This window comes from Hemiscyllium ocellatum, chromosome 47 (genome assembly GCF_020745735.1).
Source record: "Hemiscyllium ocellatum isolate sHemOce1 chromosome 47, sHemOce1.pat.X.cur, whole genome shotgun sequence".
NCBI classification, from domain to species: domain Eukaryota; kingdom Metazoa; phylum Chordata; class Chondrichthyes; order Orectolobiformes; family Hemiscylliidae; genus Hemiscyllium; species Hemiscyllium ocellatum.
The window spans coordinates 3,269,437-3,383,435 of NC_083447.1; the positions used below are offsets into that span (position 1 = coordinate 3,269,437).

General features: G+C 48.7%; 1 protein-coding gene across 1 annotated transcript; it reads left to right on the plus strand.

The window, feature by feature from the left end:
* The first annotated feature begins 7,211 nt into the window (after positions 1-7,211).
* Positions 7,212-84,468, plus strand: xgb (x globin). The gene is made up of 5 exons (XM_060856008.1): positions 7,212-7,429; positions 41,335-41,442; positions 44,729-44,849; positions 76,597-76,677; positions 84,295-84,468. The coding sequence occupies exons 1-5, from the start codon at positions 7,212-7,214 to the stop codon at positions 84,427-84,429; spliced, it is 663 nt and encodes a 220-aa protein (XP_060711991.1). The 3' UTR covers positions 84,430-84,468.
* The last annotated feature ends 29,531 nt before the right edge of the window (positions 84,469-113,999 follow it).

Below are 113,999 nucleotides of genomic sequence, written 5' to 3' on the forward strand. Positions count from 1 at the left end.
AATATCGTAGGCCTAGTGCAGTAACAATACCACTAGTAATATCACGGTCCTAGTGCAGTAACATTTCCACTAGTAATATTGTGGGCCTAGTCCAGTAACATTACTACTTGTAATATCGCGAGACTAGTGCAATAACATTACCACTAGTAATATCACGGGTCTAGTGCAGTAACATTACCACTAGTAATATCGTGGGCCTAGTGCAGTAACATTATTACTAGTAATGTCATAGACCTAGTGCGGTAACGCTGGCACTATTAATATCCTGGGCCTAGTGCAGCAACATTACCACTAGCAATATCACAGACCTAGAGCAGTAACATTACCACTAGTAATATCATGGGCCTAGTGCAGCAACATTACCACTAGTAATATTGCGAGCTTAGTGCATTAACATTACCACTAGTAATATCATGGTCCTAATACAGTAACATTACCACTAGTAATATCGCGGGTCTAATGCAGTAACATTACCACTAGTAATATCACGGTCCTAGTGCAGTAACATTTCCACTAGTAATATTGTGGGCCTAGTACAGTAACATTACTGCTTGTAATATCGCGAGCCTAGTGCAGCAACATTACCACTAGTAATATCGCGAGCCTAGTGCAGCAACATTACCACTAGTAATATTGTGGGCCTAGTACAGTAACATTACCGCTAATAATATCATGGTCCTAGTGCTAGTGCAGTAACATTTCCACTAGTAATATTGTGGGCCTGGTTGAGTAACATTACTGCTTGTAATATCGCGAGACTAGTGCAGTAACATTACCACTAGTAATATCACGGGCCTAGTGCAGTAATATTACCACTAGTCATATCGTGGGCCTAGTGCAGTAACATTACTGCTTGTAATATCACGGTCCTAGTGCAGTAACATTTCCACTAGTAATATTGCGGGCCTAGTCCAGTAACATTACTGCTTGTAATATCGCGAGCCTAGTGCAGCAACATTACCACTAGTAATATTGTGGGCCTAGTGCAGTAACATTGCCACTAATAATATCATGGTCCTATTGCAGTAACATTACCACTAGTAATATCGCGAGCCTAATGCAGAAACGTTATCACTAGTTCTATCATGGTCCTAGTGCAGTAACACTTCCACTAGTAATATTGTGGGCCTAGTCGAGTAACATTACTGCTTGTAATATCGCGAGACTAGTGCAGTAACATTACCACTAGTAATATTACGGGCCTAGTGCAGTAATATTACCACTAGTCATATCGTGGGCCTAGTGCAGTAACATTATCGCTAGTAATGTCGTGGGCAGTAACATTACCACCAGTAATATCATAGGTCTAGTGCAGTAACATTACCACTAATAATATCACAGATCTAGTGCAGTAACATTACCACTAGTAATATCACAGGTCTAGTACAGTAACATTACCACTAGTAATATCACAGACCTAGTGCAGCAACATTACCACTAGTAATATCATGGGCCTTGTGCAGTAACATTACCGCTATAATATCACAGATCTAGTGCAGTAACATTACCACTAGTAATATCACAGATCTAGTGCAGTAACATTACCACTAGTAATATCACGGTGTAGTACAGTAACATTACCACTAGTAATATCATAGACTTAGTGCAGCAACATTACCACTAGTAATATCACAGATCTAGTGCAGTAACATTACCACAAGTAATATCATGGGCCTAGTGCAGTAACATTAACACTAGTAATATCACAGACCTAGTGCAGTAACGTTAACACTGCACCAGCATCACCTCTGCACAGCCTCAGGGGTTGGGGGAGGAGCTGAAAGGCCCCCGACTATGATCACCAGATGGTGTTGTCAGGTGCTCCGTTGTAGGGGGATACGTTGGGACTTGGAAGAATGATTCATTGCTGGTCGAAAGTCAGGTAGGGGGTATTCCTGAAAGTCTGGAGAACAGGAGTGGGCCTCGCTCTCAAAGGGGCTTCAGTATTTCAGCCCCCATTACCTGAGATACCCACAGCCCATAGCCCTGCACACTCCCCTGAGCTAGACTCTAAAGAGCTGCAATTAGTTGCAGAATCTTTCTTCATCACGGCCAATAGCCAGACCTTCCAAGGCGGCATGCTGCAGAGATCTCCCCTGCTGACATCTGACCTTTGTAACAATATCACTGTGCATTAATGGGCAGCTCCTCTATTATTGGGATTTGCTGAGAGCCAGGAAACAGCTCAGATCAAAGCATCGAATAAACGAACTTGCCTGGCCATTGGAGCTCGGTCCAGGCAGTGATACAAACTCTCCGCATGGTCAGTGTCCCAGTATCAGACAGAGCTCCTCAAATACACAGCACCCGCACTTCCTCCATTGGTGTCACACAGTAGAACAGAAACCTCAGCCAACTCCCACCTATTCACCTCACACTCCCACTAACTGACTCCCCAAAACTCCCCACTGACCCCCCCGCGCATTCCCACTGACTCCATCCACACTCCCACTGGCTCCCCCCACACTCACACTGACTCACCCCACACTCCCACTGACTCACCCCACATTCCCACTGGCTCCCCCCACACTCACACTGACCCCCGACACTCCCACTGACTGACTCCCCCAAACTCCCCACTGACCCCCCCCCCACACTCCCACTGGCTCCATCCACACTCCCACTGACTCCATCCACACTCCCACTGGCTCCCCCCACACTCATACTGACCCCCGACACTCCCACTGACTCACCCCACACTCCCACTGACTCACCCCACACACCCACAGATTCCCCCCATACTCTCACTGACTCCCTCCACACTCCCACTGACTCCCCCCACACTCACACTGACCCCCGACACTCCCACTGACTGACTCCCCCAAACTCCCCACTGACCCCCCCCCACACTCCCACTGACTCCATCCACACTCCCACTGGCTCCCCCCACACTCACACTGACCCCCAACACTCCCACTGGCTCCCCCCACACTCACACTGACCCCCGACACTCCCACTGGCTCCCCCCACACTCCCACCAACGCCCCACACTCCCACCGACTCACCCCACACTCCCACAGATTCCCCCCACACTCCCACTGTGTCCCCCCCACACTCTCACTGAGTGCCCCATCTCATTCCTCTCCTCAATCCACCAACCCCCAAACCCCTCGCCAAACACTCCCCCCTCCCCTCACCGAGCTCTGCATTCTCCAGAGAGCAGACCCTTCTGCCCATCGCTGCACTGATTGCTGAGGGAGTCGGGGCGGGGCGGGGGGGAGGCGGGGGAGGTGATGTGGATCCAGTGGGTGGTCCATTCCTCAGTTGCCAATCCTGGCCCTGCACCCACTGGGATTCTGACCTCCCCCAGGCACAGGACCTTTCAGTGAACATTGACCCAGTCAGTCCCACTCCACCCTCACTCTCTCGCTCATCTCTCCATTTCTCACTCCTCCACTCAGACCCACACCTTCACTCAGTCAGCCTCTTATTCCCTTTACTCTCAAGTATTCCCCCACTCACTCACTCACTCTCTCCCTTACTCTCTCTGTCTCTCGCTCTTTCTCAGTCTTTCACCCTCCCACTCTGTCACTCTGTCATAAATTCCTTTCTCGTCCTGTCTTTCTCTCTCCCATCACCTTTTCTTATCGTCCCTTTAATCTCTGTCTCTCCCCAACAGGCACCTTTCTTCATCTCTTCATTCTCTCTACCCCACCCCTCACTAATTCTCAAATGCTGTCCCCACCTCCCAGTCTCACTCTCTCTCTCTCTCTCTCTCTCTGAGCCCCACTCTCTCACTCTGCCTCTCCTTGCCCTTCTCTCTATCTCCCCCCTCTCTTTCCCCTCACTCGCCCTCTCCCTGACTTTCACTTTTTTTTGCTTATTTCACTCTCTCTCCATCTGCAGTCCCCTCTCTCTCCCCCCTCCTTCTCCCTGACATTGTATTCCTTGATTTCTTCTCTCCCTCACTCCCTCTGTCCTCCCACATTCTCCTCCTTTTCGTCTTCCCTCTCTTGCCTCCACTTCCCTCTCTCTTTCCCTTGCCCATCACACCTTTCTCTATCCCTTTATCTTCTCTCTCCCTCTCTCTCTGGATTCCCCCCCCCCCCCGCTTTTCTCTGTCTCCCCTCCGTTCCCTCTGACATCTCTCTCCCTCTCTCTTTCTCCATCCCTCACTCACTCCCCAATCTCACTCCAATCCTGATTCTCTCCAATCCCTCACTCTCCCACTCAACCCCCCCACTCTCTCCCCCCCTCACTCTCCATTCTCCCTTTCTCTCCCTCTCTCCATCCCGCATTCTCTACCCGATTATCTCCTCCTTCCCTCTCCCCCCAACCTCTCCCCACTTCACTCTCTTCCCTCCTTCTCTATCCCTCACCATCCCTCCCTCTCCACCCCTCCCTCTCTTCCCACCCTCTCCATCCCACCCTCTCCCTCCCTCACTCTCTTCCTTCCCTCTCCATCCCTCCCTCTCCATCCCTCCCTCACCCTCCCTCACTCTCTTCCCTCCCTCTCCATCCCTCACTCTCTTCCCTCCCTCTCCATCCCTCAATCTCTTCCCTCCCTCTCCACCCCTCACTCTCTTCCCTCCCTCTCCATCCCTCACTCTCCCTCCCTCACTCTCTTCCCTTACTCTCCATCCCTCCCTCTCCATCCCTCCCTCTCCATCCCTCAATCTCTTCCCTCACTCTCCACCCCTCACTCTCTTCCCTCCCTCTCCATCCCTCAATCTCTTCCCTCACTCTCCACCCCTCACTCTCTTCCCTCCCTCTCCATCCCTCACTCTCCACCCCTCCCTCTCCCTCCCTCACTCTCTTCCCTCCCTCTCCATCCCTCACTCTCCCTCCCTCACTCTCTTCCCTTACTCTCCATCCCTCACTCTCTTCCCTCCCTCTCCATCCCTCACTCTCCCTCCCTCACTCTCTTCCCTTACTCTCCATCCCTCACTCTCTTCCCTCCCTCTCCATCCCTCACTCTCCACCCCTCCCTCTCCCTCCCTCCCTCTCTTCCCTCCCTCTCCATCCCTCACTCTCTTCCCTCCCTCTCCATCCCTCACTCTCTTCCCTCCCTCTCCACCCCTCACTCTCCACCCCTCACTCTCCCTCCCTCACTCTCTTCCCTCACTCTCTTCCCTCACTCTCCACCCCTCCCTCTCTTCCCTTACTCTCCATCCCTCCCTCTCTTCCCTTACTCTCCACCCCTCCCTCTCCACCCCTCCCTCTCCATCCCTCACTCTCCATCCCTCCCTCTCCATCCCTCACTCTCTTCCGTCACTCTCCCTCCCTCACTCTCTTCCCTCCCTCTCCACCCCTCACTCTCCACCCCTCCCTCTCCTCCCTCCCTCTCCACCACTCCCTCTCCACCCCTCACTCTCCTCCCTCCCTCTCCACCCCTCCCTCTCCACCCCTCACTCTCCACCCCTCCCTCTCCATCCCTCACTCTCCATCCCTCCCTCTCCATCCCTCACTCTCTTCCGTCACTCTCCCTCCCTCACTCTCTTCCCTCCCTCTCCACCCCTCCCTCTCCACCCCTCCCTCTCCACCCCTCCCTCTCCACCCCTCCCTCTCCATCCCTCACTCTCTTCCCTCCCTCTCCACCCCTCCCTCTCCATCCCTCACTCTCTTCCGTCACTCTCCCTCCCTCACTCTCTTCCCTCACTCTCTTCCCTCCCTCTCCACCCCTCCCTCTCTTCCCTCCCTCTCCATCCCTCCCTCTCCCTCCCTCACTCTCTTCCCTCCCTCTCCACCCCTCACTCTCCACCCCTCCCTCTCCACCCTCCCTCTCCACCCCTCCCTCTCCACCCCTCACTCTCCACCCCTCACTCTCCTCCCTCCCTCTCCACCCCTCCCTCTCCACCCCTCACTCTCCACCCCTCACTCTCCACCCCTCCCTCTCTTCCCTTACTCTCCACCCCTCCCTCTCCACCCCTCACTCTCTTCCGTCACTCTCCCTCCCTCACTCTCTTCCCTCACTCTCTTCCCTCCCTCTCCACCCCTCCCTCTCCACCCCTCCCTCTCTTCCCTCCCTCTCCATCCCTCCCTCTCCCTCCCTCACTCTCTTCCCTCCCTCTCCACCCCTCACTCTCCACCCCTCACTCTCCACCCCTCACTCTCTTCCCTCCCTCTCCACCCCTCCCTCTCCACCCCTCCCTCTCCATCCCTCACTCTCTTCCGTCACTCTCCCTCCCTCACTCTCTTCCCTCACTCTCTTCCCTCCCTCTCCACCCCTCCCTCTCTTCCCTCCCTCTCCATCCCTCCCTCTCCCTCCCTCACTCTCTTCCCTCCCTCTCCACCCCTCCCTCTCCACCCCTCACTCTCTTCCCTCCCTCTCCACCCCTCCCTCTCCATCCCTCACTCTCTTCCCTCCCTCTCCACCCCTCACTCTCCACCCCTCACTCTCTTCCCTCCCTCTCCACCCCTCCCTCTCCATCCCTCACTCTCCACCCCTCACTCTCTTCCCTCCCTCTCCACCCCTCCCTCTCCATCCCTCACTCTCCACCCCTCCCTCTCTTCCCTCCCTCTCCACCCCTCCCTCTCCACCCCTCACTCTCTTCCCTCCCTCTCCACCCCTCACTCTCCATCCCTCACTCTCTTCCCTCCCTCTCCACCCCTCCCTCTCCATCCCTCACTCTCCACCCCTCACTCTCTTCCCTCCCTCTCCACCCCTCACTCTCTTCCCTCCCTCTCCACCCCTCACTCTCCACCCCTCACTCTCTTCCCTCACTCTCCACCCCTCCCTCTCTTCCCTTACTCTCCACCCCTCCCTCTCCACCCCTCCCTCTCCATCCCTCCCTCTCCCTCCCTCCCTCTCCCTCCCTCCCTCTCCCTCCCTCCCTCTCTCCTCCCTCACTCTGTCCCCCACCCCCTCCCCCTCTCCCCTGCCCTGCCCTGGTCTCCTCCCCCTTTGCTGTCGCTGCTGATGCTGAGCTCTGTTCCCTCAGTCTCTGAAGGGACTGGGTGAGCCTCGGTCTCCCCGAGAGCAGCGTGTTCGATCCCGGGCAGTTTCCGGCTCCGAGTGCGGCTTTCTCCGGGACTGGGGGATTTCAGGGGGAGGGGGATTGAGGGAAGTGGGGGCTGGGGGATCATTAACTCGCCCGGAATTGAGGATGGAAGCGCTTTGAGTGGGTTGCAGTTCAGGAGAGATGCTGGGGGCTTAATAACAAGTGGATCTTTTTTATTCCTCGGTCGGTTGGGAATTTAATCTCGGGGGGGTTTGTGTGGGGGTTATTTTTGGGGTGGGGGTGGTTGGGGGGGAAGTGCTGGGGTCGATCATGGGCTGTGCTCTGTCCGGGACTGGGCTCGATCCCGGGAAAGCGGCTGGGGATGTGCACGGTCCGGTTCCCCGCCCGGAGGCGGCAGGGTCAGAGCTGATAGCCTCGGACTCTGACCCCCCTCCGCCTCTCTCCGAGCAGCAGAAAGAGCTCATTCGGCAATCGTGGGTGATCCTGCATCAGGACATCGCCAGAGTCGGCATCATCATGTTCATCAGGTGAGCTTTTCCAAACCAGCGGCAGAATCAGGCCATTCGGCCCACCGCGTCTCTTCTACCATTCGGTCGTGGCTGATATGGGTCTCAACCCCATTCTCCTGCCTTACTCTTACTAACCCAAAACCCATCTATCCCTATCCTCAGTGCACTAGGTCCCCACAGCTGTTGAGTCATACAGCACCCTTCAATCCAACCCATCCATGCTGACCAGATATCCCAACCCAATCTAGTCCCATTTCCCAGCACCCGGCCCATATCCCTCCAAACCCTTCTTATTCATATACCCATCCAGATGCCTCTGAAATGCTGTAATTGTTCCAGCCTCCACCACATCCTGAGGAGGGTCAGTGGTTCGCACTGTTCCCTCACGGTGCCAGGGACCCGGGTTCAATTCCAGCCTCGGGTGACTGTCTGTGTGGAGTTTGCACATTCTCCCTGTGTCTGCGTGGGTTTCCTCCCACAGTCCGTATATGTGCAGGTTAGGGTGGATTGGCTGTGGGAGATTGTCCTTCAGTGTCCAGTGATGTGCAGGCTAGGTGGGAGCCATAGGTATGGTAGGGGCTGGGATGCTCGTTGGAGGGTCAGTGTGGACTTGATGGGCTGAATGGCCTAGGTCCACACTGTCTGGATTCTAAGAGCTCGTTTCATATATGCACCATGCTGTGTGTGAAAAGGCTACCCCTCAGATCTCTTTTAAATTCTTTCCCCTCTCACCCTAAACCTATGCCCTCTAGTTCTGGACTCCCCCATCCCAGGGAAAATACCTTGCCTATTTATCCTATCTATGTCCCCCCATGATTTTATAAACCTCTAAAAGGTCACCCCTCAGCCTCTGATGCTCCAGGGAAAGATATGACAGATGATCCAGCCTGTCCTTATAATTTAAACCCTCTAGCTCTAGTAGCATTCTAGTAAATGTTGTGGGTGGCACAGTGGTTAGCACTGCTGCCTCACAGCACCAGAGACCTGGGTTCAATTCCCACCTCAGGTGACTGACTGTGTGGAGTTTGCACATTCTCCCCGTGTCTGCGTGGGTTTCCTCCCAAAGATGTGCGGGTCAGGTGAATTGGCCATGCCTGTAGGGGTATGTGTGGGTTGCGCTTCGGCGGGTTGGTGTGGACTTGTTGGGCTGAAGGGCCTGTTTCCACACTGTAAGTAATCTAATCTAAATCTTTTCTGCATACTCTCCAATTTAATAACAATCTTCCTGTAGCAGGGTGACCAGAATTGTGCACAGTACTCTACAGATCTCTGTGGCAGTGAGTTCCACACAGTCCCCACCCTCTGGCTGAAGAGATTCCTCCTCATCTCAGTCCTAAAGGGAGGTCCCTTCACCCTGACACTGTGCCCTCGGGTTCCGGTCTCTCCTACTAGTGGAAACATCTCCTCCTCTCGGTGTTCTATAGGTTTCAGTTAGATCACGCCTTATCCTTCTAAACTCCATCGCGTACAGACTCAGAGTCATCAACCGCTCCCTCATATAAGCCCTCCATCTCCGGAATCATTCTTATAAACAGCCCCCTGCCCTTTATTTCCTGTCCTTTTGCCCCCACCCTCACCTTACCAACATCCCCCAAAATTCCATCCAAACCTTCTTTGTATTGTGACAAAACTCAGCCAACTGCTCAGTCCAGGAGGAGGCCATTCAGCCCTCTCTGCTAGCACTTTGACAGACCCTTCCTGATCCCCCTGCAGGGTGTACTCGCGCTCGGGGACTGCAGATGTTGAAAATCCGAGAACTTTCTAAAATTAAAAAAAAACAGAAAATACTGGAAATTCAGTGCAAAGGAAGGGGTTAAGTTTTAATGCAGATGACCTTGCATTGGCACTGCCTTCTGTGAGGATTTGGTAAACAGTTCGCCCAGTTCACAGCAGCCTGGTCCAGAATCCACAATCCCATTCTGCTCTTGTCCATTCTGTTTGAAGGTAAACCTCTCCAGGTGGTTTACAGCACAGCTCAGGAGAAATGGATAATGAACCCATGTGTCCCGACTCAGGGTAAGGACACTACCTCTGTCCACAAAAGCCCCTTGTCGTCAGATTTCACGAGAATATTTCTGATTCCAGTTTAATATTGCTCATAACCGAGAGTAGGAACCATCGTCATAGAGACACACAGCACAGAAACAGACCCTTTGGTCCAACCCGTCCATGCCGACCAGATATCCCAAGGGTAAAAAATGAGGTCTGCAGATGCTGGAGATCACAGCTGAAAATGTGTTGCTGGTTAAAGCACAGCAGGTTAGGCAGCATCCAAGGAATAGGAAATTCGACGTTTCGGACATAAGCCCTTCATCAGGAATCCCAATCTAGTCCCACCTGCCAGCACTTGGCCCATATCCCTCCAAACCCTTCCTATTCATATACCCATCCAGATGCCTTTTAAATGCTGTAATTGTACCAACCACCACCACTTCCTCTGGCATCTCATTCCACACATGCACCACCCTCTGTGTGAAAAAGTTGCCCCTTAGGTCTCTTTTATATCTTTTCCCCTCTCACCCTAAACCTATGCCCTCTAGTTCTGGACTCCCTCACCCACAGGAAAAAGTCCTTGTCTATTTACCCTATCCATGACCCTCATAATTTTATAAACCTGTATAAGGTCACCCCTCAGCCTCTGACGCTCCAGGGGAAACAGCCCCAGCCTGTTCACCCTCTCCCTGTAGCTCAAACCCTCCAACATCTTGTAAAGCTTTTCTGCATCCTATCAAGTTTCAAAACATCCTTCTGATAGCATTATTTAACTCTGAGTGTGGAACAGGATGGTTGGGGGTTGGAGAGAAATCAGGAGATACTCAGAGCAGATCTGGTGTATCTGGTGTGATAGCTAATTGCGAGTGACTGGGACGAGACAACAGACAACAAAGGCTGAGGGAACGAATCAATCTCAAGCTTTAACATTATCTGAAGTCGCACAGGCGTCGAGAGATGTTTTCTGGGAGTGTGAAGCAGAATGAAAGGGTCCAGGAATTTAAAACAATCACAAGTAAATCCATTTTAGAGTTCAGGAGAAATCTCCCTTCCCCCCCCCCGCCCCCACCGGCCACCCTGCAGAGATTGGGGTGAATGTGGGACTGACTCCCACAGGGAGGGGTCAAGGGGAACGGTGTTGATGGGGCAGCTGGAGGGGAAACGAAGGTGGATAAACCCAGGGGAGAGAGAGGGATAGAAGGAAGTGGAGATGGGGTGAGATGACGTGAGGGTGGGCAAGGAGTGGAAGCCCCAGAACATGGGCTGAATGGCCAGTTTCTGTAGATCCACACATTTGTTTCTCAGACTTGCTTCATTTGACTGAGTGAGGAAATCGATCAGTTTTGTTTCTCCTGGTCTTATTTCTGGACCCGTTGTTTAACAGAGGCACTGTGCTTAAAAGACCAGGACCCAACACAATACAGCATGAACACAGACCCTTCGACCCAACCAGTCCATGCTGACCATAATCCCAAACTAAACTAGTCCCAGCTGCCTGTTCCCGGCCCATATCCCACTGAACCTTTCCTATTAACGTATCCATTCAAAAGTCCTTTAAACATTGTAATTGCAAATACATCCATTTCCACTGGAAGTTCATTCCACACACGGACCACTCTCTCTGTACAAATTTTGCCTCATGACCCCCCCTCACCTTAAATCTGTACCTCCACATTTTGAAATACCCTCATCTGAGGGAAAAGACAACTTCAGCCAAGCCAATTCAAAACAAATGTTCACTCACTGACGACCAACAGCAACCTCCGCCTGAATCCGGATTCACTGCTCTCCTTCCGTGATGATAACAATTAGGAGCTTGTTTATCACCTTCCTTTTTCCTGTCCTGTTGATCAATATAACGCCATGATCCCCTCGCTCTATATAACGCAATGAGCCCCTCACTCTATATAACACCATAATCCCCTCATTCTATATAATGCCATGAGCCCCTCACTCTATATTACACCATGATCCCCTCACTCTATATAACGCCATGAGCCCCTCACTCTATATAACACCATGACACTCTCACTCTATATAACGCCATGATCCCCTCACTCTATATAACACTATGACACTCTCACTCTATATAAAACCATGACCCTCTCACTCTATATAACACTATGATCCCCTCACTCTATATAACGCCATCATCCCCTCACTCTATATAACACCATGAGACTCTCACTCTATATAACGCCATGAGACTCTCACTCTATATTACACCATGATCCCCTCACTCTATATAACGTCATGATCACCTCACTCTATATAACACCATCATCCCCTCACTCTACATAACGCCATGACCCTCTCACTCGATATTACACCATGTTCCCCTCACTCTATATAACGCCATGATCCCTTCACTCTATATAACACTATGACACTCTCATTCTATATAACTCCATGATCCCCTCACTCTATATAACACCATGATCCCCTCACTCTATATAATGCCCTGATCCCCTCACTTTATATAACACCATGAATCTCTCACTCTCTATAATGCCCTGATCCCCTCACACTATATAATGCGCTGAACCCCTCACTCTATATAACACCAATATCCCCTCACTCTATATAACGCCATGACCCTCTCACTCCATATGACGCCATGACCCTTTCACTCTATATAACACCATGATCACCTCACTCCATATAACGCCATAATCCCCTCACTCTATATAACGCCAAGATCCCCTCACTCTGTATAACACGATGATCCCCTCACTCTATATAACACCATGATCACCTCACTCTATATAACACCATGATCCCCTCACTCTATATAACGCCATAATCCCCTCACTCTATATAACGCCATGATCCCCTCACTCTATATAACGCCATAATCCCCTCAATCTATATAACGCCATGATCCCCTCACTCTATATAACACCATAATCCCCTCACTCTATATAACGCCATAATCCCCTCACTCTATATAACGCCATGATCCCCTCACTCTAAATAATGTCATGATCCCCTCACACTATATAATGCCATGATTCCTCTCACTCTATATAACACCATGGTTCCCTCACTCTATATAATGCCATGATTCCCTCACTCTATATAACACCATGACCCTCTCACTCTGTATAACGCCATAATCGCCTCACTCTATATAACGCCATGATCCCCTCACTCTATATAACGCCATAATCCCCTCAATCTATATAACGCCATGATCCCCTCACTCTATATAACACCATAATCCCCTCACTCTATATAACGCCATAATCCCCTCACTCTATATAACGCCATGATCCCCTCACTCTAAATAACGTCATGATCCCCTCACACTATATAATGCCATGATCGTTCTAGCACTATATAATGCCATAATCCCCTCACTCTATATAACACCATGATCCCCTCACTCTATATAACGCCATGATTCCTCTCACTCTATATAACACCATGGTTCCCTCACTCTATATAATGCCATGATTCCCTCACTCTATATAACACCATGACCCTCTCACTCTGTATAACGCCATAATCGCCTCACTCTATATAACGCCATGATCCCCTCACTCTATATAACGCCATAATCCCCTCAATCTATATAACGCCATGATCCCCTCACTCTATATAACACCATAATCCCCTCACTCTATATAACGCCATAATCCCCTCACTCTATATAACGCCATGATCCCCTCACTCTATATAACACCATGACCCTCTCATTCTATATGTAACACCATGATCCCCTCACTCTATATAACACCATGATCCCCTCACCCTATATAACGCCATGATCCCCTCACTCTATATAATGCCATGATCCCCTCACTCTATATAACACCATGACCCTCTCACTCTATATGTAACACCATGATCCCCTCACTCTATATAACACCATGATCCCCTCACTCTATATAACACCATGATCCCCTCACTCTATATAATGCCATGATCCCCTCACTCTATATAACGCCATGACCCTCTCACTCTATATAACACCATGACTCTCTCAGTCTATATAACACCACGATCCCTTCGCTCTATATAACGCCATGATCCCCTCACTCTATATAACGCAATGATCTCCTTATTCTATATAAAACAGCGTGACCCTCTCACTCTATATGACACCATGATCCCCTCACTCAATATAAAGCACCGTAATCCCCTCACTCTATATGACGCAATGATCCCTTCACTCTATATATCGCCATGATCTCTTCACTCTATATAACACCATGACCCTCTCACTCTATATAACGCCATGATCCCCTCACTCTATATAACGGCATGATCCCCTCACTCTATATAACGCCATGAACCTCTCACTCTATATAACACCATGACCCTCTCACTCTATATAACACCATGACCCTCTCACTCCATATAACACCATGATCCCCTCACTCTATATAACACCATGATCACCTCACTCTATATAACGCCATGATCCCCTCACTCTATATAACGCCATGATCCCCTCACTGTATATAATGTCATGATTTCCCAACTCTATAAAGCACCATGATCCCCTCGCTCTATATAACACCATGATCCCCTCACTTTATAAAGCACCGTAATCCCCTCACTCTATATTACGCCATGATCCACTCACTCTATATAACATGATGATCCCCTCACTCTATATAATGCTATGGGTGGTAGGGCTGGTTGATGGGATTGGGTGGTGGTGCTGTGTGATGGTGCTACGTGGTGGAATTGGGTGGTTTGGTTGGGTGATGGGGTTGGGTGATGGGGTTGGGTGATAGAGTTGGACGATGGGGCTGGGCGATGGGGCTGGGCGATGGGGCTGGGCGATGGGGCTGCGTGATGGGGGAGGATAATGGGGGTGGGTGATGGGGCTGGGTGATGGGGGTGGATGATGGAGGTGGGTGATGGGGGTGGGTGATGGGGGTGGGTGATGGGGGTGGGTGATGGGGCTGGGTGATGGGGCTGGGTGATGGGCTGGGCGATGGGGCTGGGCGATGGGGCTGCGTGATGGGGAGGATAATGGGGGTGGGTGATGGGGCTGGGTGATGGGGGTGGATAATGGGGGTGGGTGATGGGGGTGGGTGATGGGGCTGGGTGATGGGGCTGGGTGATGGGGCTGAGTGATGGGCTGGGCGCTGGGGCTGGGCGATGGGACTGGGTGATGGGACTGGGTGATGGGGCTAGTTGATGGGCTGGGTGATGGGGCTGGGTGATGGGGCTGGGCGATGGGGCTGGGCGATGGGACTGGGCGATGGGACTGGGCGATGGGACTGGGTGATGGGACTGGGTGATGGGACTGGGTGATGGGGCTGGGTGATGGGGCTGGGTGAGGGGCTGGGTGATGGGGCTAGTTGATGGGTTGGGTGATGGGGCTGGGTGATGGGGCTGGGTGATGGGGCTGGGTGATGGGGTTGGGTGATGAGGCTGGGTGATGGGGCTAATTGATGGGTTGGGTGATGGGGTTGGGTGATGGGGTTGGGTGATGGGGTTGGGTGAGGGGGTTGGGTGATGGGTTGGGTGATGGAGCTGGATGATAGGGCAGGGTGATGGGGCTGGGCGATGGGGTTGGGCGATGGGGTTGGGTGATGGGGCTAATTGATGGGTTGGGTGATGGGGTTGGGTGATGGGGTTGGGTGATGGGGTTGGGTGATGGGGTTGGGTGAGGGGGTTGGGTGATGGGTTGGGTGATGGAGCTGGGCGATGGGGCTGGGCGATGGGGCTGGGCGATGGGGCTGGGCGATGGGGTTGGGCGATGGGGCTGGGCGATGGGGCTGGGCGATGGGGCTGGGCGATGGGGCTGGGCGATGGGGCTGGGCGATGGGGCTGGGCGATGGGGCTGGGTGATGGGGTTGGGTGATGGGGTTGGGTGATGGGGCTGGGTGAGGGGCTGGGTGATGGGGCTAGTTGATGGGTTGGGTGATGGGGTTGGGTGATGGGGTTGGGTGATGAGGCTGGGTGATGGGGCTGGATGATAGAGCAGGGTGATGGGGCTGGGTGATGGGGTTGGGTGATGGGGCTGGGTGATGGGGGAGGATAATGGGGGTGGGTGATGGGGTTTGGTGATGGGGTTTGGTAATGGGGCTGGGTGATGGTGCTGGGTGATGGGGCTGGGTGATGGGGTTGGTGATGGGGTTTGGTGATGGGGTTTGGTGATGGGGCTGGGTGATGGGGCTGGGTGATGGGGCTGGGTGATGGGGTTGGGTGATGGGGTTGGGTGATGGGGCTTGGTGATGGGGCTGGGTGATGGGGTTGGGTGATGGGGTTGGGTGATGGGGTTGGGTGATGGGGCTGGGTGATGGGGCTGGGTGATGGGGCTGGGTGATGGGGCTGGGTGATGGGGCTGGGTGATGGGGCTGGGTGATGGGACTGGGTGATGGGGTTGGGTGATGGGGTTGGGTGATGGGGTTGGGTGATGGGGCTGGGTGATGGGGCTGGGTGATGGGGTTTGGTGATGGTGCTGGGTGATGGGGTTTGGTGATGGGGTTTGGTAATGGGGCTGGGTGATGGTGCTGGGTGATGGGGCTGGGTGATGGGGTTTGGTGATGGGGTTTGGTGATGGGGCTGGGTGATGGGGCTGGGTGATGGGGCTGGGTGATGGTGCTGGGTGATGGTGCTGGGTGATGGGGCTGGGTGATGGGGCTGGGTGATGGGGCTGGGTGATGGGGTTTGGTGATGGTGCTGGGTGATGGTGCTGGGTGATGGGGTTTGGTGATGGGGTTTGGTGATGGGGTTTGGTGATGGTGCTGGCTGATGGGGCTGGGTGATGGTGCTGGGTGATGGGGTTGGGTGATGAGGCTGGGTGATGGGGTTTGGTGATGGTGCTGGGTGATGGGGCTGGGTGATGGGGCTGGGTGATGGGGTTTGGTGATGGGGCTGGGTGATGGGGCTGGGTGATGGGGCTGGGTGATGGTGCTGGGTGATGGGGCTGGGTGATGGGGCTGGGTGATGGGGTTGGGTGATGGGGTTTGGTGATGGGGCTGGGTGATGGGGTTTGGTGATGGGGCTGGGTGATGGGGCTGGGTGATGGGGCTGGGTGATGGGGCTGGGTGATGGGGTTGGGTGATGGGGCTGGGTGATGGGGTTGGGTGATGGGGTTGGGTGATGGGGTTGGGTGATGGGGCTGGGTGATGAGGCTGGGTGATGAGGCTGGGTGATGAGGCTGGGTGATGAGGCTGGGCGATGGGGCTGGGCGATGTGGCTGGGCGATGGGGCTGGGCGATGGGGTTTGGTGATGGGGCTGGGCGATGGGGCTGGGCGATGGGGCTGGGCGATGGGGCTGGGTGATGGTGCTGGGTGATGGGGCTGGGTGATGGTGCTGGGTGATGGTGCTGGGCGATGGTGCTGGGCGATGGTGCTGGGCGATGGTGCTGGGCGATGGTGCTGGGCGATGGTGCTGGGCGATGGGGCTGGGCGATGGGGCTGGGCGATGGGGCTGGGCGATGGGGCTGGGCGATGGGGTTTGGTGATGGGGCTGGGCGATGGGGCTGGGCGATGGGGCTGAGCGATGGGGCTGGGTGATGGGGCTGGGTGATGGGGTTTGGTGATGGGGCTGGGCGATGGGGCTGGGCGATGGTGCTGGGCGATGGGGCTGGGCGATGGGGCTGGGCGATGGGGCTGGGCGATGGGGCTGGGCGATGGGGCTGGGCGATGGGGCTGGGTGATGGGGCTGGGTGATGGGGTTTGGTGATGGGGCTGGGCGATGGGGCTGGGCGATGGGGCTGGGCGATGGGGCTGAGTGATGGGGCTGGGTGATGGGGCTGGGCGATGGGGCTGGGCGATGGGGCTGGGCGATGGGGCTGGGCGATGGGGCTGGGCGATGGGGCTGGGTGATGGTGCTGGGTGATGGTGCTGGGCGATGGTGCTGGGCGATGGTGCTGGGCGATGGTGCTGGGCGATGGTGCTGGGCGATGGGGCTGGGCGATGGGGCTGGGCGATGGGGCTGGGCGATGGGGCTGGGCGATGGGGCTGGGCGATGGGGTTTGGTGATGGGGCTGGGCGATGGGGCTGGGCGATGGGGCTGAGCGATGGGGCTGGGTGATGGGGCTGGGTGATGGGGTTTGGTGATGGGGCTGGGCGATGGTGCTGGGTGATGGGGTTTGGTGATGGGGTTTGGTGATGGGGTTTGGTGATGGGGTTTGGTGATGGTGCTGGCTGATGGGGCTGGGTGATGGTGCTGGGTGATGGGGTTGGGTGATGAGGCTGGGTGATGGGGTTTGGTGATGGTGCTGGGTGATGGGGCTGGGTGATGGGGCTGGGTGATGGTGCTGGGTGATGGTGCTGGGTGATGGTGCTGGGCGATGGTGCTGGGCGATGGTGCTGGGCGATGGTGCTGGGCGATGGTGCTGGGCGATGGGGCTGGGCGATGGGGCTGGGCGATGGGGCTGGGTGATGGGGCTGGGTGATGGGGTTTGGTGATGGGGCTGGGCGATGGTGCTGGGTGATGGGGTTTGGTGATGGGGTTTGGTGATGGGGTTTGGTGATGGGGCTGGGTGATGGGGCTGGGTGATGGTGCTGGGTGATGGGGTTGGGTGATGAGGCTGGGTGATGGGGTTTGGTGATGGGGCTGGGTGATGGTGCTGGGTGATGGGGCTGGGTGATGGTGCTGGGTGATGGTGCTGGGCGATGGTGCTGGGCGATGGTGCTGGGCGATGGTGCTGGGCGATGGTGCTGGGCGATGGTGCTGGGCGATGGGGCTGGGCGATGGGGCTGGGCGATGGGGCTGGGCGATGGGGCTGGGCGATGGGGTTTGGTGATGGGGCTGGGCGATGGGGCTGGGCGATGGGGCTGAGCGATGGGGCTGGGTGATGGGGCTGGGTGATGGGGTTTGGTGATGGTGCTGGGTGATGGTGCTGGGTGATGGGGTTTGGTGATGGGGTTTGGTGATGGGGTTTGGTGATGGTGCTGGCTGATGGGGCTGGGTGATGGTGCTGGGTGATGGGGTTGGGTGATGAGGCTGGGTGATGGGGTTTGGTGATGGTGCTGGGTGATGGGGCTGGGTGATGGGGCTGGGTGATGGGGTTTGGTGATGGGGCTGGGTGATGGGGCTGGGTGATGGGGCTGGGTGATGGTGCTGGGTGATGGGGCTGGGTGATGGGGCTGGGTGATGGGGTTGGGTGATGGGGTTTGGTGATGGGGCTGGGTGATGGGGTTTGGTGATGGGGCTGGGTGATGGGGCTGGGTGATGGGGCTGGGTGATGGGGCTGGGTGATGGGGTTGGGTGATGGGGCTGGGTGATGGGGCTGGGTGATGGGGTTGGGTGATGGGGTTGGGTGATGGGGTTGGGTGATGGGGCTGGGTGATGAGGCTGGGTGATGAGGCTGGGTGATGAGGCTGGGCGATGGGGCTGGGCGATGGGGCTGGGCGATGGGGCTGGGCGATGGGGTTTGGTGATGGGGCTGGGCGATGGGGCTGGGCGATGGGGCTGGGCGATGGGGCTGGGCGATGGGGCTGGGTGATGGTGCTGGGTGATGGGGCTGGGTGATGGTGCTGGGTGATGGTGCTGGGCGATGGTGCTGGGCGATGGTGCTGGGCGATGGTGCTGGGCGATGGTGCTGGGCGATGGGGCTGGGCGATGGGGCTGGGCGATGGGGCTGGGCGATGGGGCTGGGCGATGGGGTTTGGTGATGGGGCTGGGCGATGGGGCTGGGCGATGGGGCTGAGCGATGGGGCTGGGCGATGGGGCTGGGTGATGGGGTTTGGTGATGGGGCTGGGCGATGGGGCTGGGCGATGGGGCTGGGCGATGGTGCTGGGCGATGGGGCTGGGCGATGGGGCTGGGCGATGGGGCTGGGCGATGGGGCTGGGCGATGGGGCTGGGTGATGGGGCTGGGTGATGGGGTTTGGTGATGGGGCTGGGCGATGGGGCTGGGCGATGGGGCTGGGCGATGGGGCTGAGTGATGGGGCTGGGTGATGGGGCTGGGTGATGGGGTTGGGTGGTGGGGCTGGGTGGGGTCTGGGTGATGGGGCTGGGCGATGGGGTTTGGTGATGGGGCTGGGTGATGGGGCTGGGCGATGGTGCTGGGCGATGGGGCTGGGCGATGGTGCTGGGCGATGGGACTGGGCGATGAGGCTGGGCGATGAGGCTGGGCGATGGGGCTGGGCGATGGGGCTGGGCGATGGGGTTTGGTGATGGGGCTGGGTGATGGGGCTTGGTGATGGGGCTGGGTGATGGGGCCTGGGTGATGGGGCCTGGGTGATGGGGCCTGGGTGATGGGGCCTGCTCGATGGGGCTGGGTGATGGGGCTGGGTGATGGGGCTGGGTGATGGGGCTGGGTGATGGGGCTGGGTGATGGGGCTGGGTGATGGGGCTGGGTGATGGGGTTTGGTGATGGGCTGGGTGATGGGGCTGGGTGATGGGGTTTGGTGATGGGGCTGGGTGATGGGGCTGGGTGATGGGGTTTGGTGATGGGGCTGGGTGATGCTGCCAGAGGTTTGTTTGTGAAGCACTGCTTGTGTTGGTGTTCGCTCTGTGGCTTCTTCGAGAAAAGCCTTGCATTCACGTAAGCACCTCTCAGAACCTCAGAGACCAATTTGCAACTATCCAACGCCCGCTGGGTTGGTAGGCATTATTGTCATTTTGGAAAGAAAGTGGAGGTGGGTGTCAGATCACATCATCAGCAGCCTGACCCCACACCCGAGCCCAGTTGTGTGACTCAGTACCAATCTGCTGCCTTTCCCCAGTATCCCCCCCCCTCCCCATTCCCACACAAGCAACCACCCAGTATTCCCTCGGATTTCTCCGTTGAACCTGCCTCCCCCATATCTCTAGACAGTGCATTCCTGATCCTCACTGCTCGCCCGGTCAAGTCTTCTCATTCCATTTCAATTCACCTTCAATTTGAAGACTTAAGATTATTGTTAGATGTTGGGATGGGTTTTCAAAACCGACAAATCTATATAATCAGAGAAACTGCCCAATTTGTCCCCTTCCTCAAAACAAGACAGAAAACTATTCCTTGCACAGATACTACAGACAGAGTGGCAAAGATACAACATTCCGAAATATTGCTGGAAAATCTCTGCAGGTCAGGCAGTGTCTGTTGGGAGAAATCAGAGTTCACGTTTCGGATTGGGAGAGCCTCCCTCAGAGTGCAGGCTGGGGAATGAGCAATCAAAGCATGTCGGTCCATTCTGATCATATTGATTGGCAGAGACTTGAGGGGCTGAATGGCCACCTCTTGTTCCTGTTTCTTAGGGACCCCAACAGTGTGGGTTCAATTCCCAGACCACCTGAGATTACCAGGAAGGGTTCTCCTTCCCAACCTTATCCCTCACCTGAGGCACAGTGACCCCCAGATTAAACCATCAACCAGTCATCTCACTCTGAGAGAGCAGTCCCATGGTCTGGTCAACCCCCTGGTGAGTTTATCATTTCAGAATCCTTATTCACCTTTTCACAAATCCCACAAACACAGGGAGGTTTGACCGCTCCCTCCTCTCTCCATATTCGCACCGTTCACTGGAAATAGAACTGTTTTATCCAATGTCACTGTTCATGAACAAGTGTGTCTGATCCATGTGTAAATCACGCACACACACATATATACAGACACAGACACATACACATACACTCACCGCACCCTGCCACTCGCACACACACACAGACATATGCATACACACAGACACACATAGACATATGCATACACAGACACAGACATATATGCACATTCGCACACACATACACACACACATACACGTAGACATATACATACAAACAGACATGCACACAAAGACATACACATGTGCACTCACACAGACATATACATACATACACATACACAAATACACACACACAGAGGCAGACCCACAGACAGTCAAACACATACACACTCTCTCTCTCTCACACGCACACACACACTCAGACACACACACACACACACACACTTTCTCTCTCTCACACACACAGACACACACACACACACACACACACAGACACTCACACATGCATACATAGAAGTAGCTCCATTTCTGTTTTTCCTTGTAACATAAACACAGCTCCTATTTATTTATGAGGCTGCAGGCTGCAAGATACAATGCATTTCTCAGGAGCTGACGACGTTAAAGGACTGCTGACTCACTGCCTCAATCAGGGAAAACATATCGCTAATTCTCTCATTGTTAGGTGGATTTGTAACCCAGTAAAAGCTCACTAACGGGCTCCCCTGGTGAAAATGGAGAGGAAGTGAATGTTCTGTCTGAATGCCATGTTCTTTATATTCCATTAACTGTGGGGTTCACTGCAAATGTTCACAATTTATTCGCTCTCCTTTTTTGTGAACCTCAGAGGATGGGCATTGGTTGGAGATGCCTGTGTGTTCTTGCCCAGTGTAACCCCCCCAGTAACGTTCAACAGTGTCACCCCCCAGTAACATTCAACAGTGTAACCCCCCCAGTAACATTCCACAGTGGAACCCCCCAGTAACATTCAACAGTGTCATCCCCCAGTAACAATCAAGTGTCACTACCCAGTAACATTCAACAGGGTAACCGCCCAGTAACATTCAACAGGGTAACCTCCCAGTAACATTCAACAGTGTAACCCCCCCAGTAACGTTCAACAGTGTCACCCCCCCAGTAACATTCAACAGTGTAACCCCCCCCAGTAACATCCAACAGTGTAACCCCCCCCAGTAACGTTCAATAGTGTAACCCCCCCAGTAACGTTCAACAGTGTAACTCCCCCAGTAACATTTAACAGTGTCACCCCCAGTAACAATCAACAGTGTAACCCCCCAGTAACATCCAACAGTGTCACCCCCAGTAACAATCAACAGTGTAACCCCCAGTAACAATCAACAGTGTAACCCCCCAGTAACATTCAACAGTATCACCCCCCAGTAACAATCAACAGTGTAACCCCCCCAGTAACATTCAACAGTGTCACCCCCAGTAACAATCAACAGTGTAACCCCCCAGTAACATTCAACAGTGTAACCCCCCCCAGTAACATCCAACAGTGTAACCCCCCCCAGTAACGTTCAATAGTGTAACCCCCCCAGTAACGTTCAACAGTGTAACCCCCCCAGTAACATTCAACAGTGTCACCCCCAGTAACATTCAACAGTGTCACCCCCCAGTAACATTCAACAGTGTAACCCCCAGTAACATTCAACAGTGTCACCCCCCAGTAACATTCAACAGTGTAACCCCCAGTAACATTCAACAGTGTCACCCCCCCAGTAACATTGAATAGTATAACCCCTCCCCGTAATGTTCACAGTGTAGCCACTCAGTAGTGTTCTCCAAATCAAAGGAGTGTGAAGTGAGTCATGTGACATCAGTTGCTGACCTACCACCTTAGTACATGAGCACTTCCAGCCATTCACTGCCAAGACAGGAGGAAAAGCAACCCTTGCATTTGGATAGCACCCTGCAATACCTCAGAGCATTGTATCAGTCAAGGGAGTAATGAAGAATGAAAGACTGTAGGAGAGAGAGCAGGTACCATGGACCCAGGAGGACAATCAGCCATGATCATATCTATTGGAGGAAGCACATTCCCTCCTCCTGTTCCTATATTTGATTTTTCAGGATGAATATTGGGCCAGGAGTCATAGACAGCTGCCTTGCTCTTCATCAGAACAGTGTGCCTGCAATCATCAACTCCCACCTGCAAGAATGGGCAGGATTTCAGATTAATGTCTGATCTGAAAAGCAGAATATGTATCACAGGATCCCTGCAGTGCAAAACAGGCCATTTGGACCATCAAATCTGCACTGACCCTCCAAAGAGCATCCCACCCAGACCCACCCCACGATCCTACTGCCTTTCCCATGGCTAACCCACCTAAGCCTGCACGTCCCTGGACATTATGGGCAATTTCCCATGGCCATTCCACCTTGACCTCACATTTCTGGACTGTGAGAGGAAACCAGAGCACTCAGAGGAAACCCACGCAGACACGGGGAGAATGTGCAAACTCCACACAGTCACCTGAGTATAGTATTGAACCCGGGTCCCTAGCACTGTGAGGTAGCAGTGCTAACCACTGAGCCACCCATTTATAAAAATGAAGCATGGGGCATATCAGTTTAGAGTTTGCGCACAATTCGCTGATGTAGGATTTGAACCAACAAAGCCGCTGAGTCCGAACCCAGAGTGTGACCCAGTGAAAGAGAGTTGATTATAAAAGCACCTAAATGATTCTCAGTGAAGGGAACCTAACCTGATGGAGTCGGGTTACAATGGACGCTCTGAACAACTTGACTATTTCGTTTGAACTATGGGGAGAGGCTGAACAGGCTGGGGCTATTTTCCCTGGTGCATTGGAGGCTGGGGGGTGACCTTATAGAGGTTTATAAAATCATGAGGGGCATGGATAGGATAAATAGACAGGGTTTTTTTCCCTGGGGTGGGGACTAGAGGACATAGGTTTAGGGTGAGAGGGGCAAGATTTAAAAAGAACCTAAGGGTTTTTCATTCAGAGGGTGGTATGTGTATGGAATGAGCTGCCAGAGGAAGTGCTGGAGGCTGGTACAATTACAACATTTAAAAGGCATCTGGATGGGTATATGAATAGGAAGGGTTTAGAGGAATATGGGCCGGGTGCTGGCAGGTGGGACTAGATTAGCTTAGAATATCTGATCAGCATAGCCGGGTTGGGCCGAAGGGTGTGTTTCTGTGCTGTATGATTCTGTGATTCTATCATCTGCCTGTGCTTTCAGCATCTATATGGTTAAACTTAATCTCCAAATGGTTAATATCCAGTGAACTTGTGCCTGGTAGGAAAGTTCACTACTTAAAAGCAGTGAATATCTGAACAGACGAGCGGAATTCGGATTTGAATTTGCTGAATTTAATCACGGCAGCAGGAAGGGTCTTTATCGTCTACCTCAGTGTTATTCTCCATGACTCACGTCCATCTGAGTAAACTATTTCCTGTCAGTGGGGGTTACAGGGGGCAGACAGTGGGTGAGTGCAGGGTCTGCCTCAGCTCCCCTGCTCCTGGTTAAATAGGATGTAGGCAGTCACGGTCTGAATCAAAATCAAAGTCTACATTGACTGAAACAACTACCTTCGGCTAAACCTTTATCCAGGGAATCACACAGTACACAAGAGGCCCTTTGGTCCATTAAGTCTGTACTATGCCTGCAGTAGTCCCACTTTCCCACACGTAGCCCCATAGACTTTCATGTTATGACCCTCCGAGCGCTTGTCCAAGTTGGTTTTAAATGTTGTGAGGTTCCCCTCCTCAACCACCCCCTCCCGGGCAGAGCATTCCAGAACCCCTCCCCCCACCGTCTGGGTGAAAAAGGTGTTCCTCACATTCCCCCTCCCCCAACCTCTCGCCTTTCACTTTAAAGTGATGCCCCCTTGTTATTGACCTTTCGACTAAGGGGACCAACTGCTTCCCACCCCCTGCCCCTGCCCCTCAGAACCTTATACCCCTCTATCAGGATGCCCCTCAGCCTTCCCTGCTCTAAAGAAAAGAACCAGAGCTTATCCAGCCTCTCCCTGTCGCTAAACTGCTCCATCCCAGGGAGCATCCTGGTGAATCTCCCCCTCACCCCCACCAGTACAATCACATCCTTCCTATAGAGTGGCACAGGGGCTCAGTGGTTAGCGCTGTGGCCTTCCAGCGTCAGGGGCCCAGGTCCGATCCCAGCCTCAGGTGACTCTCTGTGTGGAGTTTGTACATTCTCCCTGTGTCTGTGTGGGTTTCCTCCCACAGTCCAAAGATGTGCCGGTCAGGGTGGATCGGCCGTGGGAAATTGCCCATAGTGTTCAAGGGTATGTGGGCTAGGTGGTTTAGTCATGGGGAATACAGGGATAACGTAGGGACCTGGATCTGGCTGGGATGCTCTTCACAGGGTCAGGTTGGACCAAATGACCTGCTTTCACATGGTAGGGATTTTCTGATTCTATGACTAGATTCCAGCTGAGGCCTCCCCAAAGTCCTGTACAGCTCCATAATGACCTCCCTGCTCTTACAACCTATGACATGACTGATTAAGGCAAGTGTCCTGTCTGCTGTCTTCATTCGGGCTACGAGCCTGTCCTGGCACCTTCAGTGATCCGTGGACACACATCCCAAGGTCCCTGTGTCTCTCTGAGCTTCCCAGTGTCTTTGTTATCCCTCATGCTGGACCATTCTATCATCCCGGGAGTCAAACATCCGGTCTCCTGTTGTACACCCTCTCTCCACGCTCAGCCCACCACCTTCCCACTCCAAGTTAAGATTCCCATCTTCCTTTTCCGATCCCTCCATGACTTCACCCTGGAACCTCATCCTGTCTGACGATGCTCTGGGATCTCTGTGCCTTTTCAGTTCCTCCCCTTGATCACCACCTGTTTCAATCCCAGGGCTGTTGGCTGTGTCTTCGATAACCCTGCGACCAGAACAATGGGGTTCCCTTCGTAACTCTCTCTGTCTCTTTTCCCTCACTTAAGACTATCTCTGGAACCAAACGGTTCCAACAGTTTCTTCCAGCTTTGGTGTCTAGGTTTATTGGATTACCACTCCTGAGGCACGTTACAGTGTAAAAGCACCACTTTCACCACGGTTTCACCAAGGGGAGGTCATACCTGACAAATCTGCGAGAATTCTTTGGAGGAAGTAACAAGCAGGTTAGACCAAGGAGAGTCAATGGGTGTTGTCTACCTGGATATCAAGGCGGCCTTGGACAAGGTGCTGCACAGGAGGCTGTTGAGTAAGATAAGGGCCCATGGTGTCAGAGGCAAGGTGCTAGCATGGATAGAAGCTGGGCCGTCTGGCAGAGTGTGGGGATAAAAAGATCCTTCTCAGGATGGCAGCCGATGACAAGTGGTGTTCAGCAAGGCTCAGTGTTGGGACCACAACTTTTTACTTTATACATTAACGATCTCGATGAAGGAACTGAGAGCATTCTGGCTACGTTTGCAGATGATATAAAGATGGGTGGAGGGACAGGTAGCACTGGGGAGGCGGGGAGGTTGCAGAAGGATTTGGACACGTGAAGACAGTGGGTAAAGAAGTGGCAGATGGAGTATAACATGGGAAAGTGTGAGGTCATGCACTTCATTCGGAAGAATAGAGACATGGACTATTTTCTAACTGGGGAGAAAATTCAGAAATCTGAAGCACAAAGAGACTTGGGAGTTCTAGTCCAGGATTCTCTCAAAGTAAACTTGTCGGTTGAGTTAGTAATTAGGAAGGCAAGTGCAATGATGGCATTTAGTTTGAGAGGATTTTGATATAAAAACAGGGGTGTCCTCCTGAGGGTCTGTAAGGCTCTGGTCAGACCACATTTGGAGTATTGTCTGCAGTTTTGGACCCCATATCTCAGGAAGGATGGACTGGCCCTGGAGCATGTTCAGGGGAGGTTCACGAGAATGGTCCCAGGAATGAAAAGCTTAATGTATAAGGAATGTTTGAGGACTCTGGGCTTATACTCGATGGAGTTTAGAAGGAACGGAGGAGGGGGGGTGAAATCTAACTGAAACATACAGAATACTGAATGGTCTGGACAGAGTGGATGTTGAGAAGATGCTTCCATTGGTAGGAGAAACGAGAACCCAAGGACATTGCCTTAGATGAAAATGTGTTGCTGGTTAAAGCACAGCAGGTTAGGCAGCATCTCAGGAATAGGGAATTCGACGTTTCGAGCATAAGCCCTTCATCAGGAATTATGCTCGAAACGTCGAATTCCCTATTCCTGAGATGCTGCCTAACCTGCTGTGCTTTAACCAGCAACACATTTTCAGCTGTGATCTCCAGCATCTGCAGACCTCACTTTTTACTCGAAGACATTGCCTCAGAGTAAAGATTATTAAACTGGAGAGGCTTCAGGAGAGATTTACCAGGATGTTGCCAGGTCTGGAGGGTTTGTGTTATAAGGAGAGGCTGGATAGGCAGGGACAGTTTCATTGGAGCATCGGAGGCTGAGGGGTGACCTTATAGAGGTTTATAAAATCTGGAGGGCCATGGATAGGGTAGGTAGACAAAGTCTTTTCCCTGGGGTGGGGGAGTCCAGAACCAGAGGACATAGGTTTAGGGTGAGAGGGGAAAGATATAAAACAGATCTAAGGGGCAACTTTTTCACACAGAGGATGGTGCGTGTATGAAATGAGTTGCCAGAGGAAGTGGTGGAGGCTGGTACAATTACAACATTTAAAAGGCATCTGGATGGGTATATGCATAGGAAGGGTTTAGAGGGATATGGGCCAAGTGCTGGCAAATGGGACTAGATTAGTTTAGGTTATCTGGTCAGCATGGCCAGGTTGGGCTGAAGGGACCGTTTCCGTGCTGTACATCTCTGTGACTCTCCATTTGAGAATGGAGATAAGGAGAAACATCTTCAGCAGAGGGTGGGGAATCTCTGGAACTCTCTGCCACAGAAGGATGTGGAGGCCGGGTCACTGAGTATATTTAAGACGGGGATAGATAGGTCCTTGAGTATCAAAGGGATCAAGGGTTATGGGGAGAAAGCAGGAGAATGGTGATGACAAACTTATCAGTCATGGCGGATAGGACCTGATGGGCTGAATGGTCTAGTTCCTGCTCCTATGTCTTACTGTCTTAATTAAATGCAAGTGTTGTTCACTGAGGTCAATGTGGGCTTTGCTGTATAGTGTCACTGTGAATGTTCTTCATTAATTTCTAACAGGTCCCGGGGAGAGCGATGAACTATCAAGGCAAGAGCAGAGAACTGGACTATTGTTAATTTGAAAAATCACATTAGAGCAAAACACAATTCTCTCTTCACAACAATTGCTAACGTTGCTTTCCTCTCTCTTTGTGAATCCACCAAGTGCAAAGGTACAGCAGGGTATCCAGATCCTGACTGTGTGTGAGTGAGGCTCTGTTAATGGGCTGTGTTACAGACTGGAGGCTCTTTGGAGATAGTAAGGACCGCAGATACAGGGTGTAGGAGTCAATGGATGTGAGGCTGGAAAACCACAGCAGGTCAGACAGCATCCGAGGAGCAGGAAAGTCAGGACTGATGAAGGGTTTCCAGACAAAACATTTAGTCTCCTGCTCCTCGGACACTGTTCGGAGGCTGGATGAATTTTGTTTTTTTAGACTGAATGAATGAACACGTTTGGAGTTGTTGCTGAGAGAGTTAGAAATTGTGGGCAGCTCTCTCTCCCTCCCCTCCCCTTCCACCCCTGAGCCCTGCTCTCAGTCAGCAAGGCCACCCACATTATTAACTGAAGGAAGTCTCCTCACCTCTCAACCTCTGCCCTCAGGAACCTTCCAGAGTGAATGTTGGGTCTTGCGGAATTTGCCGAAGTTTCATTAAATTTTTAATATTCTCGACAAAGAGTGTTGTGGCCCGAAACGTGTCCCAGGCATTAGCTTCAAGGAAATGTGCAATACACAAGATTTTCAAATCAGTTCAGAGTGTTTTTACATTTGGAACGAGAGGGAGATTTACACGACTTATGTTGAGCCCTCAGGTTTAACCTTAAGGGCGGCTGATTTAACATGGAGAGTCATAGAGATGTACAGCACAGAAACAGTCTCTTCAGCCCAACCTGTCCATGCCGACCAGATATCCTAATCTACTCCCATTTGCCAGCATCTGGCTCATATCCCTTAAAACTTTTCCTATTCATATACCCATCCAGATGCCTTTTAAATGTTGCATTTGTACCAGCCTCCACCACATCCTCTGGCAGCTCATTCCTTACACGTACCACCCTCTGTGTGAAAAAGTTGCCCCTTAGGTCTCTTTTATATCTTTCCCCTCTCACCCTAAACCTATGCCCTCTAGTTCTGGACTCCCCCACCCCAGGGAAAAGACTTTGTCTACCTACTCTATCCATGGCCCTCCAAATTTTATGAACCTCTATAAGGTCACCCCTCAGCCTCCGATGCTCCAATGAAACTGTCCCTGCCTATCCAGCCTCTCCTTATAACACAAACCCTCCAGACCTGGCAACATCCTGGTAAATCTCTCCTGAACCCTCTCCAGTTTAATAATCTCCTTCCTGTAACAGGGCGACTAGAACTGAACACAATACTCCAGAAGTCACCTCACCCAAAGGTCTGAGCAATGAAAGCAAACGTGCAAAATGCTTCCTTAACCACCCTGCCTAGATGTGAAGCAAACTTCAAACAATTATATACCTGAACCCAAGGTCTCTCAGTTCGACAACATGACCCACGACCCTAGTTACTGGGTCTAAAGCCTGGAATTCTGGCTTTTCTTCATTTCAGGGCATGTGGGGGGGTCACTGGCTGGGGCCAACATTTATTACCCATCCCTAACTGACCCTTGGGAAGGTGGGGGTGAGCTGGTTTTACAGTTTTCTGCAGTCTTTCTCCATTTAAATAATATTCTGTTCTTAATGTTGCCCCTTCCAAAAAGAACAATTTCACAATTTCCCATATTATATTCCTTTTGCCCACTTATTGAACCTCATAAATCTCGCTGTAAACTGCCGTTCCTTCTATTTTGGTTTAATTTGCAAATCTGGCTACAGTACATTCAGCTCCTTCCTCCAATTCATTAATAAACATTGGAAAGAGCGGGGGTCCCAATACTGATCACCGTGGCATTCCTTGGGTCAAAGCTCACTAACCTGAAAGAAACACTTATCCCCACTCGCTGTTTCCAGGTCAGTGCTGAGGGAGTGTCGCACTGTCAGAGGGTCAGTGCTGAGGGAGCGGGCACTGTGAGAGGGTTAGTGCTGAGGGAGTGGGCACTGTCAGGGGGTCAGTGCTGAGGGAGTGGGCACTGTGAGAGGGTTAGTGCTGAGGGAGTGGGCACTGTCAGGGGGTCAGTGCTGAGGAAGTGGGCACTGTGAGGGGGCCAGTGTTGAGGGAGTGCTGCACTGTTGGAGGGTCAGTGATGAGGGAGTGCCGCACTGTTGGAGGGTCAATGCTGAGAGAGTGGGCACTGTCGGAGGGTCAGTGCTGATGGAGTACCGCACTGTCGGATGGTCAGTGCTGAGGGAGTGCTGCACTGTTGGAGGGTCAGTGCTGAGGAGTGCTGCACTGTCGGAGGTTCAGTGCTGAGGAAGTGGGCACTGTCAGAGGGTCAGTGCTGAGGGAGTGCGGCACTGTCGGAGGGTCATTGCTGAGGGAGTGGTGCACTGTTGGAGGGTCAGTGCTGAGGGAGTGGACATTGTCGGTGGGTCAGTGCTGAGGGAGTATAGACTTTGTCGGAGGGTCAGTGCTGAGGAAGTGGGCACTGTCAGAGGGTCAGTACTGAGGGAGTGGACACTGTCAGAGGGTCAGTGCTGAGGGGCCGCACTGTTGGAGGGCCAGTGCTGAGGGAGCGTCGCACTGTCAGAGGGTTACTGTTTTGAATGAGCCTTGAAAGTGGCTGTCTTTCAGTATTGATATAAACTCTCCTATTGAAAGGAGAGTGGGTGAGCTCTGTGTGTCACATTACTGCGGTGAGGTGAACGAGTGCAGCAATGGCCTACAGACATTTTTGGGTTCTCTGTAATCGTGTGAGACATGAACCTGTGAGCAATGAGCGTCCTGCTGTGAATACATGTTAATGCCAGTGCGAATATGTGTGTCAGTCAATCTTCCTTTCGACATTAATGTGACTGTGGATGTGTTTCTCAACCCATACCAAACCCCTTCAGCTAAATTCACATTGCGATTGCGTGTTTGTAGTTTTCAATTACTCCTCATTAGTAAACCAATAATCTCGGGCAAGAGCATGGTGCACGCATGTTTTGGAATTGTAGCACAAATCTGAGCCTGTTCAAAACATTCCGATATTTAGTGACAGCTGTCAGCCCTGTATGTTGTGGGCTTTCTGTGTTCAGATGTTGTGATGACACTCTCTGCAGTGATACAGTGTAAGGCTGTAGTCAGGCTGGACTGAAATCCCAGGAATTGTGGTTTCTGTTCCCTGAACATTGGTCCAGACCTCTGCGTTAGTATTGTTCAGTTACATCCCTGTGGGCTGTTGAAAAGCCGGATACGCTCAGAAGTCCAAATGATCGACTCCACATCCTTTTTGTAAAGTCTTTCACGCGTCTGATTTGAGTTAAGGTGCATGTCTCAGCTACGGTTCACACGTCTAACCCTCTGAGAAGTGTTAGCTCTGCCCCATTCCTAGCCTTTATCATACAGGTAGCAGCCCGTCCAGCCAGCAGGATGTAGTGGCGAGTTCAGACAAATCCAGCTCTCATATCCTTCAATCTGCGTCTGAGAACTTGGATCCCGACACCATCGTGGTTGCATTCCGAGGTTGGAGTTTCCCAGGACAGCTCAGGGCTGGCAAAGGGCCAACACCTTGCTGTCTAAATTTGAAATCGTATTGGAGGACAATATTCTCCCCACCTTCCCCTTGGTGAACGTGAGGAATGCAGATGCTGGAGATCAGAGTTAAGATTAGAGTGGTGCTGGAAAAGCACAGGACCTTGGATGCTGCCTGACCTGCTGTGCTTTTCCAGCACCACTCCAATCCCCACATCCCCCCCTTGCAGAGTGAGTTTAAAGCCCTCCCCTAGGGCACTGGCAAAATACCCCTGTAGGAACTCAGTCCCCCTTCAGGTGGAACCTCGTCCAGTTGGTATTTGCTGGTGAAAGCTTCTTACATTCCTTTGCTGGCATTGTGGGTCATCCCTAACTGCCCCTGAAGGAGCTGATGGTGATCTGGCCCCACTGCAGTGCCATGGTGTGGGGTCAACTTCCCAGTGCTTTGAGATTAAAAGCCCGAAAACAAAAACTGCAGATACTGTAAATCAGAAACAGAAACAGAAACAGGCCATTCGGCCCTTCGAGGCCTGCCCTACCATTCATCCCTATCATCCAGCCCCACAGCCTAATCCTGCCTTCTCCCAATAACCTTTGATCCCATTTGCCCCCTAGTGCTATATCTGGCCACCATTCAATGTTTTCATTGAATCCTAACAGATCCACCCTTACTCTCTGAAGAGTAACCCACCCAGACCCATTCCCCTACACTTCCCTATACTAATGCACCTAACCTGCACACGATGGGGCAATTTTCCATGGCCAATCCACCCTGACCTGCACACCTTTGGACTGTGGGAGGAAACCAGAGCACCCCCACGCAGGCACGGGGAGAATGTGCAAACTCCACACAGACAGTCACCCGAGGCTGGAATTGAACCCGGGTCCCTGGCGCTGTGAGGCAGCAGTGCTAACCACTGAGCCACCGTGCTACCCTTTGGCATCAGTTCCTTCCTGTGGCAATGAATCCCACAGGCTCCCCACTCTAGGGGTGAAGAAATGTTTCCCCATCTCCATCCTAAATGGTCCATCCCGAATCCACAGACTGTGACCCCGGTTCTGGACGCCCCTGCTATCGGGAACGTGCTCCCTGCATCTACCCTGCCTCGTCCTGTTACCTTTCTACCCCTCTATGAAACCAAGAGCATGTGCTAGTATTCCCTTTGTGCATGCTTTCCATTTCCACCTTGTTAATATTTCCCTCGATACCTGGCAATGTTATCATTTCTCCTCTATCAATCGCTGTGTAGTTGCAGGCTATGGCCACTGGATGGTGGCGTGGTGCAAGTTTCAGTGTCTTTGCCCCATGTTGTATTTTAAACATGATTTGGAGATGCTGCTGTTGGACTGGGGTGGACAAAGGTAAAAGTCACACAACACCAGGTTATAGTCCAACAGTTTTATGTGGAAGCACACTAGCTTTCACAACCACTTGATAAAGGAGCGTCGCTCCGAAAGCTAGTGCTTCCACATAAACCTGTTGGACTATAACCTGGTGTGGTGTGATTTTTAACTTTGAATTTTAAACAACTTGCAGACACAGGTTGGTCTGAAATAACGCGGGTTTTGTCAACGTGAATTTGCTGTAAAGGTGGTTGATGAATTGGGGACGCTGTTTCTAAAGAGCAAACTTCCAAAATGTGTGTTGGCTGTAACGTGATTACATCACCCACACTTGGAGTGCTGTTGCTAAAGCACGATTTTTCTGTGACATGGGGTTTACACAAGAGCAGAAACATCGCATTATAAGCAGTACTTACCTGTACTGGCTGTGGGCAATGCCTTCATGAATTTACTGGGATTAAAGAAAAACATGGAACCTTTGTAACTCTTTCCTGATCAGGCCAACACCCCCCCCCCCCCCCCCTCCAGCTGATGCCAGTGGCTAATTATGGGGGGAGTTCATTTCCTGGGAGACCGAGCACCCACAGATGAGAAGGGTCCCTAAACCCAGTGAGGTGCAAATTTGAGAATGAGCCTGGGCACCATGTTGGTGCTCCGAGCCAGCTCCGCACATTGGCTATTTTGACCGACCTGGGGTTACAGGCACAGAAAGGTCACCTCCTCCCACCAGGGAAGCAGGTGGGTTAGACTTAATCAAAACCTCTTTAACTGGGGATTGAGGACGCTAACGGACAGGTTCAGGGCCTTCGTTCACTTGGCCAAAGCCTAGGTTGTAGGGGGCTCCTCTAACCACCTGTCAGACCAAGAGAAGCTCCATCCAGCCCATCGAGTCTGATGTGATTTGATTTGTTATTGTCATGTACCTAGGCACAGTGAAAAGTTCTGTTGTGTGTGCAATACAGGCAGATCAAACCATACCAGGTGCAGTAGGGTAATGTATCAGAGTGAGGAATACAATGTTACAGCTGTAGAGAAAGTGCACAGTGAGTGAGATCAACATTAAATTTAAAATTTGAGATCTCCATCCACCAGAATAACAACAGCGGGGAGGGGGCTGTTCTTGAATCTGTCGGCCCGTGTGTTTGAGCTTTTGTATCTTCTACCTGATGGAAGAGGGTGGGAGAGATTATAACCGGGGTGGGACAGGGTAGTTGATAATGTAGGTTCCTTTCCCGAGACAGTGGGAAGTGTAGACGGAGCCAGTGGACGGGAGGTTGGTTTGTGCGATGGACTGGGCTGTGCTCACAGCTCTCTGTCGTTTCTTACCGTCCTGGGCAGAGCAGCTGCTGTACCAGGCCATGGGGCATCCAGATCAGGTATGTCCCATGGTGCACCTGGATCGGGTACGTCCCATGGTGCATCTGGATCGGGTACGTCCCATGGTGCATCTGGATCTAGTATGTCCCATGGTGCATCTGGATCGGGTACGTCCCATGGTACATCTGGATCGGGTACATCCCATGGTGCATCTGGATCAGGTATGTCCCATGGTGCATCTGGATCGGGTACGTCACATGGTGCATCTGGATCGGGTACGTCCCATGGTGCATCTGGATCTAGTATGTCCCATGGTGCATCTGGATCGGGTACGTCCCATGGTACATCTGGATCGGGTACATCCCATGGTGCATCTGGATCAGGTATGTCCCATGGTGCATCTGGATCGGGTACGTCCCATGGTGCATCCGGATCGGGTACGTCCCATGGTGCATCTGGATCGGGTATGTCCCATGGTGCATCTGGATCAGGTACGTCCCATGGTGCATCTGGTTTGGGTATGTCCCATGGTGCATCTGGATCAGGTACGTCCCATGGTGCATCTGGATCGGGTATGTCCCATGGTGCATCTGATTCAGGTACGTCCCATGGTGCATCTGGATCGGGTACGTCCCATGGTGCATCTGTAAACGTTGGTAACATGCTGAATTTCTTCAGCTTCCTGAGGCATTGCTGAGCATTCTTCACAATCATGCCAACATGGGCGGACTAGGACAGATTGTTGGCGAAGCACAGTCGGTCAGGCAGCGTCTGAGGAACAGATTCTCCTGCTGTTTGGATGCTGCCTGACCGGCTGCGCTTTTCCAGCATCAGACTCTCAGCTCTGATCTCAGCATCTGCAGTCTTCACTTCCTCCAGGATTGTTGGTGAAGGTCACTCCCGGGAACCTGATGCTCCTGACCATCTCCACCCCATTGATACAGATAGGGGCAGGCCCTGCACTCTGCTTCCTGAAGTCAATGACAAGCTCCTTCGTTTTGCTGAGGTTGGGGGAGAGATTGCTGTATTTACGCCAGTCCATCAAACACTGCACCTCCTTCCTGGACCTGGCTCACCCACAGCAGCGGTGTCCTCAGCGAACGTGTAGATGGTGGATGGTGTGTCATAACACATGCACATACACACCCAGACCACACTGGAGAAACTCAGCAGGTCAGGCGGTATCTGTGCGGAGAGACAGAGAGAGAGGAAAAACACTACTATGACATATCTCTGGTGGGTCTTGAACCTGTGCTTTCTGGTTCAGAGGTAGGGACATTGCCACTGCACCACAACAGCCTGTTTATTCAGGGGAATGTGGGCATCACCATCTAGGCAAGCATTGGTAGCCAAAAGGCTGTGGGTCTGGAGTCACATGTAGGCCAGACCACGTAAGGACGGCAGATTTCCCTCCCGAAAGGACATTAGTGAAGCAGATGTTCCCAACAGTTGACCATCAATGGACCCTCAATTCCAGATTTTTACTGGATACAAATTCAAATTAAACTCCCGGCCATGATGGGATACGAATCGGGGCCTCTGGGTGAACAGTCCAATGGCAATGCCGTCAGCTCCCACCCTGATTCCGTGATGGGGCATCGATGGAGGAGAAATTGATGCTGGAACGTGAACCCATGATGTTGTCACAGGATTGGATTGGTCCATCGCTCAGCGGCTTCCTATGGTTGGATGTTTGGGTCTTTACCAGGAGTCGGCAGTCAGGAAATTTCCTGGAGAGCGGAGCAGGTGGGTGGGTGAGGGATGACTGTCCCAGAACCTGAGAAAGCCATGCCCCAAACCAGTCAGGCGGATCCCAGATTGGGAAGCTCCCCTTCCTCTTGCCCTGGGCCATGCACCCTGCAGCTGAGCAGCTGCTCACTGAGGAAGGGACTGAGCAGAGAAGTGCAAAGGTCTGACATGTTTACAGCCCGGAACCGGGCCATTTGACCCATCTGTTCCACGCCAGTATCCGCCCAACCCGCCTTTACCCCCAACCGCCCTCCTCCCCCAAAAAACCCCATCTGCTTCTCCTTCATTCCCCTTCACAAAATCCAAACCCCTCACCCTGCCCCACGGTATCAACTTCCACATTCCCAGCTCCCTCTCTGGGTCATTCCTGATTGCCTTCATTTGGAACCATTACTGAAGCCTTTGACAATCTCGATCTGGCCATTCTCTTTCCCAAGGGGCAGGGAACCATAAACTATTCAGTCTTTTGTTGAAAAGTAGGAACAGGAGGAGGCCATTCGGCCCTTTGATCCTGCTCCGCCCTTCAACATGACCATGGCTGATCATCCAACTCAGTCCCCTGTTTCAACTTGCTTGCCCTATACCTTTTGATCTCTTTAGCCTTGAGACTCTAAACCTCTCCTTGAGAACCTCTAGAGAAACTCAACAGGTTTGGGAGCTTGTGTGGAGAGAAATACGGGGAGGGGGGGTGAATTTTTCGAGTGAGTTTTTCAGATTGGTATCACAGGTCTTCTGAAAGGGTGGAACTGGATCACCTGAAGTGAAGGAACTCCACTGTGCCAAAGGTCCGTCCCTCACCAGCCCCCAGAGGGATTTGTGAGCTGGGATTCAGGGGGCCCCCTAATCCCTGTTTACCTCAGAGTACCTGGTGGTCACCTCTTGTCTACTTGCCTCTAGCCTTCACAGAGAAAACCATCCAACAGCTTCCCAAAATGCAGCTAGTTTTCAAACAGGTTAAACAGGGAGGAAATGCAGTGAGCAGCAGAGGGCCCGAGTTAAACACAAGTTGTTCTGGACCAGACCCATCAAAAATACATAGCCCAGATCCAAACTTTTTCTTACTTTCCCAAGTGCCTGGTATTTTATTCCAGATGCAATTTGATTGGCCAAACTATCAGAGTTAAAGCAAAACGTGATTGATTCAGTTTGATTTGATTTGATTTATTGTCGTCCTGTGTACCTCAGTACAGTGATAAGTTTTGTTTTGTGAGCAGTACAGGCAAACAATGACACGCAGATCACAGGGTGCTGAGACAGAGCAAGGAATTACAGCTGCACAGGGCGTGGGCTAAGCAAGATCAAGGTTATTTGAAGTTAGAGATGTCCATTCAGCCGTCTCGTAATGGCCAGGAAGAAGCTGTTCTTCAACCTGCTGGTGCCTGCGTGTAAACCTCTGTATCTTCTTCCTTCTTGGAAGGGGTTGTAGGAGAGTGTTACTGGGACAGAATGGGTCACCAATGATGTTGAGCTGAAAATGTGTTGCTGGAAAAGCGCAGCAGGTCAGGCAGCATCTAAGGAACAGGAAATTCGACATTTCGGGCATAAGCCCTTCATCAGGATAATCTCCTCTGCACAGAAGCTCTTTTGCCACGATCTTTCTCCTCACCAATGATGTTGGCAGTCTTTCCACGACATGAGAAGTATAGATGGAGTCAGTGGGTGGAAGATTGGCTTCTGTGATGGTTGAAATACAAAAAAAAAGAAAAATTTGGAATAACTAAACTCTATTAGAAAACTTAACAGAATAATAGATTATTTAACTATGAAACAGTAACTGTTCCAAGGTAGTGACATCCCATAAACTCACCCTTGGCAAAGGCACATTCAGGAAAAAAAATAGATTGTCTCACATATAACTCCAGGAGCAGAAAAACCCCAAGAGGAATCTCCAAGAGGGAGAGATGTTCAACAGCTTCCAAACCCCACTGACACCCCAACAACAACCACAAAAAGCTAAAACTAAACATTCTGGCTCTGTGAGAGCTTGGCCACACTCAGTCAGGCTGCTACTATTGTCCCAACATTTTGTTTTGAAACCCAAGGCCTCACAAGTTGTTTATGAGTTTTTAATACACAGAACGGCACCTCTGCCTTAAAACCTCTCTCCAAACAAAACGTGTTATGCATAACATGTACGGGCACTTACTGTCTCATCAAACACGTGTAGGGTACAAATTCCTGTGGCTTGACTTGAAATAAACCACAAAACAAAACTGGTTCATGTGCAGACAGAAAAAAAAATCAGGAGCTGAAATGTTCGGGAGTCAAAGGTTCGCTGGCCTTTAGACAAACACTTGGCTCTCAGCTTCACTCTCAAGAATAATTAGTCTGTGTATAAACTTAGCTGTGTTAATTCGACTGGAACTATATAATCCAGCCTTAAAGACTCATTAATCACAAACTTAACCTCGAGCTAAAGATTGAAAATTATTAATGATGCTTTTGCTGCACAACTCGCAAAGTTAGTGTAGAAATGTAACCTACAGCCCCTACTCTGTCAATCATATCTGATCAGATTAAGCCAGTAATTTTTCACCTGCTTTCTTATGAAGAATCTATTGAACTTTGGGTTCAAAAATAGCCCTGTCATCTGCTTCCAGCCCTTTTACAGTAACAAGGTACCAAAGACTCATTAGTTAGAAGCACTGACATCATTAGCAGAGCCCAGCAGTTCAGGCAGCATCCAACAAGCAGCGAAATCGACGTTTCGGGCAAAAGCCCTTCGTCAGGAATAAAGGCAGTGAGCCTGAAGGGTGGAGAGATAAGCTAGAGGAGGGTGGGGTGGGGAGAGAGTAGCATAGAGTACACTGGGTGAGTGGGGGAGGGGATGAAGGTGATAGGTCAGGGAGGAGAGGGTGGAGTGGATAGGTGGAAAAGGAGCTAGGCAGGTAGGACAAGTCCGGACAAGTCATGGGGACAGTGCTGAGCTGGAAGTTTGGAACTAGGGTGAGGTGGGGGAAGGGGAAATGAGGAAACTGTTGAAGTCCACATTGATGCCCTGGGGTTGAAGTGTTCCGAGGCGGAAGATGAGGCGTTCTTCCTCCAGGCATCAGGTTTCCAGCCTCTGCAGTCATTGTTTTTACCTTATCATTAGCAGAGCTGTGAGAGGATTACAAATGTGTGTCTCAATACAGACAGGTTCTGATGTGAATGGGTGACCTTCTCCTGTTTTCTATGTTTCTATGAAGGGCTGAATCCTCTGCTCCTGTATCTAGGTGAAAGTGAGGACTGCAGATGCTGGAGATCAGAGTCCAGGTTAGAGTGGTGCTGGAAAAGCACATCTCGGATGCTGCCTGACCTGCTGTGCTTTTCCAGCAGCACTCTAATCTCTACTCTTGTATCTATTTTCTTAGCACAGCTCAGAATGTCTGAAATATATTGAGAAAAGAAAACGAGGACTGAATGCATGCAGTTGTTGGCCAAGACTTTTGTTTTGTGGCAATTTAATTTGTACTTGGAAGCATACTGGAAGCTGCAGTTCAACTCTGTAGTTGCCAACCTTAATCAGAGCTTTGCCGAGGCTCTCCCAGTGAAAGAGCAATGTTATTTAAGGACCAGTTCTAACTGGATCCTCATTAATTGAGTCAGATCGACATTTTGTTTTTGAGTTGCACTAAGTTGGCCAGTTTTACACACACCCAGTGGGTAACTTACAATAGAATGTAGGGTTAAGTGATTGAGGGAGTTATGGGGGGAGGGAGGGAAAGAGGAGTTCTGTTGATTTTCCTAAACTTTTCCAGCCTCAGGAAATGATTCATACTCTGCAACAGGAGAAGGGGATTATTTGGTGAGTATTTGTTAAAGTGACTGAACTTTAAGCTTGATTTGGAGATGCTGGTGTTGGACTGGGGTGTACAAAATTAAAAATCACACAACACCAGGTTATAGTCCAACAGGTTTAATTGGAAGCACACTAGCTTTCGGAGCGACGCTCCTTCATCAGGTGGTTGTGGAGAACACAATTGTAAAACACAATTTATAGCAAAAGTTTACAGTGTGATGTAACTGAAATTATACATTGAATAATACCTTGATTGTTTGTTGAGTCTCTCATCTGTTAGAATGACCATGATCGTTTCACTTCTTTCATATGTAAATCACAAAACTTCTTTTAAAAAGTTACATTCTCAGGTTAACTGTAACAATTGGTGTCAGCCCAGGTAATATGTTTGAAGGTGGTAGTCTCCTGTGTTCTCTGTCTAACACCTTCAGACATATTGTCTGACTAACACCAACTGTTACAGTTAACCTGAGAATGTAACTTTTAAAAAAGTTTTGTGACTTACATGTGAAAGAAGTAAAACGATCATGGTCATTCTAACAGATGAGAGACTCAACAAACAATCAAGGTATTTTTCAATGTATAATTTCAGTTACATCACACTGTAAACTTTTGCTATAAATTGTGTCTTACAATTGTGTTCTCCACAACCACCTGATGAAGGAGCATCGCTCCGAAAGCTAGTGCTTCCAATTAAACCTGTTGGATTATAACCTGGTGTTGTGTGATTTTGAACTTTAAGCTGTTCTTTGATGGGCTGGTTATAAAGGTATTTGCCTTCATTGCTCCTCACCTGAGGAAGATGATTGTGATTTCAAATAAACTGTTTGGATTATAATCAGTCGAGAGAGTGGTGCTAGAAAAGCACAGCAGGTCAGGCAGCATCCAAGGAGCAGGAGAGTCGACATTCCGGGCATTAGCCCTTCATCGGGAATATTGTCGACTCTGATCTCCAGCATCTGCAATCCTCACTTTCTCCTCCTGGACTCTAAGCTGGTGTGGCTTCAAATTTTTGTTCAGCGAGGGGATTGAAAGGTTATCGGAGGGTAGGTGGGAGGGAGGATTTGGGTTTCTAGTCAGATCGGCCATGACGGTGGAGCAGGCTGGAGGGGCTGAATGGTCTACTCATGCTGTTATTTCCTCCGAGTAAAAAATGAGGTCTGCAGATGCTGGAGATCACAGCTGCAAATGTGTTGCTGGTCAAAGCACAGCAGGCCAGGCAGCATCTCAGGAATAGAGAATTCGACGTTTCGAGCATAAGCCGATTCCTGATGAAGGGCTTATGCTCGAAACGTTGAATTCTCTATTCCTGAGATGCTGCCTGGCCTGCTGTGCTTTGACCAGCAACACATTTGCAGCTGTTATTTCCTCCGCACATTTCTTTCCCATCTTGGTGGGCTGTTTGGGGGTTTGCAAACTAGGGAGATGCAGCACCCCTGGGGTCGCCTTCGACAATGTTCCTTTTTTTTGAAGAGTACAGACCTGGGCGCAGACAAAGATTAGACCGTACAGTGGGGTCTGGCATCGGACCCTCAGTGTTTGGATACATCCTCTGCCCGTCTGAACTGAGCAATGCCAAGGAAGGTAGTCAGGCCTTCTCTGAAAGCTCTCTCTGACTCCTTTTGCAGGTTGTTTGAAACTCACCCTGAATGTAAAGATGTCTTCTTCCTCTTCCGTGACATTGATGATCTTCAGCAGCTGAAGATGAGCAAGGAGCTACAATCTCACGGACTCCGGTTAGTAATGTTAACATGATGGTGGCAACTAGGCTTGGGGGAGTGGGGGAGGGGCATGGGAGGGGTAATAACCTGCTGCTTGCATTTCCAAGGGGCAGGAATTGGGTGCTAGGGTGGCAGGGGAATGTGTTTACAGACCAGGCCTGACCACCTCAAAACATTTCAAGAAAGGAGCCCAGGCCCTAATTTTTCTTGCTGTTTTAAGCAGGAGTAAAGTGGATAATCCAGGAGTGATGCAGCTCGCCCAATCACTCAGTTTTAAACAAAACAGAGTTTATTTATAAACTACTGACTGAAACACGAACAGAAGAGAACACAATATAGAGTAACATAACCTGTCTGAAAACCCATTCGACTCTATCACAACCTAATGAGACTGTTCTGATACTTCCAACAATCCCCATAAACACCCCCATGGCACAAAAAAGATAAACTCAAACACGGCTTCTCACAGGAGAGAGAGATAATAAAATAATCTTTTTATAGTGACAACAACATCACACCGGGGATGGACTGGGATGGGGAAAGTCTGAAGTCACACAATGCCAGGTTATAGTCAAATGAACCTGTTGGACTCTAACCTGGTGTTGGGTAACTTTGGACTTAGATTGTCATCTATCAGCCATTCTGAATTGGTGGGATTTAAAAAACACCCTTTGGTCTCAGTTACTTCCATTGTCGGTTTCATTGCCTTCAGTGCATTCTCACTGCAGTCATAGTCCAGTCAGTGCTCTGTACCCAGTCAGTGCTCTGTACCCAGTCAGTGCTCTGTACCCAGTCAGCTCTGTACCCAGTGCTGGTTAGGTTAGTAAACATTGTCAGCTCTACTCAGCTGGTAATTTGAGCTAGACATGAAAAAGTAACTCAACCACTTCACTCACACTAGTCTGAGCTGGTATCACATCTCTCTGGGGACAGAGCATAGCTTTCGTTATTAGTCACTCATGGGATGTGGGTGTCACTGGGTTGGTCTAACAGTTATTGTCCCGTCCCTAGTTACCCCCTTGAGAAGGTGGGGATAGGGGGGGGAGCTGCCTTCCAGAACCGCTGCAGTCCATGTGCTGTGGGTTGACCCACAGTGCCCTTAGGGAGGGAATTCCAGGATTCTGACCCAGCCACACTGAAGGAACGGCGATATATTTCCAAGTCAGGATGGAGAGTGGAGGGGAACTTTCAGGGGGTGGTGTTCCCATGTATCTGCTGCCCCTTGTCCTTCTAGATGGAAGTGGCCGTGGGTTTGGAAGGTGCTGCCTGAGGATCTTTGGTGAGTTTCTGCAGGGCATCTTGTAGATGGTACACACTGCTGTTACTGAGCATCGGTGGGGGAGGGAGGGGGTGTTTGTGGATGTGGAGCCAATCAAGTGGGGGCTGCTTTGTCCTGGATGGTGTCAAGCTTCTTGAGTGTTGTTGGAGCTGCCCCCATCCAGGGGCAAGTGAGGAGTATTCCCTCACCCTCCTGACCTTGTAGATGGTGGGACAGGCTTTGGGGGGTCAGGAGGGGAGTTACTCGCTGCAGGATTCCCAGCCTCGGTGCCAAGTCCATGTTGGTCGGCTGACATCATCAGTTACAACATGAACACAGCCTTCTGTTAGTGAGATGACAATTCAGCCAAGGTTTGAGATTCCAGCGAATATGCCCGTTCTCTTTAATGTCTTTGGCTGGAAAGTTAGTTGAGAAAGTTCGATGGCAATGTAGTCAGAGCTCGCCTGGAATGAGTCCTGGCAGGTCGCTGACGTCAGTTTGGAGAGTTAGCTGGCTGGGATATTTCTGCAGGGATTCTCGGAGGATGTTAGCTGGCTAACCACAGTCACCAACAAAAGCAGAAATTGCCGGAAAAAGATCAGCAGAGAGAAATCAGATTTAAGTGACCCTTCCTCAGAATGGGCGTGGGTTTGGAACCACAGTGTGGGATATGGTAAATTAATGTTACTTCTGTAATTCTCAATTATTAGCTAAAAGCAATGGGTACCGGTCTTAGGGAAGAGGAGGATGTAAACAGGGGAGAAACAATGAAATAAGAAAAAAAACATGTAGGAACCAAATTATATAAATATCGAGTATTTGTTGAATTCGGTGTGTGTTTGTCCCTGACTTGTGGACATCACACCCACTTGCAAGTGTGAAATAAAGGGCACTACTGATTCAGATCTTGTCTCGGACTGAAATTATTGCAGTGAGTGAGCTTTGTTATTCACACACAGGGTTGAAGTCACTGAATGTAAATGCATCTCCTTTCTGTGGTGGGACCTAATCCTCTGCTCTCAGAGTCTGATCTTCTGCATTACTAACCCAATGTTACCATCATCGACCTTCAACCTGCCCTGTTTCTGTGACTAACCATCTACAGAATCTCAAACATATTATCCACAGGAAGATAAAATCCAATAGAACTATGGGTCGCTGTAAATCAGAAGCAAAACCAGTGATTGCTGGAAAAGCTCCACAGGGTGGCACAGTGGTTAGCACTGCTGCCTCTCAGTGCCAGGGAGCCAGGTTCAATTCCCGCCTCGGGCAACTGACTGTGTGGAGTTTGCACATTCTCCCCGTGTCTGCGTGGGTTTCCTCCGGGTGATCCGGTTTCCTCCCACAGTCCAAAGATGAGCAAGTCAGGGTGAATTGGCCGTGGGAAATTGCCCATCAGGGATGGGTAAATGTGGAGTAATAAAGTAGGGAAATGGGTCTGGGTGGACAGCTCTTCAGAGGTTCGGTGTGGACTTGTTGGGCCGAATGGTCCGTTTCCACACTGTGGGGATTCTAAGATTCAAGATGTGGCGGCGTGTGTGGAGAGTAATCAGAGCCAACGTTTTGGGTCAGGTGACCCTTCCTTGGCTCCTCTGAAGACAGGTCACTCGACCTGAAACGTTAACTCTGATTTCTCTCCATACGTGCTGCCAGACCTGCTGAGCTTTTCCAGCAATCTCTGTTTTGGTTCTCCATAAGATAACCACTTCTCCAACTTAACTAATCAAACGGGGGCAGCTTTGTCCCTGGATGGTGTTGAGCTTCTTGAGTGTTGTTGGAGCTGCCCCCATCCAGGGGCAAGTGGGGAGTCTTCCCTCACACAAAGCGTGGGACCACGGAAGCAGATATCGAGAGCCTGGATATTGTCGGTGACAGATTTGTGTGAGGTGGGTTGGGATCCCATACTGTGACCTATTAGCTTCTGTGTTCACCCTGGGAGCACTAGTCCCAGAGAGGTGCGTTGTGAGGAGTCAGGAAAGAAACGGGCTGAGATGCAAGGCTGCCATCGTTGTCTCGGTGTAACGGTAGACATGTCTTTTCCAGTGTCATGTCCTTCATCGAGAAGAGTGTGGCCCGACTGGAACAGGAAGACAAATTGGAGCAGCTCGCTTTCGAACTTGGCCGAAGCCATTGCAGATACAATGCTCCCCCGAAGTATTATGAGGTAAGGTTTGTTCAGAGCTGCACTGTGGGCAGCTGTCCACATTGGGCATGGGCTTCCTCCAGGCACAACCGGAGGCAAATTAACCAAACTGTCTTTCATGGAATTGCGGGCACATTACAGAAAGACACCATCCTTCAGCACTGACCCTCCGACAGTGCCCACTCCCTCAGCACTGACCCTCCGACAGTGCCCACTCCCTCAGCACTGACCCTCCGACAGTGTGGCACTCCCTCAGCACTGACCCTCCGACAGTGCGGCACTCCCTCAGCACTGACCCTCCGACAGTGCGGCACTCCCTCAGCACTGACCCTCTCACAGTGCCCACTCCCTCAGCACTGACCCTCCGACAGTGCAGCACTCCCTCAGCACTGACCCTCTAACAGTGCGGCACTCCTTCAGCACTGACCCTCCGACAGTCCCCACTCCCTCAGCACTGACCCTCTGACAGTGCGGCACTCCCTCAGCACTGACCCTCCGACAGTGTGGCACTCCCTCAGCACTGACCCTCTGACAGTGCCCACTCCTTCAGCACTGACCCTCTGACAGTGTGGCACTCTCTCAGCACTGACCCTCTGACAGTGTGGCACTCCCTCAGCACTGACTCTTCGACAGTGCCCACTCCCTCAGCACTGACCCTCTGACAGTGCCCACTCCCTCAGCACTGACCCTCTGACAGTGCGGCACTCCCTCAGCACTGACCCTCTGACAGTGCAGTGCTCCCTCGGCACTGACCCTCTGACAGTGCGGCACTCCCTTGGCACTGACCCTCTGACAGTGCCCACTCCCTCAGCACTGACCCTCTGACTGTGGCACTCTCTCAGCACTGACCCTCTGACAGTGCCCACTCCCTCAGCACTGACCCTCTGACAGTGTGGTGCTCCCTCAGCACTGACCCTTCTAATAGTGAAGGAAGAGTTTGCTATGCTTTCCTGTATTGGTCAGAGAATTGAGTGTCAGGATTGGGAGGTCATGTTGTGACTGCACAGGACATTGCTTCGGCCGCTTTTGGAAAACTGTGTTCAATTCTGGTTTCCCTGCTGTAGCAGAGTGATGTTGTGAAACCTGAAAGGCTTCAGAAATGATTTACCAGGCTGTTACCGGGAATGGAGGGTTTGAGCTATAGGGAGACTCTGAATAGGATGGGACTGTTTTCTCTGGAGCATCGGAGGCTGAGGGGTGGACCTTATAGTGGTTTATAAAATCATGAGGGGCATGGATAGGATAAATAGACAAGGTCTTTTCCCTGGGGTAGGAGAGTCCAGAAGTAGAGGGCATAGGTTTAGGGTGAGAGGGGAAAGATATAAAAGAGACCTAAGGGGCAATGTTTTCATACAGAGGGTGGTGTGTACATGGAATGAGCTGCCAGAGGAAGTGGTGGAGACTGTTATAATTACAGTAGCACCTCGACTTACGAACTTAATCCGTTCCGGGACTGGGTTCGCGAACCGAAAAGTTTGTAAACTGAATCAATTTTTCCCGTTGTCCGGATAGCGTAAGAATGCTTGGGCGGCTGTTCACAGCGCACACGCCAAAGACGAACTGAATGAGATCACGCGGGGCCCGAGAGCTTTTGCGTTCAACAAGCGCGTAGCAAAGCAGAACAATGAAACCACGTGGTCGCACACGGGCTTTTTGCGTTTGTACCTTTGTTCGTACCTTGAATTTCGTACGTACGTTGAAGCAAAGTTTTACGTACAATCCTGTTCATAAACCGATTTGTTGGTGAATGGGGTCATTTGTATGTCGAGAGGCTAATGGAAACATTTAAAAGGCATCTGGATGGGTATATGAATAGGATGGGTTTAGAGGGATATGGGACTAGATGGCGTTGGGATATCTGGTCGGCATGGACAGGTTGGAGTAAAGCGTCAGTTTCTGAACTGTACAGCTCTATGAATCCATACACCAGCTGCACTCCAATTATATACACTTTATGATGCAATTTGGTTTTGCCAACCTGGAACCTTGAGGTGACCTCACCCTACCAGATGTTACCCCCACACTGCAACACGTTATCCCCACACTGCAACACGTTATCCCCACACTGCAACACGTTATCCGCACACTGCAACACGTTACCTCGACAGTGCAACAAGTTACCTCGACATTGTAACACGTTATCTCCACTCTAGAGCAAGTTATCCCAATACATCAACAAGTTACCCCCACCCTGCAACAAGTTATCCCAACACAGCAACAAGTTATCCTGACATTGTAACTAGTTATCCCCACCCTGCAATGAGTTATGCTAACACTGCAACAAGTTATCCCCACACTGCAACAAGTTATCCCCACATGCAACATGTTATCCCCACCCTGCAACACGTTATCCACACACTGCAACACGTTATCCCCACCCTGCAACACGTTATCCACACACTGCAACACGTTATCCCCACACTGCAACACGTTATCCACACACTGCAACACGTTATCCACACACTGCAACACCTTATCCCCACGCTGCAACATGTTATCCCCACACTGTAACGCATTATCCCAACACTGCAATACATTATCCCCACCCTGCAACACATTATCCCAACACTGCAATACATTATCCTCACCCTGCAACACGTTATCCACACACTGCAACAAGTTACCCCACCTGCAAAATGTTATCCCAACATTGCAACAAGTTATCCTAACATTGTAACTAGTTATCCCCACCCTGCAAACGAGTTATACTAACACTGCAACTAGTTATCCCCACATTGCAACACGTTATCCCCACGCTGCAACATGTTATCCACACACTGCAACACGTTATCCACACACTGCAACACGTTATCCCCACCCTGCAACACGTTAACCCCACGCTGCAACAAGTTATTCCGACACTGCAATAAGTTATCCAACACTGCAACAAGTTATCCCCATCCTGCAACACATTATCCCAATATTGCAACAAGTTATCCCCACACTGCAACACGTTATCCCGACGCTGCAACATGTTATCCACACACTGCAACACGTTATCCCCACCCTGCAACACGTTATCCCCACACTGCAATATGTTATCCCCACACTGCAACATGTTATCCACACACTGCAACACGTTATCCCCATGCTGCAACATGTTATCCGCATTCTGCAACACGTTATCCCCACATTGCAATGCATTATCCCCACACTGTAACACATTATCCCCACAATGCAACAAGTTATCCCCACAATGCAACACGTTAGTCCAACACTGCAACACATTATCCCCACCCTGCAAACGAGTTATACTAACACTGCAACAAGTTATACCCAACACTAAATCAAGTTTTCCCCACCCTGCAATGAGGTATACTAATATTGCAATAAGTTATCCCAAAACCGCAACAGGTTATCCCCACCCTGCAACATGTTATCCCCACCCTGCAACACGTTATCCCCATGCTGCAACATGTTATCCCCACACTGCAACATGTTATCTCCACACTGCAACACGTTATCCCCACCCTGCAACACGTTATCCCCACACTGCAACATATTATCCACACACTGCAACACGTTATCCCCATGCTGCAACACGTTATCCCCATTCTGCAATACGTTATCCCCACCCTGCAACACGTTATCCACACACTGCAACACGTTATCCACATACTGCAACAAGTTATCCCCACGCTGCGACAAGTTACCCCACCTGCAAAAGTTATCCCAACATAGCAACAAGTTATCCTGACATTGTAACTAGTTATCCCCACCCTGCAACAAGTTATCCCCACCCTGCAACAAGTTATCCCCACGCTGCGACAAGTTACCCCACCTGCAAAAAGTTATCCCAACATAGCAACAAGTTATCCTGACATTGTAACTAGTTATCCCCACCCTGCAACAAGTTATCCCCACCCTGCAACAAGTTATCCCCACCCTGCAACAAGTTACCCCACCTGCAAAAAGTTATCCCAACATAGCAACAAGTTATCCTGACATTGTAACTAGTTATCCCCACCCTGCAACATGTTATACTAACACTGCAACAAATTATCCTCACCCTGCAACAAGTTATCCAACCCTGCTACATGTTATCTCAACACTGCAACAAGTTATCCCCATCCTGCAACACATTATCCCAATGTTGCAACACGTTATCCAACACCGCAACACATTATCCACACACTGCAACACGTTATCCCCACCCTGCAACATGTTAACCCCACGCTGCAACACGTTACCCCCATGCTGCAACACGTTATCCCCACCCTGCAACATGTTACCCCCACGCTGCAACACGTTACCCCCATGCTGCAACATGTTATCCCCACACTGCAGCATGTTATCTACACGCTGCAACACGTTATCCCCATGCTGCAACACGTTATCCCCACACCGCAACACATTATCCCCACCCTGCAACACGTTATCTACACGCTGCAACACGTTTTCCTCACCCTGCAACGAATTATCCAATCATTGTAACTAGTTATCCCCACCCTGCAATGAGTTATACAAACACTGCAACATGTTATCTCCACCCTGCAACACATGATCCCCACACCGCAACAAGTTATCCCCACATTGCAACAAGTTAACCCAACACTAAATCACATTATCCCCACCCTGCAATGAGTTATACTCACGTTGCAACAAGTTATCCCAAAACCGCAACAAGTTATCCACACCCTGCAACATGTTATCCCCAACCTGCAAAAAGTTATCCCAATACAGCAACAAGTTATCCTGACATTGCAACTAATTATTCCCACCCTGCAACAAGTTATCCCCACACTGCAACGTGTCATCCCAACACTGCAACAAGTTATTCCCAACCTGCAACAGGTTATCCCGACCCTGCAACACGTTATCCCCACCCTGCAACACGTTATCCTCACCCTGCAACAAGTTATCCCAACCCTGTAACAAGTTGTCCCCACCCTGCAACATGTTATCTCCAACCTGAAAAAGTTATACTAACACTGAAACAAGTTATCCCCACCCTGCAACAAGTTATCCAATCATTGTAACCAGTTATCCCCACCCTGCAACGATTTATATGAACACTGCAACATGTTATCTCCACCCTGCAACACTTTATCCCCACACTGCCACTAGTTATCCCCACACTGCAACTAGTTATCCCCACACTGCAACTAGTTATCCCCACACTGCACCAAGTTATCCCCACACTTCAACAAGTTATCCCCACACTGCAACAAGTTAACCCAACACTACATGACGTTATCCCCACCCTGCAACGAGTTATACTAACACTGCAGCAAGTTATCCCACCCTGCAACAAGTTATCCCACCCTGCAACAAGTTATCCCCACACTGCAACTAGTTATCCCCACCCTGCAACAAGTTATCCCCACACTGCAACAAGTTATCCCCACGCTGCAACAAATTACTCCACCCCGCAACAAGTTATCCCCACACTGAAACAAGTTATCCTGACATTGTAACTAGTTATCCCCGCCCTGCAATGAGTTATACTAACACTGCAATAAGTTATTTCCACCCTGCAACAAGTTATCCCAACCCTGTAACAAGTTATCCCCACTCTGCAACAAGTTATCCCAACCCTGTAACAAGTTATCCACACCATGCAACATGTTATCCCCATCCTGCAAAAAGTTATACTAACACTGCAACAAGTTATCCTCACCCTGCAACAAGTTATCCCGACACTGCAACAAGTTATCCCCACCCTGCAACAAGTTATCCAATCATTGTAACTAGTTATCCCCACCCTGCAACGATTTATATGAACACTGCATCAAGTTATCTCCACCCTGCAACACTTTATCCCCACACTGCCACTAGTTATCCCCACACTGCAACTAGTTATCCCCACACTGCAACTAGTCATCCCCACACTGCACCAAGTTATCCCCACACTTCAACAAGTTATCCCCACACTGCAACAAGTTAACCCAACACTACATCACATTATCCCCACCCTGCAACGAGTTATACTAACACTGCAGCAAGTTATCCCACCCTGCAACAAGATATCCCCACACTGCAACAAGTTATCCCCACACTGCAACTAGTTATCCCCACCCTGCAACAAGTTATCCCCACACTGCAACAAGTTATCCCCACGCTGCAACAAATTACTCCACCCCGCAACAAGTTATCCCCACACTGAAACAAGTTATCCTGACATTGTAACTAGTTATCCCCGCCCTGCAATGAGTTATACTAACACTGCAATAAGTTATTTCCACCCTGCAACAAGTTATCCCAACCCTGTAACAAGTTATCCCCACTCTGCAACAAGTTATCCCAACCCTGTAACAAGTTATCCACACCATGCAACATGTTATCCCCATCCTGCAAAAAGTTATACTAACACTGCAACAAGTTATCCTCACCCTGCAACAAGTTATCCCGACACTGCAACAAGTTATCCCCACCCTGCAACAGGTTATCCAATCATTGTAACTAGTTATCCCCACCCTGCAACGATTTATATGAACACTGCATCAAGTTATCTCCACCCTGCAACACTTTATCCCCACACTGCCACTAGTTATCCCCACACTGCAACTAGTTATCCCCACACTGCAACTAGTCATCCCCACACTGCACCAAGTTATCCCCACACTTCAACAAGTTATCCCCACACTGCAACAAGTTAACCCAACACTACATCACATTATCCCCACCCTGCAACGAGTTATACTAACACTGCAGCAAGTTATCCCACCCTGCAACAAGATATCCCCACACTGCAACAAGTTATCCTGACATTGTAACTAGTTATCCCCACACTGCAACGAGTTATACTAACACTGCAACAAGTTATTTCCACCCTGCAACAAGTTATCCACACACTGCAACAAGTTTTCCTGACAGTGTAACAATTTATTGCTGAACTGAAACAAAAATTCCCCAAGGTGCAACAAGTTATCCCAACACAGCAACAAGTTACCCTGACATTGCAACAAGTTATCCCACCCTGCAAAAAGTTATCCCCACCCTGCAACAAGTTATCCCCACACTGCAACAAGTTATCTCCACCCTGCAACAACTTATCCCAACACTGCAACAAGTTATTCCCACCCTGCAACAAGTTATCCAATCATTGTAACTAGCTATCACCTCCCTGCAATGAGTTATAGGAACACTGCAACATGTTATCTCCACACTGCAACTAGATATCCCCACCCTGCAACAAATTATCCCCATCCTGCAACAAATTATCTCAACCCTGCAACAAGTTATCCCCACACTGCAACAAGTTATCCTGACATTGTAACTAGTTATCCCCACCCTGCAACGAGTTATACTAACACTGCAAAAAGTTATCCCCACCCTGACATTGCAACTAGTTATCCTCACCTTGCAACAAGTTATCCCCACACTGCAACACGTTATCCCCGACATGCACAAAGTTATACTAACACTGCAAAAAGTTATCCCCACCCTCCAATAAGTTATTCCAACACTGCAACACGTTCTCCCAACCCTGTAACAAGTTATCCACACCATGCAACATGTTATCCCCATCCTGCAAAAAGTTATACTAACATTGCAACAAGTCATCCACACCCTGCAACAACTTATCCCAACGCTGCAACAAGTTATCCCCACCCTGCAACAAGTGATCCCAACACTGCAACAAGTTATCCCAACCATGTAACAAGTTATCCCCACTCTGCAACATGTTATCCCAACACTGCAACAAGTTATCCCCACCCTGCAACAACTTATCCCAACGCTGCAACAAGTTATTCCCACCCTGCAACAAGTTATCCAATCATTGTAACTAGTTATCCCGACCCTGCAACGAGTTATAGGAACACTGCAACATGTTATATCCACCCTGCAACACTTTATTCCCACACTGCAACACTTTATCCCCACACTGCAACTAGTTATCCCCACACTGCAACAAGTTATTCCCACACTGCAACAAATTAACCCAACACTACATCATATTATCCCCACCTGCAACGAGTTATACTAACACTGCAACAAGTTATCCCACCCTGCAACAAGTTGTCCCCACCCTGAAACAAGTTATCCCACCTCTGTAACAAGTTATCCACACATTGCAACACGTTATCCCCACCCTGCAACACGTTATCCCCACCCTGCAACACGTTATCCCATCCTGCAACGAGTTATACTAACACAGCAATAATATATCCATGCCTTGCAACAAATTATCCCCACACTGCCACACGTTATCCCCACACTGCAACAAGTTATCCCAACCCTGTAACAAGTTATCCTCACCCTGCAACATGTTATCTCCAACCTGAAAAAGTTATACTAACACTGAAACAAGTTATCCCACCCTGCAACAAGTTATCCCCACCCTGCAACAAGTTATCCAATCATTGTAACCAGTTATCCCCACCCTGCAATGATTTATATGAACACTGCAACATGTTATCTCCACCCTGCAACACTTTATCCCCACACTGCCACTAGTTATCCCACACTGCAACTAGTTATCCCCACACTGCACCAAGTTATCCCCACACTGCAACATGTTATCCCCACACTGAAACAAGTTATCCTGACATTGTAACTAGTTATCCTCACCCTGCAACGAGTTATACTAACACTGCAACAAGTTATTTCCACCCTGCAACAAGTTATCCCCACCCTGCAACAAGTTATCCCCACACTGCAAGTAGTTAACCCCACAATGCAACAAGCTATTCCCAACCTGCAACAAGTTATCCCAACACTGCAACAAGTTATCCCAACCCTGTAACAAGTTATCCCAACCCTGCACCATGTTATCCCCAACATGCAAAAAGTTATCCCCACCCTGCAACTAGTTATCCCCACACTGCAACAAGTTAACCCCACAATGCAACAAGTTATCCCAACCCTGCAACAAGTTATCCCAACCCTGTAACAAGTTATCCCAACCCTGCACCATGTTATCTCCAACCTGCAAAAAGTTATACTAACACTGCAACATGTTATCCCACTCTGCAACAAGTTATCCCCACCCTGCAACAAGTTATCCCAACACTGCAACATGTTATCCACAACATGCACAAAGTTATATTAACACTGCAACATGTTATCCCCACACTGCACCAAGCTATCCCCACACTGCAACAAGTTAACTCAACACTACATCACGTTATCCCCACCTGCAACGAGTTATACTAACACTGCAACAAGTTACCCCCACCCTGAAACAAGTTATCCCAACACTGTAACAAGTTATCCCAACCCTGAAACAAGTTATCCACACATTGCAACAAGTTATCCCCATCCTGCAAAAACGTATCCCTACCCTATACCAAGTTATCCACACACTGCAACAAGTTATCCCCATCCAGCAACAACGTATCCATACCCTACAACAAGTTATCCCCAGACTGCAACAAGTTATACCACCCTGCAACAAGTTATCCCCACACTGCAACAAATTATCTCAACCGTGCAACAAATTATCCCCACCCTGCAACAAGTTATCCCGATGCTGCAACAAATTATCTCAACCCTGCAACAAGTTATCCCCACACTGCAACAAGTTATCCTGACATTGTAACTAGTTATCTCCACCCTGCAACGAGTTATACTAACACTGCAACAAGTTATTTCCACCCTGCAACAAGTTATCCCCACCCTGCAACAAGTTAATCCCACCCTGCAACAAATTTTCCTGACAGTGTAACAATTTATTCCTGAACTGAAACAAAAATTCCCCAAGGTGCAACAAGTTATCCCAACACAGCAACAAGTTACCCTGACATTGCAACAAGTTATCCCCACACTGCAACAAGTTATCCCCACCCTGCAACAAGTTATTCCCATGCTGCAACAAGTTATCTCCACCCTGCAACAACTTATCCCAACACTGCAACAAGTTATTCCCACCCTGCAACAAGTTATCCAATCGTTGTAACTAGTTATCCCGACCCTGCAACGAGTTATAGGAACACTGCAACATGTTACCCCCACCCTGCAACAAGTTATCTCCACACTGCAGCAAGTTATCCTGACATTGTAACTAGTTATCCCCACCCTGCAACGAGTTATACTAACACTGCAACAAGTTATTTCCACCCTGCAACAAGTTATTTCCACCCTGCAACAAGCTATTCCCAACCTGCAACAAGTTATCCCAACACTGCAACAAGTTATCCCCACTCTGCAACATGTTATTTCAAACCTGAAAAAGTTATACTAACAGTGCAACAAGTTATCCCAACCCTGCACCATGTTATCCACACCCTGCAACAAGTTATCCACACCCTGCAACAAGTTATCCCCACCCTGCAACAAGTTATCCCAACATTGCAACAAGTTATCCCCACCCTCCAATAAGTTATCCCAACACTGCAACACGTTATCCCAACCTTGTAACAAGTTATCCACACCATGCAACATGTTATCCCCATCCTGCAAAAGGTTATACTAACACTGCAACAAGTTATCCACACCCTGCAACATGTTATCCCAACCCTGCACCATGTTATCCCAACCCTGCACCATGTTATCTCCAACATACAAAAAGTTATATTAACACTGCAACAAGTTATCCCCACCCTGTAACAAGTTATCCCAACACTGCACCAAGTTATCCAATCATTGTAACTAGTTATCCCGACCCTGCAATGAGTTATACGAACACTGCAACAAGTTATCCCCACCCTGTAACAAGTTATCCCCACTCTGCAACATGTTATCTCCAACATGCACAAAGTTATACTAACACTGCAACAAGTTATCCCCACCCTGCACCATGTTATCCACACCCTGCAACAAGTTATCCACACCCTGCAACAAGTTATCCCCACCCTGCAACAAGTTATCCCAACACTGCAACAAGTTATCCCCACCCTCCAATAAGTTATCCCAACACTGCAACACGTTATCCCAACCTTGTAACAAGTTATCCACACCATGCAACATGTTATCCCCATCCTGCAAAAGGTTATACTAACACTGCAACAAGTTATCCACACCCTGCAACATGTTATCCCAACCCTGCACCATGTTATCCCAACCCTGCACCATGTTATCTCCAACATACAAAAAGTTATATTAACACTGCAACAAGTTATCCCCACCCTGTAACAAGTTATCCCAACACTGCACCAAGTTATCCAATCATTGTAACTAGTTATCCCGACCCTGCAATGAGTTATACGAACACTGCAACAAGTTATCCCCACCCTGTAACAAGTTATCCCCACTCTGCAACATGTTATCTCCAACATGCACAAAGTTATACTAACACTGCAACAAGTTATCCCCACCCTGCAACAAGTTATTCCCACCCTGCAACAAGTTATCCAATCATTGTAACTAGTTATCCCGACCCTGCAACGAGTTATACGAACACTACAACATGTTATATCCACCCTGCAACACTTTATTCCCACACTGCAATACTTTATCCCCACACTGCAACTAGTTATCCCCACACTGCACCAAGTTATCCCCACAATGCAACAAGTTATTCCCACACTGCAACAAATTAACCCAACACTACACCACGTTATCCCCACCTGCAACGAGTTATACTAACACTGCAACAAGTTATCCTACCCTGCAACAAGTTGTCCCCAACCTGAAACAAGTTATCTCAACACTGCAACAAGTTATCCCAACTCTGTAACAAGTTATCCACACATTGCAACAAGTTATCCCCATCCAGCAACAACGTATCCATACCCTACAACAAGTTATCCCCACGCTGCAACAAATTACCCCACTCTGCAACAAGTTACCCCACACAGCAACAAGTTATCCTGACATTGTAACTAGTTATCCCCACACTGCAACGAGTTATACTAACACTGCAACAAGTTATTTCCACCCTGCAACAAGTTATCCCCACACTGCAACTAGTTATCCCCACACTGCAACTAGTTTTCCTGACAGTGTAACAATTTATTCCTGAACTGAAACAAAAAGTCCCCAAGGTGCAACAAGTCATCCCAACACAGCAATAAGTTACCCTGACATTGCAACTAGTTATCCCGACCCTGCAACAAGTTATCCCAACACTGCAACAAGTTATCCCCACCCTCCAATAAGTTATCCCAACCCTGCAACAAGTTATCCCAACCCTGTAACAAGTTATCCCCACTCTGCAACATGCACAAAGTTATACTAACACTGCAACTAGTTATCCCCACACTGCACCAAGTTATCCCCACACTGCACCAAGTTATCCCCACACTGCAATGAGTTATACTAACACTGCAACAAGTTATCCCAGCCTGCAACAAGTTACCCCCACCCTGAAACAAGTTATCCCAACTCTGTAACACGTTATCCCCACACTGCAACAAATTATCTCAACCCTGCAACAAGTTATCCACACGCTGCAACAAATTACCCCACCCTGCAACAAGTTATCCACACACTGCAACAAGTTATCCTGACATTGTAACTAGTTATCCCCACCCTGTAACGAGTTATACTAACACTGCAACAAGTTATTTCCACCCTGCAACAAGTTATCCCCACACTGCAACTAGTTATCCCCACACTGCAACTAGTTATCCCCACACTGCAACTAGTTTTCCTGACAGTGTAACAATTTATTCCTGAACTGAAACAAAAATTCCCCAAGGTGCAACAAGTTATCCCAACACAGCAACAAGTTATCCCAACCCTGTAACAAGTTATTCCTACCCTGCACCATGTTATCCCCAACATACAAAAAGTTATATTAACACTGCAACAAGTTATCCCAACCCTGTAACAAGTTATCCAGATCCTGCAACAAGTTATCCCAACCCTGTAACAAGTTATCCCCACCCTGCAACAAGTTATCCCAACACTGCAACAAGTTATCCCCACCCTCCAATAAGTTATCCCAACACTGCAACACGTTATCCCAACCCTGTAACAAGTTATCCACACCATGCAACATGTTATCCCCATCCTGCAAAAGGTTATACTAACACTGCAACAAGTTATCCACACCCTGCAACAAGTTATCCACACCCTGCAACATGTTATCCCCAACATACAAAAAGTTATATTAACACTGCAACAAGTTATCCCCACCCTGCAACAAGTTATCCCAACACTGCAACAAGTTATCCCAACCCTGTAACAAGTTATCCCAACCCTGCACCATGTTATCCCCAACCTGCAAAATGTTATACTAACACTGCAACAAGTTATCCCCACCCTGTAACAAGTTATCCCAACACTGCAACAAGTTATCCAATCATTGTAACTAGTTATCCCGACCCTGCAACGAGTTATACGAACACTGCAACAAGTTATCCCCACCCTGTAACAAGTTATCCCCACTCTGCAACATGTTATCTCCAACATGCACAAAGTTATACTAACACTGCAACAAGTTATTCCCACCCTGCAACAAGTTATCCAATCATTGTAACTAGTTATCCCGACCCTGCAACGAGTTATACGAACACTGCAACATGTTATATCCACCCTGCAACACTTTATTCCCACACTGCAATACTTTATCCCCACACTGCAACTAGTTATCCCCACACTGCACCAAGTTATCCCCACAATGCAACAAGTTATTCCCACACTGCAACAAATTAACCCAACACTACATCACGTTATCCCCACCTGCAACGAGTTATACTAACACTGCAACAAGTTATCCCACCCTGCAACAAGTTGTCCCCAACCTGAAACAAGTTATGTCAACACTGCAACAAGTTATCCCAACTCTGTAACAAGTTATCCACACATTGCAACAAGTTATCCCCATCCAGCAACAATGTATCCATACCCTACAACAAGTTATCCCACGCTGCAACAAATTACCCCACTCTGCAACAAGTTACCCCACACAGCAACAAGTTATCCTGACATTGTAACTAGTTATCCCCACACTGCAACGAGTTATACTAACACTGCAACAAGTTATTTCCACCCTGCAACAAGTTATCCCCACACTGCAACTAGTTTTCCTGACAGTGTAACAATTTATTCCTGAACTGAAACAAAAAGTCCCCAAGGTGCAACAAGTCATCCCAACACAGCAATAAGTTACCCTGACATTGCAACTAGTTATCCCGACCCTGCAACAAGTTATCCCAACACTGCAACAAGTTATCCCGACCCTGTAACAAGTTATCCTGACCCTGCAACAAGTTATCCCAACACTGCAACAAGTTATCCCCACACTGCAACGAGTTATACTAACACTGCAACAAGTTATCCCAGCCTGCAACAAGTTACCCCCACCCTGAAACAAGTTATCCCAACTCTGTAACACGTTATCCCCACCCTGCAACAAGTTATCCCACCCTGCAACAAGTTATCCCCACACTGCAACAAATTATCTCAACCCTGCAACAAGTTATCCACACGCTGCAACAAATTACCCCACCCTGCAACAAGTTATCCCCACACTGCAACAAGTTATCCTGACATTGTAACTAGTTATCCCCACCCTGTAACGAGTTATACTAACACTGCAACAAGTTATTTCCACCCTGCAACAAGTTATCCCCACACTGCAACTAGTTATCCCCACACTGCAACATGTTAACCTAGCACTGCAACAAGTTATCCCCACCCTGCAACAAGTTTTCCTGACAGTGTAACAATTTATTCCTGAACTGAAACAAAAATTCCCCAAGGTGCAACAAGTTATCCCAACACAGCAACAAGTTATCCCAACCCTGTAACAAGTTATCCCAACCCTGCACCATGTTATCCCCAACATACAAAAAGTTATATTAACACTGCAACAAGTTATCCCAACCCTGTAACAAGTTATCCACATCCTGCAACAAGTTATCCCAACACTGCAACAAGTTATCCCAACCCTGTAACAAGTTATCCCAACCCTGCATCATGTTATCCCCAACCTGCAAAAAAGTTATACTAACACTGCAACAAATTATCCCACCCTGCAACAAGTTATCCCCATCCAGTAACAATGTATCCAACCCTACAAGTTATCCCCACAATGCAACAAGTTATCCCCACCCTGCAACATGTTATTCCTGCCCTGCAACAAGTTTTCCTGACAGTGTAACAAGTTATTCCTGAACTGAAACAAAAATTCCCCAAGGTGCAACAAGTTACCCCAACACAGCAACAAGTTACCCTGACATTGCAACTAGTTATCCCCACCCTGCAACACGTTATCCCCACACTGCAACACGTTATCCCATCCTTCAACAAGTTATATGAACACTGCAACAAGTTATCTCCATCCTGCAACACGTTATCCCCACACTGCAACTAGTTATCCCCACACTGCAACAAGTTATCTCCACCCTTCAACAAGTTATTTCCACCCTGCAACAAGTTATCCCCACTCTGCAACACGTTATCCCAACACTGCAATAAGTTATCCACACACTACAAAAAGTTATACTAACACTGCAACAGGTTATCTCCACCCTGCAATAAGTTATTCCCAACACCGCAACAAGTTATCCCCACCCTGCAAAAGGTTATCCCCACCCTGCAATGAGTTATAGGAACACTGCAACAAGTTATCTCCACCCTGCAGCACGTTATCCCCACACTGCAACAACGTATCCCTACCCTACACCAAGTTATCCACACTCTGCAACAATTTATCCCCATCCAGCAACAACGTATCCCTACCCTGCAACAAGTTATCCCCACCCTGCAACAAGTTATCTCCACCCTGCAACAAGTTATCCCAAGCTGCAACAAGTTATTCCCACCCTGCAACAAGTTATCCTGACATTGTAACTTGTTATCCCCACCCTGCAATGAGTTATAGGAACACTGCAACATGTTATCTCCACCCTGCAACTAGTTATCCCCACACGGCAACTAGTTATCCCCACCCTGCAACAAGTTAACCCAATACTACATCACGTTATCCCCACCCTGCAACAAGTTATACTAACACTGCAACAAGTTATCCTGCCCTGCAACAAGTTATCCCCATCCTGCAAAAACGTATCTCTACCCTACACCAAGTTATCCCTACACTGCAACAAGTTATCCCCATCCAGCAACAATGTATCCATACCCTACAACAAGTTATCTCCACACTGCAACAAGTTATCCCCACACTGCAACAAGTTATCCCCATCCAGCAACAACGTATCCATATCCTACAACAAATTATCTCCACACTGCAACAAGTTATCGCCATGCTGCAACAAGTTATTTCCACCCTTCAACAAGTTATCTTCACCCTGCAACAAGTTATTTCCACACTGCAACAAGTTATCTCCATGCTGCAACGAGTTATCCTGACAGTGTAACAAGTTATTCCTGAACTGAAACAAAAATTCCCCAAGGTTCAACAAGTTATCCCAACACAGCAACAAGTTATCCTGACATTGCAACTAGTTATCCCCACACTGCAGCACGTTATCCCCACATGCAACACGTTATCCCCACCCTTCAACTAGATATTTCCACCCTGCAACAAGTTATCCCCACCCTGCAACAAGTTACCCCACGCTGCAACACATTATCCTCACTCTGCAATAATTATCCCAACACTACAACACGTTATCCCTATCCCGCAACATGTTATCCCCACCCTGCAACAAGTTATCCGAACACTGCAACAAGTTATCCTCACCCTGCAACAAGTTATTCCCACCCTGCATCAAGTCGTCCTGACTCTGCAACTCATTATCCCAACACCACAAGTTATCCCAAGAATGCGACAAGTTATCCCCACCGTGCAACAAGTTATCCCAACCCTGTAACAAGTTATTCGCACCCTGCAATATGTTATCCCCAACCTGCAAAAAGTTAAACTAACACTGCAATAAGTTATCCCCACATTGCAATAAGTTATCCCCACACTGCAACAAATTATTCCCACACTGCAACAAGTTATCTCAAACCTGCAACAAGTTATCCCAACACAGCAACAAGTTATCCTGACATTGTAACTAGTTATCCCCACCCTGCAACATGTTATACTAACACTGCAACAAATTATCCCCACCCTGCAACAAGTTATCCCCACGCTGCAACAAGTTATCCCCACCCTAGAACAAGTTATCCCAACACAGCAACAAGTTATCCTGACATTGTAACTAATTATCCCCACCCTGCAACGAGTTATAGGAACACTGCAACATGTTATCTCCACCCTGCAACAAGTTATCCCCACCCTGCAACAAGTTATCCCCACACTGCAACTAGTTATCCCCACACTGCAACTAGTTATCTCCACAGTGCACCAAATTATCCCCACACTGCAACAAGTTAACCCAACACTACATCACGTTATCCCCACCCTGCAACGAGTTATACTAACACTGCAACAAGTTATCCTGCCCTGCAACAAGTTATCCCCATCCTGCAAAAACGTATCTCTACCCTACACCAAGTTATCCCCACACTGCAACAAGTTATCCCCATCCAGCAACAAGTAATTCCCACCCTGCAACAAGTTATTTCCACACTGCAACAAATTATCCCCATGCTGCGACAAGTTATCTCCACCCTGCAACAAGTTTTCCTGACAGTGTAACAAGTTATTCCTGAACTGAAACAAAAATTCCCCAAGGTGCAACAAGTTATCCCAACACAGCAACATGTTATATTAACACTGCAACACGTTATCCTGACATTGCAACTAGTTATCCCCACCCTGCAACACTTTATCCCCACCCTTCAACTAGATATTTCCACCCTGCAACAAGTTATCCCCACCCTGCAACAAGTTATCCCTGCCCTTCAATGAGTTATACTAACACTGCAACTTGTTATACTATAACTGCAACAACATATCTCCACAAGTTATTCCCACACTGCAACAAGATATACCACTAACACTGCAACACGTTATCCCAACACCGCAACAAGTTATCCCCACCCTGCAACAAGTTATCCCAACGCTGCAACAAGTTATCCCCATCCTGCAACAAGTTATCCCTACCCTGCAATAAGTTATCCACACACTGCAAAATGTTATACTAACACAGCAACAGGTTATCTCCACCCTGCAACACATTATCCCCACACTGCAACACGTTAACCCGACAGTGCAACAAGTTACCTCGACATTGTAACATGTTATCTCCACTCTAGAATAAGTAGTTATCCCAACACAGCAACAAGTTACCCCACCCTGCAACAAGTTATCCCAACACAGCAACAAGTTATCCTGACATTGTAAATAGTTATCCCCACCCTGAGAGTTAAACTAACACTGCAACAAGTTATCTCCACCCTACAACACGTTATCCCCACCCTGCAACAAATTTTTTCCACACTGCAACATGTTATCCCCACACTGCAACAATGTATCCCTACCCTACACCAAGCTATCCACACACTGCAACAATTTATCCCCATCCAGCAACAACGTATCCATACCCTACAACAAGTTATCCCCACCCTGCAACAAGTTATCCAACCCTGCAACAAGTTATCCCCACCCTAGAAAAAGTTATCCCAACACAGCAACAGGTTAACCCCACCCTGCAATAAGTAATTCCCAACACCGCAACAAGTTGTCCCCACACTGCAACACGTTATCCCGACATTGCAACAAGTTACCTCGACATTGTAACACGTTATCTCCACCCTAGAACAAGTTATCCCAACACAGCAACAAGTTATCCTGACATTGTAACTAGTTATCCCCACCCTGCAACGAGTTATAGGAACACTGCAACATGTTATCCCCACACTGCAACTAGTTATCCCCACGCTGCAACAAGTTATTTCCACCCTTCAACAAGTTATCTTCACCCTGCAACAAGTTATCTCCACACTGCAACTAGTTATCCCCACACTGCAACTAGTTATCCCCACAGTGCACCAAGTTTTCCCCACACTGCAACAAGTTAACCCAACACTACATCACGTTATCCCCACCCTGCAACGAGTTATACTAACACTGCAACAAGTTATCCCCATCCTGCAAAAGCGTATCTCTACCCTACACCAAGTTATCCCCACACTGCAACAAGTTATCCCCATCCAGCAACAATGTATCCATACCCTACAACAAATTATCTCCACACTGCAACAAGTTATCCCCACGCTGCAACAAGTTATTTCCACCCTTCAACAAGTTATCTTCACCCTGCAACAAGTTATTCCCACACTGCAACAAGTTTTCCTGACAGTGTAACAAGTTATTCCTGAACTGAAACAAAAATTCCCCAAGGTGCAACAAGTTATCGCAACACAGCAACAAGTTATCCTGACATTGTAACTAGTCATCCCCACCCTGCAACACATTATCCCCAGCCTGCAACAAGTTATCCCCACACTGCAACTAGTTATCCCCACACTGCAACAAGTTAACCCCACACTGCAACAAGTTATCCACACACAGTAACAAGTTATCCCCACCCTGCAACAAGTTATCCCCACACTGCAACTAGTTATCCCCACACTGCAACAAGTTAACCCCACACTGCAACAAGTTATCCACACACAGTAACAAGTTAACCCCACCCTGCAACATGTTATCCCTGCCTTGCAACAAGTTTTCCTGACAGTGTAACAAGTTATTCCTGAACTGAAACAAAAATTCCCCAAGGTGCAACAAGTTATCCCAACACAGCAACAAGTTATCCTGACATTGCAACTAGTTATCCCCACCCTGCAACAACTATTCTCACCCTGCAACAAGTTATCCCAGCTCTGCAACAAGTTATCCCCACCCTCAACAAGTTATCCCCACCCTACAACATGTTATCCCCACCCTGCAACAAGTTATCCCAACACTGCAACAAGTTATCCCCACCCTCAACAAGTTATCCCCACACTGCAACTAGTTATCCCCACCCTGCGACAAGTTATCCCCACCCTGCAACAAGTTTTCCTGACAGTGTAACAAGTTATTCCTGAACTGAAACAAACATTCCCCAAGGTGAAACAAGTTATCCCAACACAGCAACAAGTTATCCTGACATTGTAACTAGTTATCTCCACCCTGCAGCAAGTTATTCCCACCCTGCAATAAGTTATCCCCACGCTGCAACAAGTTATTCTCACCCTGCAACGAGTTATAATAACATTGCAACAAGTTATACTAACACAGCAATAATATATCCATGCCTTTCAACAAATTATCCCCACACTGCAACACGTTATCCAACACTGCAACAAGTTATTCCCACCCTGCAACAAGTTATCCCAACGCTACAACACGTTATCCCCACACTGCAACAAGTTATCCCCACGCTGCAATAAGTTATCCTCACTCTGCAATAAGTTGTCCCTACCCTGCAACAAGTTATTCCCATCCTGCATCAAGTCATCCTGACTCTGCAACTCATTATCCCAACACCACAAGTTATCCCAACAATGCGACAAGTTATCCCCACCGTGCAACAAGTTATCTCAACACTACAACACGTTATCCTCACACTGCAACACGTTATCCCCACCCTGCAACAAGTTATCCTCACCCTGCAACAAGTTATTCCTACCCTGCAACAAGTTATCCTGACTCTGCAACTTGTTATCCCAACACCACAAGTTATCCCAACAATGCGACAAGTTATCCACACCGTGCTACAAGTTATCCAACACTGCAACAAGTTATCATGACAAGGCAACAGGTTCTCCCCAAACTGAAACGCATAACCCACGCAATGCCACAATTGTTGCAAAATTGCAAAAAGTTATCTCAATAACTTTTCCCACACTGCAACAAGTTATTTCCACCCTGCCATAAGTTATCCTGACAGTGTAACAAGTTATTCCTGAACTGAAACAAAAATTCCCCAAGGAGCAACAAGTTATCCCAACACAGCAACAACTTACCCTGACATTGCAACTAGTTATCCCCACCCTGCAACAAGTTATATTAACACTGCAACAAGGTATCCCCACCCTGCAATGAGTTATACTAACACAGCAATAATGTATCCCTGCCTTGCAACAAATTATCCCCACACTGCAACACGTTATCCTCAGCCTGCAACAAGTTATCCCCACCTTGCAAGACGTTATCCCCACAGTACAACACATTATCTCCACATTACAACACGTTATCCCCATGCTGCAACACATTATCCCCACAGTGCAACACGTTATGCCCACACTGCAACACGTTATCCCAACACTGCAACACGTTATCCCCACACTGCAGCAAGTTACCTCGACATTGTAACACGTTATCCCCACCCTAGAACAAGTTATCCTAACACAGCAACAAGTTATCCTGACATTGTAACTAGTTATCCCCACCCTGCAACGAGTTATACTAACACTGCAACAAGTTATTCCCACCCTAGAAAAAGTTATCCCAACACAGCAACAGGTTATCTCCACCCTGCAATAAGTTATTCCCAACACCGCAACAAGTTATTCCCACATTGCAACAAGTTATCCCAACGCTGCAACACGTTATCCCCACAGTGCAACACGTTATCCCTACACTGCAACTCGTTATCCCGACAGTGCAACAAGTTATCTCGACATTGTAACACGTTATCTCCACCCTAGAATAAGTTATCCCAACACAGCAATAAGTTATCCTGACATTGCAACTAGTTATCCCCACCCTGCAACAAGTTATATTAACACTGCAACACGTTATCCCCACCCTGCAACAAGTTATCCCCACCCTGCAACATGTTATCCCCAACCTGCAAAAAGTTATATTAACACAGCAACAAGTTATCCTCACCCTGCAATGAGTTATACTAACACTGCAACAAGTTATCTCCACCCTGCAACTAGTTATACTATAACTGCAACAACATATCTCCACTCAGCAACAAGTTATCCCCACACTGCAACACGTTATCCCAACACCACAAAACGTTATCCCCACCCTGCAACAAGTTATCCTCACGCTGCAACAAGTTATCCACACATTGCAACAGGTTATCCACATCCAGCAACAATGTATCCCTACCCTACAACAACTTATCCCCACACTGCAACACGTTATCCCCACAGTGCAACACATTATCCCGACAGTGCAACAAGTTACCTCAACATTGTAACACGTTATCTCCACATCGCAACACGTTATCCCCACCCTGCAACATGTTATCCCCACACTGCAACAAGTTATACTAACACTGCAACAAGTTATCCCCACCCTGCAACAAGTTATTCCCACACTGCAACAAGTTATTCCCACCCTGCAACAAGTTATCCTGACAGTGTAACAAGTTATTCCTGAACTGAAACAAAAATTCCCCAAGGTTCAACATGTTATCCCAACACAGCAACAAGTTATCCTGACATTGCAACTAGATAGCCCCACCCTGCAACAAGTTATATTAACACTGCAACACGTTATCCCCACACTGCAACAAGTTACCTCGACATTGTAACACGTTATCTCCACCCTAGAATAAGTTATCCCAACACAGCAACAAGTTACCCCACCCTGCAACAAGTTATCCCAACACAGCAACAAGTTATCCTGACATTGTAAATAGTTATCCCCACCCTGCGAGTTAAACTAACACAGCAACAAGTTATCTCCACCCTGCAACACATTATCCCCACCCTTCAACAAGTTATCTCCACCCTGCAACTAGTTACACTATAACTGCAACAACTTATCTCCACCCAACAACAAGTTATCCCCACACTGCAACATGTTATACTAACGCTGCAACATGTTATCCCCACCCTGCAACAAGTTATTCCCACCCCAGAAAAAGTTATCCAAACACAGCAACAGCTTATCTCCACCTGCAATAAATTATCCCCACCCTGCAACAAGTTATCTCCACCCTGCAACGAGTTTTCCTGACAGTGTAACAAGTTATTCCTGAACTGAAACAAAAATTCCCCAAGGTGCAACAAGTTATACCAACACAGCAACATGTTATATTAACACTGCAACACCTTATCCCCACACTGCAACACGTTATCCCCATCATGCAACACGTTATCCCCACACTGCAACACATTATCCCCACACTGCAATACATTATCCCCACACTGCAATACATTATCCCCACAGTGCAACACGTTATCCCACCCTGCAACACGTTATCCCCACACTGCAACACGTTATCCCCACACTGCAACAGGTTATCCCCATCCTGCAACAAGTTATCACCACCCTGCAACACATTATCCAAACAATGCAGCAAGTTATCCTCACCCTGCAACAAGTTATCCCCACCCTGAAACAAGTTATCCCAACAATGCAGCAAGTTATCCCCATCCTGCAACAAGTTATCCCCAAACTGCAACAAGTTATCCCCACCCTGCAACAAGTTATCCCTGCCCTGCAACAAGTTTTCCTGACAGTGTAACAAGTTATTCCTGAACTGAAACAAAAATTCCCCAAGGTGCAACAAGTTATCCCAACACAGCAACATGTTATATTAACACTGCAACACGTTATCCTGACATTGCAACTAGTTATCCCCACCCTGCAACATGTTATATTAACACTGCAACACATTATCCCCACACTGCAATACATTATCCCCACCATGCAACACATTATCCCCTCCCCTCAACACATTATCCCCACAGTGCAACACGTTATCCCACCCTGCAACACGTTATCCCCACACTGCAACACGTTATCCCCACACTGCAACATGTTATGCCACCCTGGAACACATTATCCCCACAGTGCAACACGTTATCCCCACACTGCAACATGTTATGCCACCCTGGAACACATTATCCCCACAGTGCAACACGTTATCCCCACACTGCAACATGTTATGCCACCCTGGAACACATTATCCCCACCCTGCAACACATTATCCCCACACTGCAACACGTTATCCCCACACTGCAACACGTTATCCCCACACTGCAACATGTTATCCCACCCTGCAACACGTTATCCCCACACTGCAACATGTTATCCCCACACTGCAACATATTATCCCACCCTGCAACACGTTATCCCACCCTGCAACACGTTATCCCCACACTGCAACACGTTATCCCCACACTGCAACATGTTATCCCACCCTGGAACACATTATCCCCACAGTGCAACACCTTATCCCGACAGTGCAACAAGTTACCTCGACATTGTAACACGTTATCTCCACCCTAGAATACGTTATCCCAACACAGTAAGAAGTTACCCCACCCTGCAACAAGTTATCCCAACACCGCAACAAATTACCCCCACACAGCAATACGTTATCTTCACCCTGCAACACGTTATCCCCACACTGCAACACGTTATCCCCACACTGCAACACGTTATCCAAACAATGCAGCAAGTTATCCCAACATGGCAACAAGTTATCCTCACCCTGCAACAAGTTATCCCCACCCTGAAACAAGTTATCCCAACAATGCAGCAAGTTATCCCCATCCTGCAACAAGTTATCCCAGCACTGCAACAAGTTATCCACAAACTGCAACAAGTTATCCCCACCCTGCAACAAGTTATCTCTGCCCTGCAACAAGTTTTCCTGACAGTGTAACAAGTTATTCCTGAACTGAAACAAAAATTCCCCAAGGTGCAACAAGTTATCCCCACCCTGCAACACGTTATCACCACCCTGCAACACGTTATCCAAACAATGCAGCAAGTTATCCCCATCCTGCAACAAGTTATCCTGACCCTGCAACAAGTGATCCCGACACTGCAACAAGTTATTCTCACACTGCAACAAGTTATCCCAACAATGCAGCAAGTTATCCCCATCCTGCAACAAGTTATCCGAACAGTGCAACAAGTTATCCCCACCCTGCAACAAGTTATACTAACACTGCAACAGATTATCCCCACCCTGCAACAAGTTGTCCTCAACCTGCAACAAGTTATACTGACACTGCAACATGTTATCCCCAGCCTGCAACACGTTGTCCCCACCCTGCAACAAGTTATCCCCACCCTGCAACAAGTTATCCCCAACCTGCAACAAGTTATCCTGACCCTGCAACAAGTTATCCTGATCCTGCAACAAGTTATCCCCAACCGGCAACAAGTTATCCCGACACTGCAACAAGTTATCCCCACCCTGCAACAAGTTATCCCGACATTGCAACTAGTTATCCCAACCCTGCAACAAGTTATACTAACACTGCAACAAGTTATCCCACCCTGCAACAAATTATTCCACCCTGCTACAAGTTATCCTGACCCTGCAACAAGTTATCCCAACACCGCAACAAGTTATCCCCACACTGCAAAAAGTTAACCCAACACTACATCACATTATCCCCACCCTGCAACAAGTTGTACTAACATTGCAATAGGTTATCCCAAACAAGTTATCCCCACCCTGCAACAAGTTATCCCAACACGGCAACAAGTTATCCTGACCCTGCAACAAGTTATCCTGATGCTGCAACACGTTATCCCCAACCTGCAACAAATTATCCTGATCCTGCAACAAGTTATCCCCAACCTGCAACAAGTTATCCCCACCCTGCAACAAGTTATCCCCAACCTGCAACACGTTATCCTCACACTGCAACAAGTTATCTCCACCCTGCAACAAGTTGTCCTCAACCTGCAACAAGTTATACTAACACTGCAACAGATTATCCCCACCCTGCAACAAGTTATCCCCAACCTGCAACAAGTTATCCTGACCCTGCAACAAGTTATCCCCAACCTGCAACACGTTATCCTCACCCCGCAACAAGTTGTCCCCACCCTGCAACAAGTTATCCCAACACTGCAGCAAGTTATCCCCACAATGTAACAAGTTATCCTGACATTGCAACAAGTTATCCCCACACTGCAACACGTTATCCCCACCCTGCAACAAGTTATCCCCACCCTGCAACACATTATCCCCACATGGCAACAAGTTATCCTGATCCTGCAACAAGTTATCCTCACCCTGCAAAAAGTTATCCCAACAATGCAGCAAGTTATCCCCATCCTGCAACAAGCTATCCCAACACGGCAACAAGTTATCCTGACCCTGCGACAAGTTATCCTGATCCTGCAACAAGTTATCCCCAACCGGCAACAAGTTATCCCGACACTGCAACAAGTTATCCCCACCCTGCAACAAGTTATCCCGACATTGCAACTAGTTATCCCAACCCTGCAACAAGTTATACTAACACTGCAACAAGTTATCCCACCCTGCAACAAATTATTCCACCCTGCTACAAGTTATCCCAACACCGCAACAAGTTATCCCCACACTGCAAAAAGTTAACCCAACACTACATCACGTTATCCCCACCCTGCAACGAGTTGTACTAACATTGCAAAAGGTTATCCCAAACAAGTTATCCCCACCCTGCAACAAGTTATCCCCACCCTGCAACAAGTTATCCCGACATTGCAACTAGTTATCCCAACCCTACAACAAGTTATACTAACACTGCAACAAGTTATCCCACCCTGCAACAAATTATTCCACCCTGCTACAAGTTATCCTGACCCTGCAACAAGTTATCCCAACACCGCAACAAGTTATCCCCACACTGCAAAAAGTTAACCCAACACTACATCACATTATCCCCACCCTGCAACAAGTTGTACTAACATTGCAATAGGTTATCCCAAACAAGTTATCCCCACCCTGCAACAAGTTATCCCAACACGGCAACAAGTTATCCTGACCCTGCAACAAGTTATCCTGATGCTGCAACACGTTATCCTGATGCTGCAACACGTTATCCCCAACCTGCAACAAATTATCCCGATCCTGCAACAAGTTATCCCCAACCTGCAACAAGTTATCCCCAACCTGCAACAAGTTATCCCCACCCTGCAACAAGTTATCTCCAACCTGCAACAAGTTATACTAACACTGCAACAAGTTATCCTGACATTGCAACAAGTTATCCCCACCCTGCAACAAGTTATCTCCAACCTGCAACAAGTTATACTAACACTGCAACAAGTTATCCCCACCCTGCAACAAGTTATTCCAACACTGCAGCAAGTTATCCTGACATTGCAACAAGTTATCCCAACCCTGCAACAAGTTATCCCAACACCGCAACAAGTTATCCCAACACTACATCACGTTATCCCCACCCTGCAATGAGTTGTACTAACATTGCAATAGGTTATCCCAAACAAGTTATCCCCACCCTGCAACAAGTTATCCCAACATGGCAACACGTTATCCTCACAGTGCAACAAGTTATCCCCACTTGCAACAAGTTATCCCCACACTGCAACAAGTTATCCCCAACCTGCAACACGTTATCCTCACACTGCAACAAGTTATCCCTAACCTGCAGCAAGTTATCCCAACACTGCAGCTAGTTATCCCCAACCTGCAACAAGTTATCCTCACCCTGCAACAAGTTATCGCGACACTGCAACAAGTTATCCCGACATTTCAACCAGTTATCCCAACCCTGTAACAAGTTATACTAACACTGCAACCTGTTATCCCACCCTGCAACAAATTATTCCCACCCTGCTACAAGTTATCCTGACCCTGCAACAAGTTATCCCAACACCGCAACAAGTTACCCCCACACTGCAGCAAGTTATCCCCATCCTGCAACAAGTTATACTAACACTGCAACAAATTATTCCCACCCTGCAACAAGTTATCCTGACCCTGCAAAAAGTTATCCCTAACCTGCAACAAGTTATCCCCAACGTGCAACAAGTTATCCCCGCCCTGCAAGAAGTTACCCCAACACTGCAACAGATTATCCCAACACTGCTACAAATTATCCCCACCCTGCAACACATTCTCCCCACCCAGGAAACAGAATTGGGTGCATATATGTACTTGTCACCCTTCATAAATTGGTTCCACATTTTGTTGTTTTGAATCAAACCTCACAGATGGTTCCTGGTGCCAGGGTGAAGTGTGCTTTCCATGGCAGCTCCCAGTTTCATATTTGCAGCTGTTGTGCTGCTTGATTAGCAGCTTGGAATGCATGGGATTATCAAACAGTAGCTTGGAACCTGTTTTCTATTCACCTCAAACAACCATCAATCTTCCCAGCTCCGACATTTCCGTCATGGACTCTCCATGCTACTGTGCACAAGATTGAATCCAGTTTCTGGAGATTTCAGGATGATCCTGGGCAACCTGTGACACCACACTTCCCACTTTCCTTGTGCCTGTGTGTCTGTGCGTGTGTGTCTGTGCCTGTGTGTCTGTGCCTGTGTGTCTGTGTGTGTGTCTGTGTGGGCGTGTGTCTGTCTGTCTGTCTGTGTGTGTGTCTGTGTGGGTGTGTGTCTGTGTGGGTGTGTGTTTGTGTGTGTCTGTGTGAGTGTCTCTGTGTGTGTGTCTCTCTGTTTGTGTGTGTGTGTATGTGTCTGTGAGTGTCTGACTGTCTGTGTCTGTATATGTACCAGTGTGGGTGTGTATGTGTCTGTGTGTGTGTCTCTGTGGATGTGTGTGTGTGTGTGTGTGTGTGTGTGTCTGTGTGTGTCTGTGTATGTGTGTCTGTGTGCGTGTGTGTCTGTGTGGGTTTGTGTCTGTGTGGGTGTGTGTTTGTGTGTGTCTGTGTGAGTGTCTCTGTGTGTGTGTCTCTCTGTTTGTGTGTGTGTGTCTGTGTGTGTATGTGTCTGTGTGTGTCTGACTGTCTGTGTGGGTGTGTGTCTGTGTGGGTGTGTGTCTGTGTGGGTGTGTGTTTGTGTGTGTCTGTGTGATGTCTCTGTGTGTGTGTCTCTCTGTTTGTGTGTGCCTGTATCTGTGTGTGTCTGTGTCTGTGAGTGTGTGTGTCTGTCTGTCTGTCTGTGTCTGTATATGTACCTGTGTGGGTGTGGGTGTGTATGTGTCTGTGTGTGTGTCTGTGTGAGTGTCTCTGTGGATGTGTGTGTGTGTGTCTGTGTGTGTCTGTGCGTGTCTGTGTTTGTGTGTCTGTCTGTGTGTGTGCCTATGCGTCTGTCTGTGTCTGTCTGTCTCTGTGTGTGTCTGTGTGTTTGTGTCTGTGTGTGTGTCTGCGTTTGTGTTTGTTTGTCTGTGTGTGTGTCTGTGTTTGTATGTGTCTCTGTGTGTGTCTGTGTGTGTGCGTCTGTGTGTGTCTGTGTGGGTGTCTGTATTTGTCTCTGTGTGTATCTGTCTGTGTCTGCGTGTGTATGTGTCTGTGTGTGTGTGTCTTTGTGTGTGTCTGTATATCTGTGTCTGTGTGTGTGTCTGAGTGTGTCTGTGTCTGTGTGTATATGTGTATGTATGTGTGTGTGTGTTTGTGTGTGTGTGTCTGTGTATGTGCGTGTGTGTGTGCCTCTGTGTGTGTGTGTCTGTGTGTGTTTGTCTGTCTGTGCGTGTGTGTATGTGTCTGTGTGTGTGTGTGTGTGTCTGTGTCTGTGTCTGTGTGTGTGTGTCTGTGTGTGTGTGTCTGTGTCTGTGTGTGTGTGTCCCTGTGTGTGTGTGTCTGTGTGTGTGTGTGTCTGTGTGTTGTGTGTGTCCCTGTGTGCCTCTGTGTGTGTGTGTGTCTGTCTGTCTGTGTGCGCGTGTGTGCGTGCGTGTGTGTGTGTCTGTTTGTGTGTGTGTGTGTGTCTGTTTGTGTGTATGTGTCTGTGTGTGTCCGTGTTTGTGTGTGTGTGTGTGTGTGTGTGTGTCTGTGAGTGTGTGTGTGTATGTGTCTGTGTGTGTCTGACTGTCTGTGTGTGCCTGTGTCTGTGCGTGTGTCTGTGTGGGTGTGTGTCTGTGTGGGTGTGTGTCTGTGTGAGTGTCTCTGTGTGTGTGTCTCTCTGTTTGTGTGTACATGTATCTGTGTGTGTCTGTGTCTGTGAGTGTGTGTGTCTGTCTGTCTGTGTCTGTATATGTACCTGTGTGTGTGTGTGTGTGTGTATGTGTCAGTGTGTGTGTCTGTGTGTGTGTCTCTGTGGATGTGTGTGTGTGTCTGTGCGTGTCTGTGTTTGTGTGTCTGTCTGTGTGTGTGCCTGTGTGTCTGTCTGTCTCTGTGTGTGTTTGTGTGTGTGTGTGTCTGTGTTTGTGTTTGTTTGTCTGTGTGTGTGTCTGTGTTTGTATGTGTCTATGTGTGTGTCTGTATATGTGTGTGTCTGTCTGTCTCTGTGTGTGTCTGTGTGTGTGTGCGTCTGTGTGTGTGTCTGTGTGTGTGTGTCTGTGTGTGTGTGTGCCTCTGTGTGTGTGTGTCTGTGTCTGTGTCCCTGTGTGAGTGTGTGTGTGTGTGTCCCTGTGTGTGTGTGTGTGTATGTGTCTGTGTCTGTGTGTCTGTGTGTGTGTATATGTGTATGTGCATGTGTGTGTGTCTGTGTGTGTGTGCGCCTCTGTGTGTGTGTGTCTGTGAGTGTTTGTCTGTCTGTGTGCGCGTGTGTGTGTGTCTGTGTCTGTGTGTCTGTATGTTTGTCTGTGTGCGTGTGTGTGCATGCGTGTGTGTGTGTCTGTTTGTGTGTGTGTGTGTGTCTGTGAGTGTGTGTGTGTGTCTGTGTCTGTGTGTCTGTGTCTGTGTGTTGTGTGTGTCCCTGTGTGTGTGTGCCTGTGTGTGTGTGTCTGTGTCTGTGTGTGTCCCTGTGTGTGTGTGTGTGTGTGTGTGTCTGTGTCTGTCCCTGTGTGTGTGTGTCTGTTTGTGTGTGTGTCTGTGTCTGTGTGTGTGTCTGTGTGTGTGTGTCTGTGTGTGTGTGTGTGTCGCTGTGTGAGTGTGTGTGTCTGTTTGTGTGTCTGTGTGTGTGTGTCTGTGTGTTGTGTGTGTCCCTGTGTGTGTGTGCCTGTGTGTGTGTGTCTGTGTCTGTGTGTGTGTCCCTGTGTGTGTGTGTGTGTGTGTGTGTCTGTGTCTGTCCCTGTGTGTGTGTGTCTGTGTGTGTGTGTGTCTGTCTGTGTGTGTGTGTATGTGTCTGTGTGTGTGTCTGTGTGTGTCTCTGTGTCTGTGTCCCTGTGGGTGTGTGTCTGTGTCCCTGTGGGTGTGTGTCTGTGTGTGTGTGTGTCTGTGTGTGTCAGTGTGTGTGTGTGTGTGTGTGTGTGTGTGTCTGTGTGGGTGTGTGTCTGTGTGTGTCTGTGTGTGTCTGTATGTGTCTCTGTGTGTGTGTGTGTGTGTATGTGTGTGTGTGTGTGTGTCCGTGTCTGTGTCAGTGTCGGGTTGTCAGTACTCTCCTGACCTCACATCTCTCACCCGCCAAGTTCCACCTCTGTGATATCACTGGGCTTCCGTCCAGGCCCAGCTGAACTGCTGCTCAAACGCTCACTCAATCCTTTGCTTCCTCTCAACTTGGCTAGTCGAACCCCCTTGAGGATGGGGATATCAGGAGAGGGGGATTACATCTGCACTATAAATGTTAGCTGCTTGGGATCGCTTGCATGTTGCAGTCTCATGCTCGGATGAGCTAACAGGACCATGCTGTGGGCAAATGCGTTCATACTTGCAGACATAATGCAATAACTTTTCCAAACAACACTACAACTATTTCACATTTCTCACAAATGCCAAAATCTTTCTCTCAATTTACAACTTGTAGTGAGCCAGCAGGGGAATCACTGTCAGCCCTGGAACTGCACAAGGCTGTCTCTATAGTAATTGAAGCATAGAACATAGAAAAATACAGCGCAGTACAGGCCCTTCGGTGCTTGATGTTGCGCCGATCCAAGCCCACCTAACCTACACTGGCCCACTATCCTCCATATGCCTATCCAATGCCCGTTTAAATGCCCAAAAAGAGAGAGAGTCCACCACTGCTACTGGCAGGGCATTCCATGAACTCACGACTCGCTGAGTAAAGAATCTACCCCTAACATCTGTCCTATACCTACCACCCCTTAATTTAAAGCTATGCCCCCTCGTAATAGCTGACTCCATACATGGAAAAAGGTTCTCATCTAAACCCCTAATCACTGTTGTGTTTATCTGCAGTTTCTCTTGCAAAGAATATCACCCACAGTATCTTCGTTATAGTTACTTGCCCTCACATGTCGTGGTGTTTTTTAAATATAGGCACATGCTTTCATTATTTAACTCTCGGTCTCTCAGTTTTAATTGCAAGCTGTTATCACCGGACTCTGGATGTGTCTCTCAGCCTGGAGGAAGTGGGACAGAAGTGCAGGCAGTCCTGCAAAGTTACAGTCCTCCCAATACTGACGGCTTTGCATTTTCTCTTCAGTATGTAGGAGTACAGTTCATTGCGGTGGTGAAACCAATCCTGAAAGAGAAATGGACAGCAGATGTGGAAGAAGCATGGGAGGTGAGGAGTTCAGCACCGAGTGCGGGATGTTCAGTTCCAATCTACCCATGGTCCAGTCCATCATTTCACAGAATCCCTATAGTGAAGAAACGGGCAATTTGGCCCAAATCGTCCGTACCGGCCCACTGAAGAGGACCTGCCCAGACCCATCCTCCTGCCCTATCCCTGCATTTCCTGTGGACAATCCACCTAACCTACACATCCCTAGACACTACAGGCAATTTCGCACGGCCAATCCACCATAACCTACAGATCCCTAGATGCTATGGGCAATTTCCCATGGCCAATCCACCATAACCTACACATCCCTAGACACTATAGGCAATTTCCCATGGCCAATCCACCATAACCTACAGATCTCTAGTCACTACAGGCAATTTCCCATGGCCAATCCACCATAACCTACACATCCCTAGATGCTATGGGCAATTTCCCACGGCCGATCCACCATAACCTGTGCATCTTTAGACTGTGAGAGGAAACCAGAGCACCCAGACACAGGGAGAATGTACAAACTCCACACAGACAGACACCCGAGGCTGGAATTGAACCCAGGTCCCTGGCGCTGTGAGGCAGCAGTGCTAACCACTGAGCCACTGTGCCTCTGTCATCTTTATCTGAAGCACTTGTCTGGTCCTTTAAAACATCGGTGAGGAAGAGAGGGTTAGGGAGAGATTGAGAAAATCGAGGATTTTTTGCAGAGTGGGATCATTAAATTTAATGGAACAAAGTCTGTTTAGAACATGGGAGCAAATAGCTGAGACACTGCAATCTGAACGGAAAACAACAGATGCTGAAGATCACAGCGGGTCAGGCAGCATCCATGGAGAGAGAGAGACAGCAAACTAACGTTTCAAGGCTAGGCCATTCCTCAGTCATCCAGATTGGAAACATTAGCTTGCTCTCTCCATAAGGATGCTCCCTGACTCACCACGATCTCTAGTCTTTGTTGTTTGCTGTGCCTGATTGGTCCCACTTCCCTGTTTTTGCCTCAACGAGACAAATGTTTATCTGATTTTCTTTCAGACAGTACAATTAAAACCATTGCTGTCACCGTTTGAAGGCAGCACATTCTAAATTGCAGCTCCTCCCTGCACAAGGAAGTGCTATGCACACATCTTCAAGTCATTGAAGCGTTTTTGAAGTGTAATTAATATTACAACATTGGAGATGTCAAAGCCAATATGTACACAGCCAACTCCCGTGGCCAGTAATATAATCACAACCGGAGCACATTTTTAATAATGAGGCTGATTAAAAGATAAATGCCAGCTTGGTTTCTCTGTTTCAGTCTCTGCGGTGTGATCTGTCAATTAAACAGAAAATGTTGGGTGTGTAATAGATCAAGAATGCACTCTCCTCAAACTGGGCAGCACGGTGGCACAGTGGTTAGCACTGCTGCCTCACAGCGCCAGAGACCCGGGTTCAATTCCTGCCTCAGGCTGCGTGGAGTTTGCACGTTCTCCCCGTGTCTGCGTGGGTTTCCTCTGGGTGCTCCGGTTTCCTCCCACAGTCCAAAGATGTGCGGGTCAGGTGAATTGGCCATGCTAAATTGCCCCTAGTGTTAGATAAGGGGTAAATGTAGGGGTATGGGTGGGTGGTGGGTCGGTTTGGGCTGAAGGGCCTGTTTCCACACTGTAAGTAATCTAATCAAACAATCACCATCCTTCTCTCAAATAGTCGAAGTTATTTTGTTCCCTTCGAAATTCGGCGTTGTTGCATTGCTCCTGATCAGCGCAGGATAAAAAACATCAACACCTTGTCGGGTTTTTTTCAGGTGTGATAGAACAATTCAGTCAGAAATGAGCAAAAAGCTCTGAATGCTGCTTGCTATTTTTTTGTGAGGAGTTTCGTGTGGAAGAAATCCTTGACGTTTGACTCTTCCCAGGAAGAAACAAAGGGATTTGCCAAGGAAACCATTTCAGCTTAATGTCCTGTTAATCCAGAGTTTGCTCATTTTCTTGAAACTGGAAGATGGTATTGGTCTGATGGTTGTGTTGATTGCACAGTGTGTGACCACACAGTTGGAAAGGTAGCAAATTCTCATTTTTCCAGCGAATTGCTTTGAACAGAATGCTTTGATACAAGGAACTTAAATCAAACAAACAGTCACAATTGCCAGGGGAACAGCCCTGGATCAGTAGAAGGCATACCAGGAACAACACCAGGCATGCCTGATGATGAGGTGTCAATCTGATGAAGCAGCCAAACAGCACGACTTGCTTTGTCAAGTAGCATAAGCAACAAACGATAGAGCTCAGTGATCCCAAGACCAATGGATTAGATCTAAGCTCTCCAGTCCTGGGTGGTGGGGGATTAAACAACTCACTGGAGGAGGAGGCTCCACATATATCCCCCATCCTCAATGAAGGAGGAGCCCAGCACATCAGGGCAAAAGATCAGGCTGAAGCTTTCACAGTGATCTTTAGTCAGGAGTGCTGAGTGGATGGTCCATCTCGGTCTCCCGCAGTGGTCCCCAGCGTCACAGATACCAGGCTCCAGCAAATTCAATTCACACCACCTGATACCAAGAGACACTGGATATTGCAAAGGCTGTGGGTCCTGACAACATTCCAGTAATGGTCCAGAAGACTTGTGCTCCAGAACTTGTCGCTCCCCTATCCAAGCTGTTCCAGTGCAGTTACAACACTGGCCTCTACCCGACATTGTGGACCATTGCCCAGGTATGTCCTGTACATAAAAAGCAGGACAGATCCAACCTGACCAATTACTGCCCCACCTCCATCATCAGGAAAGTGATGGACGGTGTCAGTAACAGAGCTATCAAGCAGCACCTGCTCAGTGACACCCAGTTTGGGTTCCCCCAGGGTCACTCAGCCCCTGACCTCATTCCAGCCTTGGGTCAAACATTGATAAAAGAGCTGGATTCCAGAGGGGAGGGGAGAGGGACAGCTCTTGACATCAAGGCTGCATTCGACCGAGTGTGGCATCAAGGAGCCCCAGCAAAACTGGTATCAATGGGTATTGGGGACAAACTCTCTGCTAGCTGGAATCATACCTGACACATAGGAAGATGGTTGTGGATGTTGGGGGCCAGTCATCTCAGCTCCAGGAGATCTCTGCAGGAGTCCCTCAGGGGAGTGTCCTGGGCCCAACCACCTTCAGCTGCTTCATCAATGTCCTTCCCTCCATCAGAAGGTCAGAAATGGGGATATTTGCTGATGACTGCACAGTGTTCAGCACCGTTAGTGACTCCTCAGACACTGAAACAGTCCGTGTTCAAATGCAGCAAGATCTGGACAATATCCAGGCTTGGGCTGACAAGTGGCAAGTAACATTCACGCCGCACAAATGTCAGACAATGACCATCACCAATATCAGACACTCTAACCACCACCTCTTGACATTCAATGGTGTTACCATCACTGAATCCCTCACTATCAACATCCTGGGGGTTACCATTGACCAGAAACTCAACTGGACTCACCACATAAACACAGTGGCTACAAGGGCAGGTCAGAGGCTGGGAATCCTGCAGCGAGTAACTCCCCTCCTGACCCCCCCCAAAGCCTGTCCCACCATCTACAAGCACAAGTCAGGAGGGTGATGGAATACTCCCCACTTGCCCTGGATAGGGGCAGCTCCAACAACACTCAAGAAGCCCAACACCATCCAGGACAAAGCAGCTCCCCCTTGGCTGGCCCCACATTCACAAACACCCCCTCCCTCCCCCACCGACGCTCAGTAGCAGCAGTGTTTACCATCTACAAGATGCCCTGCAGAAACTCACCAAAGATCCTCAGACAGCACCTTCCAAACCCACGGCCACATCCATCTGGAAGGACAAGGGTAGCAGATACACCACCCCCTGCAAGTTCCCCTCCAAGCCCCTCACCATCCCGACTTGGAAATATATCGCCGTTCCTTCAGTATCGCTGGGCCAGAATCCTGGAATTCCCTCCCTCAGGGCATCGTGGGTCAACCCACAGCACATGGACTGCAGCGGGTCAAGAAGGCAGGTCACCCCCACCTTCTCAAGGGGGCAACTAGGGACGGGCAATAAATGTTGGCCCAGCCAGCGACACCCACATCCCACAAGTGAATAAGAAAAAAAATAGTTAATTTACTTTCTGGATGGCCCTTAGAAAAGGTATCACACAGGAGGCTGCTGAATAAGCTCAGAGCACATGGTGTTAGGGGCAAGGGACTGGTATGGATAGAGGATTGGCTGACAGGCAGAGGGCAGAGAGTGGGGATAAGGGGGTCTTGTTCAGAGTGGCAGCCAGTGACTAGTGGAGTTCCGCAGGGGTCAGTGTTGGATCCTCACTGTTCACGTTACGCATTAATGAAGGAACTGAGGACATTGTTGCTCAGTTTGCAGGTGACATAATGACAAGTGGAGGGACAGGTAGGTGTTGAGGGAGTGGGGAGGTTGTAGGAGAACTTGGTTAGGCTGGAAGAGTGGGCAAAGATGCTTCAGATGGAATACAATGTGGGAAAGTGTGAGGTCTTGCACTTTGGTAGGAAGAATAGATGGGTAGAATATTTTATAAATGGGGAGTCCTAGTTCAGGATTGTCTTCAGGTTAACATGCAGGTTCAGTTGGAAGTTAAGAATACAAATGCAATGTTAGCATTCATTTCGAGAGGGTTAGTATACAGAGATGTACTGCTGAGGCTGGGTAAGGCTCTGGGTCAGTGAGCAGGTTTGGACCCCGTATCTAAGGAAGGATGTGCTGCAGAAAGTGGCCTACTTCATTAGGTTAGATTACTTACAGTGTGGAAACAGGCCCTTCGGCCCAACACGTCCACACCGACCCGCTGAAGCGCAACCCACCCATACCCCTACATTTACCCCTTACCTAACACTACGGGCAATTTAGCATGGCCAATTCACCTGACCCGCACATCTTTAGACTGTGGGAGGAAACCGGTGCACCCAAAGTAAACCCACGCAGACACGGGGAGAACGTGCAAACTCCACCACACAGGCAGTTGCCTGGGTTGGGAATTGAACCCGGGTCTCTGGCGCTGTGAGGCAGCAGTGCTAACCACTGTGCCACCGTGCCACCTGGGGAGGTTTACAAGAATGATCCCAGAGATGAAGGGCTTGTCACCTGAGGAGTGAATGAGGACTCTGGGTCTATTACACAAGGGAGTTTAGAAGGATGGGGTGTGGGAGAGGGGGTGGTGGACCTGATTAAAACTTACAGAATATTGAGAGACCTGAATAGAGTGGACCTGGAGAAGATGTTTCCAGTTGGAGAGACTCGGACCCGAGGGCACAGCCTCAGAATGAAGGGATAATCTTTAGGACAGAGATGAGGAGGAATTTCTTCAGCCAGAGGGTGGGGTCTCTGTGGAACTCATTGCTGCAGACGGCTGCAGAGACCAAGTCATGGAGTGTATGTATTTAAGGCAGAGATAGATAGGTTCCTGAATAGTAAGGGGGTCAAGGGTTATGGGAAGAAGGCAGGAGAACGGGGTTGAGAAACATTCCAGCCATGATTGAATGGCAGAGCAGACTCGATGGGCTGAATGGCCTGATTTCGCTGCTATCTTACGATCTTACGGTCAGTCTAATATGCAAATTTAAAGGGGGTTTCAGACCTGCCCCAGCCTGGGGTAATATACACCGGCTTAGCAAGGAGGGTGTCACCCAGGATTCCATCGCTCCCAGGTGGTATACACACAGGAAATGGCCAAACATTTTGGAATTCCTGTGTGGACGGACTTTATCCCGGTTTGTTCCTGGGAATGATTCTCAGGTACTTGAACAGAGAGCTGCAATGAGCTGAAAATGTGAGAAAGCCTGGCACTCTCACAGCAGCATCACACAGGAAACCACCAGAAACATTATCACAGGAGCATTACCACTGTTTCTCTCTCAGTGTCACCTTTCCAAAGTCAGCTCCGTCTGGGACAAATCCCGCTGCTGCCAAACACCCTGAGCAGGGACGACCCCAAGCCTAACACAGCAACAGCTGAGTCCCTTCCGTTTCTACAGTGTGGATGTAAATCTAGCAACTCATTCTATAAATCGTAGTGAAAACATATCAACCCAAACTTCACCCTCCAGACCCTCCCACTCCCCACCCTCCTGACCCTCTCACTCCCCACCCCACACCCCCACCCTCCCACTCCCACTGCTCACTCTCCAGACCCTCCCACTTCCCACATCCCACCCTCCAGACCCTCTCACTCCCCACCCCCACCCTCCCACTCCCCACCCCACACCCCCACCCTCCCACTCCCACCACTCACCCTCCAGACCCTCCCACTTCCCACATCCCACCCTCCAGACCCTCCACTCCTCACCCCCAACCTCCAGACCCTCCCACTCCCCACCCCACACCCCCACCCTCCCACTCCCACCACTCACCCTCCAGACCCTCCCACTTCCCACATCCCACCCTCCAGACCCTCCACTCCTCACCCCCAACCTCCAGACCCTCCCACTCCCCACCCCACACCCCCACCCTCCCACTCCCACCACTCACCCTCCAGACCCTCTCACTCCCCACCCCCACCCTCCCACTCCCCACCCCACACCCCCACCCTCCCACTCCCACCACTCACCCTCCAGACCCTCCCACTTCCCACATCCCACCCTCCAGACCCTCCACTCCTCACCCCCAACCTCCAGACCCTCCCACTCCCCACATCCCACCCACCAGACCCTCCCACTCCCATACCTCCACCCTCCCATTCCCCACCCCCCAACCTCCAGACCCTCCCAGTCCCCACATCCCACCCACCAGACCCTCCCACTCCCATACCTCCACCCTCCCATTCCCCACTCCCCACCCTCCAGACCCTCTTACTCCCACCCATCACTCTCCAGACACTCCCATCCCCACCTCCACCCTCCAGACTCTCCCACTTCCACTCCTACTACTCACTCTCCAGACCCTCTCACTCCCCACCGCCATCCACCAGACCCTCCCACTCCCCGCCCCACCCTCCAGACCCTCCCACTCCCCACCCCCTACCCTCCAGACCCTCCCACTCCCTAACCCCCACTCTCTAGACCCTCCCACTCCCCGTGAGGGAAGGGAAGGGGTGAGGGAAGGGGATGGAGGGGTATGAGTGACAGAAGAGGAGGGGGGACTGTGAGGGAAGGGGAGGAATGGGAATGCATGAGAGAATGGGATGAATGGGGAGGGGTAAGGGAGCGGAGTGTAGGGGAGGGGGAGGGAAGAGAGTGGAGGGAGAGAGAAGGGGAGGTTGGGGTGGGGAGGTTGAGAGAGGGAGGGGAGGGGGAGTGTGAGGGAAGGGGAGGCAGGGTGAGGGAAGGAGGGGAGGGATGAGGATGAAGAGGGAGGAGTGAGGGGAGAGGAGGGACGGGTAAGGTGAGGGGAGAGGATGGAGGGGGACAGTCAGCAAAGGAGAGGAAGGGAAAGGGGAGGGTGAGGGAGGTGGAGGGAGAGTGCGAGATAAGCAGAGGGGGTGGAGAGGGCAACGGAGGGAGAAACGGGGTGAATGTTTGGGTGGGCAGGGAGGGGGAGGGAAGGGGAGAGGGAGGGAGAAGGAGGGAAGGGGATGGAGAGGGAGAGGGAATCAGAGGGAGGGGGAGGGGTGCCTGGAGGCTGTGAGGGGGAACAGAGCAGGCGGTGATCACTGACTAACTGCAGCATCTTTGCCCCCTCCCCTGTAGGGTCTGTTTGAGTATTTAACACGGACGATGAAGAGGGGTTACTATGACGCTGAGCAGAGCAACAACATCAACCAATCGAGTCACACAAAACGGAGAGCTCAGTCTGGGCTGAAGGCCAATCAGAACGCGGTGTAATACCCACACTATCCCTGGAAGGGGGGGGGGGGGTCGAGGGTCGAGGGTCAAGGGTGGTCGGGAGATGTGGAGGGTAGGGAATGGGAGCGGGATGGGAGAACAATCTGAACCCCACTGCCGCACATTGACTGCTCTCCCCTCTTGGGATCTTTCTGTGCGGCTGTTCCCCTGCAGGGAGCAGTGACCTGTTGCCACTCTTTTATTTCACTCATTGACAGGAATGTGGGTGTCTCTGGTTAGGCCGAGCATTTGTTACCCCATCCCTAATTGCCCAAGGGGGCAATTAAGAGTTGACCCCATTGCTGTGGGTCTGGAGTCACGTGTAGGCCAGACCAGGTAAGGATGGCAGTTTCCTTCCCTAAAGGACATTAATGACCCAGAGACCAGTCCGGGGTGATGGGCTGGAATTCCGGAAAGGTGATTGAAGTTTATTCAGGAATCAGTGTTGCCTCACAGCGATAGAGAGAGTGACTTTTATGTTGCTCTAGGAACCTGGGAGGAAACCCGCTGGTCTTATCTACACGTGACTCCAGACTCACAGCAACAGTGGTGCTGGAGAAGCACAGCAGGTCAAGCAGCATCCAAGGAGCAGGAAAATCGCCGAATGAAGGGCTTTTGCCCGAAACATCGATTTTCCTGCTCCTCGGATGCTGCCTGACCTGCTGCGCTTTTCCAGCACCACTCTGATCTAAACTCTGGTTTCCAGCATCTGCAGTCCTCACTTTCACCTCACAGCAACAGTGCTCACTCCCAACTACCCCTTGAAATGACCTGGCAAACCATTACAGTGTGGAAAGAGGCCATTCGGCCCATCAAGTCTGCTGCAACCCTCCGAAGAGCATCCCCACCCAGACCCCCATCCAATCCCTATAATCCTGTATTTTCCCACGGCTAACCCACCTCGCCTGCACACCCCAGGACACTGTGGGCAATTTCCCATGGCCAATCCATCCTAACCCGCACATCTTCGGACTGTGGGAGGAAACTGGAGCACCTGGAGAAAACCCACCCAGACAAGGGGAGAACATCCACACAGACAGTCACCCGGGAATGGAATTGAACCCGGGTCCCTGGCGCCGCGAGTCAGCAGTGCTAACCACTGAGCCACTGTGCCACCCCTAAACCACTCTGTTCAAGGGCAGTTAGGGATGGGCGACAGATTCTGATCTCATCAGTGACACCCACAACCCACAAGAGAATCCTTTCAAAGGTTTACTGAGTCTGAGACAGACGGCGCTGAGTGAGGCTTCTGTGGGATTTCTGAAGGAGAAATCGCTTCGATTGTATCATTAAAGCTTACTCCCTTTCTCTCTTATTTTGCATGATGTCTCGTGGACAAATAAAATGATCATTTCTCCACAAAGCATTGAGACTCTGAGTGTGAGTTCATGTGAGTTTGGAAGGATGAGCAAGGCTGGCAGGAATTGCTGAATGTTTCTCAGGGGTTGGAGTTACGATGGAGTCAGAGTGATGCCTGATAGGGACAGAAGTAGGCCATTCAGTCCCTTGGGCCTGTTCCGCCCTTCAATGAGATGAGGGCTGATCTGTGTCCTTTACGCGATAATCCTCCCGTTGGCCTATATCCCTTAACACCTTTGCTGAACAAGATTTATCTTGGAGAAAGTGAGGACTGTAGATGCTGGAGATCAGAGCTGAAAAATGTGTTGCTGGAAAAGCGCAGCAGGTCAGGCAGCATCCAAGGAGCAGGAGAATCGACATTTCGGGCCAGAGCCCTTCTTCAAGATTTATCTTGCTCGGGTTTAAAACTAACAATGGATTCAGCATTGCTTGTAGAAGAGAGTTTCAAACCTCTCTCAGCCCTTGCGTGTGGAAATGCTTCCTAATATTTCTCCTGAATGGCCTGGCCCTCATACTCAGACTGTTCTCCAGAGCTCTGGACTCCCCAGTCAGTGGAAATAGCATTGAAACAGACCCTTCAGTCCAACTAGTCCGTTCTGGATCAAGTGTCCCCAAACTAAACCAGTCCCACTTGCCTGCGTTTGACCTATATCAAGGGATCATGGAATCCCTACAGTGTGGAAACAGGCCTTTCAGCCCATTGAGTCCACCCAGCCCCAGCCTGCATTCCCCAAGACTAAGCCTGCACATCCTGGACACTTTAGCCTGGTCAACCCACTCTAACCTGTACATCTTTGGACTGTGGGAGGAAACCCATGCAGACACAGGGAGAACGTATAAACACCACCTAGACATTCACCCTAGGGGGGAATCGAACCTGGGTCCCTGGCGCTGTGAGGCAGCAGTGCTAACCATGGAGCCACCGCTCCCGAGGCTATGGATTTTACTTGTGTTTTTTATCCCAACCTTTCCCAGTTGTGATGCTGACATTTCCTACTGTCGCAATGCGTGCAACTAACCATTGAGCCACTGTGCCACCCTGTTAAATCATTCCTATTCATGCACCTATCCAAAACCCTTTTAAATGTACCTACATCCACCACTTCCTCTGGAAGTTCACTCCACAATCAATCAGCCTGTGTGTGAAAACATTGCCTCTCAGGTCCTTTTTAAACTCTGTCCTGCCACCTAAAAAATAAGCCCCCTAATTTTACTGTCCCCGACCCTGTGGAAAATATCTTCGCTATTCACCTTATCTATAGCCCTCATGATTTTATAAACCTCTGTAAGATCATCCCTCAGCCTCCGACAGCTTAGGAAAAGAAGTCCCAGCCTAGACAGCCTTTCTGTATAACTCAAACTTTCCAGATACCTCCCCTATCCTGTCCTTTCAGGGTCACTTGGTGACAGTAAGTAGGGTTGGAGACCATTGAGCAGATAGGTTGGGAGAGATTATAAGGTTATCTTTAGACAAATGAGGTTATTCTTTTCCCTTCCCTCTCGGAGTGAATTTAGCAGCTGCTTGCTAGTGGTTCTGCTGGCCAAAGTATCAAGATCAGATTTGAACATGTACGTGTTGTATCTCTCAGTGTCAGTGTAACTGCATCTACAGAATCACACCCATCACATACATATCTCCCTGTGATAGCAATCAAACATTCTGCAGGTATACATCATCCAACACAGTTTACTGAAAGGTGTATTGTCAGATTGTCTGAAGAGCTGGAACGCAGCTGGCCAGGAACCAATTACATGTGTCAAGTGTTCCAGTGGGGATGTATTCATGGCTGCACCAGAGAGTCAGGTTTTGTGCAACATGACACTGGCCTAACCAGTTGCCCAGCTTTAAGGCATGGCAACTCAAATTCATGACAAAGATTTTAATTCTAAAATGAGAATCTTTTCAAACAGGGGGAATCAGGAAGCAAGCAGAACACAGAAGAATAATGAACACCATGTTGGTTTTTACCATGAGGGTCCAGTAGTTAGAGAGAAACTCCATCTTTGGACAAGTCCACAACGAAAGACTGCAGTGTTACTATGAGAGATAATGGGGGTCGGGTCCACAAACTACACCAAGGACCATCTCCCACAAGAAACGATCCAACCATCACTCCTGACAGTCAATGGCATTATCATCACTGAAAGCTCCATTAACAACATCCTGGTACATCAGACCAGGTCAGAGGCTGGGAACACTGCAGTGAGTAACTCACTTCTTGATTCCTCTTGAATCCTGTCCACCATCTCCAAGGCACAAGTCAGGAGTGTGATGGAATACTCCCCACTTGCCCTGGATGGGGGCAGCTCCAACGAACACTCAAGAAGCTCGACACCATCCAGGACAAAGCAGCCCCAACTTGATTGGCCTCACACCCACAAACACCCCCTCCCTCCCCTACCACTGACGCTCAGTAGCAGCAGTGTGTACCATCTACAAGATGCACTGCAGAAACTCACCAAAGATCCTCAGGCAGCACCTTCCAAACCCACGACCAGTTCCATTTAGAAGGACAAGGGCAACAGACACGTGGGAACACCACCCCCTGCAAGTTCCCCTCAGAGCCCCTCACCATCCTGACTTCAGTGTTGCTGGGCCAGATTCCTGGAATTCCCTCCCTTAGGGCATTGTGGGTCAACCCACAGCACATGGACTGCAGCGGTTCAAGAAGGCAGCTCACCCCCACCTTCTCAAGGGGCAACTAGGGATGGGTAATAAATGCCAATGGCACAGCCATGATTAAATGAAACAAAATGGTGTTAGGCTTCGAGGAGACGGCACCTGGTAGATTGTGTGCAGTTCCAGTCTCCTTAACTGGCTTTTCAACCTGGAACTAAGTGCAGCAGTCTCAAAATAAGGGACGGTCATTTTTAACCGAGATGAGGAGAAATATCTTCATCTTGAAGTTTGTGAATTGTTGGAGGGCGTCTGATCCAGCGAGATGTCAATGGTCAGGGGGTCAGAAACAAATACAAACATTACCGATGTAACCTGGCAGCATCGTGGAGAGAGAGTGAGAGAGGAACAGAGACAATGCTTCGAGTCCAGTGAAGAAAGGCTGATTTGCTTTCTTTCCACTGAGGCTTCCTGACCTGCTGAGTTACATCAGTAATTTCTGTGTTTGTTTCAGAGGACAACAGATGCTGAGAGAATCAGAGAACGTAGGAAGCAGGAACGGTGGGTTGTGATCTCATGGCGATGAAAGCTTTTAAATCTCAGCTAAAAGATGGAACTCCTGACAGCACAGTGCTCCTTCTGCACCTTCCTGGGGAATCACCCTGATTATGTGCATCATTCACACAACCAGCCTGTGTACACCTCAGACTCAACAAACCCTCACTTTAACTTGGAAGATGGATATCTTAAAATGCAAAAATAAACCAGACTCTCTGCTTTGCAAATATTCACCAGCAACGCTCTGAGTGCAGCTGCAAATGGTACACTTACAGAATAGGAAGTGACCTTCCTAACATGACTCTAAAAGGAAAAACTTGAGTTAAGCTGAATTGACTGAACTAAATAATGGCAAGAGCACTTTAACTCGTTATCTGGGGTCATGCTTTCGGCTTGTCAGATGTTTCATGATTCCAAATGGGCATGGTAACCCAGCCAGGATTGAGAATGAGCAAATCCAACTTTAGAACTTTGTCAATATGCACAATCTAATCAAGATGGTTAAGACAATTAGATTTGTTTTTGTTGGCAGGGTGGCCAAATGCCTTGGATATTTCAGGGAATTCCTTCCTCCTCATTCCGGGGTTATCTGCAGCAGGAATGCTACATGCCTGACATTTTTGGCACTTGTTCCCACATATCCACTCACTCCCGGTGCTCTGTAAAGTCCCGTTCCCTCCCACTCCTCCCCCACTCACCTCATACATTATTCCCCAAGAGCTCCCGGCTGTACAGAGGGTTGTTTTTGTTGAATGGAAGTATAATGCAGATGGATAAAGCTACTCTGTATATCATCCATGACCCAAATCCATGTGGGAACAGGGTAGGAGTCTGTGGATCTACCCTGTTCCTGTCTTGTTATCTCTCTGTCAAACACAGGGGTTTGGTTTGTGAAGGACTAAGCGTTTGTAAAAGCCAAGAGGGTCAGTCGGCTACAGAGTTCCTCCTGTTTTCAGATGGAGTTTGAGTGAGATTGCACGAGGTCATTGAAATGAACAAGTGTTAACGCCCAGGCCAGCAATTTCACTGTCACCCTGAGATTCAGAGTTTCCTGGGATAGGATGGAACCTCCTCAAAAAAAGGTTTCCTTGGGTTCTGAGGAAGAGTCACTGAAACATTAACTTTCAGTGCCAGTGTCTGTGGGAGTGGGCTGAATGGGAGTGAGTGAGTAACCTGCCTTGGCGTTACATTCACCAATCTGCACCCGAAATGTTAACTCAGTGTGTGCCTCTCTCTCGACGGATGTGACCAGACCCATTGAGTTTCTCCTGTCCTGAAACCCTTACTGCCTCTATCTAGGTTTAAAATTCTCTCTCCTTCACTCAGTACACAATAACAGCAGCCCCAGCCCAGCGCAGGTCGAGGTATACAGCTCACTTACCCTAGGGCTGGTGCCAGTGCTCCATAAACTGGAAGCAATTTCTCCCAAACCATTCTCAGAGCCACACAGTCACCCTTCTCGGTGATATCCCGGTGCTAATTTGTACATGGCTCAGGTAATAATCCAGAGGTTTGTGTCTTACTTTGGCACTTGGCACCTGACAGTGACTCACACCTCACAGCCTCCTTCCCTGTCCTAACAATGTCCCGACACTGAGCACAGTGACTGGATCCTCCTGCTCCGACTACATGCTCCTTTCCAGGCCTGAGGAACTGCCCAAAGCCTTGGCAACAGCAGGAACACCACCATCTGCCACAAGTTCTTGGCTGGAGGACATAATATCAATCCCTCCATAAATACAACCCTTCCATAAATACAAATCCTCTCCCCCCTATAATCAGAGTAGGACATGCATACTGAATGCTAAGGTCCTGGGGAGTGTTCTGAACAGAGACCTTGGAGTGCTGGTTCATAGCTCCTTGAAAGTAGAGTCACAGGTAGATAGGATAGTGAAGGCGGCGTTTGGTATGCTTTCCTTTATTGGTCACAGCAGTGAGTATAGGGATTGGGAGGTCATGTTGTGGTTGTACAGGACATTTGTTAGACCACTGTTGGAATATTGTGTGCAATTCTGGTCTCCTTCCTATCGGAAGGGATGTGGTGAAACTTGAAAGGGTTCAGAAAAGATTTACAAGGATGTTGCCAGGGTTGGAGGATTTAAGCTACAGGGAGAGGCTGAACAGGCTGGAGCTGTTTTCCCTGGAGCGTCGGAGGCTGAGGGGTGACCTTATAGAGGTTTATAAAATCATGAGGGGCATGGATAGGATAAACAGACAAAGCCTTTTCCCTGGGGTCGGGGAGTCCAGAACTAGAGGGGCATAGGTTTAGGGTGAGAGGGGAAAGATATAAAAGAGACCTAAAGGGCAACTTTTTCACACAGAGGGTGGTACGTGTATGGAATGAGCTGCCAGAGGAAGTGGTGGAGGCTGGTACAATTACAGCATTTAAAAGGCATCTGGATGGGTATGTGAAAAGGAAAGGTTTAGAGGGATATGGGCCAAGTGCTGGGTAATGGGACTAGATTAGGTTGTGATATCTGGTCAGCATGGACGGGTTGGACCGAAGGGTCTGTTTCTGTGCTGTACATCTCTCTGACTCTCTGAGTGTATGATGACTGCATTCCCTCTTGCACACCCCACAGCTCGAATGTCCTTCTCACACCAAGGTGACACAGTCAGTAATTCCATCTCCTGTGCAGTGCTCATTACTCAGAAAGTAATTGGGATGTGGAACGCACTGCCTGCAATAGTAGTCGACTCGCCAACTTTAAGGGCATTTAAATGTTCTTTGTACAGACATATGGACAAGGATGGAATAGTGTAGGTTAGATGGGTTCAGATTGGTTCCACAGGTCAGCACAATATTGAGGGCAGAAGGGCCTGTATTGTGCTGTGATGCTCTATGTTCTATGAGGGTGGGACAGCTGTACCTAGACAAGGGGAACCTCAAACCCTTTGGATAATACGCAACGGAACTATGTGCTCCTGCCCTTGTCTCTCTCCCCTCTCACTCTCACACCCTCCTGAGCCTCTCTCTCCTCTCTCACTCTCATACCCTCCTGTCCCTATCTCTCTTCCCTCTCACTCTCACACCCTTCTATGTCCCTGTGTCTCCTCACTCACTCTCACACCCTCCTATCCCTGTCTCTATCTTCTCTCACTCTCATACCCTCCTGTCCCTGTGTCTCCTCTCTCTCTCTCTCTCACAACCTCCTGACCCTGTCTCTCTCCCCTTTCACTCTCACACCCTCCCGTCCCTGTCTCTATCCTCTCTCACTCTCACACCCTCCTATATCCCTGTGTCTCCTCACTGTTAAATCACCCTCAATCCCATGCCTCTGTATTTTGTGCAAACGCCTATCGTAGGGAACCTTATCAAATGCCTTACTGAGATCCATATATACCACATCAACCACTTTATCCTCATCCACCTGTTTGGTCATCTTCTCAAAGAACTCAATAAGGTTAGTGAGGCATGACCTACCCTTCACAAAACCGTATTGACTATCCCTAATCAACTTATTCCTTTCTAGATTATTTTAAATCCTATTTCTTATAACACTTTCCAACACTTTACCAACAACTGAGTAAGGCTCACTGGTCTATAATTACCAGGGATGTCTCTACTCTCCTTGAACAAGCGAACAACATTTGCTATCCTCTAGTCTTCTGGCACTATTCCTGTAGACAATGACGACATAAAGATCAAAACCACATAAAGATCAAAATCTGTTCCCTGTCTTCCCAGAGAATGTTAGGATAAATCCCATTTGGCCCAGGGGACTTCCAGAATTGCTAACACCTCCTCCTTACGCGCCTCAATCCCGTCTAGTCTAGTAGCCGGTATCTCAGTATTCTCCTTAACCACCTTGTCTTTTAACATTGAGAATACTGACAAAAGCTGATAAAAAGTATTCATTTAGCCCTTCCTCCATCTCCTCTGACTCGACGCACAACTTCCCACTGTTATCTTTGATTGGCCCAAATCTTACTCTTGTCTTTCTTTTGTTCCCGATATACCGAGAGAAAGCTTTAAAGTTTTCCTTGTTCCTATCCACCAACAACATCTCATGTCCCTTTCTGGCTCTTCTTACTCTCTCTTTAGGTCTTACCTGGTGACCTTGTAACCCTCAAGCGCCCTAACTGAGCCTTCACATCTCATCCTAACATAAGCCACCTTCTTCCTCTTGACAAGAGAGTCAACTTCCTTAGCAAACTGTGGGCTCCCTGGCTTGACAACTTCATCCCTGCCTGACTGGTACACACTGATCTAGGACCCGCAGCAGCTGGCCCTTGAATAAATCCCACATTTCAACTGCGCCCATTCCCTGCAGTTCCCTTTCCCATTCTATGCATCCTAAATCTTGCATAATTACATCGCAATTGCCTTTCCCCCAGCTATAACTCCTGCCCTGCGGTATATACGTGTCCTTTTCCATCACTAAAGTAAACGAAACCGGATTGTGGTCACTATCACCCTCCTGTCTCTGTCTCTCTCCTCTCTCACTCTCACACTCTCCTTTCCCTGTCTCTCTCCTCTCGCACTCTCACACCCTCCTATCCCAGTCTCTCTCCTCTCTCACTCTCACACCCTCCTGTCCCTGTCTCTCTCCTTTCTCACTCTCACACTCTCCTTTCCCTGTCTCTCTCCTTTCTCACTCTCACACTCTCCTTTCCCTGTCTCTCTCCTTTCTCACTCTCACATCCTCCTGTCCCTGTCTCTCTCCTTTCTCACTCTCACACCCTCCTGTCTCTGTCTCTCTCCTCTCTCACTCTCACACCCTCCTGTCCCTGTCTCTCTCCTCTCTCTCTCTCACACCCTCCTGTCTCTGTCTCTCTCCTTTCTCACTCTCACACCCTCCTGTCTCTGTCTCTCTCCTCTCTCACTCTCACACCCTCCTGTCTCTGTCTCTCTCTTTTCTCACTCTCACACCCTCCTGTCTCTGTCTCTCTCTTTTCTCACTCTCACACCCTCCTGTTTCTGTCTCTCTCTTTTCTCACTCTCACACCCTCCTGTCTCTGTCTCTCTCCTCTCTCACTCTCACACCCTCCTGTCCCTGTCTCTCTCCTCTCTCTCTCTCACACCCTCCTGTCTCTGTCTCTCTCTTTTCTCACTCTCACACCCTCCTGTCCCTGTCTCTCTCCTTTCTCACTCTCACACCCTCCTGTCTCTGTCTCTCTCCTCTCTCACTCTCACACCCTCCTGTCTCTGTCTCTCTCCTCTCTCACTCTCACACCCTCCTGTCTCTGTCTCTCTCTTTTCTCACTCTCACACCCTCCTGTCTCTGTCTCTCTCTTTTCTCACTCTCACACCCTCCTGTCCCTGTCTCTCTCCTTTCTCACTCTCACACCCTCCTGTCTCTGTCTCTCTCCTCTCTCACTCTCACACCCTCCTGTCTCTGTCTCTCTCTTTTCTCACTCTCACACCCTCCTGTCCCTATCTCTCTCTTTTCTCACTCTCACACCCTCCTGTCCCTGTCTCTCTCCTTTCTCACTCTCACACCCTCCTGTCCCTGTCTCTCTCCTCTCTCACTCTCACACCCTCCTGTCCCTCTCTCTGTCCTCTCTCACTCTCACACCCTCCTGTCCCTGTCTCTCTCCTCTCTCACTCTCACACCCTCCTGTCCCTGTCTCTCTCCTCTCTCACTCTCACACCCTCCTGTCCCTGTCTCTCTCCTCTCTCACTCTCACACCCTCCTGTCCCTGTCTCTCTCTTTTCTCACTCTCACACCCTCCTGTCTCTGTCTCTCTCCTCTCTCACTCTCACACCCTCCTGTCTCTGTCTCTCTCTTCTCTCACTCTCACACCCTCCTGTCCCTGTCTCTCTCTTTTCTCACTCTCACACCCTCCTGTCCCTGTCTCTCTCTTTTCTCACTCTCACACCCTCCTGTCCCTGTCTCTCTCCTCTCTCACTCTCACACCCTCCTGTCTCTGTCTCTCTCCTCTCTCACTCTCACGCCCTCCTGTCTCTGTCTCTCTCCTCTCTCACTCTCACACCCTCCTGTCCCTGTCTCTCTCCTTTCTCACTCTCACACCCTCCTGTCCCTGTCTCTGTCCTCTCACACTCTCACACTCTCCTGTCCCTGACACTGAAGACCATCTTCAAACAGTAAATGCTTCAGGCCTTGAACTTTGCAGCTGAAGCTGGCTTCTTGCACTCACATACAGAAGACAAATGTGACTCCTGATGATGGTCCTCACTTCAGCTTGGAGACAGATAAATTCAGTTCTGTGTAACTGGTGTTGTGGTTCTGTTCGACGAGCTGAGAATTTGTGTTGCATCTGTGTAACTGTGGCCAACTCGCTTATGCACCATCATGGAATCATAAAATAGCACTGTCTGTGAGTCTGTTCATCCCATCTGGTTTTACTAGCTTTTTCTGAGGAGCTGTCCAGTTAGTCTCACTTCCCAACTCTTTTCCCCCAACTCCGTAATATATTCCTGAAAGAGGAATGAAGAACGTTATAGCACAGGTACAGGCCTTTCGCTCCATCAAGTCTGCACTGACACAATGTCTTTCTCTATTAAAAACTGTTTGCCCCTGTCATGGACTAGGCCAGACCACTCAAAACGTTCTTAAACAGGCAGCCCAGACCATAACTTTGCAAATTGTTTCAGTAAGCGTACAGTGAAAATTACCCAGAGTAAGTTTGCGAGGTTGACTATCAAGTTTAAAACAGACAAAAATTCATTCACAAAATTATTCAATGAAACACAAAGAACAGAATAATGAATCCTTACAGATCTCAGTCCATCCAAACTGGAATTAACTATGCTATTCCAAATATACACAACAAGGCATTCCAACCGGAACTCTATCAACAAACACATTGACCTGGACCCCATTTACCACCCCCGAGACAAAGAACAGGAAATGACATCACTGCAGGAAATGACATTACCAACCCAAATAGAAAGCCGAATCATCAGCAATGCTTCATCTGGAGGCTCACTGAAGATGTTATGGGGGACGAAACATCTGAAAATGAATCTTCCAGCTCATCGAGCAAACCTACATCCATAACCTCAACCTGAGCTACAAATCTTCTCAAAACTTGATATACACAACAGTCCCAATAAGCAAACCCCCTTAAAACACAGTAAAAACGGAACAAATGCTTCAGGTTGAAGTTAGAAGGGCAGAAGGAGAGAGAGTTTTGCAGCCTGTTCACACAGTCCACTGTTGAACTTCTAACCAGTTCTGGACTGAACTGCTCAGTGAGAGAGCTGACCACACCCTTTCATTATACAGGTCACTTCTAAAGCATGACCACTTTGGCCTGAAGTCTCATCTATTTACATATAAACAAAAGGCCTCTCAAAATCCTTTCTCATCTCTTCACCAACTGACTACCTCAGAGCCGAGAGAGTGTTATGAACCGTCTGAAAACAATCAAGGACACAGTATCCTTGAGAAAAATAACAGGTTTTAGAAAAATGGACCAGCTTTGTGATACCCCATGCGTTCTATATCCCTCTGTTCCCTGTCTATTTGATTAGATTCCCTACAGTGTGGAAACAGACCCTTCTGCCCAACAAGTTCACACCGACCCTCCGAAGGGTAACCCACCCAGACCCGTTTCCCTCTGACTAATGTACCGAACACTATGGGCAATTTAGCATGGCCAATTCACCTGACCCGCACAACTTTGGACTGTGGGAGGAAACCGGAGCACCCGGAGGAAACCCACGCAGACACGGGGAGAACGTGCAAACTCCACACTGACAGCTGCCTGAGGCTGGAATTGAACCTGAGACCTGGTGCTGTGAGGCAGCAGTGCTAACCACTGAGCCACCGTGCCACCCCAGTTATCCAGGTATCTTTAATGCTACTATATTATCTGCTTCCACCACCTTCCCTGGCAATGTGTTCCAGGCAGTCACCACCCTCTGTGTAAAATACTTGACTCGCGCATCTCTTTTAAACTTCCCTCCTTTTAGCTTAAACCACTACCCCAGAGTTAAACATTGCACAACACCAGGTTATCGTCCATCGGGTTTATTTGGAAGCACAAGCTTACGGAGCGCTGCTCCTTCATCGGCGAGCTAGTGTGGCAGCATTATAGGACACAGAATTTATAGTAAGAGATCAAAGTGTCATACAACTGATGCAATGTATTGAACAAACCTAAATTGCTGTTAAAATATTTGGTATGCTTTCCTTTATTAATCAGAGCATTGAGTGAAGAAATTGGGAGGTTATGCTGCAGCTGTACAGGACATTGATTATGCCACTTTTGGAATATTGCATTCTGGTCTCCCTGCTGTCGGAAGGATGTTGTGAAATTTGAAAGGGTTCAGAAAAGATTTACAAGGATGTTGCCAGGGTTGGAGGATCTGAGCTACAGGGAGAGGCTGAACAGGCTGGGGCTGTTTTCCCTGGAGCGTCGGAGGCTGAGGGGTGACCTTATAGAGGTTTATAAAATCATGAAGTGCATGGATAGGATAAATAGACAAGGTCTTTTCCCTGGGGTGGGGGAGTCCAGAACTAGAGGGCATAGGTTTAGGGTGAGAGGGGAGAGATATAGAAGAGACCTAAGGGGCAGCTTTTTCACACAGAGGGTGGTGCGTGTATGGAATGAGCTGCCAGAGGAAGTGGTGGAAGCTGGTACAATGACAACATTTAAGAGGCATCTGGATGGGGACATGAATAGGAAGGGTTTAGTGGTTGACCCTTAACTGCTCTCAGGGCAATTAGGAATGGGTAATAAATGCTGGCCCAGGCAGACACACTTTCATCTCATGAATGAATAAAGGGAAAACAAAACAGGAACCTGAGTATTGTGCACCGTGCTGGTCTCCCTATACAAGGAAGGATGAAATTACACTGGAAATATCTCACAGAAGATGGATTGTCTTCTGAGGGAACGTTCAACTGGTGGGGCTTGTATCTACGAGACTTCAGATAAAACGAGGGGTGACTTGATTGAAACATGAACAATCCTCTCGGGTGTTGACCAGGGGAATGTGGGGATGCTCTTTCCTCTTGTGGGAGAATCCCCATTAACAGCCGGAAAACAGTTCTCCCTGAGGGCTGTGGGACTTCGGAATTCTGTCCCAGAACAGGCAATGGGAGCAGAGAACTTGAATATTCCTAAAGCAGAAGCAGAATGATTCTTGATAAATGAGAGGGTTATGGAGTGATATCAGGGGCAAGATGGTCTAGCCTGTGAAATACACTTCGCAGACGTTTTGACAAGTTTATTACTCATAAAACACATCCATATGAGGGAAACAACGAATTGTGGTCCATACTAAGCTTAATCGATGACAGTTGCAAGTTAAAAAAGACAACCTTCTTAAAAATTCAGTTAACTCTTCCTGATGAAGGCCTCTTGCTCGAAATGTTGATTCTCCTGCTCCTCGGATGCTGCCTGACCTGCTGCGCTTTTCCAGCGCCACACTCTCGACTCTCCCTGAGCTCGACGTGCTGCCTGAGCACCACACTGAGTATGCAGTTGGCTCTGGTGAACGTGACTGAGCTGTTGTTGCTTCCACACAGTTTAAGCTGAGGAGGTGAGATCACGCACGGGACCAAAACTACAGTCTCCACAATGACAAACAGCCCTCGAAAATGAAGCAAATTAGCAAACTTTGCCCAGAGCCTGAAGTTATGAAATACCTTCCCCTCTGCGTTGCACAGGTGACATACATTAGATTGGTTTCACCTCAATCCTAGATTCTCTGGGTCCATTTGATTTGTCACTATACCCAGAGTCTCTCATACAACTAATCTAATTTGCCACCACCAAAATCTCCATGAGCTTTTCTGTTTTAGTTTCCATTTTTATTTTGTTTTAAACTACTAACCACCAGCAGTAAAACAACCATGTCGCCTATTGGGCATACACAGACAAAGCCCATAATGGGCAGTGGACCTGCTGTCCTAGGGCCTGAGGGCACAGCCTTAGAGTAAAGGAAAGACCCTTTAGAACAGAAATAAGGAGAAACTCCTTTAGCCAGCCAGCAGTGAATCTCCGGAATTCACTGCCACAGGAGGCTGTGGAGGCCAGGTCATGAAGTATATTTAAAATGGAAATAGAAAGGCTGTTGATTGTCAAGGGGATCAAGGGTTACGGGGAGAAAGCAGGAGAGTGGGGTTGAGAAAGTTATCAGCCTTGGGTGAATGGGTGAATGGTGGAACAGATGGGCCAAATGGCCTAATTCCTGCTGTTATGTTTTATGGTCCTGCAAAGAGCTGGGGTAATGAGTTCCAGTCTGACAGGTCTTTGGTCATTACCGAGGGAACCCATCCTTAACAAGCTCCTCATAGAGCTTCATTAGTGACTCCCCCTGGGTTTTTGTAGGGCAGACCAGAGTGTTCTGGTTTGAATTGTTGTGATATCAGCTGCAGCTAATTTGCTTCATTGTTTTAATCGGCTGTTGATGTTTCTTGGATTTATAACCAATCAGATCATTTCCACTTGAATCGGAGATTTTGTCCCGAAGTCTGGTTCTAATTTGCTGGAGCAGATCCACAATAATTAAACAAATACATTTGCAGCTGATGTGCTCACTGTCTAGCTTTCAGGTCTGTTGGAAATCTCAGCAGTTTTCCCCATGTCACTCCCTCCCTAATCAATCTAGTCCACTGTATCCACTGCTCAGCATGTGTTCTCCTCTCCATGCTGGGGGTCAAACACATTGGGCGACTGCTTCACAAAACATTTATGTTCTGTTGACAAAAAAGACCCTGAGCTTCCAGTGTCCAACAGTGCTTCAACACCCCACCCTGTCCCTTGGCTGACATCTCTATCTCAGACCTGCTGCAGTCTTGAGGTGAAGCTAAAAGGACAGCATCTCATTTTCTGATTGAGTCCAGGCCGCTGTAGGGTCTGCAATCATTCCACGGCCTGAACACCTCCTTTCAAGTCCTTGACTAACCCCCACAGCCCAGCCCCCGTCACCACACAGCCTGCTTGCAAAACCCTTTCTCCCCCACTCACAGTCCCCGTGAGAATTGTTTCCTTCTCCATGACATGCCATCATCCATCCATTTGTCTGTCTCTCCCTCTCTCTCTGTCTCTCTCTCTCTTTGGACTCTGTCTCTGCCTATGTGCTCACTATTTTACCCCCCACCCGTCTCTCCCCATCTTCAGCATCAATACCATCCTTTCCCAGTTACGATCAACGCGAGCTCAGTGGTCAGCGCTGCTGCCTCACAGCGTCAGGGACCCGGACTCGATTCCAGCCTTGGGTGGCTGTCTGTGTGGAGTTTGTACATTCTCCCCGTGTCTGTGTGGGTTTCCTCAGAATGCTCCGATTTCATCCCACAGTCCAAAGATGTACAGGTTAGGGTGGATTGGCCATGGGAAATTACCCTGCAGTGTCCAGGGACGTGTGGGTTAGGTGCATTAGTCAGGGGTAAATTTAGGGTGGAGGGAATGGGTCTGGGTGGGGGTTACTCTTCGCAAGGGTTGGTATGGACTCGTTGGGCTGAAGGGCCTGTTTCCACACTGTGGTGATTCCATGATCTATGACTCTGAAGGTGGCCAGGATGGGGAGATGCTGGTGGCGGACTGGGGTGGTCAGGGTCAGAAACACATGCCATCAGGTTATAGTCCAACAGGCTGCTTTGAAATCACCGGCTTTTGGAGCTGCTGCCCCTTCACCAGGTGTCTGGTGTCTGACCTTCAAACTGGATGTGAAGCGTGACCTCTGCTTTCTCTCAGCGCGGTTGCTGCCAGACCCCAGCTGGGACGCTCCAGCAATTTCTGTTTACATCCCTGTTGTGAACGGTCCTTGTTGCCACTGATTACTGGTAAATGTTGTATCGTGTTTTTGTTATTTAGTGCAACCTGCCTTGGCCAAGTTGGATGGTTGTGATTTGTTTGCCAAAGGGAGGGCCGTGTCTCTGCCTTGATCTGACTCACTCCAGCCGTTAAAGCAGCTGACAGGGAGAAACCCCTGAGGCAGCTTCATTGGCTGGAACCCTCCACTGCTGAGGGTCAACCTCTACAAACCCTGGGCTCCAGTATCTTTTAGACATTGGAAATGAGGGGGTCTATTTTTAGCTTTCCCTCATTCCTGAAGAAGGGCTCACACCTGAAACATTGATTCCCCTGCTCCTTGGATGCTGCCAGACCTGCTGCGCTTTTCCAGCAACACATTTTCAGCTAAGTTCTTTGAATAGGGAATGTTTGGAGGGATATGGGCCAGGAGCAGGCAGGTGGGACTAGTTTAGTTTGGGTCTACTTCTGTGCTGCATGACTCGGTTACTCTCTGGCTTTATGACATAGATAGGTTAAATGAGTGGGCCAAGGTCTTGCAATTGGAGTATAATGTTAAAAACAGGTCTTGTTGACAATAGGAAGAAGTAAAGTGGTAAATTAGGAACAGGAGCAGGCCATTCAGCCCATCAAGCCTGCTCCACCATTTAATGCAACTGTGTCTGATCGAGCAGTTCAATGCCTTTAACCCACATGATCCTCATTAGCCTTCGTGCCATTGATAACCAGAAATCTAACCTCTACCTTAAACAGTCTCCAAACCTGAGAGTCCACAGCTCTCTGCTGAAGAGAATTCAAAAAAGTTCAGAGTGAACACATTTCTCCTCACGTTGGTCTTAAAATGTGCTTGATTCCTAAATGCCCTCTGGGATGCCAGCCTAGCCAATTACACCCTCATCCTGCGAATAAATGAAAAGAAAAGGTATCCCTTGTTTATTCCTAAATTCTGTGCCCAGTTCTAGAATCACCCATTATCAGCAAAACAAGCGTCATTTACAAGATAACATTGCATCGGACGAACTAGCAGGAAACTTGTCACCAGGATACATAAACACCAACTGGCCACTAAAAGACATGACCCACTATCACTAGTTTCTGTACATACAGACAAAGAAGGACATCACTTTGACTGGGACATCACACACATCCTAGGACAGGCGAAACAAAGACACGCATGAGAATTCTTAGAGGCATGGCATTCTAACCAGAACTCCATCTATAAACATATCGATTTAGATCCTATCTACCTTTCCTTAAGAAACCAAGACATATAGAGAGGAGGGTCATACCACCAGCACTTCACCAGAGATTCTCCCTGAAGATGTTACCTAGTCATGATGACAAAATGTCTGAAAACAAACCTTCAAGCTAACTTACAGACTTATCATCAACCTGAACTATAAATCACAAAAATTGCTCACCCACTGCTTATCCCTTTAAGCATTTTGTAATTTTCAACGAGATCACCTCTCATTCTTTGAAATTTGTGAGAATGCTGGCTCAGTTTGCTCAATCTGTCATCATCGAACAGTCCCACCCTCCCAGGAACAAGTCTGAGGAACTTTACCAAAACTGCACACTGTGCTCCAGATGTGGTCGAACCAAGCTCCCACTGAATAGAGACACATTTCCAACACTACTGCACTCAAACCCTCTCACAAACTCTATTCACCCTCTTAATGGCCGACTGTCCCTGCAAGTCTGCCTTTTGACACGGACACCAAGTCCCTTTGGATGTCTACCCGTTTCCTCGGATGGTGATGGCGAGCACGAGGGGGCATAGCTTTAAATTGAGGGGTGATAGATACAGGACAGATGTCAGAGGTAGTTTCTTTACTCAGAGAGTAGTAGGGACGTGGAATGTCCTGCCTGAAACAGTAGTAGACTCACCAACTTAAGGGCATTTAAATGGTCATTGGATAAACGTATGGATGAAAATAGAATAGTGTAAGATAGATAAGCTTAAGATTGGCTCCACTGGTCTGAGCAACATCGAGGGCTGAAGGACCTGTACTGCTCTGTAATGTTTGATGTTCTACGTTCGCTTACGCCTCTTACTATTTAGAAATACCCTGTGCTTCTGTTCCTCCTCCTACAAAACTGGATAACCTCATAGTTTTCCATACCATGTTCGATCCAACATGTTCTTGTCCAAATCTTCATCATATCATCCGCAACAACATGTTCTCAGTTACCTCTGTACTGTTTTCAAGTCGAGAAATACGACATTTGGTTCTCCATGTCTAAAGTACTCATGTAGGTTATGACTAGCTGAGGTGCAAGTGATGGCCTAGTGACATTATCATTGTGCTGTTCATCCAGAGACCCAGCTAATATTCTGGAGGACCTGGGTTCGAATGCTACCATGGAGATGGTGAAATTTGAATTCAATAAAGATCTTATTATGACAATGAATCCATTGCCAATTGTTGGAAAAAGTCATCTGGTTCATTAATGTCCTTTAGGGAAGGAAACTGCCATCCTTACCTGGTCTGGCCTACATGTGACTCCAGACCCACAGCAATGGGGTTGACTCTTAACTGCCCCCTGGGTAATTAGGGATGGGGTAATAAATGCTCAGCCTAACCAGCAATGCCTGCATTTGTAAATAATTTTTTTTAAACATCCTCCTGGTTACAGTCTTCTAGGAGAAAGTGAGGACTGCAGATGCTGGAGATCAGAGCTGAAAATGTGTTGCTGGAAAAGCGCAGCAGGTCAGGCAGCATCCAAGGAGCAGGAGAATCGACGTTTCGGGCATGATCCTGAAGAAGGGCTCATGCCCGAAACATCGATTCTCCTGCTCCTTGGATGCTGCCTGACCTGCTGCGCTTTTCCAGCAACACATTTTCAGCTCCTGGTTACAGTCTGCTACTGTGAGAATGCCTCATTTTGTTCCCTCTGTTTTCTCTCTGTCAGCAAATCCATATTGAAACAACTTGTGTTTTCATTTGTCTAAAAACTCTCCAGTGGGGAACTTTATCAAAAGCCTTCTGAAAGTTCAATATGCCACATCCATTGTCTCTACATTATCAATCATAAAATTAAACATCCTTAAAATAAACTGAACCAGTTTGTCAAACATGACTTCCCACTCACAAATTGACACTGCTTATGCCCACAGTTCATTTTTACAGTCACTTGTGCGTCACTTTTGGCAATGATCGTTATACCCTCACTGTCCACTGGAGTAGTGCCAGATGATTGGAGGGTGGCACATGTTATTCCCTTGTTCAAGAAAGGGAATAGGGATAATCCTGGGAATTACAGACCAATCAGTCTTATTCTGTGATGGGCAAAGTATTGGAGAGGATTCTGAGAGACAGGATTTATGATTACTTGAAAAGGCATAGTTTGATGACAGATAGCATGGCTTTGGGAGGAGCAGGTCATGCATCACAAACCTTATTGAGTTCTTTGAGGATGTGACAAAACACATTGATGAAGTTCGAGCAGTGGATGTGGTGTATATGGTTTTTAGCAGGGGGTTTGATAAGGTTCCCCATGGTAGGTTCTTTCAGAAAGTAAAGAGGCACGGGATACAGGGAAATCTGTCTGTCTGGATACAGAACTGGCTGGCCAGGAGAAGACAGAGGGTGGTCATAGATGGAAAGTATTCAGCCTGGAGCTCGGTGACCAGTGGTGTCCCTAGGGATCAGTTCTGGGACCTCTGCTCTTTGTGATTTTTATAAAATACTTGGATGAGGATGTGGAAGGGTGGGTAAGTGAGTTTGCTGATGACACAAAGGTTGATGGATAGTGTGGAGGGCTGTTGTAGGTTGCAGTGGGACAATGACAGGATGCAGAGCTGGGCTGAGAAGTGGCAGATGGAGTTCAACCTGGAAACGTGTGGAGTCGTTCACTTTGGAAGATCGAATTTGAATGCAGATTACAGGATTAAAGGCAGGATTCTTGGCAGTGTGGAGGAACAGAGGGATCTTGGGATCCATAGATCCCTCAAAGTTGCCACCCAAATTGATAGGGCTGTTCAGAAGATGTACACTGTGTTGACTTTCATTAGCAGAGGGATTGAGTTTCAGAGCTGCAAGATTATGCTGCAGCTCTATGGAGCCCTGGTTAGACCACATTTGGAATATTGTGTTCAGTTCTGGTTGCCTCATTATAGGAAGGATGTGGAAGCTTTAGACAGGGTGCAGAGGAGATTTACCAGGATGTTGTCTGGACTGGAGGGCATGTCTTATGAAGAAGGGTTGAGGGAGCTAGGGCTTTTCTCATTGGAGTGAAGAAGGTTGAGAGGTGACTTGATAGAGGTGTACAAGATGTTGACGGGGTAGGTAGAGTGGATAGCCAGAGACTTTTTCCCAGGGCAGAGATGTCTATCATGAGGGGGACATAATTTTAAGCTGGTTGGAGGAAGGTTTCGGGGAGATGAAAGAGGTAGGTTATTTATGCAGAGAGTGGTGGGTAAATGGAATGCACTGTCAGCAGTGGTAGTAGAGTCAGAGACAGTCGGGACATTTAAGCGACCCTTGGATAGGCACATAAATGATAGTAAAATGAAGGGTATGTAGATTAGTCTGATCTTAGAGTGGGATAAAAGGCCAGCACAACATCAAGGGCCGAAGGGCCTGTACGGTGCTGTACTGTTCTATGTTCAATATTCTATTTTTAACCGTGTCTATACAAATACCTAGAAGTGGCTTCCCAGTCTGAAAAGCAGAACAGAGTTTTGCAGACAGAAGGCACATGACACCAAGTTATAGTCCAACAGGTTTATTTGAAATCACAAGCTTTCGGAACACTGCTCCTTCGACGGGTGAAGTGAGAGAGAAACGCACAGATACAAGACCTTGATCAGCTAGGGAAGTGGGCCGAGAAATGGCAAATGAGTTTAATACAGATCAATGTGAGGTCTTGCATTTTGGAAAGTCAAATCAAGGTAGGAGTTTCATGGTGAATGGTGGGGCCTAAAGGTGTGTAGTGGAACAGAGGGATCTTGGGAGTTCAGGTGCACGGTTCTCTGAGAGTGGAGTCCCAGGTAGACAGGGCAGTGATGAAGGCTTTTGGTACACTTGCCTTCACCAGTCAGGGCATTGAGTATAGAAGTTGGGAAGTTGTGTTGTAGTTATAGAGGACGTTGGTGAGCCCGCACTTGGAATATTGTGTTCAGTTTTGGTCATCTTGCTATGGGAAGGGTGTTATTAAACTGGAAAGAGTACAGAAGAAATTTATGAGGATGTTGTCAGGACTCAAAGGTCTGAGTCATAGTGAGAGACTGGACAAGAGAGAGATAGGACCTTTTTCTTTAGATTCTGCGGGGGGGCCTTATAGAGGTGTATAAGATGATAAGAGGCATGTATAGGGTAAATGCACTTGGTCTTTTTTCCCCAGAGTTGGGGAATCGAGGACTATAGGGCATCAGTTGTAGGTTAGAGGGGAAAGAATAAAAGGGAACTTGAGGGGCAACATTTTCACACATGAGGGTGGTATGCATATGGAATGAGCTGCCAGTGGAAATGTTTGAGGTGGGTACATTAACAACATTTAAAAGGCATTTGAACAAATACATGGATTGGAAAGGTTATAATCGGATATGGGCCAAGTGCAGGGATATGGGGTTAGTGTGGATAAAGGTTTTGATTGGCGTGGACCAGTTTGTGCCGAAGGGCCTGTCTCTGTGCTGTAGGGCTCTATGAATCTATGAGACCCACTTATTTGGAAGTGGAAGTAGAAGGGATGAAGACTATTGTAAAATCAAACTGCACCAGTGTGTTTTTAAAGAGTAATAAATTATAAATGCAAGGAATTGAAGCTAGGCTTTCATAAATCACAGATTGGGTCTCAGCAGAAGGCTTTCAGGTAGTCTGCCTGGGCTTGGAGAGGTTCCAGAAGGGATTTGATCTGTGAAGAGACCAGTCATGTGGGGTCACAACTTAAATGGTATGTTGCTTCCCAGGTGCATGGGTCAGGGACACCTCAGATTGCCTGCACAACATTCTGAAGGGGGAAGGTGAACAGGCACCAACGATATCGGTAAAAAAATGGGATGAGGTCCTACAAGCAGAATTTAGGGAGTTAGGAGCCAACTTAAAAAGTAGGACCTCAGAAATAGTAATCTAAGGATTGCTACCAGTGCTAGTCAGAGTAGAAATGAAAGAATATTCAGGGTGAATGCGTGGCTGGGGGACATGGGAGGATTACAAATTGGACGCTTGACACTTGAGCAGGACTGGAACCAATGTCCTAGGGGGGGCTTTTGCTAATACTGTTGGGGACGGTTTAAATTAATGCTGTAAGGGATGAGAACCAAATGAGGTGATTAGTAGACAGGAAGGAGGCAGTAACTAAAGCCTGTAAGGAACTAGATAATGAAGTCAGAGTGACTAAGAGGAAGAGTAGGCAGGGAGCAGATGATGAATGCAGAGGGACTGGTGGTCTGAGGTGCATTTGTTTCATGTGAGAAGTGTAGTAGGTAAGGCAGATGAACTTACAGCTTGGATTACTACCTGGGAGTATGATGGTATTACTATTACTGAGACTTGGTTCAGGGAAGGACATGATTGGTAACTAAATATCCCAGGATGCTTCAGGCAGGAGAGAGAGGGAGGTAACGGAGGTGGAGAAGTTGCATTACTGGTCAGAGAGGATATCACAGCTGTGCTGAAGGAGGGCACTATGGAGGACTCGAGGAGTGAGGCAATATGGACAGAGCTCAGAAATAGGGAGGGTGTGGTAACAATGTTGGGGTTGTATTACAGGCCTGCCAACAGCGAGCGGGAGATAGAGGTACAAATATGTAAACAGATTTTGGAAAGATGTAGGAACAACAGGATGGTGGCGATAGGAGATTTTAATTTTCCCAACATTGACTGGGATTCACTTAATGTTAGAGGTTTAGATGGAGCAGAATTTGTAAGGGGCATCCAGGAGGGTTTTCTAGAGCAGTATGTAAATAGTCCAACCCAGGAAGGGGCCATACTGGGCCTGGTGTTGGGGAATGAGTCCAACCAGGTGGGTGAAGTTTCAGAGTGGTCCTAAAGGAAGAATGCTAAACTGGGGGAAGGCCAACTACAGCAAAATTCAGCAGGAGCTGGGGAACGTGGATTGGGAGCAGCTGTTTGAAGGGAATTCCACATTTTATATGTGGGAGGCTTTTACTGAGAGGTTGATTAGAGTTCAGGAGAGATATGTTCCTATGAAAATGGCAAGATTAGGGAACCACAGATGACAGGTGATATTGAGAAACTAACTAAGAGGAAAAAGGAAACATACATAAGGTCTAAGCGACGGAAGTCAAATGAAGCTTTGGAAGAATATCAGGAATGTAGGACCAATCTGAAATGAGGAATTAAGAGGGCGAAAAGGGGTCATGAGATATCCTTAGTGAGCAGGGTTAAGGAACATCCCAAAGCCTTTTCTTCATATATAAGGAGCAAGACGGTAACTCGGGAAAGAGTTGGCCCACTCAAGGACAAAGGAGGAAAATTATGCAGGGAGTCAGAGAAAATGGGCGAGATTCTTAACGAGTACTTTGCATCGGTTTTCACCAGGGAGGGACATGGCGGATGTTGAGGTTAGGGATAGATCTTTGATTACTCGAGGTCAAGTTGGCATAAGGAGGGAGGAAATGTTGGGTATTCTAAAAGGCATTAAGTCCCCAGGTCCGGATGGGATCCATCCCAGGTTACTGAGGGAAGCGGGAGAGGAAATAGCTGGGGCTTTAACAGATATCTTTACAGCATCCTTGAACACGGGTGAGGTCCCAGAGGATTGGAGAATTGCTAATGTTATCCCCTTGTTTAAGAAGGGGAGCAGGGATAATCCAGGTAATTACAGACCGGTGAGCCTGACATCAGGAAGCTACTGGAGAAGATTCTGAGGAACTGGATATATACCCATTTGGAAGAAAATGGGCTGATCAGTGAAAGGCAGCACGATTTTGTGCAGGGAAGGTCATGTCTTACCAACTTTATAGAATTCTTTGAAGAGGTGATAAAGTTGATTGATGAGGGAAGGGATGTAGATGCCATATACATGGACTTCAGTAAGGCGTATGATGAGGAGACAGAGTGCAGTAGTGGAAGGGAGTTTCTCAAAGTGGAGACCCGTGACCAATGGTGTCCCACAGGGATCCGTGCTGGGACCACTGTTGTTTGTGATATATAGAAATGATTTGGAGGAATGTATAGGTTGCCTCATTAGCAAGTTTGCAGATGACACTTAGGTTGGTGGAGTAGCAGACAGTGAAAGGGACTGTCAGAGAATATAACAAAATACAGATAGATTGGAGAGTTGGGCAGAGAAATGGCAGATGGAGTTCAATCCAGACAAGTGCAAGGTGATGCATTTTGAAAGATGCAATTCCAGAGCGAACTATACAATAAATGGAAAAGTCCTGGAGAAAAATTGATGTACAGAGAGATCTGGGTGTTCAGGTTCATTGTTCCCTGAAGGTGGCAATACAGGTCAGTAGAGTGGTCAAGAAGGCATACGGCATGCTTTCCTTCATTGGAGTGGGTATTGAGTTACAAGAGTTGGCAGGCCATGTTACAGTTGTATAAGACTTTGGTTCAGCCACATTTGGAATACTACGTGCCGTTCTGGTCGCTACATTCCCAAACTGGGGATCTGAGGGTGGCCTGGTCTCCCTGAAAACTGGTTGAACAGTGGGGTTTGTGGTTTAGCTTGCTGTCCCTTCTCTGGTATAAAGTGCACTTTTTTTTGTGAACTGCTGCTTTCTGTTTATTGTTTACTGTACTGATTAATAAAACTTTTAAAAATATACAAACAGGAGGGTCAGGGATTCTGTTTAAATGGAGAACTGGCTCTGATGGCGTTGGGTCAGGATTAGGGACTCTCCACAAGTAAGTAAAGGAAGACTTGGTGATGGGATATCGGTGTCTGGGGAGTTATGTGAATCACCTTGACATCGCTTTCCAGAGTTCCTTTATAACGACCCAACCACTGACACCCCCATTGCCTACTTCTGGGAAAATACTCCGTTCCTTAGACAGTGCGAGCCGCTGATTTAGCTTTTCAGCTTTTGGGCCTTTTTGAGACAGCTCATGTAGTGCCTCGGAGTGTGTTCGCCTCTTCCTCTGCCAATCGGAAAAACTGACCCTTACCCTCAAGCTTCTCCTCGAGAGAGTTTAACGTGCTCTTCCCGCCCTGGTCTTCAGTTCCATTTCATTCTCCCTCCCACTTGATGCTGTAACAAGAAACCTTTTCTCCTCCTTTCAGTTGTTCAGGAGTTCAAGTTCACCCATATCTCCATTTCCCTCCACCTGCTCATCTTCCTCCCTCTGCTGCTCAATGACCAGTGCTCAGCAAAGGGCTTTGTTCATTCCTTTACTCATCCACCCACCCCTCAGCCCCCAGCCTCGATAGATCTCAGGCACATCATGACGCTGATGTCATTCCCTTCACCTCTGTCGTCACCACCTCACATGGCACCTTCTTCCTTGCTCTATCGACCCCTCCAACTGCCCTCAATAACTTCAAGGAACCTTCCCCTGGCCTCTTACCTGCCCTCGGATTCTTCATCAGGAATTGCTGACATGAACTAGGCTGTCTTCCCTGCTTCGCCTCCCCCCCACCCACCCTGTCTAACCCAGATTCCTCTGAAACTGCTGCACTCTGTTACTTTGGATCTTCACCACATTGTGTCAATAATTGGGGTGGCACAGTGGCTCAGTGGTTAGCACTGCTGCCTCACAGCGCCAGGGACCCAGGTTCGATCCTTGGACCTTGTGTGTGTGGAATTTGCACATTCTCCCAATGTGCGTGTGGGTTTCTCCGGGTGCTCCGCTTTCCTCTCACAGTCCAAAGATGTCCAGGTTAGGTGAATTGGCCGAGCTACATTACCCACTGTGTTAGGTGTATCTGTCAGGGGTAAATGTAGGTCAGGAGAATGGGTCTGAGTGGGTTACTCTTCGGAGGGTCAGTGGAGACTTGTTGGGCCGAAGGGCCTGTTTCCATACTGGAGGGAATCTAATCTGAAAAAAACTAATCTAATAAGAAGCGGTTGAGGTATTGCTGGTGTAACCAATCTCTCCCTTTCAACAGATTCCTCCTCCTTTCTCCCTCCTGGATCATTGCCTCGGTACTCAACACCAAGCTTTTGTTTTCAGGGCTGTGACTGACCTCACCTCCTCCTTTATAACCTCTTCCTGTGTCAATGTTTAACTAATCAATGGGAGATTTAGCCAGGACAGTGTCTAATTCTGCTCCAAACAGAACTGCCTTGGCAGACCCAACTTCCTGTCTTGGATCTAGCTTCAATTAATCTTGTCCTGTTCCAAAGAAAATTCATTTTAGCTCGAACAGTTAAATAACTGCACATCGGCCAATGTCCCTTCACCCACTCACCCTTTATTACCATGGTTTGGAGATGCCGGTGTTGGACTGGGATGTACAAGGTTAAAAAATCACACAACACCAGGTTATAGTCCAACAGGTTTAACCAGAAACACTAGCTTTCGGAGCACTACTCCTTCAATCAGGTGGTTGTGGGGGACACAATTGTAAGGCACAGAATTTATAACACAAATTTACTGTGTGATGTAACTGCAATTATACATGAAAAATACGTTGATGGTCTGTTGAGTCTTTCATCTGTTTGAATACCATGATAGTTTCACTTCTTTCATGTGTAAATCACAAAACCTTTCCCATACCCATAGGGAGGGCCTCAGTTGGGACTTTGGGTTCATGTCACACTACAGGTGACCATCATTGCACTGTAGACACACACAGACACTCCTATATACACACACACACACACACACACACACACACACACACACACACACACACACACACACACACACACACACACACACACCCAAGGCACCCTCTCAGAGACTTAGACCACTCTACACTCATGCACACACACATATACACACTCTCTCACAGACACACACACACACACACACACCCTCACAGACTTAAGACACTCTACATTCACTACACACACACACACACACACATACACACACACACACACACACACACACACACACTTTCTCACACTCAACCCCCAACCCAGATAGACAGACAGACACACACACACACACACACACAGACACAAAGACCCATATGCACACATATATTTTGTGGGATGAATTTGTACTTGCAGGGTTACCTTGTACTTTACACAAAAACTGCAGTAAAACTCTTATCTCACCTTTTAGATTAGAGTCAATCTAAACATCATGGCATAGACAGAGAAGACGGGGGCTAACACCTTCAACAGATTCTGGATCAGTGGTGCTGGAAGAGCACAGCAGTTCAGGCAGCATCCGAGGAGCAGTAAAATTGACTTTTTGGGCAAAAGCCCTTCATCAGGAATAAAGGCAGTGAGCCTGAAGGGTGGAGAGATAAGCTAGAGGAGGGTGGGGGTGGGGAGAAAGTAGCATAGAGTACAATGGGTGAGTGGGGGAGGGGATGAAGGTGATAGGTCAGGGAGGAGAGGGTGGAGTGGATAGGTGGGAAAGGAGATAGGCAGCTAGGACAAGTCATGGGGACAGTGCTGAGCTGGAAGTTGGGAACTGGGGTGAGGTGGGGGAAGGGGAAATGAGGAAACTGTTGAAGTCCACATTGATGCCCTGGGGTTGAAGTGTCCAGATGTATACAGAAAGAGGAACAGGACTATAATAAGCAAAGAAAGAGTGCTGGAAATAATCAGCAGGACTGGCAGGGTCTGTGGAAAGAGAAACAGAGATGACAGTGTGTGATGATTGGAACCAGATGGATCTTATTGATTGAGACTCCCTTGTTGGGCCTGTTAGCCTAGCCCGGTCAGGGACCCCTGGCTGACAGATATTAAACAGAAGAGTCAGGGTGTCCTGACTTCAGGACTGACTTCCAGTTGGCTGGTCACAGCCAGTGTACTGTGCCCATGTTAATAATGGGTGAGTGGGTGATGGGATACTGGCCTCTGTGAAGTTTGAGCTAATATGAATTTTCTTTGGAACTGCTCAAGATGTTTAAAGCTAGAGCCAAGACTGGAAGCTGGGTCTGTCAGGACAGTCCTGTTTGTGGGCTTTGAGAAAATACCCTTTCCAAACATTCTTAAAAGAAGTTATAGATCCAACAGACATTTTGAATGGTTACAGATTTGCCTTACCTGATTGCTTCTAAGTTAAAGGATCTTGGAACTTCAGGAGCAGTTCCTGGTGAATTTGACCATGGGTCTTCATGTGCTCTCCCTCTAAGCCACGACTCAGCACTTTCAGCAGGATCTACCACAGTGAGAGAGATTCCTGCTCAGAGTTTTCAACAAAGATCAAAACTTTGGAATAGAAGTTGATTAGAATGATTATGACACTCCTAATCAATGAGTGGCTCAAACCCCCATTGATTAGATTGCTTACAGTGTAGAAACAGGCCCTTCGGCCCAACAAGTCCACACCGATCCTCTGAAGAGCAATCCACCCAGACCCATTCCCCTGCATTTACCCCTTCACCTAACACTACGGACAATTTAGCATGGCCAATTCACCTAACCTGCACATCCTTAGACTGGGGGAGGAAACCCACGCAGACATGGGGAGAGTGTGCAAACTCCACACAGATAGTTGCCTGAGGCAGGATTTGAACCCAGGTCTCTGGCGCTGTGAAGCAGCAGTGCTAACCATCGTGCTGTCCCCACTGTGCCACTGCACCTGAAATAAGCAATAAACTGAACCAGTCCAGGAGTAGACCCTAGAATAAGACCCAGGAACACACGTTGGCCATTCAGCCCATCAAGTCTGTTCTGCTATTCAATACAATTGTGGCTGATCTGATAATCCTCAACTCTATTTTCTTATCTTTTCCCTGTAACACTTAATTCCCTTTACTGATTAAACATCTGCCTCTGTCAGCCTTGAATGCACTTAATGATCCAACCACTTAGCCCTCTGCGGGAAAGAATTCCACAGACTCCCGATCCTGTAAGAGAAGAAATCCTCATCGATGTCTAAAACGGGTAACCCCTTATTCTGAGTCTGTACCCTATCTTCACCCAGGGATTCAGACATTATGCCCTGTGCTTTACAGTCAAGGCAGGATATTAAAGGAAAATTGTGGGAGAATCCAAAGTTGTGGTGATATATAAGTGATAGGCATCAATAAGTGTAATGCATGCTTATATATAAAACAATGCAGCATAGAATAAGGCCATTTGGCCCCTTGAGTTGATGCTGACCATTTGGTAAAGCTATCCAAATGAACCCCAATCAAATATTTGTAGTAAGTTCCTACTGAATATGCTTCCCCTTTCAAGCCCCAATGTTCCTGGTACGAGATTCAGGAGGGATTTCCTCCCCTCCCTGGTAGTGGGGAATGTTGTCCCAATGGAGAGTTGTTCAGGTAAATAGTGAATACATCATCACAGAGTCATACTGCACAGAAACAGACCCTTTGG

Excerpts from the sequence above, each read along its gene's own strand:
- xgb (XM_060856008.1), top strand. The coding sequence starts at position 7,212 with ATGGGCTGTGCTCTGTCCGGGACTGGGCTCGATCCCGGGAAAGCGGCT. Across the intron at positions 41,443-44,728 it reads CTACAATCTCACGGACTCCG|TGTCATGTCCTTCATCGAGA; the intron begins GTTAGTAATGTT and ends TGTCTTTTCCAG. Across the intron at positions 44,850-76,596 it reads CTCCCCCGAAGTATTATGAG|TATGTAGGAGTACAGTTCAT; the intron begins GTAAGGTTTGTT and ends TTTTCTCTTCAG.